The 144,179-nt window shown below is 38.9% G+C and overlaps 1 protein-coding gene across 14 annotated transcripts; it reads right to left on the bottom strand.

The window, feature by feature from the left end:
• Positions 1–2,908: 2,908 nt before the first annotated feature.
• On the bottom strand, positions 2,909–98,982 carry MYBPC1 (myosin binding protein C1). Of its 14 annotated transcripts, none has more exons than XM_070454058.1 (37): positions 98,768–98,982; positions 80,016–80,057; positions 77,613–77,654; positions 76,775–76,816; positions 75,944–75,985; positions 75,112–75,153; positions 74,279–74,320; positions 66,294–66,332; positions 65,737–65,772; positions 63,634–63,744; positions 60,789–60,937; positions 60,334–60,451; positions 59,027–59,078; positions 56,717–56,773; positions 50,606–50,772; positions 49,529–49,661; positions 47,650–47,774; positions 46,544–46,649; positions 45,468–45,634; positions 41,998–42,160; positions 40,801–40,907; positions 40,338–40,471; positions 34,535–34,694; positions 32,586–32,690; positions 31,592–31,780; positions 30,601–30,735; positions 27,407–27,460; positions 26,106–26,273; positions 22,331–22,419; positions 19,504–19,699; positions 14,882–15,021; positions 11,953–12,112; positions 10,807–10,943; positions 8,920–9,106; positions 7,032–7,090; positions 5,456–5,498; positions 4,193–4,249 (listed from the first exon to the last, which is right to left on the bottom strand). In XM_070454058.1, the coding sequence occupies exons 1-36, from the start codon at positions 98,790–98,792 to the stop codon at positions 5,493–5,495; spliced, it is 3,726 nt and encodes a 1,241-aa protein (XP_070310159.1). In that variant the 5' UTR covers positions 98,793–98,982; the 3' UTR covers positions 4,193–4,249; positions 5,456–5,492. The 14 variants fall into 14 exon arrangements, with proteins under 14 accessions (XP_070310157.1, XP_070310161.1, XP_070310162.1 ...); XM_070454057.1 differs by having other exon boundaries at positions 7,023–7,090; XM_070454068.1 differs by lacking the exon at positions 7,032–7,090 and having other exon boundaries at positions 4,159–4,249; positions 98,768–98,981.
• Between the last annotated feature and the right edge of the window lie 45,197 nt (positions 98,983–144,179).

A 144,179-nucleotide genomic window follows, 5' to 3' on the forward strand; every position in this document is an offset into this window, starting at 1 on the left:
AAAATAAGCATCTCTAGGCTCAGAGGGTAAAGAATTCGCCTGCAGTGCAGGAGACCAGGTTCGATCCCTGGGTCAGGAAGATCCCCTGGAGAAGGAAATGGCAACTCACTCCAGTATTCTTGCCTGGAGAATCCCATGGATGGAGCCCGTGAGGATCACAAAGAGACGGACTCCATTGAGTGACTTCACTTCACTAGGCCGCCCACTGTGCCTCAGGATATATATGCTGGTCACTTCATTCTTCCTTGGGGGTAGAAAAGGAAAAGGCCCACAAAGTCCTTAAAACTGGATCTGGGTGCAGGCTACAGGAAGGGAGGAAGGTTTGTAAGGCTTTAGGTGTGCATGCCCCCTTGGGTCTATGGTCTATGGCCTCCCTGCTTTGTGGAGGAAGATACGGCTGGAGGAGGGTCAGAGGGAGAGGCTTGAGCATAGAGGGTCCTCTTGCCCAGGTTCAAGTCTAATACTAAGTGGTAGAACTGTCCAGTCTCCCCACAAAGAACATCTGTAAAAGTAGCAGGTAAAGGGAATTCTGTGCTGGTCCAGTGATTAGGACACAGTGCTTTCACTGCCAGAGGCCTGGGTTCTGTCCCTGGTCAGGAAACTAAGGTTCTGCAAGCAGATGGTGTGGCCAAAAAAAAATATATATATATATGTGTGTGTGTGTGTATATATATAGCAGGTAAATAGCCAAGCTCTGGCCTTGGAGGTCAAAAGACCCAGGCCCACACTTGTCAGGAAGTTTCCATGTCACTTGTCCTTGGCTGGACTATACTGGATTGGACCATGGGCATCTCTGCCATCACCAGTGTAACCTGAAGACCAGAGGCCTTTCCTTCTCTTCATCTTCTAGGCACCGAGAAAGAGTCAGTTCACCCAGACCCAGAGGAAGACAAAGAGATCTTCTCAATCTCTCTGGCTAGTGGGGAGATTAGAGTCATATTTGATTTAGAAAAATAAAATCCTGTGGCATGTCCTACATGCCATCCTAATGTGACACATACATTGATAATAATAATTATCTAAATACATTATTTGACTTCTGAATCCTTATAGTATTCTCTTACACCTACAGTCTTCCATGTTTATATGTTTCCCTTTGATTACCTGTCTTGTACATTATAAATTTCTTGAAGGCAGGAAGTGGCTTATTTCTCATTGAATTCCTAGCTGAGTCCAAAACAGTGCCATGCACACATCAGACATTCAAAAACTCATTCATTGAGCTAATGAGAATGTTTCAGGTATCCATTTAAATATGAGTGGTTAAGCAGTATAGTACTGACACAAATACAGAAATATAGATCAGTGGAACAGAATAGAAAGCCCAGAAATAAGCTCATGCACTTATGGTCAATTAATCTATGACAAAGGAGGCAAGACTATACAATGCAGAAAAGACAGTCTCTTCAATGAGAAGTGCTGGGAAAACTAGCAAGCTATATGTACAAGAATGAAATTAGTACATTTTCTAACACCATACACAAAAATAAATTCAAAATGGATCAAAGACCTAAATATAAGACTGGGCACTATAGGCAGAACACATTGTTGACATAAATAGCAGCAATATCTTCTTTGACCCACCTCCTAGAGTAATGAATTTACATTAAAATTAAAATTTCATTTTAATGAAGTTAAAAACAAAAATAAATGGGCCCTAATTAAACTTAAAAGCTTCAGCATAGTAAAGGAAACCATAAACCAAATGAAAGCCAACCCACAGAATGGGGGGAAATACTTGCATATGAAGTGACCGACAAGGGATTCATGTCCAAAATATTCAAACAGCTCATGCATCTCAACATCAACAAACAAATAACCCAATAAAAAATGGGCAGAAGATCTAGACATTTCTCCAAAGAAGACATACAAATGGCTAACAAGCACATAATAGGATGCTCAATATCACTAATTATCAGAGAAATAAATGCAAATCAAAACTGTAAGAAGGTATTGTCTTAAACCAGTTAGAATAACCATCATCAAAAAGTCCACAAACCATAAATGCTGGGGAGGGTGTGGAGAAAAAGGAACCCTCTTACACTGTTGGTAGGAATGTAAATTGGTCCAACCACTATGGAGAACAGTAAGGAGGTTCCTTAAAAAACTGAAAATAGAACTATCATATGATCCAGCAATCCCACTCCTGGATACATATCTGACCATGCCCCCTAATGTTCATTACAGCATTATTTGCAATAGCCAAGACATAGAAGGAAACTAAATGTCCATCAACAGAGAAATGGATAAAGAAGTTGTGGTATATACATGCAATGGAATATTACTCAGCTACAAAAAGGATAAAATAATGCTATTTGCAGCAACATGGATGGGCCTAGTAATTATCATACCAAGTTAAGTAAATAAGACAAAGACAAATATCATATGGTATGACATGCATGTGGAATCTAATTTTAAAAATGATACAAGTGAACTATTTACAAAACAGATATAGACTTACAGATATCAAAACCAAATGTATGATTATCCAAAGGGAACTATCAGCAGGGTGTGGGGAGGGATCAGTCAGGCATTTGGGATTAACATACGCACCATATGTATACAAGAAGGATAATCAGCAAGGACCTACTACATAGCACAGGGAATTTTACTCTATATTCTGTGGTAATATATATGAGAGAAGAATCTGAAAAAGAATAAATATGTGTATATATATAACAATCACTTTGCTATACACCTGAAACTAATACAACATTATAAATCACTATACTCCAATAAAATTAAAATAAAACTGAAAGTGAGTGATTAAGGATATATTGCCTTATTCCAATGTTTCTTGGAACTAGTAGGGTTTTTTCCTATTTCTTCATTAATCTAGATGAAAACATTCATCAAGCTTTCTTTTAAAGTGAGTAAATAGAAAAATAAAAATAAAGTGAGTCAATAGTGTAATTCTTTAAAAAATTTTAATGAATGTTTCATTTCCCAAAAGAATTGTTCATAAATTCCTGTGGCATATCATTTTTCTTTAATGGAAATTTAAACAAACTTATTTAATGGAATTTAAACAAATTTAATGGAAATTTAAACAAACTTATAGGAAAATTAATAGCAATGACAGCTGCTGATACTCTGTTCTTTGCAATTTCAAAATGGACATTTTCTTCCTTATGGGAACTTTGCAGTGTATAAGTACTCTTAACATGAGGAGATACTGTATGTAGAAAACAGTAACTATGTGGTACCTTACTCCCCCTCTACTCCACTCCCCGAAGTGAAACTTTCTCTGCAGTATCAGGAAAGCGAAGCACATTGTTTATAATACAAGTGTTTCTTGGCATCTAGAATTGGAAAAGGCTTTCATCAGTTTGAACAGATGCCATTAGCAAACTCTAAATCTGTAACTGCTCTGTAGTCTACAACATCTCTCCATCACTGTGATGAGGTATTTTGGCAGGAACTCTGGTGGATTTGGCCAGGATGCTGTGCCAGAGACATGATTTGGGTCAGGCCTGAGTTTGGTAGCATCCTGACTCCTAGCCTATGTCCTTAGGCCTGTCTGATCATGCAACCCCAAACACATAAACGAATACTGTATTGTTTCATCATAAATAGTTCAGATTTATTGTACCACTTATTGAATACATTTTCCCTTCTGTTGAGAAAACTTGTCTGAAAGACTTCAAGAATGTCTTGTAGTGAATTTAAATGGGGAAAAGAGGTACAGATCCACTGGAGTTAAGTAGGGTTGTGGGAAATAAACAATTCTTCTTTGCTTAGAAAAATTTCTTAGATCCAGAGAAAGATGGGTTTTAAGATTACATTGCTGTTTATTGTATATATATATATATATATATATATTTTTTTTTTTTTTACTCTAAGGAAAAAAAAAGCTTTCAGGGTCTATTATGTTAAGCTAAAATAACTGTTTCTGCTTATTCTATAGCTTTCATTTTTTGGAAAGTACAGTGATCAAGCAAAGACAACAATGACCAAAATGCTAACTTCAAATGAGATTTTGTTTGCAATTTTTAATTAAGCAATCCGTGCAAACATTTTTTTTTTTCTTCAGCATCAGGAGGAAAAAAAAACGACCACACTTGGGAGCCTGGTGGAAAAACAGAAATGCTTTCTCATTGCAACCCGATTTCAAAGCAGTGGCGTGCAGAGAGGCAGTGCCCAGGCCCTTAGTATTCCTCAGGGCTGCTTGAGTGCAAGTCTCGCAAATATGAATCAATTATGTTAGGAGGCACACCTTGCAAGAGGAGCCTGCAGAAGGAAAGACCACCTAGAAAGGATAAGAAGGAAAAAGCAAAGTCAAAACTGTCTACACGTGAAAAATCCCTGAAACAAGACCTTTTCACTAGCTGCCTGCAAATGTGACTAATTATGTTTCAGTTAGTTACAAAGATTCATTCAGTCCCTACTTGGAAATCTTCTCTTGGGTTTAGTACATTTAGAATCTAAAACACTCCGCATTGAGAAGGAAAAGCAAGTTCCCTGCAGACGCATAGCAGTTTTTTGTTCCCTACTATTATTTGTTCGTTTTAAATTCCTAACTAGTTGGAGAGTGTTTATTGCCCTTTGCAAGGTTTTGAGATTCCTCTATAGAATGATTTCAGTGTTCTGCCTGAATGGCAGAATAAATGCAAATCGTGTTATGAGTCAGTAGGAAGAACCTTTTCCAGTTTGTTAATGTTCTTTTTAATTAAGCACAGAGTTCCCATTCAAGCACATGGGAGAAGAAAAAAGGGACTACTCTTTTAACTTTGGCTATTCACACACTGTCAAAAGCGCAAAAATTGGAAATATAGTAAAATCTGTCCAAGAGTAAAATCTGTAAAATAATAAAATTAAAAATTAAAAAATTAGTAAAATAGTAAAGTCTGTCCAGTACCTCTGAAGGTGAGAGAAACACCTCTTAATATTTCATACTTACCCTCCATGGTTCTGAATTGCATTTTAAAACTAAAAGTACCTTTCATGAGAGGCCCCATGAAACCACAAAAATTCATGGTCCTTTAGAAAAGTGTTTTACTACTTGCTAATAAATTCACGTCCAGACAAAAACAGCATGCCATTTGAACATTCTTAAAACTCCTTTAATGCAAATTTGGGAAAATCATTCTCCTTTTTTTTAAAAAAAATCAAGTCACATATTGGTAGAAATGATGCCACTTATGTACATGTCCATTCCTTGATGCAAAGCGTTCAGAATGCTTGGGTATCACTCATTTTCATCTACATTAAATGCTTTAATTCATGCTCTACTGCATTCAACAACTCGCTTCATGTCAACAGAAGACTGTTGTGATGAATAAGTACTAGCCGTTAATGTCAAGATACTGAAATACACATTACAACTACAATGTTAGAGATTTTAAAGAGTCTATTTTCATTGGATTACATAATGAAAATCATGCCATACTCCACAGGCTTTGTATGGCTTATGACAGTCATAAGCTTCATATGCCAAAACCATATGAAAGCTTACCTTAGATGATAATATACATTCAAAAATCCTTACTGTGCTACAACTAAGGAAAAGAGAGAGAAAGAGAGAGAGACGTTGTAAGCATTAATAAAGTGCTAAAACCAAAGTTGAGTACTTGTTGGAGGAAATTATGGTCATGATTATGATGAGGTGATTTCATTAATCCTTAGTCAGGTGAAAAGTATAGGAAAATAGAAGCGCATGGAATGAAGGGCAGGGATCCAGTCACTTCAAAAGGATCATTAATAGGTAAAACATTTATTAATAGGCACAACCACTTTGCCTGAACAGGTGGCAAAGCCAGTTTGACTGTAATGTGAATAATTATAGGAACAGCTTCCAAACCATTAGCTAAAAAAAAAAAAAAAAAAAAAAAAACCCTACAACATATATATATTGTGTTTTTCAACAAAAGAAAAACAGGGACAATAGACAAAGCATTAGTGTACATATATATATGTTGAAATTCTAAAAGGCAAAATTATCAAGTGGATTTAAAAATTAAACTATAACACTGTATTCTGAACTGACTATATATTGGTTTGGCCAAAAAGTTCATTGGGTTTTTCCATAACAGCTTAGGGAAAAATCTGAACAAACTTGTTGGCTAACCCAATATGACTGCTCTAAATAAACACAAGGCTTAAAAAAAAAAAAAACAGGCTAGACAGTGACTATATGTGCAATCTACCAAACTTTAAAGAAAGAATCCTAATTCTTTCCTCTTTTGAAAGCTGACGTCTCTAGGAATTCAGAAAGCTAACATTGTAAACTGAGGCATGGGTCTACATCACTAGAGTTTACATCAGGCTGCTCATCTAGCACTGAAGAACTCCTTAATTCACTCTTCCAAATGGGGCTCAATCTATATATAAACAGCAGAACCCATTTACTACTTAATATATAAGTAACGGGGTCTAGAATTTTCTTTCCTAAGTTCATGAATATATGAAATAATCTTGGCCCCATGAAAATACACAAAATGTTCAACAGATAGATGGATTACAGATACTCTACTAGTATCTACAAGTTTTCATTGGACAATCTTAAATATGGAAGTTGCAAATATTGGATCCTAATATTCCAAACATTTTTTATTTGTGTCCTCTCCCCATCACAAATACACAGAACACTTTTTCTACAGCCTAGTAACAAAAATGTTCAATTTTCTGAGCTTCAACATGAATCTAACAAACCTACACTGGATGCCATCTTAAAGGAAGAACATATCTCTCTGCACTTGAAAATGAAAGTATTAAAGAAACGTCATTGGTTCCTGAATTCTGGTACTCTTATATCTAAAATGAGGACATCATCTAATGTGGCTTTTGGGCTTTATTTCTGGGAACTGTGGTATGGTACTTGGTTTTCTGACAAAACATATTCCTACATTACCTAATATCCTTGAATAATTTGGCCTTCCTTGTTCATGGCATAACCACTGTATGCCATGAGCTGCTAAGAAATATAATTAAAAGCAAAAGAGAAAGACAAGCTTTACATGCAAAGTGCGATTTCATGTAAGAGGAATGGAACAGAAGGAAGAAATATCCAGTGGGATATGAACTTGTAAAACCTGTTGCTGCCCCTCCAGGAAGACTGGTTGTCCAGGGGAATTTACTCCTTGATATATCACTGCAGAATTAGAATATTTGCACCAGTATTTATTTATTCTCAGTTGACATTCTTACCTTTTTTTTTCCACAGCTTAATTTGATTCAAGTCACGTATTATCAGATAACAAATCTGATGACAAACAATCTTGGCTTTACTTTTAGGACCAAAAGCTTTTACCAATATATCACAGTTGATAGCTTATTATGAATTTATATACTAGATTACATTATTTATGTTACAATTTATTATAAAATTATCATAAAATATAGCATTTATAGATGCATAAAATTATTCACTTATGGAGGACCCCAAATGTTGAACCATTTATGAAACCACCATTTTATATCATTAGCAACATTCAGCTATTTTCAGAGCATGCAAATATAGTCTTGGGTTTTTGATTTTTGAGTTCTTGTTTTTGGGTGTTGGAATGTAAGTAGCAACAATACCTTGGAACTAATTAGGAGTTTAGAAATCAGATGTGTTTGCAATGTGACCTTCATTTGCATTTAAAGCTAATAAATAGCTAAAAGAACAACATTTAAATTTGTATCCACTATCTCAATAGAAAGGGTTAAAATTTTCTCAGTATATTATATGTTTTACATTTGAGAGGAAAAAAAATATTTTTAATTTCTATCAGTTGTGCATCTACTCTCCTGTATTATCTGAGGATGGACAAAAATCATAAGAGAAAGAACACTGATTTTTTTAAAGTTAGAGAAGGAAAAAAATGTTTCAAGAAGTTTTTCCACTATATTTGCACTAGATTTAGGAATTTAAAAACTCTTTCATTGTTGTTGCTATTATTTACATAAATAAGTTAAGCATTTACTATCATTTTTTCTAAAATAGATACTTATAGAGTCATATCTGACTTTTAGATTATAATTTCTCCATTATAAAGATGGAGAAAAAGTAAAGACTTTGATTGTTATAAAGCGGCAATATAATAGAAGAACGAAAGAAAAGACATAAGCATCATGTCACCCATTAACTCCTAACAGTGACTCTGACAGGTGTAGGAGTCTTCATGGTGTCCCCAAATAGGTACTGATTGTCAAGAAAAAATTTCAGCATAAAACTTATCCTCAATTAATATGAAAATTGATTAAGATGACAATTACACTGAGACTTTTCTATGACATCAATTTTTATGTCCTTTCTTGGTTTACATTAGTTGCCACACTTCTGAAAACTAGTATAAATGAAATGTATACCTCCAAATGGAAATCCTTTAGTGAGATTTTAAAAGAAGTGGGTTATGTGTATGCTGAATTCTACATTTGGAGAAGGAAATGGCAACCCACTCCAGTATTCTTGCCTAGAGAATCCCATGGACAGAGGAACCTGGTGGGCTACAGTCCATGGGATCTTAAAGAGTCGGACACGACTGAAGCGACAGAGCATGCACATTTGTAATATTAAATACTAAATTAGGAAGTTTACATATATAGAAAGTTTCACAAAGATAGTAAACTAGTTAAAAATAGTGTAAATTCCTTAATTGCGGTTTTATCAGTGAGTTTTTACATTTATCTAAGATGGACTACATCACGAAAGTAATACCCCTTGACTTGAGTCATTGTTACCATGCTGTGCACATAACACAATTCACTGAAATTAATAGTCCTCTAGATAACAAGAGTTGCAAGAGATGAAAATAAGTCTACTTAAAAAATCAAGTAGCCATCACAAATAAAGTGAATGCAGAATGTAAAAATGTCCTCTACCCGGGTCTTATCCCCTCCTTCCTAGCCTATCCCCAAAATGCTAGCATGCAATTTGGATTAGCAATTAAATGATTTTCTTTCATTTAGGACTGCACAAGATCTGGGATGTCCTACCTTTCACCTCCAGTTTGCATTCGATCTCCACTGTCCCAAGGTCATTGACTGCTTTGCAGCAGTAAGTGCCCCCGTCATAGGGGCTGGGCTTGCGAATCTCCAGAGTACAGACCCCTTGGTTGCTGAACATCCTGTATCTTGGATCATCTGTAATAGCAACTTTGTTCTTCATCCAGGTAATTTTGGGCTGAAGATGGAAGCAAATTAGGTCAAAACATATCTGTACTAGGCCTGGGGTAATAGACCATCCAAGCCAGTGACAGAATGTTAAAATGTGGCTTAGAAAGAAAACACTACATCTAAGAAGAATCTACGTCAATTTAGGCACTGATTCTCTTCAAATTAAATTCTACTTAATGCTTGGCCAGGAAGCAAATGAGTAGTTTCTAAGAAACAGCCAGATTTGTCTAGAGGACAGCCCTGGGGCGATCTTCCCAAACAGATTCAATTACATTTAAATTCCATCTACTTGTCTCTGAGATTGACTCATCCAGGAGCATGTATATCCCTCAATATTTTTCAAATAATCCCTGTAAAGTGTCATCACCGGTCAATTTTCTTTACATTTCCCCCCAATATACTTTTCTAAAGTTTTACAGGCTGCTTAACCCTCCTCACTATTTAATCTCTCTTCTGACATCTGTTTTCATCATCTGGTGGCAATGGATGGACCTGCTCCAATCAGATAATCCCAGATCAATAATGATCCATTCACCTGGGAAGGCCACTCCATTCTGCTACACCAACACTAACTCTCCTTTCCATTCTCACACTGTCTTCTCTTCCTTCCTGTAAACACACACTCTTGCCTCTATCTCTTAAAAGATTTTGTCTTGCTCAGACCCAAAAGATAGCACTTCCCAGTGTCCTCACTGTCCTTTTCCTCCTTCCACCTTTCAAATGGGCATATTCCCTGAGCCTCACATCTTGGTCTTTGACATTTCATTTCACTTCTCTCTTTCTTCCGATACTCCTTTCTAGAGTTTCAGCTCCAAGGGGTGGGATGCAGCAATTCCAAGCTTGGGGCACCCAAACCAAGAGTCACCACCCTCGCCTTTCTCCCAAGCTCTGGTGATGTTCTTCTCTCCTCCTGGCCACTCCCACTTGCATGTACCAACATCATCTCCAATTAAATATAGATTTAGCATCTTCTTTGCATCCTCAGTCTGGCTTCTCCCTTTGACTTCTCTATTTCTGCTCTTGGAATATGCTGGAAAAACATCACCATTTGCAATGTTTCCAAACTCTAGGGCACTTTCTGTCAGCGCCACCCAGGGATAGACAGCTCTGTGGGCAACATTCATTAATGTGTTGTTCTTTTCAAATGCCAACAACAGGTAACCTGTTCAGTCAGATGCATCTCTCCTTCCCGGTGCTCTGTACGTTTATCACTGTACATTTTGTATTCTGCCTGGCATTACAGTATCATCATTTGCTTTACACTATTACAGGAAACTTGATAAATCAGTATCACCACCTAATTTTTCAGATGACACAATATTACTTCCATCTCCTTACCTTTCAGTTCTTTTAAAAATAAGTGGTTTGCTTTTCCCTTAGAAAATATTCCTTAGTTAGTAAAAGAATATTTTTATACATTTAAATAGTGTCCTTTATTGCCCACCAACATCATTACCCTGCATGTCCCATCTCTCTATCCCAGAAAACACACACACACACACACATTGAGCAGTTGGAAAGTCAGTTAATGTTATTGTAGGGTTGGCCGAAATGTTCGTTTGGGTTTTGCCATAAGATGTCATGGAAAAACCTGAATAAAGTTTTTGACAAACCCAATACTTACAATTATAACATAGCAAATATAAAAGATGGAGTTTGGAGTTAATTCTTAAATTTAATTAATGTGATTAAAGAAAAAAGTGGTACCTTAGGATTTCCTCTCACACTGCAGTTCAGGGTAGCATTGTAACCAGCTACAGCATAGGTGTTGACCAATGGCTGAGTAAACATAGGTGCCTCTGAGAAATCGAAGTCTTCATACACTGGATTTTTGTAGATTTTGCCTTAAAAACAAGCATTAAAAATAAGCAAGTTAAAAATAAAAATATTATTCTTGGCATATCTGACTACGATAAAAACTTCCTTCAGTTTAGTGTATGCTCACGCTCTCAGTCACTCAATTATGTCTGACTCTTTGAGATCCCAAGAACTGTAGCCCACCAGGCTCCTCTGTCCATGAAATTTTCCAGGCAAGAATGCTGGAGTGGGTTTTTCTTTGCTATTGTAATATTTTTTGCTAATTAGATATAATAATAATAATAATAATAATAATAAAGCATACAGGTGTGGGTTGCCATTTTCTTCTCCAGGGGAGTCTTCCCTACCAGGGATGGAACCCACGTCTCCTGAATCTCTGCATTGGCGATAGGATTCTTTTACCGCTGTGCAATCTGGGAAGCCCCTCTGAGCTTAGAAAAACATGTAAAAACGTGAACAAAGGTCACAGGGCATTCATCTGCAAAGGTACCAATTACAACCAACATCACACGGGCCAGAAAGCCAGAGAGCCATCTGGAACCAAAATAAATATTGGGAAGAATACAGTGTCTGGGTGTCTTGCTCAACAATGTGTTTTAACCTGAATGTGATGAGGAAGGGCTGGAAGGACTTGATTTATGAGGAAACGAAATGACAAGGGTGGAATCCAACTTCTTTCATTACAAAATGGCTCTCATCAGTAGCATCCTCGAAGGTGTCCAGGAATAAAATAACCCAAGCTCTAGAAGTAAATGGAGACTTTTTCCTATCCCTGGGATGTTAGTCATTGAGAGACCCACTGTCCAGATGTTGGAATGAATGAAATTATGTATGTTAAAAAATATAATCATAATACAGTTTTCCTTAAGATATTTTACTTGTAAGATTAAAATTTTAGTTGGACATTCTTACCACAGTTTTGAATGCATGTTTATGATTGCTTATTCATTTTGCCACATCTCTTTTTCTTTCTGTCTTCTCTGTCTCATCACTTAAAACTAAGGTTCACAGATGTCCAGCCCACTCCCAACTCACCATCCTTGGCAATCACGGCACTCTCTTTTGTCATTGTTGCATCTTCACTGAGGCCACACATGTTTTCAGCAAAGACCCGGAAGTAATACTCGTTTCCAATGACCAGTTCAGTAATGGTGGCATTGGTTCGGTGATAATGCTCAATAACAGTGAACCACTCCTAAAAACAAACAAAGATAATTTAAGGAAAATCGCTTCAAAATACACAGCTATTTCAACTGTTAATTAGAATAAATAACAGGGATGTTTCATTAACTAAAAGGGAAAAAAAAGCACTAATTTTTATATTGAGGGTAACAGAAATATATATTTAATACTTTATAATTGATTTATACCTGATTATATAATTTAATATTCATTTACACATTAGATTCATTTACCTGAGATGATGATGGAAGAAATTTTCACATAACGAGCTGTGGGGATGTCATTCTGGCTTATATGTGGTTTAACTTAAAGTTTATACTAACTAGAACAGCCTGTTTTGTGGCCTATTAAACACACATTGTACATCTGCTTTAAACATTTAAAGAAAAGCATGCATTGCCTGGAAGTAAAGAGTGTCTTTTTTGAAAAGCCAGATAAATGCCTCCCTTCCTGGGCCATTAATGCTGGTATATGTTCCATGATAAAGCTCCCTTTCCAAGCACCAGAGTCATACTGATGCTAAATCACGAGAGAAAAGTTAACATCACCCAATCAATTTGTCTAATATCATTATCATAGGTTCTTTCAATTCTTTGTTCAATTATTAATTATTACCTCCTCCCTAACTGTTTACCCTCCCACCACTCCACTTTGGTCATAGTTTTTCACCTTGACCTGGCTTAGTTTTCTTCATAGCACTTGTTACCTTAAATATATCATGTATTTACTATTTTACTTGCTTTTTCACTACCTTCCCCATTGCAATGGATATACAGTGATGGTAAAAATGTACTTTTCTTCTCACCCCCCTGTATCTCCAGTGCCTTATCACAGCACCTGGTATAGAGTGGGTAGCATGCACAAAACTGAATACTTGAATGATTGAGTGACTTAAAGTTATGTTATTCTTTCTTTTTTTTAATTTTTCCTTCACCATGTCAAGAAATAAAGTAGCTTCAAAGTTTATCTTGCCACTAGTAGAAAACCACATTGTACTACATATATTTAGTGCCACTAATTGAGAAAATACATTTCCTGACCAAAAAAACTCTTAAAGGAAAAGGATTTTTCTTGCAAGGTTTAGGGCCTCTGATCTCTATTTTAAAGACACCTGGCAATTGTAGTTATGTCCTCCTTAACTTCCAAAGCACTTTATGCACACTTTTATCCAACATTTATTATATATATTTTTTAACATTTGGTTTATGCCTTTCTTCTTGCTTATACTATGAGTGCTCCAAGAGCATGAGTTGTCTATTTGTTTTTGATCCAGCAGCTAGAACAGCACTTAACAAATAGGAAATGAATAAATACATTAATGTGCTGGCATACATCATGAAAACAATGCTTATGGAAGGTATAGAGGACTACAGGAACTTAAATGAAAAACAGCATCTGTAGACACAGTGAGACAGTGGTGTGGTGAGCTCCTGGGAAGTGCGCTGGGCACAGTGAGCGTTTTCAGGTCTGCAGGCCTGCTGAAATGCGCCAGAAACACATTGGTGCGGTGTTGGGGTTCCTCCCCTGTCAGCAGGCAGAGCTAAGGCATGTGAAGCAGCAGCAAAATCCTGGCTCACCTGGACTTGACTAGATATCTAAGAAGACAGATGCCGGGCAGTGTGGTAGGGGTGGGGCAGCTGGGGAAATGCGGTGCCCCTGGATTCACTACCAGTATCCAGACAAAGGGAAGAGCCCTTTTTGCTAAGGAAATCCAACAAATTCAATACTTTCCTTGCAAAGTCACCCACTGACCTAGCTCTCAAGCTGTCTGGGTTTGGCTGAAAGATGTTTCTTTAAATGCCAAGTCTTATTTTGTCATGTAGCACCCACCCAGGAGTGTGGGGAAAGACAGGCTAGAAATAGTTTATGAAGAGGAAAGACTTGAAATCCATTCCTGTTACTTAGGCTGCTCTTTTCATCCCTCTCCCCTTCTGTTAATCCAGTGTAACCTTATGACCTAAGCTCTTACTGAGTTCTACTAGTACAAATGCCTAAAGACTTCCTGTCAAATTCATTCAGTACGATGTTCTACTCTTCCTGTAAGAATGGATAGTGGCTCCATGACATTCTGTGTAAAACATTCATTTATTCATTCACTGACTTACAGGCAGGGGGATGGTGGGTATAGTGGGTGTAGTGGATCAAATGTTAAGACCTAGGTTTTAACATTTAAAATCTAGTGATTTCCAGCAATTCATTTAACTTTTTGTGCCTTAATATCCTCATTTATAAAGCATAGGTAATAATAATTCATATTCCAGTTGATTTGCTTCTTGAATACTCTAAGCTCTTTTCTTCCTCAGGACCTTTGCATATGCTGTTCCCTTTAGAATCTTTCTTTTCTAACTGGTATCTTTTTTTTTTTTGAGACATCAGTCTATGGTATCCAACAATTATTTTACAAATAGAAAGAAGTTGCATGGGTGCAAATTTGAGCCAGAATTCAGAGTGAGTAAATATTTGCTGAATGAACAAATTTAGTGAATTCTATTGAGCATTCTATTGTCTTAGCCTCTTGATAAACAAGCAAGGTAAACTTCACTGTCCTTATGTTACATTTGAGGGAAATGGAAATCAAAGAGGCCAAGTGACTGTCCATGTATATGTGGTCTTAGGTGGAAACTCAAGTCCAACTCTCCATGGCTCCTAAGGCCTTCCCACTGTGTCATGTCACTTCTCCATGACCTTCATGAGTCCTCACCAAAGAGGACTTCATGCCTCCCCCTAACTTCTGCTGAACTATGATTTTGCTTCTGCTGAACCAGAGGAAGCCCGAGCTTACCATGCTCTTCTTATCAGCCTTCTGGATCGTGTACCCTGTAATAGCAGTGTTTCCATCATCCCGTGGTGGGGTCCATGATAGAGCAACGTTCTCTCCCCAGACATCCTCGATCTTCACAAGCTGGGGTGGACCTGGACGGTCTGTAGGATAAATTCATGGTGTCACTGTGAGGTCACTTTCCCCCTAATCTAGACCTTGTTGTAGGAGGGTATTTAAAATGCCCTTTCCTTCCCATCCCAAAGAATAGCCAGGAGAGATAAGAAAGCCTTCCTCAGTGATCAGTGCAGAGAAATAGAAGAAAACAATAGAATGGGAAAGACTAGAGATCTCTTTGAGAAAATTAGAGATACCAATGGAGCATTTCATACAAAGATGGGCTCAATAAAGGACAGAAATGGTATGGACCTAACAGAAGCAGAAGAGATTAAGAAGAGGTGGCAAGAATACACAAAAGAACTATACAAAAAAGATCTTGATGACCCAGATAACCATGATGGTGTGATCACTCAGCTAGAGCCAGACATCCTGGAATGTGAAGTCAAGTGGACCTTAGAAAGCATCACTACAAACAAAGCTAGTGGAGGTGATGGAATTCCAGCTGAGCTATTTCAAATCCTAAGAGATGATGCTATGAAAGTGCTACACTCAATATGCCAGCAAATTTGGAAAACTCAGCAGTAGCCACAGGACTGGAAAAAGTCAGTTTTCATTTCAATCCCAAAGAAGGGCAATGCCAAACAATGCTCAAACTACCGCACAATTGCACTCATCTCACATGCTAGCAAAGTAATGCTCAAAATTCTCCAAGCCAGGCTTCAACAGTACGTGAACTGTGAACTTCCAAATGTTCAAGCTGGATTTAGAAAAGGCAGAGGAACCAGAGATCAAATTGCCAACATCCATTGGATCATTGAAAAAGCAAGAGTGTTCCAGAAAAACATCTATTTCTGCTTTATTGACTACGCCAAAGCCTTTGACTGTGTAGATCACAACAAACTGTGGGAAATTCTTCAAGAGACCAGAATACCAGTTCACCTGATCTGCCTCCTGAGAAATCCGTATGCAGGTCAAGAAGCAACAGTTAGAACTGGACATGGAACAACAGACTGGTTCCAAATAGGAAAAGGAGTACATCAAGGCTGTATACTGTCACCCTGCTTATTTAACTTACATGCAGAGTACATCATGTGAAATGCTGGGCTGGATGAAGCACAAGCAGGAATCAAGATTGCCAGGAGGAACATCAGTAAACCTAGATATTCAGATGACACCACACTTACGGCAGAAAGCGAAGAAGAACTAAAAAGCCTCTTGATGAAAGTGAAAGAGGAGAGTGAAAAAGTTGACTTAAAACTCAACATTCAGAAAACTGAGATCATGGCATCTGGTTCCACCACTTCAGGGAAAATAGATGCGGAAACAATGGAAACAGTGACAGACTTTATTTTTCTGGGCTCCAAAATCACTGCAGATGGTGACTGCAGTCATGAAATTAAAAGACACTTGTTCCTTGGAAGAAAAGCTATGACCAACCTAGACAGCATATTAAAAAGCAGACACATGACTTTGCCAACAAAGGTCCATCTAGTCAAAGCTATGTTTTTTCCAGCAGTCACGTATGGATGTGAGAGTTGGACTATAAACAAAGCTGACCGCCAAAGAATGGATGCTTTTGAACTGTGGTGTTGGAGAAGAGTCTTGAGAGTCCCTTGGATAGCAAGGAGATCAAACCAGCCAACCAGAAAGGAAATCAGTCCTGAATCTTCACTGAAAGGACTGATGCTGAAACTCCAATACTCTGGCCACCTGATATAAAGAACTTACTCATTGGAAAAGACTCCGATGCTGGGAAACACAGAAGGCAGGAGGAGAAGGGGATGACAGAGGATGAGATGGCTGGATGGCATCACTGATTTGATGGACGTGAGTTTGAGCAAGCTCCAGGAGCTGGTGATGGACAGGGAAGCCTGGCGTGCTGCAGTCCATGGGGTCACAAAGAGTCGGACACGACTGAGCAACTGAACTGAACTTCCTACCCATATTTCCACCCACAATTCTTCTGCATTCTTCTCCAGAGAAGTGCAATGCACTCCAGTTTAGCTAATCTGCAAATGCTTGACTTCCATCTTCATGGAAAGAAAAAGGTTTTGTAAAGAAAACTTAAATGAAACTTCAAACCTCATTAAACATCCTCCAGGGGCCGATGACTGGCGATGAATCACAGGCTACTCTGCCTAATGAATGGTAAGCTGACACTGGACTTGAAATCTTAGAGTCTACCTGGGCTGTGGGACTCCAGCTTTTTGTGAGAGGCCCAAACCCCACAGCCTGTGAGAGGGGTTTGCTGCTGTACTAAAAAGGCATCTTTAATGGGAGTGAGGAAAACATGCTTCCTCTGCCATCTCTCCCTGCAAGAGTCATTGGTATTTATCAAGTGTTTCCATTTTATGGAAGTAAAATGCATTCATGAGGAAGTAAAGTCTTTCTTCACTGCATCATGAATTTCTGTAACCTCTAACCTTTCAGTAAATGGCAGTAATGCTCAGAAAGGCCCAAAGTTAAGAAAACTAAGCTTTCTTTTTTCTTTGAGGCCCCATTTAAAAAACAACAACAAAAAAAACCTTGCACAGAGGTGCAAGGAAAGACAATAATATCATGTCTTTTTAAAGATATAATTTCTTAATTTTTTTCAGGGAAATTTCACATCTGTTATCCTCTGCAGTACAAGCATGATCCTTTCTGTCCTGAAATATTCTTCAGGTATTAAAATGCAATCACAGTTATTTCTGTTTGTTTTTAGTTGCTAAGTCATGTCCAACTCTTTTGTAACTCAATGGACTGTAGCCTCTGTCCATGGAACATCCCAGGCCAGCATACTGGAGCAAGTATTTACCATTGCCTTCTCCAGAGGATCTTCCTAACCCAGGGGTCGAAACTGTATCTCCCTGTATTGCAGGGGGGATTCTTAACATTGAGCCACCAGTGAACTGAACATCCTTCCCATATTCCCTATGGTTATTTCTCTATGAAATGTCAGACTGAAAAGAGTAAATATCAGAGTGTTTTCTGGTCATGTTTTTCTCTTTTAATTAACATTTAATAAGCAGTCTTCATGGGCTCCAGGAAGGAAACCACAGTGATAATCCCTGCTCTCTTTCCACAATACCAATGGCAAGCCTCTACAAGCACAGTCTCTGACCTGTTTTCACCCACTTGTCCACAGACAGCCGGCTTCTCTAAGTTCAACCTCCCACCTGCACTCATCTGCTTCATCTTCAGAATTGGCGCTGACTTTTCAAACGCTTGCTCCCCAAGCGTAAATGGCATTGCTATATTTTTACGGCCATGGCAGAAACATAAATTTGGGGCTAAAAAAAGTAAGTAGGATAATCATTGTTACTATTTATTGTACCCTCTGAAGGTGTGAGTGACGTGCCAAGCACTTTTAACTATCTGGTAAAGTAACCACATGTCAAAGTAGGAAAAATAAAAAAGTCGCTCCCCATGTTTCAGAGGGTAAGCCTCTTCCAGATCCAACGACAAGAGCTTCCATTAAAATGGAGCCAGGCCAGACCCAAGGGCACACACAACGTCCTCCATTCTCTCTTCTACTTAACAAAAATCAAGACAATTTAGTCAGTGGGAAAAGAATCTTTAGTTTAAAGGACATGACCTTTCACCTAAGGGAAGGCTTGCCATAGGAAGTTGCTCCTTTGGTTAGAGAACCTGTTGTTCTAGCATATTTGCTAAACTGTACTAATAAAAATGATTGGAGACAAGGATTCTCCTAACTCTGCTCTTAGATTTATTTCTTGACACTGCAAAAATTATAGAACCGTTCAAGCAAGAAGAGTCTACTTATAAGAAATCCTCTCTCTATCACCCTGACAGTGGAAAGAAGTAAGAACTAACCTTATCTGGACAGGTAAATATCTAACTAGCCCTACATGACCAACCACAGTTCAGTCTTTAATTGTTTAACTCTGTTTAGGTACACCTTTCTTACATTTAATAAAAATCCTTCATTCTCCATTAACTTTGTGCTAAATCACTTCAGTCGTGGCAGACTCCTTGTGACCCTATGGACTACGGCCAGTCAGGCTCCTCTGTACATGAGATTCTCCAGGAAAGAATATTGGAGTGGGTTGCCATGTCCTCCTCCAGGGGATCTTCACGACCCAGGGATCGAAACTGCATCTACATTAACTTTACTATTAGCCAATTTTGAATGAAGTAAGAAGCATGTTAAACTATATCCAAAATCTACAATCTTTTCTTAATGCAAGAATTCAACACAAGAAATAGTTTTATCATCAAAGAGTTGGGAAACGGAGTAAGAGAGACCTAGACTGCAAACAGTACAGAGGATTTCCACAAAGGAAGTACAAACATTAATTTTATTTAATATATATGCGCCAAGTTTCTCATGATTAGTCCTTTTAATCAGTGAAAAGTTACTCTAACAAGCTAACCAATTTCACTAATTTATCTTTTTTCTTAATTCTAAAAAGAGGAATTTTTTGCCGAGCCAAACTAACAGAAATCCTGACTCTTTCCCTATTGACAAGGACAATCTGTCTCCATACCGCATAGAATATTCTAGTTTCTTCCTCCAAACCTACCAATAACCCGGATATCGATGGACGCAGTTTCCACAAATTTTTCCACTTTGACCTGCAGATCATATTTCCCAGAATGGCTCCTCTCTGCTTTTCTGATAAATATGATTGTATCAGTCTCAGAGTTGCGAATGTTGATCTGATTCTTATCGATAGGTGCACCATCCTTTGTCCAAATTAATTCTGGTCTTGGTTTTCCCTTTAAAAAGAAGACAAAAAGTAGAGGTGGAAGGGGATCAGATTGTCTCCAGATTTTTTCAGCATTAAAAACATGGTCAGTGGCTTACCCCATCCTTGGCAAGATTGGAAAACTGTCTGATGGTGGGCAGTTACAGCAGTAACGTAAGATTCACTATTGCCCATCCATTGCATTGGGTATGCAAGGCACTGTTAAGTACATGATATTTATAACTTCCTTTAATCTTAATTTCACAGTAAGTATCGTTATCTTCATTTATTTATTTTTGGATAAAGGTATCAAATGACTTGTACAAGGCCTTGCAGTTAAGTGCTGGAACCTGGTCTTCCAGTCAGGTCTCTTCAGCTCCAAATCCAGTACATCCCAGCCTAATGGTTCAGAACATAGGCCCCGAGGCCCTGGAATCTGTATTTGGATCCTGACTCCACTATTTGATAGCTGTGTGACTTTGGGCAAGTTACTTAAACTCTCTGCTTCAGTTTCCTAATCTGTAAAGTGGAATGAGAGTAGTACCTATCTCACATTGTGGTTACCAAGACTGAAGTTTTAAGCTTCTGCGCACTGCGTAAGTGTTTCGTTGATCATCTCCATGTTAATGATTATTACTCCACTGTACTGTGTTGCTTATTTTGGATTTGTCTGTCATTTTCTCTCTGATAACAGCTGAAAACTATTCTTTAAGAGCAGACTTTGAGTAATTATAATGTCATTCGAGGATGTGAGCTCCAGTTTACATTACAAAGGAACTTCGTAGGATTCCTGAGCCTCCAGGCTCACCCCCACAGACAAGAACCAAGTGTCTGGTAAGGCACAGCCTTCCCAAGGGATCCTAATGTGGCTTGTTGATAGGTTCTGTTAAGGAATGTGAGAGACACATATCAAACCCCTGCCCACAGGCCTTGAAAAAATGGACAGGGTGCCCAGATGTACTAGTAGGAAGTTTAACAATATTGTTAAAGATGGGAAAATAGTTCCAGGTCTCATTTCCTTAAACTGCAATTTATTATTAACTACTAGGGGGGGAAATTGAGTTCTCTGATAAAGCATGAAGTGAAAAAAGCACTGAATTTAGTGTCTGGAGACATAGACACTATTCATGGCACTACTATTTTCTTGCTGGGTGACTTTGGGCAAATCACTTAACTTCTCTGGATATCAGTTTCTTCCTTTCTCAAGGTAGGTAAGGAAATCTGCCATTCCTGCCTCTCACATGGGGCTCACATGAGGTTTCAGAACTCCAGAGGCTACTTAAATATACAAACATGCATACTAGTCTCGCCATCCCTCTCCTGGTAAATGACCAGCCCCTAGGCATGCCATACATACGCGGTCCCTGTTCTCACGCTCTTTGCTCCCCAAGACCCAGTGACAGAAGCTGAATACACTGCCTCCCCCTACAAGATCCAGAACTGGGATTAGGCCCAGTTGTCAACATGGTGTGGAGACTGAGGGTTAATTCAGCCCCGGTGCAGAGCAGGGTCCTGGGTGCCTGCCTTGTGCCAACTCCTAGTTTTACTTAAGGCTGTGGGAGGAGAGAAGTGGGAGGAGTCTTGCCAAGCCGTCTCCTTCCTCCTCCGCCATGTTTACGCTCACTTCCTCCTGGACTTCCGTTCTGACTTCACGTTCTGTGTATTTAGAAGATAACTTCTTCTATGGCTGGGCCCCAAGTGCGGTGAGAATGGCCTGAACTGGCTGTCCCTTTAGGTTAATTTTCATGGGAGCCTGAGTTTGAAACAGCTGCGGGTGTATGTGTGTGTTCAACTGTGTGCAGAGACCTAAATTTTAGTTCTAAGGCTGTCTGATATAAGAGCCACAAGCTAAATGTGACCATTTAACCTAAAACTAAAGAAAATTAAAGAAAATTAAAAATTCCCTCATCACCCTAGTTCCTAGCTGCTCTTTTTAAGTTAATAGCCTCATCTGGCTACTGGCTACCATACTGGACATTGCATTTACAGAATATGTCTATCGTCACAGAAAGTTCTATTGAACAGCATTGTCTAAGGCATAAAAGGAATCAAATGAGTAAGGAGATAATGGTGCAGTGTGTGTGTGAGAGAGAGACAGAGAGAGTGCAAAAATGATTACTGTATGCAAAACCTGGTTAAACTTATAAACAACAGATTCTTCTTCAGGAGCAATGATTTAACAATATTCATATACTTCAGTTAGTGACATCAAAATTTCAAACTTCAGTTATCCGTCATTGGAACCTGGGTAATTTGAGTGTGGTTTGGGGTAACTGTGGGAAGGAAGCATATGGTGTTTTCCTGCATGTTACAGCAAGAACTTCACTTAAAAGGAAGATCGTTTTTTCAGATGGATAGAACCAGAAAGACCTTTAAGCATTTCTTGTTTTGGTGTCTCCTCGGTATTTGCTCTCTGGCCCACTATAGTCATTGAGCTTCGGACAAGATGAGGTCTCATTTGGAAAATCTATGACAGTTTTCTAGATTTCTGTAGTTCTAAAGCAGGAGATTGTTTAGTCATTCTCCCAATCTGGTCCATCATTTCCTACTTTTCCTCCAAGGAAATCTTGAATCGTGAATAACATAAATGCTGAAGTATCTCCTTTCACTCCTTAAACACCCCAGCACTGTAAAGAGAAAGTGAACAACCCTGAATTATTACCTGGAAAGGAATAACCAGATTGATGGCTTCTCCAACTCTGCGGATATAGGTTTGCTTCAGGTGCCTTGGGATGCGAATCTTTGGAGGCTCTGAGATAGAGTAGAAGAGCATAATTTTGTAGTTAGTACCATACACTGGAAGCACCCTTACATAAGCGTACCTGGCACATACTCATCAGGATTTCCCTATGCTTATGTCTCTGCAGTAAAATCTTAGATGGGCCACTAATAGATTATATATGGTAACTTTGGTTCCAAATATTACCTTCAAGAAGAGATGTCTTAACAGTTTGACTCAACAAAATTTACTCTTGACCTCTTCGATTTTCTGCAACTTCCTATTTTATTATGTGAGAGCTGGACTATAAAGAAAGCTGAGTGCCGAAGAATTAATGCTTTTGAACTGTGGTGTTGGAGAAGACTCTTGAGAGTCCCTTAGATAGCAAGGAGATCCAACCAGTCCATCCTAAAGGAGATCAGTCCTGGGTGTTCATTGGAAGGACTGATGCTGAAGCTGAAACTCCAGTACTTTGGCCACCTGATGTAAAGAGCTGACTCATTTGAAAAGATCCTGATACTGGGAAAGATTGAAAGCAGGAGGAGAAGGGGACAACAGAAGATGAGATGGCTGGATGGCATCACCAACTTGATGGACATGAGTTTGAGTAAACTCCGGGAGTTGGTGATGGACAGGGAGTCCTGGCGTGCTGCAGTCCATGGGGTTGCAAAGAGTCGGACATGACTGAGCAACTGAACTGAACTAACTGAAAGCAAACACTAAAGTTTCTCTTAGGACCTTATGTATATTTTTCAGTTTCTAACAGTGAGTATATTCTCCAACGAACATTTGACAAAAGATCTACTGTCACCACATTAGCTGGTAGGACTGACCATTTTTTCTTACCAGAACTTGATAATTATAAAATGGCTTTGTCCAGCCAAAACTAACACAACATTGTAAAGCAACTATACTCCAATAAAATTTTTAAAATAATTTAAAAAATTTTAAAAAAGCTTTAGTACCTAGCACATGTTGCTTATGTAATTATGTTAGAACTTGATGGTAGCTTTCTCCCTCTATGGCTATGGTGAAGTATGTAACCTGCAGCCCTAACCCACTGAATGTTGATATTCATTAAACACCACAAAGATATTAGGACATGTGGATATAAACCTATCAAAGGCAGAAGAAAGTCGAGGCTCATGGCTCACAGGGATGAAGTGGGCTCAGTATGGAACAGTAAATGCTTTTCATGAAGGGACCAACTTAACCCTCACAGCTACCTTTATGGCAAAGGTATTCTTTTTACTTTATGATAAAGAAACTAAAGCCAACAGGGGTTTAAGTCATTTGCCCAAGGTGACACAGCCAGGGTTAGAACCTGGAGTTAGCCTTGAGTACCTATGCTCTGCTTAGACACATGGACTGTGGGGTCAGAGAGATCTGGGTTTGAGTTCTAGATCAGACAGTAGATCTGGTCTCAGCCTGCTCCACAAGATCTAATTCACAGGACTGTTGTAAGGATTAAATAAGGTCAACCTGCATTTAGCATACTGGCTGAGAATAGTAAGTGCTCAGTAAACTCAGGAGATGATGATGATGGTAGTAGTGGTGATACTGAATGTTCCAGTTGGAAGAGAACTTGAGGGATCCTCTAACTCCCTAACTTCACAGAGTTAAGGAAACAGAGACTCAGCGAGGTTCCACAGCACACTCAACCATCACCATAATAAAAGCTAGCATACACCAAGAGCTTATTGTGTGGCAAGCATTTCGTTAAGCCAATATCAGGGATTGATTCATTCAGCTCTCACAAGTTCTTGAGGTAGTAAGTCCTATTATTGTTTCCATTTTGCAGATGAAGAAATTAAGGCTCAGGAAAAGCAAGTCCCTTGCCTGAAACCACATAGTCAATAAATGAAAGAAACAGAACTCAGCTTTCATAGTCTGTCTCCAGAATCAACTAAGAAAATGTGCATTCTTCACACTTCTTTCCATCCATCCATCCCCTAACCTCCCAAAAGGTTTCAGGCAGTCACACCATAAGTCTGTGGCTCAACATGGTCCAGATCTAGATGCTCAAGCCACTTTTCAATATTCTTTGCCCTAGAGCAGTGATGCTCAAACTTTTTGGTCTCTGTATCCCATTATACTCTTAAAAACAATCAAAGGAAGGTCCCGCAAAGTTTTTGTTTATGTAGGTTGTATCTATCATATTAACTATATTAGAAATTAAAACCAATAAATTTTGAAATATTTATATACTTACTTGAAAACTAACAACATAAATATCATTTTAATGAAAACAACCATATTTACATTAACAAAAACTTGTGATATGAACGGCATTATTTTCTGTTTTGGCAAATCTCTCTATTGTCTGACTTTTAATCTATTGTAAAATGTTGTTTTGCTTGAAGTACTTGAAGAAAATCTGGCTTCACACAGAATATTTTAATAAAATTTTTCAGACAATTGTAGATATTCCTTTCTGATTCTGTACTAAAACATGAATTGTAATTTCTTAAGGGTTAGCTACAGTGTGGAATCTAAAACCTTCTATGAACTTTTCATATTCTGTTACATTAAAGTCCATTGACCTACCTTTCATTTTGAATGTATCTTACCCAGGCATGATTTTTAAACTTGCATTAGTCTTTTGGAAAATATAGCTTCACTGAACTATGTGGATCATTCAAATTTTGAAACACTGCATTCATTAGTCAGTATCAAAAAATTGCATTTGCTAATATCACCACCTACTTTATCAGAAAAGATTTTAAGTATTAGAAAGCTGTCAAGTCAATAATGGTGGATACTGGTTTTCCAAAATTCTAATTTTTGCTTCGAAGATTAAATTTTTTCTTGGGCAAATTGACAACAAATACTGTAAATTGTTTTCCTTGAAGTTACAGGTTCACTCCATTCATTTTCTAGAAAACATCTGCCAAATACCCAAGTTTGACAAGCCAGAGTTTGTCACTCTGTCATTCTTTCAAGGAAGAATGGAGTTTCCTGGAATAGGGCACTAGTTTAGGCTCTTAACTCAGTTGCAGAAATACTTTTCCCTACAGACAACAATTGTACTAGGGTACATAGCATAAAATCTTGACATATACTGTGCATTTCACTGTCACACATATAGGGAAAAAGTGTACTCAAGAACCAAGGTTAAAAAATGATTAAATGATTATTTTTTATTATTAAATATTTAAATAATCATATTAAATGATTATTAATGATTTTTATGCCACATCAAGAACACTCTAAGGCCCATTTATTTTAATTGACAGTGCACAGTGGTAAGGAAGAAAAGACTGACTGGACAATTTGGTGGCATGAATACGATCTGTGCTAAGGCACCAGCAGTTTTACACACCATTGCATTTGCACCATCAGTGCAAAGGCCAAACATTGAAAAGGGAAAACAACACATTCATATTACTATGAAAATGATTTGACCTCACAGACTCATTGGAGCCGTTGTTGCTGCCGTACGGATTGTTTGAACTGTTTCTTCCCTGTCTGTCTCCATTACAAAAAGGCAGCCCCATCAGATTTGGCTCATGCAATCTGGTGTACTTATCCGGTCCTAATACTAGGTTAAAACCGGGAGCTGACCTCCCACACTGCCTGTAAAGGGCTATTTTGTCCATTTCTAACTCCCTGGAGATATTAATAAAATATCAAAGGAGTGACAACAAAAGAGGAGGGTTTCAGAAAGAAAGTGGTTAAAAAAACATGGAGACAAAATTTTGAAAGCCTTGCCACCTACCTATGATTTCCTTCACGAGGATGGGCTGAGAGTAGTACTTGGGCTCGCTGGCGCCGGCGGCATTCACAGCCTTCACTCGCACAAAGATCCTTGAATCGGTCGGCAGACCTGTGATGGTGAACTTGGTCTTGTCGATCAGTTCCGTATTTGCAACTATCCAGTCGTCAGCTAAAATCCATTAAGGAAAAAAGAAAAGAAAAATAACAGTTAGTGAAAGAAATCATCTTGTTAAACAATTGACTCCAAATTAGTATTTTATTCTAAATTAGATTATTTTGAGGGAATATGACTTTGGTCTGAACTCAAGACTATATGGCTGGGCTTTTATCACATTTAAATGAAAAATGGCCTAGAATGGCTAAGGTAAAAACCGGGAATGATAATTAGATTCTGCTATTACTAAAACGTCTCTTATGCACGATACATGGGTATCCTGAGCGACACTGACTGTTCCAGGAATTTTTCAGTAGCTTATTCCAATTTGGTTTTACAGTATACATTTTTCACAATTGATATAACCATGATAGTTATCTATCAATATACATTAAAGTTCAGGGGAAAAGGAAAATGCTATTCTTATGAATGAGAGACCCTGACCTTTATAGTCATATGATCTCTCCATTTTATAAGACAATAGTATGGCCACGGGAAGTCGGAAGTAAAGTGAAGTGAAGTGAAAGTCGCTCAGTTGTGTCTGACTCTTTGCCACCCCCATGGACTGTAGCCTACCAGGCTCCTCTGTCCACAGAATTCTCCAGGCAAGAACACTGGAGTGGGTTAGCCATTCTCTTCTCCAGGTGATCCTCCCAACCCAGAGATCAAACCCAGGTGTCCTGCATCGCAGGTGGATTCTTTACCATCTGTCACCAGGGAATCCCATGGGAAGTTGGATTATGCCCCCAGTTATGAAGAAAAGAAGCTTATATTCACAGTAAAGAGGAAACAGCTCAAGAGCCAAGACCTCATAAAGAACTGGCATAATCTTTCACTTCAGTCAAAAGTTCTGATTTTTTTAAAATGCTTTTGGTAGCTTTGTCTATAATATCCAGAAAATTTAAAGCCAGCATCCAGGTTTTACAAACATTTCAAGTTCTAAAAGTTTATATGCATTATTATGCCCAGGGGTGGAAAACAAGAAAGAAGAAGGCTCGGTTCCCACATTATTAACTCACGGCCCAGCCTCCCCCTCCAACTCTAAGGGCTTTTTGTGTGTGGGTGTACTTCATGCTTGGTCTTTGGAACATTCCCCAAAACTTTATCATACAGTAAGAAACTTGGAGAGCTTTCAGAGAATACTTTACCTGGTAGATCAAATGCAGCCTCCCCATTTTCATCAGACTGTTTTGCTGATGTACCTTTGAGAATCCGTCATTAAAATTAATTAAAGACACCCACTTTCACACCAGAAGAATATCGTATCAGTAGTCAGCATTCTCTGTTAGTAAAGTGTGCAAAGTATGCAAAGATATTTGTCTTCAGAACAGTGACGGAAGAGACCAGACACGTTAGAGGAGAGGGGGAGCCCTCAGGAGAGGCACAGCCTGCTCTGTCCAGACTGTGGTTTTTTATCCTGAGGCACCTGCCACAGAGAAGAGGAGGAGAGAGGAGGCTGGGACACCTCCAGCTCTGGGAGCAAGAAGTAGAGAAGAACAAAGCGAGACCCTGAAGACAAAAGCAGAACAGGGCCTGGGCTCCATAGGGGCGCCGTCCGCAGGGGAACAGTCTCCCCTTGCTCTGGTCCCTGCCACCTCAGCCGGGGAGGGTCCGGTGGGTTCTCGGGGAACACAGTTCTCCCTCTGTGGGGCTCCCACATCAGTCTGGGAGTGAGGGCACTTGAGATAAGGGCAGCCTTGTCTTACCAGGAACTGGAAGTGTTCTCCAAGAAAATAAAAACTGCCCCAGCAGCCCAGGAGGCAGCCCCTGGTTGTCATGACAACAAGTTCTTGGTCTAGCAAACAGATTAAGCTGTCCTGGGTTCCAGGACATTCCACACGGGTGGAGGATGCTCCTGGCTCACAGAGGGGTTATGGGTGCTCCCCCAGTGGTTCGGAATGATGACCATCTAGGTTATTAGGAAGGGAGCAGCGGGATGGGGATTCTTCTTTCTCTTATTTCAACTATTCTAGGAGTATGGGAGAAGGAGAAGCAAGCCAGAATATCCTGGTGGCTAGGAGGGCACGTGAATGATACAAATTACTCAGGGCTTTGAAAAAGAGAAACACCTTGAAGTCAATGGTCGGTTTGGGAGCTACCATGTTGATATTTCATAATGAAGAGACACCTGATGAGAATGTGAAGCAGGAGACTGAGAAAACATGCACGAACGAGTGAAGAACTAGGAGAGAAGAAAATTTCAAGAGGAAACAGGACAAAGCAAGATCAGAGAGAAACAAAAACATCTTTTCACGCTGGAACGACTTGAGGGAAACAGAGAAAGAAATTGGTGTCCGGGGTTGGGAAAGGAATGTGCAAGTTATTTGATACATGAGGAAAAGTTTTCAGGAAGAACCAGGGTGGAGGAAGAAAATGAAGAGTAAAATGGTGCAGGCATTACAAAATAAAGTAAAAACCAAGAGAAAGACAGAGTCCAAACCAACACACGATCTTATAAAAGAAAGAGTTCTCTTACAGAATAAAACCTGACATATCTAAAAGCATCAAACACTACAGAAATTAGTCTGGAGGACAACAAGCCATTAAAAGAGAATGGAGAATAGGGCAGCCGCAGAAAGGAAGTAAGAAAAGACTGCAAGAAGAAAGATATACACGTTATGAAAGAACTTCCATAGAAAGCTAATTCCAACACGTTATGTGGCAAAATATATACATAATAATGACTGTGTACATATATATATGTATGGGGGTATACATATATATCTACACAGACCACACACAAAATTATGTAAAATACACTTCGTTGTATTTTATCTAAGGTGGGTAACATCAAAATGACAGCCATCTATCATTTTGCTGTATCTTCTTACTTTTTAAACCTATCAGAAAGAAAAGAGTAAAGAATTTGCTCTGTTTCATACATACACAAAAGGTTCACATCCAGCAGTCCCATCACATAGAAGCCTGGGAAAGTCTGCGAGCCGGGCAGTATAAACAGCAGAGAGGAGGGCTTGGGGGTGTTCCAAACAGGTGGAGGGGAACGGAATGGGAATAAACCATACTCTGAAGTGCTCAAGATTTTATTTGTTGCCTGAGTGACAATGCCCCCTCCCACACTGGGATAACTCTGGGAACTGTTTTCTAATTCCCCCCATTGTTGTTTTGGTTAGTGGATTTCCAAGCCCTGGAAAAATCAAGCACAGTGCTCTGTGAGTGAGTGCATGTGAATGGAATGGAGTGTTACCAAGATTCTCTATTGCCCCTTTCTCTTCTACTCTCCCGACCAGCTCAGGTGATTTCCACAGGTGCTCCCAGCCAGAGGCCTGGGGCTTCTTTTCCAGCAGTCTGCTCTTCAAAGAAGTTTCTTCTTCACAGACGCTTTCCTTCTGTTCACACTCCTGTTGTCTCAAATGTGCTCTGGAGTCTCTCTTTCATTCATGTAAGAGTCATGTTCAAGTTGTGGGTCCAAAGAGTTTTCTTAGAGGCTATCTTGGCCTCTCATTTGTCGAGACTTGAACAACCTTCCCTGGTGGACTGTTTACCTACCATCATCTAGAATGGAGCCTGAGTTTAGAGCTAGGGCAGTTTTATTCACCCATCTCCAAATCATGACAAGTAGGAAATCAAAAAATACAAGAGGCTTTTAGTGAACTGTACTTTAGCTTTTTTGGTTTTAGATATACTCTGGCTCATATTTTCTTGTGTCATTTTCTATTTCTTATTATTGCTATCAGCAAGAGGGTTTTTTTTTTTTTTGCCAGTTTCTCTTTACCTCCTAAATATAAGCCATTAAACCATTAAAATTTTATACACTCATGTCCTGAGACAAATTACTGCCATTTGTCAAATCTATTTCTTACACCCTCTGGTGTAAGATTCTTTACTGATTCTTTAAAACACTGAAAGTTGTTCTTGATTATTCTTTTTTCTTCCTGGAAGAAGGCAGGAATTGATCACCAAATAGTCAAATATATAATCTCTCCTTACCTGGAAACAGGTAGATCTGTGGATAACTGACCTCTGTTCAGTATAGAGTTTAGCGTTTCCAATTTGCTTTATCTTAACTAGACTTTTATTTTGCTTTGGCACATTTTAATTCCACCAATTCCAGAAGAAGGGATCCCTGAAGTTTGGTTAGAATCCCTCCTCCTATGTCCTAGATCTATCGTGTGGTCAGATCTGGGAGCCCATCTGGATATTTTGGAGATTTCAAATGATTAATACCAAGGAAGGGCTGAATTCTTATCCATCACAGAAGGATGACCTTTGGCTTGTCATTTTCAGTAGGCAGGAGAAGAATCCCCAAGACAGAAACAAAAGAAAGAGGGGCATATCTCACCTATTGACGACGGTATTCGTTTGAATTATGAGTTGTACTTACTTCCTTCAAAGCAATACTCTAGCACATAGCCATCTAAACCTGCTGCGCCAATCTGGTCTGGGGGCCGCCACTTCATTGTGACCGTGGTGTCCGTCACCGAGTCAACGGTCAGGAGAGTAGGAGGGCTGGTTACAGCTTTAGAGATAAGAAAGGCACAAAAAACCGAAACAATTAACTACAGAATTATGGCACAGGAACTGTGGTAAAATGAACTAGGATACAAATAAAAATGCACACAGAAGCCCCCACATCTTCATAAAACTCAGTGAAGACTTCTTGAGTTTACACTGTATATATGGCAAAGATCTGCCAGGCATGAAAAATATTTTAGAAATGCTGCCACACTTGCCCTCCACTTGGGAGGTTGGTGTGCGATTCTGGGAAGCCCAAGGCATTTGAAAAAAGTCAAAGTTTGAGATCTAATGATCTAGTGTAGATTTCCCATAACTTTTTAATTTTCTAGTGCAAGCTCTTCTTTCTATTGAAAATTACACTTGTCTCCCATAAAATGGCAGAGACATCTTATCTCTTTCTTTGCCTTTACTGAATTGACTTTTTTGGTTCATAGATAACATTTAAAGTGTGATTGTAAAGCAAAGAGACTAGCTTTCAAGTGTGCTTGGTTGAATAGATCTCAATTTGTTTTAGTTATAGTGTCTGTACTAAGGTGCTGGCTTATACTTTCAAAAGGTCAAAGGAGGGTAGTCATGTGTCAACAGGCTCAACTATGTTTCCAGTGAGGAGGGGCAACAGAGCCACCCACAGCTGTCTTTGGAATTCCAGTAACAAATTCCAGGCCTGCATTATGAAGGCATTCAACTCTATCACACTGTTTGTAATTTCTTAGACAGTTGTCCCTAACAATTTCTAGTTTCTTGCTCTGGCACCAGTCCAAGAAGCTTCTAGGTCTGGTTCAGTTAGAAGTCAGAAGACAGCAGTCACAACCTGGGGCAATGATTTTCATGACAAAGACACATCTCTCTTGACTCACCCAATGGAACAAAAGGCTTGGAGGGCATACTGGGCTTAGAGATGCCAACAGCATTGACGGCAAAGATGCGGACCTCGTAGGCCACACCTTCAATCATCTTCTTGGGCTCAAAGGTTGTTTCTTTGCAGAGATCGAAATTCAGCCTCATCCATCTGGAGCTTTGTTTCTTTTTCCTCTCAATGAAATACCCTGAAGGGGACACAAAATGGAAACAGGTTTTTCCTTGGCCTCCAAAAGTAAACGTTGTCAAATATTTGAATTCTCAAAAATTCTCAGTACTCTAAGTAAAAAAGTCATACACGTATTTTCAACTCATCTTATTCCATCAGTTGTTTGAGAGAGATTATAAGGAATACAAATATTAACATCATGGGATATAGACAAAAATAAAAACACTAGAAAAAAGTTAAAGGGGTGCTAGGAAGAGAAGAGGAAAAAGTAGACCACAGATATGTAGGCCATAGAAATTTGTACAGTGACTTTGAGTCCCAGCAATGTAAGTAAGAAGGGGGAAATAACCAGTTTTGTAAGTTTCATTATTAGCAAGTAGAAAAATGTTCTTGTTCCATGGGGGAAGTAAATTCTTCTAAGTATTTAACCCTAAATGAAACTGCTTCATAGACATAATTCTCTGGAACTGGGCATTTACTGACCAGAACAAAGTTAGACTTATGGTTATTTCAAAATTAGATATTGAATAGAAATGTCAAAAAAGAGGAAGTCAGATGATATTCATCAGAGCTATTTAAATCTCAAGTACTTCAAGGACATCCCCAAATATATTTTAATTTGCATGGATATTTAAAGATTTTCTTCTAAATTCAGTATTTTATTTTATTTTTTATCTTTCAATTTATTTATTTCTTTTTTTATTAGAAATAAATAAATACATAGATAAATAAATTCAGTATTTTAAAATGTGTTTTGTGCTAATATGCATAAAGAGCACATCAACTCCATTGGCCATTCCACAGATGAACCAACACGCAGTTACCTAAGATTGGGGATCCTCCATCATAGAGAGGAGGCTCCCAGGTCATGATGCACCAATCGTCTCCCACATCTGTCACATTTGGTGCCACTGGAGGATCAGGGATATCTGTAACATACAAACAAATAGAATAAAATAAAATAAAACTGACCAACCAAAAGCACAAAGAAAAATGTTCATTGGAAAATATGTTTTAGGGTAATAATCACAGAAGCAGTGCTATTTCTGATTATTTTTCCATGTTTACTGATATGCACTGCCTAGCTAGTTTAGGCATAAGGTCCTGTTCCCTGTGGAATCAGGGAAGGTGAGTCCAATACAAATACAAATGATGTCTCCAAATCCTTTAAGCTAGTGTCACTTTATAGGACCACATGAAATCCAAGACTCTTGTTGTTTGTCTTGAAAATGACTAAGAAGTTAAATTATTGCCTAAATATTAGTTGGGATTTTGTTTCTTAACTACAAAGTGAACTTCCAGCAGAACTAAATCAAGGACTAAGTATTGTACATTTTACATCAGTTGGAAGATTCAAGACGTTGACTGGTAGAAATCCAAGTCAAAAATGGCAAGTTAGGGACTTCCCAGGTGGCCTAGGGCTTAAGAATCCACTTAGCAATTCAGGAGATACAAGTTCGACACCTGCTCAGGAACCAAGATCCCACAGTCCTAGGAGAAACCAAGCTTGTGTGCCGCAACTACTGAGTCCACATGTCACAACGAGAGTCCATCCAACCCCAACGAAAGACCGTAACTAGAGTCCATCCAACCCCAACGAAAGACTGTAACTAGAGTCCATCCAACCACAATGAAAGGCCGTGCAAGACACAACAAAGATCTGGCGTGCCGCAGCAAAGACCCAACGCAGCCAAATAAATAAATTTTTTTAAAATGTCAAGTTACCATGTCTTCTATAGTTCAATATGTAATAAAGTGACCTTAGCTTTGGGTCAATTTGAAATATGTTTCTTGAGGGAAAACTAAAATAGAATGAAGAAATCATGAGATCTTGGTCTATCAGGAATCTGCTAGACTCATTTCACCTGGTTTTGGGGTCTGGAAAAAAGTATTTAGAAAGTCATCTAAGAACCAAGACAGGTCTTATTCCTCTATGTGGAGTCCTCCCCCAAGGCCACAGGTGCTAGGCCTTGCATCAAGGCCACAGAAGTGGAGCCCAGAACGAAGGTCACCTCTGGAACTGACTGAGCCCCTTTGTAAATATTGCCAAAAGCCACCGTGATCGTTAACTGTCAGCAGACTTCCTGATCCCAAATGAAGCTAAAGTGCCCACCCTGTTAGGCACGCTATGGCGCCCTAACCAATCACCTAATGCCAACCGTCCAGCAGGAATTTGCTTTGTCTTGAGGCTATACAAATTGGCTACTAACCCAAAAAAGCATTGACTGTCCCTGGTCTGGCGGGAGGTCAGCCCACCGCACTTGCAGTGCCCTCATAGTCTCTGCTCTTTGTTCTTAATCAACTCACTCCCTTCTGAAAAGCTGTTTCTGGAAATTCTTTGCCAACCTGCGCTTGCACTGCCTCGGCACTCTACAATGAATGTGACGCCGGAAATTATTAACAATTGTGTGTCCGCGACTGTGGAAGACACTGAAGGGACTGTGACTGAGGTCACAGTGACTGGGGTCAGCAACTCCAAAGTCTAACTTTAGCTATTCCTTCTTGCAACTAGTCCTCTAGGCAAGAAAGGAGATGAGAAAGGGAAAAAAGGGGAAGGAAAAGGAAGAAAAGAGGAGAAAGAAAAGAAAAAGAAAGACATATAAAGAAGTGGCAGAGACAGAGAAGGAAAGGCAGTGGTTTATGAAGTACAGCTATAGAGCGAGTTTCTCTGTCGGCTACCCAGAAAAGCTGAGACAACCAAAAGCTCGGAGACTCTACCTAGGATCTAAGCACATCAGCTTGATTCTAGAAGTTTGTTGACTTGAGGACTTACCCACAACTTTAATCTTGATGCTTGCATGTGCTTCCCCGGCTTCATTTTTCAGATTTATGTGGTAAACACCAGAATCATCTTTTTCTGCTATGTCAATAACAAGAGTGGTGCTGTCAGGGTAATTTTCAGCTCTTATCCGGCCGCTGCCCTCCATAATGGCCTAGGGAGAAAGGAAATGCAATGTGGTATGACCTGTGCAAACAACAAGGACACTTGGAGTGCCTGGGCACTTAAGCTGGAAATGGTGCTAATGCCTGAAATGCATGTTCCTAGTTTTATCCTCCAGCTCTAAGGACAAATGTATTGTCATCCCATTTCACACATCAGAAAATTATGGCCCAAGGCTGCCATAATTATGCCAAGAAAATTATGAACTGGGATTTGACTCCCAAGTTCACTATCAGTTAACTCCTTAAAAAGAGGAAGTTGGAGGACCAAAAATATAAGCACAAAACTGTCATTCTAGGAGAAGAGTTTCTTTGCACATTAAACTAGAAATATTTAAGCTCATATCAGAAACTAAATAATGATTTGTTCACTTCTTTAAATTTTAAATACTGAAAGGGGTTGAAGAAGGACACAGTGGCAATTTCCCAATTTGATTTTTCCCTTCCAGTGGGACATGAAAGATTGAACATCTAATTCCTAAAGTAAAGACAGAGGGAAGCTGAGACTTCTATTATATTTTCTTTCTTTTCTCCTTCTTCCCCCTTTCCCCTTCTTTTTTTCCTTCATTTCTCCCCTTCCTTCTTTCTCACACCAGAAATTTAAAGCAACATTACATTTCTCTGATTCCCAGGTCATATCTTCCATGCAACAATGGGCAGCCAATATACAAAGAGGAAAAACAGAGAAGGTCCAGGCAGTTTAGAACCTGGGTAATTTGCCACTAACTATTGTCACCTCTACTTTTAGGGTCTGGATTAGGACTTACAAATCTTCAATAACATAAGATTGTGACAACAGTAAGAATATTTGAAGTGGCTTTCATGATTCTTATTTTATGATAAAACAAAATATCCTCATTTTAGCCAAATCCTTACTTTAAGATTGTAAAAGATGTTCTGCTCTTTTTTTTTAATGTGAAAAGAAAAATGATTTACTTAGGGCAGTGTTATCCATTTCATATTTCCATATTTTATTTTGTTCACTGTGCTATAATTTACACAGAGTAAGATTCATAGCTTTTAGATATATAGTGCATGAATTTTGACAAATTTCTGTGATTCTGGAACCAGTACCATAATCAAGATACAGACTATTTCCAACACTTCCCATAGTGTCCCACACTCCTTGACATTCAACCCACTAAACCCTGGTCTCTGCAGTCACTGGTCTGTTATTTGCCACTTTAGTTTCCTCTTTTCCAGAATGTCAAATAAATGGAGTCAAACACTTCAAGTGAAATTTTTTAGATTGATCCATCTTGCTGCATGTATTATTAGCACATTTCTTTTAATTACTGTGCAGTTTTCCATTGCATATTCCATGTGCAGCTGGTTTATGTGTGTACAAACTATATCCTTATACAACTGAACTTTTGAGTCATTTCCAGGTTTTGACAATTATAAATAAATCTGCTATAAACATTCCTGAACAGGTTTTTATGTGGACAACACGTGTTTCATTTCTTTGGAGAAAATACCTAGGGAGAGCTTTGTAGTTGTATGGAAGTATATGTTTAACTTTATACTAAAAAACTATCAAGCTCTTTTCCAAACTGGATGGACCATTTTGCATTCCAACCAGCAATGTATGAGACTTTCACTGTTCCATATCCTTGCCATTATTTGGTATTGTCAGGTTTTTTTTTTTTTAATGGTTTCTTAAAATGGTACAGTTTCTTTCACTGAGCATAATTATTTTGAGACTCATCCAAGTTATTGCACTGTATCACAAATCCATTCCTTTTTATTGCTGAGTATTATTCCCTTGTATGAATTTTGTTTATCCATTCACTCATTGATGGAATCTGCATTTTTCTCAGCTTTTGAATATTACAAATAGGGCTACCTTGACTATTTGTACTAGCAGGGTTTGTTTGTTTTTTGTTGTTGTTGTTGTTTTGTTTTGTTTTTGTGGCTTATATTGGATATTAATGGAAAATCTTGAATGAAATTTTTAGCCAAACCAATACATCAATGATTATGTCAACTGTAAATAAAGACAGTTCTACTTGTTCCTTTCCAAAATGTATGTCTTTTACTTTTTTTTATTGTTTGATTTCCCTGGCTATAACCTTCAGTGCAATGTTGAATAGAAGTGGTAAGAGTGAACATTTTCCTCTTCTTTCTGATCTTAGAGGAAAAGCATTCAATCTTTCACCATTACATAGGATGATAGGACTGTCGTAGGATTTTCAAGGATGTCTTTCATCATGTTGAGGACATTCCTTTCATGTTCTGGTTTTCTTTTTTACTAGAAATGAGTGTTCTATTTTGTCAAATGTTTTTCTGTCTATTAAGATGAGGTCACATTCTTTCTCTGGTTTGTTAATATGGTGAATTATATTTATTTTTAAATGCTAAACCCACCTTTGCATTCCTGGGATAAGCCACCTGTGGATATAGCATATTGTTCCTTTTATGTACTTTTGGATTTGATTTGCTAAATTCTGTTTAGAACTTTTTTTGTTCTATGTTCAGGAGTGATACTGATCTGTAGTTTTCTCTTTCTGTAATGTCTTTTTCTGGTTTTTCTGTAAGGATGATATTAGCCTTCAAGAATGTGTTGAGAAATATTCCTATTTTCTTTTCTTCAATTTTTTTCTAGAAGTCTATATTAAATTTATATTACTTCTTTATTAAACATTTGGTGGAACTATCCAATAAAGCCATCTACATGTGGAATTTTCTTTGTGAAACATTTTAAACTACAAATTCCATTTCTTTAATAGATATAGGGATGTTCAGTACTGATTTAGTCATATTTCACAAATTCTGATATATAGTATGTTCATAAATATTTTCTGGAATAAGAAATGGCAACCTGCTCCAGTATTCTTGCCTGGAAAACTCCATGGACAGAGGAGCCTGGTAAATAGTTAAAAGCAACTGACCACAAAAATATTGTCTGATTTTCCTTGTAATTTCTTCTTTGATCCATGAGTTATGTTTTTTTCTTTAAAAAAAAAAAAACAGAAGCTACTTAACTTCTAAATATTTAGAAATTTTACAAATCTTTCTGTTATTGTTTTCTAATTAATTCCATTGTGGTCAAAGAATATACCTTGCATGACCTGAGTCCTTTTACATTTATTGAGACTTATTTATGGTCTATTTTGGTAAATTTTCCTGTGCATTTTAGAATAATGCCCATTCTGCTTTGTTTAATGGAGTGTTCTATAAATGTCAACTACATCAAGATGGTGGATAGTATTTCTTAAACCTTGCATATCTTCACTAATTGCCTGTCTTGTTCTATCAACTATGGAGAAAAAAGTATTAAAATCTCCAACTTAACCATTTTTCTTTGTGATTCTATCATCTTGGTAGCTGTTTTTTATTTGTCTCATTTGTTCTTTCTGCCTTTTTTTTTTTTTTTTTGGCCTTCTTTCAGATTCATTAAATATGTTTCCATGATTCCATCTTATGTTCTGTGTTGGCCTATTAGCTATAACTGTTTATTATTTTAGTGGTTCCTTTGGGGTTTATAGTATAGTCTACCTTTATGTGGTATTATTATATGTTTGGCGAAAGAAACTTACAACAGCATACATCCATTTCACCCTTATGATCCTTACTTCTGTTTCTCCCCTTCTGGTCTTACGTTTTCATTGTCATAAACTTTACTTACACTAATGTTTAAAGCTCCACAATGCATAATTATTATTTTTGTTTAAGCCAACCAATTATCTTTTAAGATTTAAATAATAAGAAAAATTCATAAATGTTTATCCATGTAGGTCTGGCGCTCTTAGTTCCTTTGAGAAATGCTTTCATCTTGGTATCACTTCCTTTTTTAACGTAATATTCATTTATTTTTAGCTCCACTGAGTCTTCCTTGCTGCTCGAGCTTTTTCTCTGTTTGTGGTGATGGAGGCTACCCTTCAGTTGCATGTGTGGACTTCTCATTGCAGTGGCTTCTCCTGTCGCGGAACATGGGTCCTAGGGCGTGGGCTTCAGTAGTTGTGGCGGATGGGCTTGGCATGTGGGACCTTCCCAGATCAGGGATGGAACCCATGTCTCCTGCAATGGCGGGCAGACTTTACCACTGGGCCACCAGGGAAGCCCATTATCACTTCATTTGACTTAAAGACTTCTTTAAGCATTTCTTATACTGCAAGTCTGCTGGAGATTACTTCTTTCAGCTTTTGTATATCTGAAAATAACTTTACTTTGCCTTTGTTTCTGAAACTTATTTCTACTGAGTATAGAATTCTAGGTTTTTCCCCCCTTTAAATGTTGATCCACTGTCTTCTCACTTGCTTTGCTTCCAGAGAGATTAGCTGTCATCCTAGTCTTTGTTCCTATAGATTTAATGTGACCTTTTTCTCTGTCTCCTTTTAAGATTGTTTTCTTAACCACAGGTTTTGAGCAATTTGATTATGATGGTGTAAATTTCTTAATGTTCCTTGTGCTTGGATTTTATTGAACGTCTTGTATCTGAGATTTTATAGTTTTTATCAGTTTGAAAAATTTGGGGCCATTAATTCTTTATTTTTATGTCCTACTCTTTGGGGACTCCAATTACACATAGATTTGACTTCTTGAAGTTGTCCCATAGCGTAACAAAGCTCTTTTTTTTTTTTCTCCCAAAAAAACAGAAAAGGAGGAAACAGTCTCCAATTTCCTTAAAAAACAAATTGCTTTTGTAGAGCAGCTTTGAGTTCCCTGCAAAACTGAATGGAAAAGTACAAAGAGTTCTCATATAATCCCTGTTTCCACACATACACAAACTTTCCCACTATTGACACCCCCACCAGAGTAGGTACATTTGTTACAAGGAATGAACCTACACTGATACAAGGTTATAATTGAAAATCTATTGTTTACATAGACTCTTGGTGTTGTACATTTTATGGGTTTTGAAAAACCTACAATGTCATATGGGTTATGTGGGTCATAATGTCATATGGATCATAATGTCATAATGTCAATGTTATAATGACAGGTATCCATAATTATAGTATTATGTGGAATAGTTTTACTGCCCCTAAAACATTTAATATAGGAAGCCACAGAATCACACTTGAGCTGGCTCCACTTGACCACTCCAATCTTACTGACTATTCTCCTTACTCACTCTGTCCTGGCCATACTGGCTTTCTTTTTATTCCTCCAGAAGGCCAAGCGCATTTTCTCTTGTTCTTTGCTCTTGCATTGACATCACCTGGAAATTTCCTTGCTCTTAAATTCACATAATGGTTCCCTGTTGTCATTCATAGAGGCTGTAGACGCTCCATGCAGTCACTTACTAATCATATCACCTTGGTTTTTTCTTTTTTTAATCTTCATAGCACTCATTACTATCCAAAGGGACTTTATTTATTTAATAATTCATTTATATCTCTTCCTCTCCATTCTCTGATACCCATTAGAAGGAAAGATAGACTCTCATTCACGGCACATAATAACACTCATTTGCATATGTTCACATAGTAGGTAGTCAGAAATATGAAAAGCAAATGAACAGTTATTATATTTGCCTAAAAATCAGTGATGTTTATTTGCTAAAATAATTATAACTTTGCCATACATTTATTCGCTGCCTTCTTTCATCTGACTTATGGAAGGAAGGGAGTAGGGTGTGTATATGTGTGTGTGTGTGTGTGTGTGTGTGTGTGTGTGTGTGTAGAACAAACCTTATCTGCCCGGCTCCAAATGGCTTTAGGAGGTGGCTCCCCACTGATGGGAATCTCTAGACGAAGCTTGTTTCCTGCGATTACTGTCACTGTATTGTCAGCATCAAGACCATCCAGGTTGATCTTAGGCGGATCTAGAATATGAAACATGGCCTTTGTTATCAGACATTTATTTCCACGTGATTATATGGGTTAGGTCTTGTCTAGTGTTAAACATTGGTAATAACCAATATTTTGTTTGGTCAAAAAGGATATAACAGGAGTCAAAGCAGTCGGTACCAGTACCTTGCAAAACTATTTCATTGTTAAGATCGCTTAAGAATCAACTATTAACATTGTGCCTAGCAATTAACACCAATTCATGTATTTTTCTTTAAATGTCACATTTTGGATATAATTCCAAGGTAAGAAAACCCAGAAAAACAAGAACACAACTCTGAAATGATTCCTTTTATCTACTCACCAATAACATGAACTTTGGCAGGCAAAGTAACAGAATATGCATCCGGTGTGAACACATAATCACCTTCGTCCTCAACCAGAGCATTGGCTATCACTAATTTGTGGATTCTAAGGAAATGAAAAAACATATTTCTAAGACTGTGCAGAGATTTAGACTGTATAAGACCCAAACTGAGGAGACACATGGTTTTATCTTAACTTGCTTAGTGCAGCCTGCAGAGAGAGTGATAATAATGTGAATACTTGACTAGCCTATTTTGTGATCCACATTCAGTATTTATTTGGGGCTATATGAAACCATCTCTACAAATACAGCCTGCTTACTATGCAAGAATTCCTCTGCCTTTTAAAAATTTCATAGCTTAAAAAAAGAATAGAAGATAACATCTCATTGATGCCACTCTAAGATTCAAGAAATTACCAAGAATAACCTTGACTTTGGTTTTTTATGCAAACCTAAGAGCAATAGTTCTTAAAATAAAAAAACAAAACTGAGGCATAGTTGATATACAGTATTCTATGTTTCAGACATAAAATATAGTGATTCACAATTTTAAAGGTTTTACTCCATTGATAGTTATTAAAAAATATTGGCATAAGAACAGTAGTTCTTAACTTCATTGGCATCATGAACCAGTGAATATCTGATGGACACAATGGCACCTCAACCTGGAGAAAAACAAGTATTTTTGTACACAGAGAATCTGCTTACAATTTCAGAGGATTTGGGGAGACTCCTGAAGATCATAGGCCTCCTAAGAATCCATGGATTCAAGTTTAAGAACTCTTGGACTTGCCCTGCATCTTTGCTAGATTCTAGAATATTAAGCAACCTCCCCACTAGCGGGAAAAAAAAAATGTGGAAAGATCATGTGACATTTATAAGTTAGGGACAGTGAATCCAATTTGACCAGTTCCTCAACTTGAATTCCGTACCATTCTGCTAAGTTCATGTTCATATGGAAAGACTCAATCAATGGATTCCAAAATAACACAGCACCTCGCTGTAAGGTGCAGGCACCAGGTCACGAGTAAGACACAGCATGATGCACAGCAGAGAAATCACCTATTCTTGCTATTTGGGAGCAAAAGGTCAGAACTAGATACCCTCCCTATGACTAATCTCCAAACATCCTCACCAATCATCTAACTTAGGAAGCAGAAGAAGCCAGTGTGGGGAGAGCCCTAACTTGTTTACCTTCCTTTGTGAACAATCTTCAGACGGTCAGTCTCCTGAACAGGTAGGCCGTTTTTAGTCCATTTTCCTGTTATGTTCTCAGATACTTCACACTTCAAGCAGATTTCTTTTCCAAGGTTTACAGTCTGATCAGTCAGAGGTGTCAGTATCTTCAGAGGTTTTACTGCAGAAATAATAGATAGTTACAAGAGCCAAATTTCAGACAGGCCAAGATGGTGTTGTTTCACAGTTTCACTATAATGCTTGTTTTGAAAATGAGCATTTGCTCCAATGCAACTGAAATATTCCAAGACAATCAGAGCATAACATACATTTCATGTTGGATTATCCATGATTTTATTCATGAGAAAGACTAGAAGAATCCATAAAGCTGCACCCAGTTGAACTGAGCCAGGCAGGATTGTGCAGAACGCACACATACAACTGAAATATTGACCAGTTACTTTAGTTCCCCCTGTGAAATGAGCCACAACCATGCACGCCTGAGGCTACAACTCTCCCAATTTCAGATAACCTCCTTCCACTGCCTCCAATAGCTCACAAGCTGCAATATTTTAACCCCACTTTCACAAGCAAATTTCAGATCTTTTTCAAGGTTAAGTGCCATATTTATGGAAATATTTATTAGACATGTGTAAAACTGTGCCACTAATTTTTTTATTAAGTTCCTACCATTTTATTTTATTTTGGCTGCACCATGCAGCATGTAGGTTTTTGGCTCCCAGACCAGGGAATGAACTTGTGCCCCCTGCATTGGATGTAGGAAGTCTTAACCACTGGACCATCAGGGAAGTCCCTCATTTTACTTTTTAAAAACTGGGTCCCTGAAAATTTACTGAGTGTTGTGTCTTTAACCCACATTCCCCCTTGCCCCTATGATTTTCACTGCATGACTCTGTACAGCACAGTAATTTTTAAAAATGCATATGTTAATGTTATAGCAGGACTAACTATAATTGCTTAAATGAATATAAATATCAGATAAGGATCTGCCTATGGTTGAAAAAACTTTTTTGATATTACACTACAATGGCCATTATCCCACAAAACATAAGGAGGGTACTGTGATTACTTCCAAATAATTCAATGGTCATATGAATTGCAACTGGACTAAGAAATAAGGAACAGGATTTCCCTCTCCACCTATAACTGATCTTCTTGTGAAGTTTGCTATTCTAATTTTCATGGCTAACTGGAAGGGACAGGCTCTGCCATTAAGAACTTACTACCATCATGGGGTATTTGAGGAAGGCCATGAATGCTCTCACACCTCTAAAGCCTATCAGTGAATTAGCTCTTAAAATCTTCTCAATTGAGGTCCACTAGTTTGAGTAACTTTTCACCCCTATAATTCAACAATTATAGAATGTTGAATGTTTATTGAATAGATAGCAAATTCACCTAGGGATTAAGCAAATAGGATATCAGGATTTGATATCATATCTAAGTATTTATCATCTATTTATATGGTTTTGGAATTAAAACATTTCTTAACCCTTTGGGTAACTTCTCTGGCAGGTGATTTTTATACTTCCTTCTCAGTCAGTTCAGTTCAGTCGCTCAGTCGCGTCTGATTCTTTGTGACCCCACGGACTGCAGCACGCCAGGCCTCCCTGTCCATCACCAACTCCCAGAGTTTACTCAAACTCATGTCTATTGAGTTGGTGATTCCATCCAACCATCTCATCCTCTGTCGTCCCCTTCTCCTCCTGCCTTCAATCTTTTCCAGCATCAGGATGTTTTCCAATGAGTCGGTTCTTCTCATCAGGTGGCCAAAGTATTGGAGTTTCAGCTTCAACATCAGTCCTTCCAATGAACACTCAGGACTCATCTCCTTTCCCCTCTATTTCTTTGCATTGATCACTGAGGAAGGCTTTCTTATCTCTCCCTGATATTCTTTGGAACTCTGCATTCAAATGGGTATATCTTTCTTTTTCTCCTTTGCTTTTTGCTTTTCTTCTTTTCACAGCTTTGTAAGGCCTCCTCAGACAGCCATTTTGCTTTTTTGCATTTCTTTTCCATGGGGATGGTCCTGATCACTGCCTCTGTACAATGTCACAACCTCTGTCCATAGTTCTTCAGGCACTGTATATCAGACCTAATCCCTTGAATCTATTTCTCACTTCCAATGTATAATAGTTAGGGATTTAATTTAGGTCATACCTGAATGGTTCTAGTAGTTTTCCCTACTTTCTTCAATTTAAAGTCTGAATTTGGCAATAAGGAGTTCATGATCTGAGCCACAGTCAGCTCCTGGCATTGTTTTTGCTGACTGTATAGAGCTTCTCCATCTTTGGCTTCATAGAATATAATCAATCTGATTTCAGTGTTGACCATCTGGTGATGTCCATGTGTAGAGTCTTCTCTTGTGTTGTTGGCAGAGGGTGTTTGCTATGACCTGTGTGTTCTCTTGGCAAAACTCTGTTAGCCTTTGCCCTGCTTCATTCTGAACTCCAAGGCCAAGTTAAGCTGTTACTCCAGGTGTTTCTTGACTTCCTACTTTTGCATTCCAGTCCCATATAATGAAAAGGATGTCTTTTTGGGTGTTAACTCTAGAAGGTCTTGTAGGTCTTCATAGAACCGTTCAGCTTCAGCTTCTTCAGCATTACTGGTCGGGGCATAGACTTAGATTACTGTAATATTGAATGGTTTGCTTTGGAAATGAACAGAGATCATTCTTTTTTGAGATTGCATCCAAGTACTGCATTTCAGACTCTTTCGTTGACTATGAGGGCTACTCCATTTCTTCTAAGGGTTTCTTGCCCACAGTAGTAGATACAATGGTCATCTGAGTTAAATTCACCCATTCCAGTCCATTTTAGTTCACTGATTCCTAAAATGTTGATGTTCACTCTTGCCATCTCCTGTTTGAGTATTTCTAATTTGCCTTGATTTGTGGACCTAACATTCCAGGTTCCTATGAAACATTGCTCTTTGCAGCATCGAACTTTACTTCCATCACCACAGCTTCCAACATCCACAACTGGGTGTTGTTTTTGCTTTGGCTCCATCCCTTCATTCTTTCTGGAGTTATTTCTCCACTGATCTCCAGTAGCATACTGAGCACCTACCGACCTGGGGAGTTCATCTTTCAGTGTCCTATTTTTTTTGCCTTTTCATACTGTTCATGGGTTCTCAAGGCAAGAATACTGAAGTGGTTTGCCATTCCCTTCTCCAGTGGGCCACATTTTGTCAGAACTCTCCAGCCAAGCCATGTAGGGCCACCCAAGACGGATGGGTCATGGTGGAGAGTTCCTTCTCAATACTGGTACTCTATTAAACTGAGTACTAAGTTCTTAGAGACTCTGATTGACATGATATAGACACTCAGCTAGAATGGAATCTAATTTTACACATCTAAAACTGTCATAGGTCGAAGTCAAACAGATTGAAACTTCTCTAAAACTGAATTAACAAACATAACACACTAGTAAAACAACTTGGGAGACATACAAGGAAGTCTTACTTACAGTCCACACTAAGTTTAGCAGATGACTGTCCTCCTGTTGTCATTACAGAATATTCTGCAGTATCAGCCTTTGTTGCTCCTTCTATGACCAAAATGTGTTTTTTGCCTTCAACTCTAATGTGGTATCTTGATTTTGGACCAGGGATGATTTCCTCACCATTCTTAAACCTGAGTTAAATAGATGATTTTTTTTTAAAGTTTTATAAAAAATGCTTCAAGAGGTAGTCACCAGACACTCAAGAACTGCTTGTTGAATAAAAGAATGTATGGATCAGTCTCTATCAATAGATGACTACTGTAAGATGTATTATCTGAAAATTACATTTAAAAAACAAAATCCCATTTCTTTCACTCAAGATCAATTAGATAAAGATGCTAAGAGTGGATATTACCTATGTTTGGGCTCTTGGTGCACACTACTAAGAATAGCATTTTAATACATTTTAAAGATAGCTATGATTCTAGGTTACAATGAACGATCTGTTCTAAACCAAATTACTAGTGATTCCTGCTGCAGAATATACTGTCTCTCAATTAAGATTTTAAGATTCCAGATCTTCTAGTCTTTAATTTTGAGGTTACTCCCAGTGAACTTGAGAAAACACATCCCATCTGACCCCCAAAATACGTTTTTTATTTTTAAGAAACGTTCAAGTAATTTGGTGATTCTAAGTCTAAAATATTTTTCTGAGATACTGTGACAATAAAGTGACTAGCAGTAACATAATAAAGAGTATATTTTCCATAAAACTTGCCATCATGGCATAGTGAGAGCATGCATCAGAAAGAGCACCCATGGGCTTTGGAGTCAAATAGACATAGGGAACCTTGAAATATTCATTTACTAGAAAGTGCCTACTTCCCTATATCCTTATCAATATAGCTATCTGAATCTTTTTTTTTCAGTCTCACAGGTGAAAAAAGCCAGTATCTTAGGATAGTTTTAGTTACATTTTCTACTAACACAAATGAGGTTGAGATCCTTTTCATATGTGTAAAAGCAATTTCCTACTCTCCAAAGTATGAAGGCCCTTTTTTGTTTATTAAAAATGGACAGACCTCAGGATATCTATTTACCATTTTACATTGGCATCATCTTCAGACACTTCACATTCTAATTCCACTCTTTCCCCACAATAAGCTTTTGTATCTTCCAGTTGTTTGGTCACCATAACTGGAGGCTCTATTGTGGAAAAAAAAAAAAGAAAGAAAATCAGAATCATTAAATGCGTCCAAATTTGCTCATGACCCTGGTTTGTTCACAGATGAAAAACCAACAGTAAGAAAGTGTGGTCGATCACAGAGTGATGGTTAGATGGTGGTAGTTAGAAGGTGGATTTTTTAATGACTTTTCACGGTAAAATAAACAGTTGGTAGTCTTGGGTAAGTTTCACATAGCTTCCCAAGAACTCTTCAAATCAAATAAATGATTGTTTTAGAGAGCAGACACACTGTATCAAATAATCTTCTTTGGGCAAATAAGAGCAGAAGATAGCATTCCTGAGGAAGGAAAATCTATAACACTAAAATTCTCTACTTATGGTTTTAGACCGATGATAGAGGTTACAGAATTGTCTTTAAATTTTTTTTTAAATTGAAGTATAGTTGATGTGCAAGATTACAAAGCTGTCTTAGTCACAGGTCCTCTTAAATAAAATAAATGCTTCATGGCTTCACTGACACCCTCCAGCTCTTTTCACTAGTAAATGATGGTCTTCAGCAATCTCAGTGCCAAGCATTGATGACTTTTACTAATGAAGCTGTTTCAAAGGAAATCAATTTGTGATGAGCTGAATGTGTGAAACAGCTATCCAGTAGGCTTTGTTGGGTTTCAAAAGCTATCACTAGAGCAATTAAATTGCAAAATACTGCTTACATGAGCCAAAACTACAAGACATTTTTACTCAACAGTTTTTTTCTCCTGTCAGCTTTTCTAGTCTTCAACAAACCTGAAGATTAATTAGGATACCCTATAAACACCCGTACAAAGATGCTTCAATCCAGAGCCAATCTAACAACCCCAAGCTAAACCACCTCGAGAGGTACTACTATCTCTGCTCTGGAGCCCAAGGGCTCACTTCACCATTTTCATTTTTGATTATTACCCCTGAGAGAAGGGGTAGATTTCACTTTAGAAGAAGTGAAGAAGAAGAAGAAGTGAAGAAGAAGAGATTTCACTTTACCTCTCACAAAGAGCTCAGTGGAACATTTCTCATCACCAGCTGTCACATAATACTCCGAATCATCTGTTAGCGCACAGTTATTGATAAACATGATTCTTTCACATCCTTTATGTTCAAAGATGTATCTGTTTTAAATAGGAGGAAGATAAACAGAATCTGTGAGTCCAATTTTATCCTTTTCTTTATTGCCAGCAAATTTGGCTTATAATTCCATAATATCTGAAAGTCAGAAATAGTCATTTTGATCTGCAATTTATTAGCCATATCTTACATAGTTTAATAAACATTAAACATGAAGTCAATTTCTATCTTTATAACACATAATGTAATACATATGCATATTTGCATATAATATTTGTCATTATTTTCTTTTATATATGATTTTTGGACTTCTCAGGTGGCACTAGTATTAAATAACACGCCTGCCGATGCAGAAGACATAAGAGATGCAGGATCGATCCTCAGGTTGGGAAAATCCCCTGGAGAGGAGAATGGCAACCCACTCCAGTATTCTTGCCTGAAGAATCCCATGGACAGAGGAACCTGGCAGGCTATAGTCTATAGGGTTGCAAAAAGTCAGACACGACTAAAGCAACTTAGCACACATATTTTTTATTCCAAACATAAAATCAGTACTCACATATTTACCAATGAACAATTTTTAATCTATTGTTGGAAAATACAGTAGGCTAAGATTTTTAACTCTTTACATTTTTTAAAGTGATCAATTCATCTACTCTACAGAGGGAAAAAAAGTTTATATTTTTCATTGATTTATTGAATTCACTCCTTGCTAGCCCAGTGACATTTTATTGGGTGAATAAATGATTACACAATTTAAGCAATAACATGAATTTAATCATTAATGTAGATGGTAATTCTATACAATGTGATATTATCTTAAATGAGTTTAAGAACTAGTATTATCATATATATCATAGTTATCATCTACTGAAAAAGAACTTAAGTGGAAACAAAAACCTGAAATCCGGAAGACTGCAAAATTTGATTATCTGTGATCTAGATTATGGATGGGTATATTAGCGCATTATAACAGATGAAAGGAAGAGTTCTTACTTGGGAAATTCTCAAAGACTTCAAGAACAAAACACTAAGCAACATTTTTCAAGATAAAAATAACCAAGTAAAATTATGTTTTTGCTAAATTCAGGCTGCCTTCAAGAGACTTTTACCAGATATAAACATTATTATCACAGTCATTCTGAGAGCAGGACCACATTAAGAAATTGGAAACTACCTAATTGTTCCACAGAAGTGACAGATTTTCAGGATTAAAGCCTTTTATAAATATACACATGGTTCCTGTTAACTTAAAAAAATATATTGGAGTTGAAAGTCTCTCAGACTGAGAAAGATCTCTGTAGTTTCCTAATAGCCTAGCAATACCATCAGAAATCAGGGATTAGTTTGTTTCCTTCATTTGGGAAAAGGGTCAAAAAACAATAAAACATAGGCTTTAGATGCTATTCTGGAAGAACAAAAGTTATCTACTTATAAAGTGTGATTCCCATAACAAACTGGTATATCGAATACATATTTCAATTTTTCTCAAATTTTTTTTTAAATTGGGCGAAGTTTGGCAATGCTCTGAAGTAATCACATATAACCTACAATGACACAAAATCATAATTACAAGTACTTGAAATAGTTTATATAGAATTAAAACATAAGGCAAGGTTTAATTTATATAGCAACATAACTTCAACGTTTCCAAAATACATAAAAAGTTTTTGCTGTCCCCTCATATGATTTTGCTTCATATGAATATAACTAAAAAGTGCTTTCAGACATACAAAATCAAGTCAAATTACTCTTTGATTTATATAGTTACTACTGATTATTTGCAAATTTGACTTACTTTGTACTGGGTCGAATTTCTTGACCATTTTTATACCATTTCACCTCCAACTTTGGATCTGCCAGTTCCACGACAAATCTTACCCTGCCTCCTTTATCAACCTGATATGCAGGATCAAGAATTCTTGCAAAAGCTAGTAGAGAGAAGATACAAAACTATGTTAATATGTATATGCATATGATATGAATTTAAATAGTCAATCTGAAAACCTAAACCTGAATAAATTAAGACAAAAATAGGAAACTTTCAAATTGTCCCTCATATTTTAGAATTCTGCATCAATTTATAAATAATAAGATGGTTTAAAAATTTTAAGAGAGTCCATATGCTTTTGGAAGAAACATAAGTAAAGAACTATTGAAGAGGCTTTAAAAATGATTGTCTTCATTCTTTGGGCAATGTATAATATAAAATATCCAAATGAAATTTGAACTTGAAGGACATGCTTATTCTCCTAAAATGATTCTTTTCAGTTTCATTGGCATTATCTGTGTACATCTATCTTACAGATAGTTTTTTTTAATCATAGAATTTATGAGATACTTCCAACCACTCATGAGCTTAAATGGAATGCCTTCGACTGATTGAAACAGTAAGCTTATCACAGTTTTTGTACTGTGGAAACCTGCGCAAATATTGACATGCTTAAACACTTGGGTTACCTCAGCAGGTGTGAGACATGAATTCCCCATGACGCATCAAATGGGTGGAAGAATGTAACAGTAAAACAAACACAGAATCAACTCTACCTAGATAAGAACCAGGAATCTGAGAGTGACGGAGAGATGCAGCGGATGGAGAAAGGGGCTGCTGAGAAATTCCCGGGAACACAGGAATATTTAATACTCCATCGTGCATTGTGTCACTGTCATGTACTTTTGTTATCTTGAAACTTCAGCAGCTGTCCACTACCTACTTTGCCGGAGATGTGCGGGGCGGTGAACTATTTCACCCGAAGCCAAGTTAAGCAAGAGAAGCGGAGCCCCTACAAATTCCACTGCAGCTAGTCCGCCCTGTAAACCCACAACGAACCGGGGAGGCTTATCGTCTCCGCTAGGAGCGCTCAGACGTCCTCACCTGCACTCTTCTTTTCCACTCTGCGCATGCGCTTGAGCCGCTTGAGCATCCCACGCAGGTCAGTGATGCCGTACTGAAAGGCGATTTTCTCATACTCGCTGGGTTTCGCATTCTTCAGCAGCTCCCACACGTCTACCTCGGGTTGTTCCTCCTGCGGCTTCACCTCCCTATCCGGGGAGAACCATTGCCTAGTTTAATAGCTGCCCACTGGCCTTTAAAGACCAGGAAAGTCGGAGTATGTACCGATTTTTTTGGTTCGGCGCTTAAAGCTCTGTTTAAAGCCTGACTATTTAAATAGCCGAGGAGAAAGTCTACTTTGCATGAGTCTCAGTGCGACTTCTAGATAGTCAAAGATCAGATCCGTGCACTTGCATTAACGCTCTCGTTTTCCTAGTTAAAAACACAGTATTAAGGAGATAGAAGGATTTCAGGAAATATCCTTTAGCTATTTTTACTTATTTTCAACCTGAAAATCCAAATAGGAGGTGAGATTTTGAGAAACTTAAAAGATCAGTTTTCATCTAGGATTTAGATATTGAAACAAGGTTTAAGAACCAGAAGATTTTAGGTGTTGGTCCATGAAAGAACAATGCTCTTTCTGCCTTTGCTGATGTGCATACCCTAACTCTGCATGGAGATGGTACCAATAACAGTGTTTCAAATCTTCAGATTTTGCAAATAGCATTTTCCCTACCATGTTAGTAAATGTGTACATTAACCATTTTTTGCTGTTTTTTTAACAAAAAATATTTGAAACTGTGACTAAGCACTTGGTCTTTGCTTCTGTTTGTTTGGTTTGGTTGTTTTTCATATGATTTTTGAGTATACATATTATTTTAAAGAGAAAACTTTTTTTTTTTTTTCTAAATTGTCAGAATGAAAAGAATGAGGTTCAAAATTCTCTGATATTTCATCTAAAAGTACTGTCTGGAACTTTTTTAGAAGTAGTTTGGGTATAAACTGCTTTGAATCATGAATATATAAGTGTGAAACTATAAAGCAAGTCATAAAGTGTTCCATGAACAAGCTAACAGTAAGTTAGTGTGATTATCAAAATCATGACTCTAACTTTTGACCACTGGCAAAAGAACGTATAGAATATATAAAGAACATATATAACTACTGTATACACACACATACATAGGATTTAAAGTACATATACTTGTATGTATTTTAAAACCTAAAAGTGAAACAAAACTCAGGAATAATCCCTCTTCAGGGAAAGAGCCTTAGTTGTAAATGCTGAATATAATTTAAATTGATTTCCTTAACTAGCTAAGAAGTTCCAATTTTGTTTAAGTTTAGTTGACTGTTTTTATTGACTAAGGTTAGACTGGAAATATTTTAGTGACTACTTACTGTGAATAATGCTGGTCTGGGTATGATTTTTCCAGGAAAACTGGTCAACACATCTTAAACATCAGTGTGAAAACAGGTGCATGCTATCATGATAGCAAATAATGAGTTACATATGTTTGCACTGTTATATTAATTATACCCATTTCAGAATTTCTTGAGGAAATACTGGGTTATAATCATAGGGAAGGGTAGGAGAATGGAATAGAGTTTAGGGTGGCGTTAGGCAAGGATGGCTTCTGCATATCTAATTTCCATTGTCATGTAAGTCTCTTGCCCAGTAAATGATGTTGAGGCACATCTGGATAACGGAAGAAAGTGAGAGGTCATTGGTCCGTCAGCGACCTTTGTGGGAAGGACTAGAAACACCACTAGGAAAATGTGCTTCTAAAGATTCAAGATCCAACTCTTCATTTCACTGAAATGGTAACTACGCCCTCTATTAACATAGGGAAATTGATAAGCTTAAGAAAATTGTCCTGAAGTTGAAATATTAGTAATAATTTGTCAGGTCTACTATATCTATTGCCTGAAAGCAGTCTACATTTCCAATTTAACATTTAAATATTTTGTAGGAAGTCTTGGAGAATTGTGATTAAAATGTGTATGTGTGTGTATACATTTTATTTTTTCCTGTGGGACTTTCCTCAATCCTCTTTATTATTGCTCTATTTTTGTCATATTAGCCTGAGTCTCCACATTGTAAAATTATCCCATTCTACATTTTGTTCCATTTGTATCTCAACCAAGAAGAATTACCCGTGTATTTCAAACATCCTCTTGACATTGGTGAAAAGATTGAAAGATATCAATGACAAAGACAGATTAAAAGAGCTAACAAGAGGTTCACACCAAACACTGAGAATACCCAGATGTAAGGGTGCATGTTTGCATGAGGAAGTCACTAAGTAATAAAGACTATTTTCAGTGTGATTTCTTGAGTCAGTTTTGTTGATAGAGTCATAAAACTGATCATCCTCACCATTTTTTTCATTAACACCAAAATACATCCCACTCTACCACGACCTTAATCCTATCACGCTTTGTATACAAACACAGGTAACCTCTTGCCTCTTCCTTTCTTTCCTCTCCACCACTCAACTGAAACCCAAATTGCAAGGAGATGGATTCCTCATTTTGTACTGCAATATGAGGTCAAGGCGCCCATCTGTAGTATTTCCTTAACTCATTCAGAACATATCTTTACTTACCATGGTGGCTGCACATGACCATATCTGTATGGCTACATTAAATTTCAGCTGGGAGAAAAATCCAAATTTCTATAGGCACTACTGATTCCTTTCCAAGAATTAGCATAGACCTATATAATATTTACAGTACTTCCATCTACATCAAAATTTCTATAACTTGACAATCCTAGTGAAATACAAAGCGGTTATAGAAATTTTATGTAGAATAAAACTTTAAAGTATTTATATAGGTCAGGTCTCATAACAAGATACTGCCCAAAGACTAACTGTGATTTATCTAATGTCCATTTGGAATATGCTAACTTTGTTCAGGGCAGGGAGATATTTCATTGTATAAAGATGTTGGTGGTAATGATATTTATTCTCATGAGGATTTTGCCATACACTCTAGGAGTAGAAATGTTATTACCACATGTTACTACAGTGAAAACACATGCAGTTCACAAATTAGTAGGAAAACACAATGATTTCCAAAGTTATACTGGTGGATTAGTACATAGTATATTAAATGAATATAGTCTCATGGTGACAACAATCTAATTATGAGTCAAAATCATAATTAGGGGATGTAAAGAAAATGAGAACTAGAGACATGTTGACTGCTCAGTTTTTTTCTAGTAATTTTCTTCTATAGTCATTTTGACCATTAATTAGATTTCTTTCACTCTGAAAACTACTGATAGAACTAGCGTGTTCTTTTTTCTTTCCTTTTCCTTTTAATCAGACTTGGCACTTAATAACCTATTACATTTTTATTGATTGATTATGTGTGTGTATGTGTATTATGTCACTTGACTAGTGTCAACTTAAAAAAATTGCACAATGTGAGAGCTATGAATTAAGTTTTATTTGGGACAAAATGAGGACTGCACCTCAGATAGCTCTGAGAAACTGTTCCAGAGAGGCAGTGAGGAAGGTCAGCATATATGTGATTTTGGTGAAGGGGGAATACACACAATTAAGCACATATTTTTCTGGAAAATTTCTGCTAGTCTCATGAAGCTTTTGCTAGTTATGAGGAACAGTCGTTATCACAAAGGATCTTAGTGCTTTCTAGATATGAGGAGATATGAGAATTGGGCTCATAAAATCAGCTCCTGAAAATATCTGACTATAACTATCTGAAGACCTGTCCTTCCAGTTTTTCTTCCAAGCACACAGTGCCTCATTTCTGCTCTCCACCCTGAACTCCTTTCAGGAAGTATTGAAAATCAGCACATGATTCAATCTTTGTAGAGGAAGATAGCAAGTACAAATTAAATAGTTGACACTAATGTAAGTTCTTCAAGGGAAAATGTCACATTCTGGGGGGAAGTGGATATTTATTTGACACCTGTATGAGTCTGGTCTCTTACATTTAACTTAATTCTCTCAATAATACTCAAGTAGCTTTTATTCTCTGCATTTACAGTTGTGGAAAGCAAGTCTCAGAAAGGACATATCACTTGACCAAGGTCATGTCCAGTAATTAGTAAATGGGAGAGCCGAGACTCAAATCCATGTTTTAACCACTACCTTTTTCTTCCCACAAATATGTATTTATATCTTTCCATGTGCCAGGCGCTGGAAGGCATTGGATTTCTTTTCCTCACCTCAACTAGTGTTATAGTCTACACAAAGAAAGCATTTAGCATCTTCCTGATTGAGTAAATGACTGCAGGAAAAAAAAAAACACCCCAAACCTCTTGTCTTCCTAAAGTTTTAACTTGTTATAAATGTCCAAGGTGCCAACTTCCCAGGCAGATTCAGAGTGATGTTTCTTATGTGGAGTCACAGGAAGTGTGCTGACTCAGAAAAGGGAACTTGGATGTAGGTCCCTGCCCTCCCTCAAGTTACATGTATGACTTGGGGTAAGTCACTCAACTTCTCTGGTCTTTGGTCTCTCACTTGTAGAAAAGGAAGAGTGTGGCTCATTAAGGTCACTTCATATTCTATTGCTTCAAGATACTTTTGGAGAATTAATAAATATTATTGAGACTAATGATTATTTGAAGTATCCAAAGAAGGAATGATGTTTTTGATACTACCAAAGTCTATTGATTGGCTAATATCCATTTGGTTATTGATAAATGGCACCTGTTAATGTTTCTGTTCTCAGCTTAAATGTTTAGAGCTGGGCGTGAATGTTTCATTCACAGGGGTTTGAATAAAACCACCCAACTAAACTAAGAATGAAGACAAGCCTATTTATTACCATTTGTAATTTGTTTTGAAGCATATATATACCTATGATTTTCAGTAGACATAGAAAGCTGTAAGAATAATAAGAAGTGAACCTAAAAAACTAAATGAAGCCCAATATCAATATTATATATCATAAATTTAGAGTTGTAGTTTTACTGTTTATTCACAAATTTGGTACATAAACATCATCCTAGCAAAAGTCATTTTCTTTATGTTTCTTCTGTGCTACAGCAACTATCTAGACATGTATATCTTTATATATAACATATATACAATATAGTATATTTATGATTACGTATGTGCATATACAGACTTCCCAGGTGGTAAAGAATCCACCTGCCAATGCAGGAGATGCAGGTTTGATCCCTGGGTTGGGAAGATCCCCTAGAGAAGGAAATGGCAACCCACTTCACTATTCTTGCCTGGGAAATCCCATGGACAGAGGAACCTGGTGGGCTACAGTCCATGGTGTCACACAGAGTTGGACATGACTGAGCGACTAAAAACAAAAAACAAATATGCATATATAGGGCAGAAATTCTATAAAATGGTTGTGTACTAAATATCCATAATGATTTATAAATTTTATTGCCAGAGAGTACAAAGTTAAAGGAGTGTGAGTGATAATACTCAACACTAAACCATTTCACTACTATTTTATCCCTTCTAAAAATGCAAATTTGGGGCATTTTAAATATCTCTGAAATAAGGATGTACCTTATAATCAGCAGTATGTCATAATAAGCTATTTGGACAATTTTTTTCATTGCTTAGTGGTTTATAATACAAGTATATATTAGCATGGTGTCTTAGATTTGATGAAATACAGTAAATCATCAATACTATGTTAAAGTAGGTGTATATATATATATATATATATACACACACATATGTATATATATATACACATAAATATATACATCTGCTGAGACTTCTACCAAAATTTTGAAATTGACTTTTCAGTCAAATATCAAAAGCAGGAGAATGGAGGCTTTATTTATTCAATCATGATGAGGGATCATGATTGAAATAATAGAAATCATGAGAGAAATAAGAAGTTTTCAGGCATTTAAGTCTTCTGTCTCAGTTTTCAAATTTCCTCATCCCCTACTAAGAAAATATGTGAAGACTCATAAAACATTTAAAAAGAAAGTAAAAGCATCAGCTAAAATATTTAGCAGATTAGTAGGCAGTTTTTTCACTGTCTCTTAATCAACACTGTTATAATATTCCATAAGCAAAACACATTTTAAGAAATGAGAAATTCTTTGAAAAAGATCCACTTTAAACTTGACTTCTCTGAGTGGGTATCTAAAAGATTTCCAGGCCAAAGCGCCTCACTCCATCACTGGGTTCTCACCTACGTTTCAGGAGACCACTAAAGTCAAGTTCCCCTGCATCCTCTTGACCTTCTCCACTGTCATTAACAAAAGAAAAGCAAATCTGGGTTTAATGCTGAGACACATATACAACAATTCCCCCAAACACTCTACGTACAATGTATATGCAATGTTGTACTAGCACACAAATCATGGGACTAAATCAACACAATCAGTTTCTTTTCACACAAGTGACATTTTAAATTTTGGAGGATGTACTTGTGGAAAAGTAAACACAAGGAGCTTGCATTACTCTACGATCTCAGAAGACACATTTTTGTAGATTGCATATGTAAAACTGCTTGGATTTGTGTTAAAACAGAATAACACAAATGCACTAAAGCCAAACAACACAAAGTACTTTGTTTTTGCAAGTTGGGGGCTCTGGGAATGTCTGTGTGTAAAAAGCAAAGGACTTTGGCCGATCTCTGTTACTCAGGTCATACAGAGATTGGCTTGAAAGATGAACTGGACAAGTGTCAAATATATAAGTACAAAACTTCTATTCAAAGGTAACCTCTTTGTGTCCATCACTAGATGAATCAGGTAATATGATACCAACATGGCCTGGTGCACTGGGAAGACCCAGAGGGATGGGGTGGAGAGGGAGGTGGGAGGGGAGACCGGGATGGGGAATACATGTAAATCCATGGCTAATTCATTTCAATGTATGACAAAAACCACTGCAATGATGTAAAGTAATTAGCCTCCAACTAATAAAAATAAATGAGAAAAAAAAATGGAGCTAGTGCAGGGCTTTTTAAAAGATGCATTCCTTTCTCTTGAAAGGGAAAGGATTATAAGCTTTTTATTTTCTTGTTAATATTTATACCATTTAAAATGTGTTTTCCAAAAGTTTGTCTTGGAATTGTTGAGCCCTTTACTAGGAGTTTTTTAAAGTGTTTTCCTGTGGAGAAATGCATCTTAATTTAGGCATGCAGCCACCTTCATGATTTCATATAAACTCTAAATAGAAGCTATAAGCTGATATTTAAATGGTGCTACATAGTTACTTACATGTTTAATTTTTTAATGAAGATTTTGTTTCCTGCGCTTTACAAATGCTAGTTATGGTTTCTAAGAAAAAAGTCTGCGGGTTTAAAAACAGCGTGTATAACACGTTAAGTTATCAGAATTGAACTCAAATAATGTGTCCTCAAAATTTCTTTAAAGCAGGTATTTGGAAAAGACCTATTGACATAAACATACTTCTATTCTCTTAAAGCCCCAAACTAAGTAGATGACATCTTTCTCTCTTAAAAGAGACATATATAGGATGAACCTAGTGTGAGATCTATGTGTTTGTTAACTGCGGGGTGAAGGGAAGCTAAGAGGCTTTGAAAGTTATGACTTTAAAAAATACAATGGACTGATCAGGACATACTACATATCTTTTAAGAGTAATTACAATATTCATTACTTCATAATTTAGAAAGAAATTTTGCCTTTTATGAACAAGGCTAAATCATCACTTTATACTAGTTTGGGATGACTTTCCTTACTCAGCAAAACTGTTGTGTGGATTCAGTCTTAGGAAGAACAAACCATTTCCTCTCATTAATGAATTTCTATTTTGGAAGAATTCTAGATAAATAAAGAAGTACAGAGAAGAAAATAATACCAGGAAGAAACTAGTTGCATTTCTCACAGGCTAGAAAATTTTTTTCATTTTTCTTCCTTGACTTTCTGATTTTTCAGCCTTGGTGGTTGCAAAATAAATCAGGTAAGTATCTATATTTTGCCTTTATACAATGTTTCTTATTCCAGCAGACTAAATGGACTTTCATTTAGGATAATCCCATACTTAAATTGTGCTAACTTTAGTAAGGAGCTATTTAATTGTACTTTTCTGGGCATATGGTCTAATAGCTCTGTATGTGATTCCTAAATAAAAAGCAATGTAAATTTTCTAACATTACTTAACTGATGCTATATGAGATGTGTATTGTTATATATTTTTCTGGGTCATTTGGCAGAAAATAATGCAATTCATGAAGAAGCCACATATGAATAGTAAGAAAATGTGTCTTTCTAAGGCAACAGTGAGACCTGTAAAATAAAGAGTTTCACTATATCAAGAATATTGTAAAAAATGATCAGCACATACACAATATGGCATTAAGCCCATGGCATCTCTTGAAAACTAACTTCTCAATATTCAGTATGTTTGACTTTGGTGAAGAGACTTGATCTCATTTGAAATATAGAGTGTGGCGGAAGGGAACATGTGTTTGAAAATCCTTTACTTTCATGTTTTACAAAAGATACCTAGATCCCCCTTTTGAAGTTACCTTCTCTTGAAAGCAGATCTGATGTCAATGTTTGGAGTAGTCCCAGTAGATTCTTTGAAAGGAAAGAAAACGGTAAAATAAACATCCGTGAAGAAGCCAGTTTTGTGTTCAGTTCCTCTCCAGGCTGTGGGGATCCTTCCGATGGAAGGAATCAGCTGAAGGGGGTGGGGAAGGGGTGGCTCTCCTCCACTGCCTGAGCTGCTGAGACATCAGAGCTTATCCTCCCTCCCTCAGAATAGATGATGGGGCTTTAGGAGTCCCCCTATCCTCTTGTCATTCCACCTGTGTGCCCATTAGAATCATCCAAGGAGCTTAAAAAATATCAGCTTCTTCATCTCCCTGCTGAAAATTTTGATTCACCAGATTGAGGATGGGCACCCAGAGATCAGTATTTTTAGAAAGCCCCTTATGTGATTCTCAGATGCCTGGTCAGGTGAAGGAGTGGTGCTCAGGACCAGAGTCCCACTTAATATTGAAGTCTCGACAGCACCGGTCCACCCATGGTCCTTCAGCCTCGACAGTTCTCAGACTGGGACTCTCACAGCCATCTGGGTGTCTATATGGCTTTAAAGAAAAAGCTAGTGCTAACGTGAATGTAAAATTCACCTTCTCATAATTTCCACCTTTCGATTCTCATCTGCCTAAACACTTCTCGAAGAAACCGAAAATGAGCCTTTCCCTCTTTCTGTGACAGCCCTTCTGTGATTTATTACGATGAGTCATAAATGCTGGACCTCCTTCACCTACACATTCAAGGTGAATGGACCATGTTTCCTGGATTCTTCATCCTCCCAGTCACCCTACTCCAGGAGGGATCCCAGTGGAGATACAGCGCCTATGACCAAAGGCGTGACCCCAAACATGGAGCAAGTAACATGTCACAGAGAGCAGTGGCGCTTCCTGAACCTAGATCCCATAACATTTGTAATGCTCTGGTTTTAAATTACAGCAGCTTTGTCTAAAAATACAAAGCATGTCACACTTTTGATTTATTACCAAGTCAAATTTCCCTTTGTTTAACTATCAAAGTATTGCTTTTTTCCCCTAATCTACATATATACCTTTAATTTATTCTTATCAAATTCACTCTTGGCCGTACACAGAACATATAGATGAAGAATGTCTGTATCTGACCTTAGTCCTTATAAGAGAAAATCCTCCCTTCTACCTGGGTTTCCTGACATTCTTGTCCCAGGAAACTTTATTTTCAAAATCTCATACTAAAAAATGATCTTATTCTCCTCTATCCTCTCACACCCCATTTAAAAAAAAAAACCACACTTATCCAGACTAGAAGCCTCTCTTACCGTGTACTTCAAGATCGAATGAACAGCTGTCAAACTTATCCTTATAGGTGACCTCACATCTGTAGTTTCCTGCGTAGTTCTCTTTAGCTTTGATGATCTGCATCTCAAATGTGTACACCTGCAATGAAACGCATCCGAACATATTTCAGTCCTACCCTGCTGGCAGAAAAAAGCCACCACATTGCAGTTATTTCCCCAAGTCCACAGCATTGGCTTAAAGATGTGTCTGCATCTGGGGATTCGGGTACAATGTTCTCAATACAGGAGGGGTCAGAGCAGTGCTCTGAAGCCGCTGGGCACAGCAGGGCCACCACACTGGAGTATAAACACTGGGAATGGTAACTCCAGTGGGTGTTCTGGAACTGACGTCTCTCAAAGCTGAACCTGAAGATGGCCTTTGACGTATGCACACGAGCGAGCCGGCCAAGCCCCTGCCGAGGGGCTCAGGGTCATACCCGGCTGTGTCTTTCGAAGGTTTCCTTCAGCTGGAGGTGCTTCCCAGCTTTGCTGGCCAGGTCCATCCATTTCCCTTTGAACCATTTGACAGTGGGCTTTCTGAGAAGATCTTCAGCTTTGACTTTGGCTATGAAGGTGATATTTTCACCTAGGAGAAGAACACAGGCAATTCAGACTGTGGTTTAAAAACTGCCGTTTGGGGCTTCCCAGGTGGTGCTAGTGGTAAAGAGCCTGCCTGCCAATGTAGGAGACAAAGGCGATGTAGGTTTGATTCCTGGGTCAGGAAGATCCTGGGAGGAGGGCATGGCAACCCACTCCAGTGTTCTTGTCTGGAGAATTCCATGGACAGAAGAGCTTGGCGGGCTACAGTCCATGGGGTCACAAAGAGTCAGACATGACTTGAAGCAACTTAGCATGCACAAAAGGAGTTAGACAGGACTACTATGACGTGACTGGCACAGATGGAATTGAACAATGGAAGGGCCCTGACTTTTTTTATGAGCACCCTAGGTTCTAGGATACTCCAACTGCTTCTGCTTTTGAGGTTTATGGAGCAGAAAAGGAGCAATGGGGAAATTAGTGGAAATAATTTTGGAATCCAAGCACATGTTAATGTGTATAAAACAACCTATTCAGGCATATCTCATTTTATTGCACTTTGCTTTATTGTACTTCAAATTTACTGTATTTTTTTTTTTAACCAATTGAAGGTTTGTGGCACGCCTGCATCGAGCAAGTCATTTTTCCAATCTGTGTCACATTTCGGCAATATTTCAAACTTTTTCATTATTGTTATGCTTGTTATGGTGATCTGTGATCAGTAATCTTTGATGTTAGTGTTACAAAAAGATTATGACTCACTGAAGGTTCAGATAATGCTTAGCATTTTTTAGCAATAAAGCATTTTTAACGAAGGTAAGTACATTTTTTTTTGAAACATAATACTCAGTTAAGTTCAGTTGATCAGTTGTGTCCAACTGTTTGTGACCCCATGGACTGCAGTACATCAGGTTTCCCTGTCCATCACCAGCTCCCAGAGTTTACTCAAACCCTTGCCCATTGAGTTGGTGATGCCATCCAACCATCCAACTAACCATCTATTGCATACCTAAAAGACTATAGTGTAACCATAACTTTCATATACACTGGGAGGAAAAAAATTCTTGGGATTTGCTTTATAATGATATTTGCTTTATTGTGGTGGTCTAAAACCAAATCCACAATATCTCTATGAGTATGCATAAATATGAAAAAATGAGAAAACACATACATACCATATATTAAATATGCATATATATATGGATTTTTTTCCATCCTTTTTATTAGGCAAGATGATGCTAAGACTGGAGTTATAAGAATATGACTAAATGAAGCTGATCTTTTTGAAGGACACTCTCCTATCTATTTGTATTGACTCATTAGACCTAAAGGACATCAAAATTCTAGCCCAGTGGCCAGTTTAGCATTTTGGTGTCTTCCACAAACACAAGGTGAGCAAGCATTTCTATTCATATGCAGTGTGCTTCTATATTCCAGACCTAAAAGAAGTAATTTTAGACTGTAGTCAGCTGTGTGTTCATTCGCAAAACATTTGGTGTCAAAGACTAGTTCTGATCACAGTATTCCTTATAAAAATTCATTTAGCAAAAAGTCCTGGACCCCCTGGTCACTCTCTGGCTTACCACTTTGTTTCCTCATGGCATCTGTGATGGTGTTTGTGGTGATTTGTTTAACTTCTTATTTGCTCATCCCATTAAGTCTGTAAATTCTGAGTGCTCACATATTTTACTCAGTGTTTAGCACAATGTCTAAAACAGGAGGTGTATCGTCAATATTCATTAATGAATATATTCAGAATTAAACCTTCTATCTGATCAGCTTCCTCTGAAACATTGCAACTCTTGATCCAGCATGTGTGCAGATTTATAATCATTTTATGGAATGAGGTGTGTTGTAATGATGGCAAACACCGGCTCACCAACTTTCACAGTTCCACCTGAGGCTTCCACTTGAAGATACGCCAGGGACTATTCAGAGTGCTTCATGGGTAGTATTATCTCTATTTTACAGATGAGGAAACTGATTTGAACCTACCCTGGCAGGGGTCCAGGCACTCAACACTCTGTGCTACAGATTATTGAAACAATAGCTGTCACTCAAAAGAATACTTTTCAACCATAAGAAGAAATAAAACACTGATTCATGCCACAACTTGGATAGACCTTGAAAACATTATGCTAAGTGAAAAAAAACAGATACAAAAGGTCCCATATTATTGTGTGATTCCACTTATATTAAATATCCAGAATAGGGACCTTCATAGAGACAAAGAGATTATTGGTTGCCAGGGTTCGGGGAGGGAGAAAGCCGGATAAAGCTGGACAGGATGCAGGTTTCTTTTTGGGGAGTGTGCATACTCAGTTGTGTCCAACTCTTTGTGACCCTATGAACTGTAAGGCCACAAGCCTCCTCTGTCCATGGAATTTGGGGTGATGAATGTATTTTGGTACTTGGTTATACAGTTGTTTGAAAAGACCCTGATGCTGGGAAAGATTGAGGGCAGGAGGAGAAGGGGATGACAGAGGATGAGATGGCTGGATGACATCACCGACTCAATGGACATGGGTTTGGGTGGACTCTGGGAGTTGGTGATGGACAGGGAGGCCTGGTGTGCTGTGGTTCATGGGGTCGCAAAGAGTCGGACACGACTGAGCAACTGAACCGTTCTGAACTACACAGGTGAGTGTACTAATTTATTACTCATTGTAAAATGCTTAATTTTATGTTATTTGAATTTCATCTTCATCTGGAAAAAAAGACCAGGATTTAGTGCTTGGAACTCACCAACTTTCACGGCCCCGCCTTGAGGCTTTTCCACGAACAGGGTGGACAGCTGACTGTTGGCATTCTGCTTGTCCTGCTCCTCTCCAACTGGTGGTTCACCAATAGACCATTCTAATGAGCGGAAAGGAGGAAAAGGGTCATTTCAGGGCCAGGTTCTTTTCAGGCACACTTACTTACCCGGCTTTGTTTTTCTTGCCAACACAGAAGCTTCTCTCTGTCTAATTAACCTGGATAAATATAACATCATTTTTTCCATCCACCTTCCCACAGCCAGTAGAGACTGAGCGATTCCCATTCTTAAAGGGCTATCTCTTCCAAATGGAATCTCATTTCTAGGAATAGCAAAACTTCTCAGAAAGGTTGTTACTCTTTCCTGGCAGCCAAGTTTCCTTTGTTTCCTAGTTCTGCTTATCCCCTAACTGATAAACACCCGTGGGAAGGCCATGAAAGCGGAGCCTTAGTGTTTTTCCAGGTGACAGGCTATAAAGCTTTGTCTGTACCACAGCTGAGTTGGAAAAGACTAACGGGATGGATCAGTCTGCAGGTCGAGTGGGAAAGATCAGGCTGCCAAGCCTGGCCTCATACGTCCAGATTCTTCACTGCTATATGAGTAGATATTTCCATGATGCTTGTATGATGTGGCCTTAGCTTGACAATTAAGTAACAGATCGTGACCTGCAGGCACAGATTTCAAGAACTCTAGGATCATCCTGTAAGAAAGGGGAAAAACTAGAAAAACAGAAGGAGAAATAATCTCTTTGAGGCTTTCCCATGAAGACAGACAATCTGGAAATGAAGCTTATTTTGCATTTTCTAGTTTGCACTCCAGGTGCTTAGGAGGTATCAATCAGCTGTCCAATGAGGAGAGCAGGAGAGAGAACTGTAGAAAGTTCTTCTGTCTCTGAGAGCTGAATGAAAGGAAGTTCAGTTTCAGCAACTAATAACTGGGGAAAAAAAAGTGCATGGATTGCCAACACTCAACCTATTAATGTTTCTTGAAAAGGAGGAAATGTAGATTTAGTTATTTTAGTTCCCATGTGTCAATCATGCTTAGTATTCCTATCCACAGACCATCATTTTCACAGTGAAGTTAAGCAATGTTTTCACATGATTATACAATTTTTAAAAATACTCAAGTTGATGTTAAAATTTTATGTTGTGTATATTTGTGATAGTGCAGAGTGGCCATTAATATTTGAAATGTGAGGACTTGGATTTTCTGTTTTGCTTGTTTCTGTCTCAGAAAGGGTCTGCAAAAATGCCCCACCCACAAAGAGGTCCATAGCAGAATCAGTCCTCACTCAAACACAATTGTTGGATAAATGAAAGAATAAATAATCATCCAGAATTGTGGCTACATCAAGTTACATTTGGCAGTATTCTTTTTAAGTGTATGTAAATTTCTAGAAAAATAGGAATTGTTATCCAATGTCAATACATCCCCAGAATGGTGATTTTAAAAGTCTCTTCGTAGACTCAGATGTATAGAACAGACTTGTGGACTCTGTGGGAGAAGGCGAGGGTGGGATGTTTCGAGAGAACAGCATCGAAACATGTATATTATCTAGGGTGAAACAGATCACCAGCCCAGGTTGGATGCATGAGACAAGTACTCGGGCCTGGTGCACTGGGAAGACCCAGAGGGATCGGGTGAGAGGGAGGTGGGAGGGGGGACCGGGCTGGGGAATACATGTAAATCCATGGCTAATTCATTTCAATGTATGACAAAAACCACTGCAATGTTGTAAAGTGATTAGCCTCCAACTAATAAAAATAAATGGAAAAAAAATAAAATAAAAGTCTCTTCGTCTCTATGTATCTGCCAAATGTTAAAATGATAATGATAATGAAACAAAGGAACCTGTGTTGTATGTGGCTAGATTTCTGAATTTGTATGGGGGTGTGTGTATGTGTATCATGCAAAATTAATTGTTTCTTAATGCATTAGTTTTCTAGTCAGAGAAATGTAATGAAAGACTGCTATAAAAGCTACAAACTGAATAAAACCAAGATTAGAATCAAATACAGCTTCAAGAAATGACATCATTAGTGATTACTATATTAGGATGAGGTCGAGACACCTTGCTTCCGCTGTGTGCTCACCTGAATCTTTTCTTTCCAGAGCCCGACTACCCAAACCTGAAAGGAAAGTGTGATTTGGATGACACAAGGGGAGGGGAGAAAATGGAACGCTGGCTTTAACCTTCTAGGATCCCCCAAATCCTGTCTCTTTTGATGATAGGGAGAAAAGACACTAGAAGTTGGTCTGGATGGAAAATCAGTAGAGCTTCAACTTTGAAAACATTTATAAAAGGTATGTGTCCTATTTAAAAAACAATAATTAAGTTTTACAAATCCACATATCTAAAGAACAAGGGAAAAAGAGTATACAGCTGGAGATGAAACACATTTTTGCCCCTAAAATTTATATCCAAGAGTTACTACTTTTATTTCACAAAGAAAGCCTCTTTTTAAAAAGTTTCTGATTTAAAAAAAAAAAAAATTGCCCTCAAAGCCAACATTTTCCCTCTTTGGCACGGGCAAGAAGGGGGGACCCTGTTCTGAGTTTGATCTCATCGAGCAACTCTGTCAACCCATCACCTTAGCTGTCAATCAATAATGCATTGCAAAGTGGGGAAAGGAGTTGGAATCATCCTAACCTGGAGGCAGGGCACCAGGAGGGGAGACGTCCTCTTCATCTGAAATAAGAAAGAGGAATCAAAAGTCAAGGAGAAAAGAACTTCATCCTGAGTATCCTGGGAAAAGAGAAATCTGCAAAAGAAGAAGAGAAACTATACAAAACACTCAACTGATGAGTAAGCCTTAGAGGACTTGGCACCTGAAAGATTAAACGGCAGGCGAAAGAGAAAAATAAATAAATGTTGTAAAAGAGTGAGAGACTTGGATAATCTCAATGAAAGTAGCTTTAAAAATGGTATTCTATGCAAATGTTTTATGTACTTGTAAATTAGAAACAAAATTAATGCAAACTATCTAACCTCGATGAAATCAACAGTGGAGGTGCATTTTGAGTTATTTTGTAGCGAAAGTCACTGACAGCATAACTCATATACCACATTCATTTGAACACAGACATAAAAGCATATATGTTTTTATATAGTTTGATAACTCAATGCCCTCAGAAAGCCTTATAATTAATTCTTCTTCTATATTTAGGAAACAAAAGTCAACAATAACTAGTATGTATCAATTTGTTATACTAAGTTCACCAGTAGTTATTATAGAAATTTTATCTATCTTTTCCCAAGGTTATATTGGTGTTGGACAACATAATCTGAAAAATATTTACCAATTTGTAAACTATTTACAAATACTTTACATACATTTATAAGATATTGGGTTGGGCAAAAAATTTGTTTGTATTTTTCTGTAACATCTTACAGAAAAACACGAATTTTTTAGCCAATCCAATATTTACCCATTTAAAAAATTCAAAATATCCCTGTAGTGTTTGTACAAAAACACTGAATATTTCCTTTTAGAAAATGTCTGAATTTCAAAGTGTCTTACATTTTAGATGGTTAAATAGGTATTTGGTGTTTATCTAAACTTCTGCTCCTTTCCTTCCAAAGCATAGAGACTAGTCTTAGTGTAAATAATAATAATCTTTGTACTTAAAATACTAGAATAATTGTGGCCTTCAAAATACTAACTTAAATGACTATATAAAATAGGGTAGAGAAAACAAACGCATGAGACTATTGACTAAAAAAGTGGTTAATAAAGTCCTGACAAGAAGTAAAATAGCACAGGTATAACATATTAGTATATTTACAACATCTATTATTTACTAGTCTGAAATTTCTTAAACTGTCAACCGAAGATGTGTTTTACTACTTTTTAAACAAAATAACTAATGTAATGTATAGAAAACCTTAATGTCATATCTTTAGAACGTAAAAGGTGATTCACTGGATATTGTGGGATTGAAGATTCTTCAGAGGAAGATCTCTTTGGTCAAAGAAGCTTGGGAAACACTAGGCTAAATAAAGTTACATGTTTGTGTTTTAGAGTGTTTGTATGCGATTACTGAAGGGTATCTCAAAGTCTTCAGTGCTCATGAGGATGGAGATCAGAAATGATACAGTATTAGCATTTCCCAAACTTAGTTCATGTTTGAATCCTTTTCTCCTGGAATATCCATTTACTTTCCACAAACTCTTTGCATTTAGGGAAGTCTAGATATTTCTGCAACTTTGAGCAAGCTCCAGGAGTTGGTGATGGACTGGGAAGCCTGGAGCGCTACAATCCGTGGGATCGCAGAGAGTCAGATATTACTGAGCAACTGAACTGAACTGAGGTATTTCTGAGCTCTTAGGGTAATTCTGCATTTCAGAAAATTTATATAATTAAAATTTTATATAACCAAAAATAAAATGCCTTGCAATGTCTCTATATTATTTGCCATACATTTAACTCAGTATGTAGTATTTTATTCGTGTAACCTATTTGAAGGCCTTTATTTACTAAAATACATAAAGAATCTTGATTTAAAGTCCTGTAAAAATTCTTAAAAATGAGGTTTTAAAGTGCAGCCAAATCCTAGAAAGCAGCTTCCTTTCTTATATATTAACTAGGAACTAGAACCATTTTGAGTGAAACGAACACTGCATTTTATACAGGCATGGTTGTTGTTTACGTTATGCACAGTGCCTGGTGAACCCTAATGAACCCTTGAGTTACTTGTTTAGAATGCAAATGATTGGGAAAAGAGTACACACTTTCATAAAACTAACATGAAAAGAGAAGCCACATACTAAGCAAAAATTTGATGGGTGAGTAGTTTCAAAGTCCACTAAATTATAACACTATTTGAGGAACGTGCACAACTATTTTCGACTATTAAGGCACCACATAGAAAACATCACAGCCTTTCAATTCTGTGGCCTGGATTTAACCTGTGGTCAGGAAACTGAGATCCTGCAAGCCATGTGGCACGGTCAAAATAAATAAATAAAGCAGAACCCAAAGCTGGTGTTCTGTGACAACCTCGAGAGGTAGGCTGGGGAGGGCGGTGAGAGGGAGGGCATGTGGGTATGCCTGTGGCTGATTCATGTCGAAATAGGGCAGAAACCATCACAGTATTGTAAAGTAATTATCCTCCAATTAACATTGAGATGGAATTTAAAATAAATAAATAAAACTTAAATGTTGACATCAAAAAAATAATAAAGTAGTTTTGTTCCTGTCATCTTTTAGATTGGGAAATAAAATTAAGCTGTTGGGATTCTGACCTAAACTCCTTAAAAAAAATTGCCTGGTTGAATTTTTTTCTTACGTACCATAGAAAAACAGGTTCTACTGCTTGGAGGAAAATTGAATATCCAACTCTTTTGGGATCTGCTTAATCCAACATCACACATATGAAAGGTGTGGCATTATACAAAGATCATTTTCAAACAAAAAATGCAAAATATGTCATATTTTCTTATTTGTATTTAAAAGCATCTACAATGGTGATGAAAGCTTAAACATCTGTTTTTGGCTGAAGATATGGCCCATGTGAATGACAAATTGAAAGCAACAGAACTCTCTTCCCGAGCCACACAGAAGAGAAGTTTACCAAAGTTGAATTTTATGTCTCTAAGTCATGGGAAAACAGCATTTGCAAAATCATAAAAATAGTTCTTTCAACACTGAAGTTTCTGATGAAGAACACCTGGAAAATGGAGAAAGAACTCATGTTACAAGCCGGGAATTTTCAGGGGTTCCATATGAAAAATCTGGAAAGTGAGGGAAAGAACCCCAGAGATGTAGACGGTATCCATTCCTATAATTCTCCAAGCTCTCTTGGGCATAATATAACTCCTACCTATGTTTGACTTAAATTGCCTTTTTAAAATTAATTTTTAAAGTATGCACACTTAGGACAATTGCTGAGATTTTAGAATATATACAGTTAAAATGTACTGTAAACAAACCTCAATTAAATACAGGTATAATACTTTGTTTCATATAGATGAATTTATGAACTCCTCAAGCAGGATAGTCAGTTGTAGTAAATATCGGCATATGTTACCAAAATAAAAACAGCAACAACAACAATCAATATGGAAGGCAATAACAAAAACAGCTAACATTAATTCATCATGTTTTGAGACATTTGATTAATTTATGGTGTTTTCTGAATAAGACACACGTCTTCACACTTCGGTGCTTCTGAAATCAGGATTCACTGTACTATAAATGCATTTATTTAATGAGTGGCCCCCCAAATCTATTAAATCAATGTTTGATTTTATAATGGCTGTGTTTTGAAATGTTGAAGTATAGTCATACTTTTTTAACAAAATTCATTATAAATAAATCATGTAGTTAGAATATACAGACCAAGACAATGTTATTGCAGATGTAAATGGACCTAAAGGAAGAAAAAAATCATTTCATTTCAGAAATCATATCATTTAGAAGAAATTTGCTGGAACTTCTGCTGACTCACTTCCTCATCCAACAACCACATTCATGCCAAAATAGGCTCTTCATCTCAAGTTATGAGACAGTGAACACACACAGGGTTCATTCGTGATAGTTCATGGTAACGTTAATGAAAATGCCTGGGGAAAAAGTTTTCATTTCTGTTGCAGCAATAACCAAGGGCAGTTTTTTCTCTGGAAGGAAAATAAAGAGTGGCAGTAACAATCCCAGCTGGCCTTATCGGCTATAAATATACTGGCTATAAAATGATAAGCTTCAAAATTAAAAAATATATATCAGAACTTAGGCATTAGGATGAGTACTGATCTGCAAACTGATGTCTGATTCTAATGCTACTGATAGATGCAGAACCACTCATAGGACCAGACTTGAAATGTCCCACAGGGCTAATCATTTCGGCACAGAAGAGACTCAGTCTCATTAGACTAAGTTCACACATATGATGTTGGATGATCAAAAGGAAAAAGTATGACCTCACTTGCGCACCACATTATTCCCCACCCATGGCTCTCCACCGCAGCTGTCTACTTCCAAAGCTGAAATCCACCGTCCTCTACTAATGGTATTCTCCTCTCTGAAAAGTGAAAGTGTGAGTGCTTCTGTTGTGTCTGACTCTTTGCGACCCCAGGTTGCATGGACCCCATGCGATCCCATGTAGCCCACCAGGCTCCTCTGTCCATGGAATTCTCCAGGCAAGAATACTGGAGTGGGTAACCATTCCCTTCTCCACAGGATCTTCTCTGCCCAGGGATCAAACCTGGGTCGCCCACATTGCAGGACAGATTCTTTACCATCTGAGCCACCAAGGAAGCCCATTCTTCCCTCTAAAGCTCCCTAAAATTGGCTCTAGGAGAGCAAGACCCAATTCCCAGACCTGCCCCTGGCACATAGCCAATACTCAGTGGATACCTGAGATGAATAAATGAATATTGGAATAGAAGGCAGATCTCTGGCCCCACTGAGGATATAGATACTATACTTAGCTTTCCACTGATTTGCTACCTGTGATTATTTCGGAAGAATTCTAAGCCACAGCAGCATTATTTTTTCAAGGACATTATCTTCCAGTATGATCACTCCGAAGGGATATCTAAATTCCAATGTTGCTGTTTGGTTAAACCCATTTCTTTATTGTCATCTTGATCATTTCAATTCCAAGACAGTGAGCAGTATTAGGGAACAGGATACCTATATAGTAAAGTTCAGGGGCAAACAAGCAAATATAAACAAATAATAAACCACTTCCTGAGAAATCAGCTGTTTACCAGAGGCTCAGTAGATGTGAAAAGTTGGCACATCTAATCACAAATACTACTGGTAAGATTGATATCAGAACCAAACAACATTCTGCAACTACAAAAAAAAAAAAAAATTTCAGAACATTGCCAAGTTGTCACAGAATGATGCAATCAATCTGGAAAAGATATTAAGATGGCTTTGCTATGGATGTTATTCTCTTTTTTTAAATTAATTTGGATTAATATCATCAGAGAGAGCCATGATTAATGATGTGCCCTCTATGACTCTATTAATGAAGGTCAGGTTAAGCCCAGAATGTATGTCACGTATGTGGTATAAAGGAAGATTGACGGCTTTTTGTTCTCTCTTTGCCCTGATGGAACTACAATCAATCTAATGAATGTTCTTAATAGCGAGCATCTTGGAGCTATTAACTGAATATACTTCAACTAATTAGATAGTACACTAAAGTGCAAGAAATATTCTAATCCAGATGTGACCATTTCCAATAATGTTAAATGGGCTGATCTTATATCATCTGTGTGGTCTTAGGATGAGCACACACAATACACAGCACTGGCATCCCATGCCAAACCTTACTAAGAGCATGCGTGGGATGGGTGTTCATCCTCCTGCCCAGCAAATGGAAATAAAAATCTATCTAGATTACCATTGTCTGTACGCTCAGCAGCTAAGTCAGCATGGAAATGCAACTGATCATTCAATCTACAGGTATTTATTAGGGGATCGCCATATGCAGCTCTCTGCCAGATGCTGGAAGAAATGAGATGAGAGGTCCAAAGAGGTGTTAAAACTTGGTGCCTGACCATCACAAAGCTTACAGCCTGTTAGGAAAAGGAGTGAACAATTAATACAAGATTAAGTGGAGAAAAGGGTGATTTAGTGACACACACAATCCAAGAAAAATCAGGAGAAAGAAGAGGAAGTGAAAGTAAGTTAGGATGGTCATGGGAAAAAGTGGCACCTGCCCTTGAATGATTAAAAACAATTAGATGGACTGAGGGTTGGGGGAGGGTGAAGGACAGCAATTCTAGTGTAAACTGGAAGGCAGGTCTTTTGCACGTGTCAGTCTTGCTTACGCTCATGCAAGAATTCTTTCTCAACCAGGGCTATATATGTAGCAATGATTATTGTGTCTACTTTTCACTTGAGTATTTTCTTTGAAATTTCCCTGTCTTTGATGAAAGTAAGTAATAATTGAAGGGGACTGGATATTTAGAAGTAACTTCCACCACCTATCTTCTTTATTTAGGGATGTCACTTTCTATCCTAAATTGATTTGCTTTCTAGGCATGTAGAGCAAACACATACATGGCAGTCTATGTTCCTAAGCATGTGACTGCATGTGGCCATGACCTTGTTTAACTTCTGCAAATGTCAGAAAAAAAAATGTTACCAATTTCAAAATGCCCTTCTTGGTCATATGACCTTGCTCTTTCATCATATTATGTTCTGCATAAAGAGCTTTTTGGATTGGTAGACTGGTCGGTTGGTTGATTTTAACTTAAAGGTAGGCATTTTCTCATTTAAACATACAAATATAATATGGCTTTTCAGATGAAGGGTCAGGCACAGGCTTTGTTAAAACTTTGACTGTTTGCCTTCTGGGATTACATCATCTGCTCTGTTGGTTAAGCCTTACAGCCTGGTCCAAGCACCTTTCCAAATCTGGAAACAGGGGGACACTATCAGCCTTGTAAAGAATAATGTTACAATAGCTTCAGCCAGGATGTCCAAACCTCCTTGAACCCATCTTGTGGATTCTAGGTGGTTCTAGGAGTTTGCACTCTCTGCATTCCATAAGCAAATAACCTTCAGACTGGTCCGTGTGGCCGGGATTAGCATTCATGTTACTATCCATGGAAGCCCCTGAAGGTCAAGGACAAAGTGACTGTACTAACATTAGGTATTCATTTATGAGAGCTGTAAATTCAAGTTAGCTGAAGAAAAGTGGTCCAATTTACTGAAAGAAAGAAAAAAAGTATTTTACTAATGTATAGAAGATAATAATATCATAGGAATTAGTTAATGAAATTTAACATAGTAAGAACAAACAGAAGGGGTTTCCAGAAAAAAAGAGAAATAATGGATTATTCCAGAATTTAAACCATCTTTTTCATTGCACAAATACCAAATAAAAATTTTAAATGTTGATACGGATGTACAAAGCAAAATTGTCATCCACCTCAGTGGAAACTTTCTTCTATAGAGACTAATGCTCCTTGACTTGAAACAAATGGTCAGGAATGACAACGACTTCCTCCATAGGGAAACAAAGGACTTAGTATTTCATGGATCCATGAAAAAGTATATGGTAAAGATTATTCATTTTCTAAAACTAGACTACCCCCATATAAAGTGAGACTAGAATAATAGTACAGAAATGAATGCTTCCAATTCAATAGGGAGTAACATGATGCTTGCTTAAACTTGTATTATCCCTCTATATGACTCATTCTATAAATCTACATGAATACAAAGTGTTACAAAATGGGATGCTAGTTTTCAAAATTACTAGTGAAACCTATAACAGTTTACACACTAACATGAAAACATTCAATTAAAAAAAATCTGGGTAATCAAGAAAGCTTTCCAAATTAGTGTAATCCCAAGAAAACCAGACATCTCTTTTCCTTCACATGCACATGGGAACTTGGAAACTACTAATAAGTTTGCTGGCATCCCAGCAAGTGCTTGTGATTGTGTCATTGCTGCTTTTCTTTTGAAAATGTGATGAAAACTGCTCAAGGCACCATTCGTCGTTAATGTTGATTAGGTTGGGGAGATAAGAGGCAAAGGAAGACTCTAAACCACACTGATGAAACACACTGCAGAGAAGTTCTTTGGGGCCTCCATGGTAACCCTTGCTGAGCTCCTTCTGGTTCTAGCTTTGTTGAATTCAGCTTCACTCTCCCTCCCTCTAACTCACCTTTTCCTGGTGAAGTTCCGGCCTCCTTTTCTTTATTTGGTTCTGTGTGGAAAGTACAAGCATACTTTAAAAAATACGTTAAAGAGAGTATTTCATTGTGTGATAAGCAACGGGGTGGAGGTGGGGAGAGAATTAAGGACAACAGAAGGAGCATGAATGATGCTATGCACTCCTTTAATATGCTGTACATGAATTGCAAATTGGGGAATTATAGAATCACATATAAACTTAGTGAAAGCAGCTAATAAATTTCATCATCTTGGGGAAAAAGTGTTCACAAAATCATGCAAAACAGATTTTGCTAAAATAGCTTAGCTATGCTAGGACCATATTATAACATACTGGTTTGATAATAGTATAAAGTTTGATCACTTCATTTTAGACTCCAACGAGAGACAGGCTTTTTAAGAAAGTTTGAAGTCCAATAGTTTGGACCTCAGATAATATTAAAAAGTCAGGGATAAAATCTGCAATTGTACAGTGGTTTCAAAGAGAATATTTGGGTGCCTGTATTAATCTTCTTGGTTGAGCTGAGTGGCAATAAATACAATGCAAGAGCAAGAACATCCGATTCTATCAGTTGAGACCCTCTGGTTTGTATCTCTCCATTTAGAATCATAGGAGTCTAGAATCCTGCAGTGTCTGACTTGTGGTATATGTAAGAATTGTTTCAACCATTAATCTCTCTCTCTCTTTAAAAATTGAGGAATAGACATCTGAATCATAGCTAACTAATAAGGACACATTCTATGGGGCCCCCTGGTAACCATGACCAAGCTCTTTCTGCTTCTAACTTTACTGAATTCAGCCTCACTCTCCCTCCTCCAACTCACCTTTTGCTGGTGCAGGTCCAGCCTCCTTCTCTTTATTTGGTTCTGTGTGGAAAGTACAAGCACATTTTATAAAGTATCTTAAAGAAAGCATTTCATTTCACGAGGTGGAGGTGGGGAGAGAAGAATTAATGATAACAGAATGGAGCATGAATGATGCTATGCACTCCTTTAATATGCTATACATGAATTGCAAATTGGGAAATTATTGAATCATATATGAACTTAATTAAAGCAGCTAATAAACCTGATCATCTTGGGGAAAAAGTATACATAAAACCATGCAAAACAGATTTTGCTAAAATAGCTTACTATGCTGGGATCATATTATAACATACTGGCTTGAAAATAATATAAAGTTTGATCACTTCATTTTAGACTCCAACAAGAAACAGACTTTTAAAGAAAGCTTGAAGTCCAATAGTTTGCACTTCCAGATAATATTAAAAAGTCAGGGGTAAAATCTGCAATTGTACAGTGGTTTCAAAGAGAATATTTGGGTGCCCATATTAACCTTCTCGGTTGAGCTGAGTGGCAATAAATACAATGCAAGAGCAAGAACATCAGATTGTATCAGTTGAGACCCTCTGGTTTGTATCTCTCCATTTAGAATCATAGGAGTCTAGAATCCTGCAGTGTCTGACTTGTGGTATATGTAAGAAAAGAATTGTTTCAACCATGAATTCTCTCTCTCTCTTTAAAAATTGAGGAATAGACATCTGAATCATAGCTAACTAATAAGGACACATTCTATGGGGCCCCCTGGTAACCATGACCAAGCTCTTTCTGCTTCTAACTTTACTGAATTCAGCCTCATTCTCCTCCCTCAACTCACCTTTTGCTGGTGCAGGTCCAGCCTCCTTCTCTTTGTTTGGTTCTGTGTGGAAAGTACAAGCACATTTTATAAAGTATCTTAAAGAAAGCATTTCATTTCACGAGGTGGAGGTGGGGAGAGAAGAATTAAGGACAACAGAACGGAGCATGAATGATGCTATGCACTCCTTTAATATGCTATATGTGAATTGCAAATTGGGAAATTATTGAATCACATATGAACTTAATTAAAGCAGCTAATGAACCTGATCATCTTGGGGAAAAAGTAGACATAAAACCATGCAAAACAGATTTTGCTAAAATAGCTTAACTATGCTGGGATCATAGTATAACATACTGGCTTGAAAATAATATAAAGTTTGATCACTTCATTTTAGACTCCAATAAGAAACAGACTTTTAAAGAAAGCTTGAAGTCCAATAGTTTGCACTTCCAGATAATATTAAAAAGTCAGGGGTAAAATCTGCAATTGTACAGTGATTTCAAAGAATATTTGGGTGCCCATATTAACCTTTTCGGTTGAGTTGAGTGGCAATAAATACAATGCAAGAGCAAGAACATCAGATTCTATCAGTTGAGACCCTCTGGTTTGTATCTCTCCATTTAGAATCATAGGAGTCTAGAATCCTGCAGTGTCTGACTTGTGGTATATGTAAGGAAAGAATTGTTTCAACCATGAATTCTCTCTCTCTCTTTAAAAATTGAGGAATAGACATCTGAATCATAGCTAACTAATAAGGACACATTCTATGGGGCCCCCTGGTAACCATGACCAAGCTCTTTCTGCTTCTAACTTTACTGAATTCAGCCTCATTCTCCTCCCCCAACTCACCTTTTGCTGGTGCAGGTCCAGCCTCCTTCTCTTTGTTTGGTTCTGTGTGGAAAGTACAAGCACATTTTATAAAGTATCTTAAAGAAAGCATTTCATTTCACGAGGTGGAGGTGGGGAGAGAAGAATTAAGGACAACAGAATGGAGCATGAATGATGCTATGCACTTCTTTAATATGCTATACGTGAATTACAAATTGGTAAATTATAATAGAGTCACATTAAGCATAATTAAAGCAGCTAATAAATCTGATCACCTGGGGGGGGGAAAGTGTACATAAAATCATGCAAAATAGATTTTGCCAAAATAGCTTAGCTATCCTGAGACCATATTACAACATACTGGTGTGGAAATTGCATAATGTACGGATCACTTCATTTTAGACTCCAACAATAGACAGACATTTTAAGAAAGATTGAAGTCCAATAGTTCAGACCTCTAGATAATATTAAAAAGTCGGGGATAAAATCTGCAACTGTATAGTGGTTTCAAAGAAAATATTTGGGTGCCCATATTAATCTTCTCAGTTGAGTTGAGTGGCAATAAATACAAGAGCAAGAAATAAAATTCTATCAGTTGAGACCCTCTGGTTTGTATCTCTCCATTTAGAATCATATGAGTTTAGAATTCTGCAGACAGTGACTGACTTATGGTATATGTAAGAGAAGAATTGTTTCAAATATAAATTCTCTCTCTCTTTAAAAATTGATGAATAGACATCTGGAATCATAGTTAACTAATAAGGACACATTCTATGGGGCCTCCTTGGCGATGATGATCAAGCTCTTTCTGCTTCTAACTTTGTTGAATACATTCTCACTCTTCCTCTCTTCAACTCACCTTTTGCTGGTGCAGTTCCAGCCTCCTTCTCTTTATTTGGTTCTGTGTGGGAAGTACAAGCACATTTTATAAAGTATCTTAAATAAAGCATTCAATTGTGTGATAAGCAATGAGGTGAAGGGGGGAAATCAAGAAATTAATGACAACAGAACAGAGCAGAAATGATGCTGCATGCTCCTTTATTACACTGTATGTGAATTATTATGAATTGAAGAATGATAATGTAGAGTCACATTAAACTTTTAATAAAAACAGTTAATAAATCTGATCATGTTGAAGAAAAGTACACATAGAAACATGCAATACAGATTTCCTTAAAATAGCTTAGCTATGCTGAGACCACGTTATAACATGCTGGTATGGAATGAGTATAAAATGTTGATCACTTCATTTTAGACCCCAAAAAGGGATAGACTTTTTGAAGAACCTTCTTCGAACCTTCTTGGTTAATTGTGTGGCAAAAAAAATGCAACACAAGAGCAGATTTTATCAGTTGAGACCCTCTGGCTTGCATCTCTAATTAAAATTGTATTATCAATTGTTTAGGTACCTACAAATGGTGTCTGACTTATAGTTTATGCAAGAAAAGAATTGTTTCAACCATGAATTTTCTCTCTCTCTCTGTTTTTTTCTGATTGATGAATAGACATATGAATCTGAATGAACTAATACGGATAATTTTACCAGAGTTTGGGAGAAGACTTGTTTTAGGAACAGGGGGTCAGTATTGCATAATAAACATGAAATGTGGCATAGCAAGGGAAACTTTACAGTGATCCAGCGACAGCTGCTGATCTGGAGAAGAGAAAGGCAAGGTTGTATCTGTATTGGCCTGCAGGTTCTGTGTCCTCAGCACTGGCAAAATAAATTTTAAAAAGTCTGTATGTGCAAGGAGAAAACATACCAAAGAAGTTCCTAAGAAGACCGTCATAGATTTGAAAGAAAACTAAACTTGAGCTTGCCCCCGTTTGAACTAAATGACACTGAGGCTGTTTCATTTATTTTGCATGAATGCTAAGACACTTCAGTCGTGTCCAGCTGTTTGTGACCCCGTGGACTGTAGTCTGCCAGGCTTCTCTTTCCATGGGATTCTCCAGGCAAGAATACTGGAGTGGGTTGCCAATTCCTTCTCCAGGGGATCTTTCTGACCCAGGGATTGAAACTGCATCTCCTGCATTGGCAGGCAAATTCTCTACCACTGAGCCACCAGTGTATCTTATTTAATTGTTCTCTGGGCCGTATTTTATTATCTAATTGGCTGTAAGCAAACTGAATACAGGGGACTGTTTCCTACTAAGAGTTCCTCCACTCTAAACACAGTATATTTGCACACAGCTATCAGTAAGCTCTCTATCCTTCTGAAGGGCTAGGGCATATGGAAAATATCCTGTGAATAATTATTGAATGGATTCCAGTTTCTCATCTTCTGAGAGAGGGCACTTTGGTGCCTTGATGGGTAAAGAAAAGTGAAAGTGTTGTTGCTCGGTCACATCCGACTCTGCAACCCTATGGACTATGACCCGCCAGGCTCCTCTGTCCATGGGATTTCCCAGGCAAGAATACTGGAGTGGGTAGCCACTCCAGTGGATCTTCTCGATCCAGAGGATTTTCCCGAGCCAGGGACTGAACCCAGGTCTCCCATATTGTAGGCAGATTCTTTACTGTCTGAGCCGCCAGGGAAGCCCGTCTTCATAGGAAAATGCATGTAATTCTGGTTGCCTCCACCATGAGGGCTATTTGAGTAGGCAGAAAAAATGGTCCTGGAGACTCCATTGGAACTTGCCATTCTTCCAATCTCATTCTCTTCCTTAGGTGTTGGATAAAAAAAGCAGGCTTCACTTGTGTTGCTAGACACCCCCTCTCCCTGCCAAAGTCACTGGGACTCTTTATTGCTTGCTTTCTGTTGCCTTCTGCTCGACAGCAGAGTACTGGGGACTGCAGCAGTCTTTGCTGTTGAGCCTTCGAGGCCACCAAACCTTCCTGGAAACTCCCCTGGGAGCTTCTGGAAGTTCTTGGTGGTGACACAGTTCAAGTAAGAAAAGAGCTGCTCATCTTCCAGGACTAAGGAGGAAACAGGTGTTGACCTTTAGCTCTGTTTACCTGTAGCTATGTGTAAAGAAATACTGCGAATCCTTCAGCCCCTTGGAGACCCAGCCTCCACAATGAGAAAGCATGAGCATAAGAACTTTGGCATAATTTCCTAGGTTTTATAAGTGAACGATGTGCCATCCAAACCAGATTAACGTAAGAAAGTTATATAAACACAAGGTACAGTTATGATTACAAACCCGTGACAGCCGGGAGCTAGCTTAATACTCACAGCTTCCATGGAGGACAAATCACGCTGGGATGGATGTTCTGTGTCTGCAGACTAAACATGTAAGACCGTAATGTTTTACTCACCTTCTGGGGGTGGAGCTGGAGCTGGGGCCAGCACTTCATTTTCTACAAATGAAAAGAGTAATGCAAGTGTCAGTCTCTCTTATCCTGAGAAAAGTTATTTTCCACAGCTCCAGGCTCTGCTCAACTCCATCTTCCAGAGACCGACCAGAGAGGAAATGCTTCAACCCAAGGCACACTGTCTTTTGGTATAGGGCATGAGGTGAGGATCTAAATGTGGTTTGAAGATGTGGAGACTTCCAGGAGAGGCAGAGTGTAGTAATGGACAGAGCGTGGGTGAAATGGGCATCCAGAAGTCCTTCCACTTAGTTATAATCTTGGGCGGCAGGCAGAGCATTTAATGGCACTGAGCCTGTTTCCCTTCCCTGGAAAAATGGACACGACACCTAGCTCATATGTTTAGGGTTGCTGTGAGGCTGAAATGAGACACGCTGAGTACCAAGCACGTCCCTTAGAACCCCAGGTGCTCAGAAAATGAGACCCCCCCATTCCCCAGAGAGCAAGAGCTCTGCGGCATCACCACCAGCAGTATCTCTTTCTGAATGATGATGAGAACAAAGTCCTCTGGCTTTGTCACACTTCCTCTTATCATGAAGTAAACCACTGTTCACTGGGAAAGAGAACCAGCTCCCCTCAGAGTCACAGTCATTCTTGGAAGTTTGTGTGCCTGGAGATATTTTGCCTACATGTATCCAAAGTTCTCGGGGCTCTGGTTTTGAGGTTTTATACTTGGCTTTGGGTACCCAGGATTATAGCAATCTGGCAGTGAAGTCTGTTAAAGAAACTTCTACTGAAGAATATATGTCCAGGGTGATGGGAAGGAGATCCAAGAGGAGACGGTATATGCATGCATACAGCCGATTCACTTCATTGTACTGCAGAAACTAACGCTGCTTTGTAAACCAAGTATATTCCAGTAAAATAGAAGAATATGTATAGGCATATCCTATGAACAATGGGCATAGGATTTCCCCCGCTGAATCCCCATGGACGCCCAGAACAGGGAATTAGTGACGGGTATCTGAATCAGCTGCTCCTACTTTAGGGCAGGAAGAGAGAGTTAATGAAGGTGATCTCTTTAAAACATTACTTTTTGTTTGATAAATAAACATCAAAGAAAAAGTTTTTGTAGTAGAAGATTGTGGGATCCCAGGAGTTTTAGCTTTGTCCAGATCTATGATTTTCCACATTTTCCCCCCATAAGTGGCTCTTTCCAAGCTAAGAGGACAATACTTCACAACAAGCAGTTTGGTCTGAGAATCATCACCGTGCAAGCCAGGTGCCCCGTTTTAGTCTAGGCAGGCTGGGAGGAGACAGAAGAAGAAGCAGCCTGCACTGCAAGAGCAGCAAATGAAGAGAGGAGGAATGCAGGGCTGCCAGGAGACAGCAACGTCCTTTTTCATCGCTAATGTTTTGTGCCGGGTTATAAATTCCAACTTACTGCTTAAAATGCACAATTACTGCATTTTCATCCGAATGATCATAAGCAAGTACGTTACAATTTACTATTGGGGAAATATAACGAAAGGAGAAAAGACGTATCACCGTACAGACAGGCAGAAGATAGTGTGGCAGGATGTGGTATGGTTTGGTGATATGGTGAAAGCACAAGTGTCCCATAGATGGCACAGCAGAAACGCTTTGTTTCTTTGCCACGTCATGGAAAGGATCTTTCCTGCCAGTGTCAACCCGGAGGTGAAACCCTCCGTCAAAGGATTTTATTTTCAGAGCTCTGACTGTGGCAATGGAAATCTAATATTGACCTCTCAGCTTTGGGTGAGCTGAGGCTGCACATGGCTATCAGAATACCGAGAGTGAGGAGCCAATGTCTTTGACACTCTATCTTTTGGACGGAGCCATTGTCACCCAATGCCCATGGACCTCTTCCTGGAGCCCTTTAAGACGGGCTTCTCCGCGAGGGAGGGGACATGTGTGTTCCTATGGCTGATTCACGCTGCGTGGCAGAAACTAACACAACACTGGGAAGCAATTGTACTCTGATTAAGAAACACACGAAGAGATAAAAGCAAGCTTCCCTGCCTTCTAGTCTCTTCCCCCACGGCGGCAGGTTTACTTCTGCTCTCACTGACTTGCACCCTGTTACTCTGCTCGTGAAGGCTCCTGTTACCTGCTAGGCTGGGTCTACACTCCTCAGGTTAAAGGTCAAAGCCATTGCTGGCAGGCACTTCCTGCCACCCCCTCTTCTCACTGCACTCTGACGGCCCCTCTGTTCTAGAGTCGGTTTCTTTTTTCACCTTCTGACCTTTCTGCCACTGAAAAGAGTGATGATCTTCTCCCCAGTTGCCCTTTTGTTTTTTCTCCACATGTGACTGTGTCAGACAGACCCAGGTTCAAACCCTGACTTTACATCTTATGAGTTGTGCAATCGAGGACAATTCCTTAATCTCTGTCAGTCTTGGCATGCTCATCTATGAAATAGGGATAATAAGATAAATGAGCTCTTAGGGTGCTAATCCTATGTAAAATGCACAGCACAGTTCCTGGCGTGTAGATAGAGCCCTACAATTTGCAGCAGTAACTATTACCATTATTATTCTTTGGCAATCTTGGTCTGTTTTTTTTGACATCTGTCTTAAAGACTCTCAGAGCTGGTTATAGCATTCTGTTCCCCTTCTTTATTCTGGAGGCATTGTGGACCAACTCACAACACACTCTTTATTCCTTAATTATTTAACAGTTTCTAAATCATGCAGTAAGATATGAAAAAAATATGTGGAAGGATTACAATGGAGGAAAAATTATTTTATTATTTCTCAGATGGAATTATTACACACACACAAAAATTCAACTGAATTTATAAATAAATATTTTAAAATAATGTTACCTTAATAAGGTTCCTAGGCTGGAGGTAGGTAGAAAATAATGTTGTAAAAAAAAATACCATTATTTTACTATAGAATAAAGTCCACAAAGTAAAATATCTAGGAATAAACCTAATTAAAAATGTGTAAAATTCTTAGGCAGAACTTTATAAAACACTATTGAGAGAAATTAAGGGAAAACTAAATAAATATTTATGAACTGGAAAAAAAATTATTTTCCAGTTGCCTCCATATATTTGTGTTTCTTTTTTGTTATTTGTTTCATTTTTGTTTTTTGGGGGTGTTGTTAGCCTCACCTCACAACATGCAGGATTTTAGCTCCCCAACCACTGATTGAACCTGCACTCGTGGTGTTGGATGTGCAGTATTTTAATCACTAGATCACCAGGGAAGTCCCATATATTTATGCTTCCTGTCCCTCTCAACTAAACAAAAACAGGGATCTTTGATTCCTTTCCTATCTCCTTAGTACCTCTTCTTATTGCTAAAACCACTTTAAATGAATTGATTTAAAAAAGTTAACAAGGGATTCTTCGGTCACTATGTGAACTATCAAATTGGTCATGCTTTCTCAACATCTTTGTAAACAAAGGCCCATTTTGTAAGGAAAGCTGTGGAAAAAGGCCAAGGGTGAATTCTAATTAAATAAACAAAAGAGAATGTTTCTAGACACTGAAACTGTAAAAATGCCCTGACTGTGTATTCTTCATTTTTGTGATGTCTGTAGCCCCAGTGTTCTATGTAACAGCTCCCAAATCAAACCAAAATGACAATTTAAAGGGCTTAGTTCAACTTCCAACAAATCCACATTTCATCCATCGCTAACAGCCAACTATGTCAGATACTTAGAACTATAGAAACATTATAGGATATTAATGCTGGTGCATTTTTAGGGTAGTTTTGGCAAACAGAAGTAGGAAAACGCATGCCTGCCTGGAGAGTAGGCAGAGTCAGAGTGCTTCCTTCTTAAAATCATAGAAACCCCATTATTTTACAGGCCGTGAAGGAATAAATAAATAACAACCATGTATTGGCCACTCACTGCACGCAGGACCTAGTGTATATTACTTCCTACCATCCTTACAACACTCTGCAGTCATTATTATCACTATCCGCATTTTACAGCTGGGAGCTGAGGGCCCCACAGCCCCTGAAAGGTGGAACCAGGCTCTGACCCAGGTCTGCTGGAGTCGGCACGTGGCCTCTTCAGGGTGGAACTGAACTGCCCTCCTCTGCCGGTCACTCTTGTGGAGGCATAAATGGGCTGATGGACTTTGCAGAGATTTCACTGCGTTTTCCCCTGCTGAACTGATTGGTCTGATGGTCAAGGCCACCTCGCCTCATTTAGATGTTGCCCCAGGGAGTGGAATACACCTCAGTTTCCTCATCTGAGTAATGGCAATAACAACAGAACTCATCTCAAGGGTTGCTGGCAGGAATGAAGGGGGCCCTGCAGGGACAGGGAACGCAGTACACATCATAGATACTTTCTCTCTCTTTTCATGGGTCTCACATTATGATCATGATTTCATCAGGACACACCTGGGAGAATGACGCTCCTGTCTTTCCTCACATGCTGCCTCCTGAGATTTGCTTATTACATGGGCTACATCACATTAGACCATGTTTGGGATTGGAGCGGTGTCTGAGGAAGCATCTGAGAATTAAACGACAGAAGGAGGCCCCTCAGTCTTCTACTGTAAAATGGTAATAATTAATATTTTGATGAGATCTACAAGTGGCGCTAGAGGTAAAGAACCTGCCTGCCAATGCAGGAGATGTAAAAGACTCAAGTTCGATCCCTGGGTCAGGAAGATCCCCTGGAAAAGGAAATGGCAATCCACTCCAGTATTCTTGCCTGGAGAATCCCATGGACAGAGGAGCCTGGAGGACTGCAGTCCTCCAGACACAACTGAAGCAACTTAACACAACACACACACACACACACACACACACACACACACACACAACACACATGCATTACAGAGTTTGCACAGTTAAGTACATTGATCAATCAAGTCAATCCTGGTGGAACAGAAAGCATAAGAAGATGAACTCGCAATAGATTTCAAGGCATTTAAAACAAAGAATTCCAGCTGTTCTAAACCTGAAGAGATGAGGAACCAGGAATGGTGAAAGCCAAGTAGCACATGACTTAGTCTGAAAATAAGTCACTATGGGTATATTTTGGGGCCTCGAGACATCTCTGCTTTTGCCTTAACAAACAAACAAAAACTCTTCATGTATCTCTCTTACTCATATGTTTGTCTCTGACAGGCTTTGTCACGCCCTGCTTTGCCTACACCTCCAGAAATCATTTGCACGTTCCCCAAATCCATTAGCTGCTTCTATAACAACAATTCACTCACAACGATTTCCACTGTACTCCCACTGACTAGGGACTGTAGGAAGAAGCTCCCACACAGCTGGAATTTATTGAGCCTCATGAATTTAACAAGGATGGGGTTTATAAAGGTGGCTAAGATGAGATGCCCAGGTTTAAGAATCTCAGAGGTAATTAAGTGCCTTTTCTACAGGTTTAGTCACCAAATCACAAGGCTTTCCTCTCTCAAAATATTTGAGACTCAGCACTTCCACAGTCCTTCTGGTGCTTCTGACACTGTTATGTGCACACGAATCATCTTGGGGTTTGGTCAAGTGCAGGTTCTGACTCTGGGGATCTGTGGGGGGGGAGGGGCTCCAGATTCTGCATGTCTTACAGGCTCCCCAATGATGCTAGTGCTGCTGGTCCATGATGCACACTTTGAATAAGGAGGCTCAGACTGTGCCATGAATATCACTGAATCCTCTCCCATTCCAAATATGACTGTGAATGGTAATGGGCTCACAGTACATGGGCACTTCTTTGATCACAAGCTTCTTGAGGACAAGGCCTGTCTCCTCCTCCTTTTCAAATTCCGTACAGCAGGTGCTCTATAAATATAGTTGACTGGCAGGCTGTTTCTACCCACACAAAAGCCCCTTCTGCTCACTGCCAAGAAATCAAGAACCGTCCCCTGGCACTCCAAGGGCAGCTTTCTTCATCTGCCTTACCCGCAGGGTACACTATGTCTCCCGCTGGTGACCCTTTTGCTGGCTGACTTCTCCCAGGCACACACCCAACTTCATCATTTAGATTCTTCTTATCGTCAACATACCTTCCATCTTGAAAGAGCAATTAGGACCAGAGTTTTGACCCCCAAAACACCCCCTGGGGACTTCCCTGGTGGTTCAGTGGCTCAGACTCTGACCTCCTAATGCAGGGGGCCCAGGTTCAATCCCTGGTCAGGAAACTTGATCCCATGTGACACAACTAAGGACCAGCGAAGTCAAATAAATAAGTAAAATCGCCACCTCTTGCCTTTCTAAGGATTCCGCTTTTCAAAATCTAGGCTCGTTTTCTTAGCAAATAACCCTCAGCCAACTATGCCAATCCCATTATCACCCAGCTTTACCATGTTGCAACTGGCAGGAAGCATGAGGCCTGGGAAGCTCTCTGATTTCTGAGATTTGAGCAAATAGGCCTCTATTGAGGTTATTGTCTGTGGTTTATTCACTTGTGTCTGACTCTGTGAATGTAAAGAGTAGCCCACCAGGAGCCTCTGTCCATGGAATTCTTCATGCAAGAATACCAGAGTGGGCTGCCATTTCCTTCTCCAATGGCTGATGTATTTCTGCTTGTTCAGAAACCAGAGGGCGGGGACTTCCCTGGCTGCCCAGTGGTTAAGACTTCACCTTCCAATGCAGGGGGTGTGGGTCCAATCCCTGCTTGGTGAGCTGAGATCCTACAAGTGGCCAAAATTATCTTGTGGCCAAAATAACCAAAACATTAAAACAAACAAAAATAAGCAATATTGTAACAAATTCAATTTTTAAAAAAAGGCAAATTCTGTGGGACTTTCCTCCCAGGTGAATAAAGTTGGGTTTTTGTCCCCCTCATTCATCCTTCCCCATTGTCTCCACTGGAAAACAGACCAACAGGATGGACTCAAGAAGCAGGGTTAAGTAAGTGGCTGTCTTTAAACAGTTTTTGAATTAAAAAGAAAGAAAGAAAGAAATCGGTATACTCTGAAAAATTAAACCCAGGAAATATTTTTATGGACAACATAAAAATTAACCAGACTCTGAACCAGCAGCTAAGGCTCCTTCAGCAAGGGCGGCTGTCCTTGATCTCCCCTAATTCATGGATATAGCCTTTCTTTCCCTCTGCGACACTGACATGCTTTCAAAGGGCTCGATCTATTTATGGTGGATTTTTCCTATGACCACCTACTGTAAAAAGCACAGGTATGCCACCAATGGCAGGCCCGCACAGTTAGTGCCAGGGCCCTCTAATTGACGGGCACTGGTGGCCGCTATAAAAGAGACAGCCCATATGTGGTTCTGCTGCTCTGCTGAAAGACTAGGCACCCAGTACTCCATAAATGGTTGGCTCCCTCCAATGCAATCTATTTCTATTTTCCATAATCAAGGGTTCCATGGTCAATACATTAATGGGGAAAAAATGTTAAGTTTTAATTAATTAATAAGAGGCATTAATCTGCCTCTCTTTCATGTGTCTATACATCAAAATGATATAAACACCCTAGGTCTCTTCTTCCCCTGGGCTCACTGCTCAAATAATATACTGCCTGATTTACTTAAAAATTATTTTATGGGCCCTCATGTGCAATTTAATTTAGGCTTTTAATAGCACAGAGAGCATAATTACATTATATGACTATGTTAATAGGCAATAGAAAAGATAATAAGAACACATAATAACAGTTGTAATCATTAAACATCTTTTTTTGTGTTTATGTGACCTTCTGTCGCTTTTTTTGGATTAAAAAAATGTATTAAAACCATCCTTTGGTAACCTGGGGTACAGGAGAAAATTTCACGCTATTCTTATTTATTATTTCTTATTCTCAAAGTCAAATTCTTTTTTTTTCTTAATTTTTATTTACTTTTGGTCATCTTACACGGCATGTGGGGTCTTAATTCCCCAACCATGGACCAAACTCACATCCCCTGCAGCAGAAGTATGGAGTCTTAACAACTGGACCACCGGGAAATTCCCTAAAAGTCAAATGCTTGGTTTGAAATAAAATATGTGAATGCTTTATATATTGCAAACATTGTGGCAAAAAAGGTTTTATCTGGCCAACTCTTGTAACTTTTGGTACTATAGCATTGTCTTCTCTTTTGGATTAAATATACAATAAACACTGTTGACAGTGAAGTCTGGCACAGCCCATCTCTCATATGCCTTGATAATAGCACAGTGGAAACCACTTTAATGTAAAATACTGTCTGCATGGGGACATTCATTGCACTTAAAGAAGTTTTGATTATATGAATCATAAAGGCCACCAAAAAAATTAGCAAACAGGAATGACTGTGGATTTGCACTGACCATATTGCTTACACATCAGAGATCAAGATTTTTGGACACAACTTAAGATGTAATTTAATGTTTTCACAATTAAATGATTGTTTTGTCTCCTGTTCTATTCACTATGGGCCACAGGTCCAGATTTTATACGTGGGAATTTAAGGGGGGGTTATACATTTTTTAGAGGCAATTATATACTGATTTACAACAGAAATTCTCAAAGTATGATCTGGGGTCCCCAAGAGCCCCTGAAACCCTCTTGAGGGGTCCATGTGGTCAAAACTATTTTCATAATAATGCTGAGACATTTTGTGCAAACAGGCAGTGGAGTCTTCCAAAAGATATATAATGTGTGATGATGTCAACACTCTGACAGCTAGTAGGACATGTGCTTTGTACTCTTATGCTTTAAAAGTTCATCCATTTTAATTTCAAATTCAGTAAGTATTAATAGAGTGCACATAAACAAATACTTTTTATGTCTTCAGCAATTACTGAATGCCAATTGATCTAAGACTGAAAAGTTTGAGAATTATTTAGAATTTATGGTAAATCTTTGAAAATTATTTTGTGTGTGTACACTTAAAAAAATAAACTCAGGTCATATGCATCATTTAGGAGAAATCCGTAGCCTTGCTTAATAAAAATGAGTGCATCAGTCAAAATAAAAGCCACAAACTGATTTGGGGGCAGTAACTTATTCTACAGTGTACATAATTAATAGGAACAAAGGGTGATATTGTCTGGTATCACCTCCCCTATATTTAGAATTCAGCTATCTAGCAACCTTACTCATCCAGATAACAGCTGCTGATCAGCAAATTATAGGGGCTTCTGAAGAGCAAAGTGAATTGTCTCCAGCTCCTCCTACCTGGCACTCTCAGAGCTCAAATGCAGTACTTCCAAGAGAAGACCCCTCACCTGGGTCCCCAGCCCTGGAACTGGAACGAGGGTGAGGGGAGCCAGGCAACTAGGGAGCATCACTTACAGAGGCACTGAGGCTCAGGTTTGGACCTTGCATTTGCACGACCTTGAGAATGAGTGCCTCCTTGAATGGGGTACTCTGCAGGGTAGTCCTGCTCAGCTAGAGTATCGACCTGGCCAAGATCCAAAGCAAACAGCAGAGGGAAGAGAAGGGGGCAGCTTCACACACTGACTAGTAAGAGTAATTAAAGAAGACAGCAGCCTTCTGGCAAGGGATGAGACAGGAAAGCTATCCAGAGTTGGACACGAATTCAAAATATAAACCAATGTGGCCTCATTAACAAAAAGACAAATAATTTAAGCTCTGCGGATATCATGTGGTAAGATGACTGATATCTGCAAATGATGACAAAGTTAAATTATATCCACTGTACTTTGCTTTTCAAAACAAGGAGTAATACGTTACATCTTAAGTCTGTTTATATCTAAATTGGTTGAAATAATAAGGTTCAAGAACAAAATGAGATATTAGCTATCCATCGACTCCAGCTATTCAAAAGTTGATTCAATCAATTTAATAGTTGTTAATATTGACTGTGGCCAAATAGCCCCAAAGACGATATTCTAAGGTTGTGAATAGGTGGAGCCTATTTGTACGTCAAGTATTAAATTTTCAATGACTCATTACTTAACTTGATGGAAATTCCCTGAATCCACAGGGTTTTTTCCCTTTCCTAGTTAACTTGCTCTTCCATTGTTCAAATTACATGGTTTTAACTTAAGATGTCATTCTGCGCAGGAAGATTAAAGCCTGATGATTATCACAGAGCAACAGATAGCTTCCCACTGTTAACATGGGGCTGGATGAAAATGAGATCTTTTGCTAAGATCTGATTACTTGTCTCTTTGTTGTTCTTCTTAATATATTTTAATGTGAGAACAAAGTGAGGGTTGGGAGTAACTTCAGTGGGTATAGTGGTATAGAAGAAGCTTTCCTTAAGCTGAAGTTTAAAAATTTAGCACAGGTCAAAAGTGATTTGAATCATTAAAAATTTCTCCCTTTCATCCCATTTTGTCTTTCCCTAATGGGTCTGCTCCAGAGTAGACCATCCCTACAATCATACCACTCTTCTGTGGTTATAGGGTTATCAGAATAAACCACTTACAGGCCTTTCCCAAGCCATTGCTGGGCCTCACATTGGGTGACTTTTTAAAAATAGAGGACCGACAGGCCTGATGCCAGGTGGGGTCATAAAAATAAAATTCCACAGCAGTAAACACAGCCACTCAATCAATCACCCACCATATTCATACGCGGTCATGGAGAGTTCTTTATGTGGCTATCTCAGAAATGTTCAGACCAGAGGAAAACTCCCCACCTGCCAATAGCACCCTGGGTGGGAAGAGAAATCTTAATGCCCCCCCACACCCAAGCCTTCTAGCCCCTGGCGGAGGATACAGTTACACGTTCAACTGTGCAGGGGGACTCTTTCATCTCAGTGGGGAAGGCCGTGCCCCCAGAGTGGTTATCACCACCTCACTAACAGCCGGGGACCCTCAGCTGGACACGGCACATCTCAGTGGGAACACCACAGACGCTCCGGAGTGTAGGCTTCTGAGCTGAGCCTCCATGAATGAAAGCAAAGATATTTTACTTCAAGTCTAAAAAGAAAGAAATACTTAAGGTGGTGGCAATGACGGCTATGATCGTGACCACAGCTGTTTGGGACTGTATTATAAACATTAACACCAGGCAGAGAGGTGAACTGTGGCTGTAACATAGCTTACAGTGTTTGATATGTGTTGGCAGAAATGCCCTGAAAGTTTATGTTAAACTTTAGGCATTTAATACCTCAGGCTCGACAAAATTTCTGAGTTTGCTGCTTTAGAAGGAAAGGACTTAAGTTCTTATTACATGCTAGGGTTTATTCTCAGCTTTTCACCTAACTTATTTAATTCTTACAAAAAACCAGGGAGCTAGTTACTATTATTATTCACATTTAACAGATGAAGAAAATGAGACATGTGAAGTATAACTAACTCAATACATGATACAGCAGGAATCTGAGCTGTCTAGAATATTCTGTGAATAGTTAACTTTATGTCACTATGCTTAATGATGAATATTACCTAGTATACATAAGAAAAAAGCCAAAATACATACTGGATGAAGAATAAGTTTAAAGACATGTAACTAAAAAAATGAGAGATTAAATTGTAGAATTATATAATAAGGTGAATTTTTAGTTAAAAGCAGAACATTCTGTTCCAAGAGGTATAAAATTTTATAGAAGGCAAAAGCTAATACTTGCTGCAAGCAAAGAATTCCTGAGGAACTTAGAGATTTGAGGCTATTTAGAGGAAAAACCAGGTTCCCTTGGTAGCTCAAATGTTAAAGAATCTGCCTGCAACACGGGAGACCTGGTTTGATCCTTGGGTTGGGAAGACCCTTTGGAGAAGGAACTAGCAACCCACTCCAGTATTATTGTCTGGAGAATTTCATAGACAGAGGAGCCTGGCAAGCTACAGTCCATGGGGTCGCAAGAAGTTGGACACAAATGAGCGACTAACACATACACACACACACAGAGGAAAAACTGGATGATTTGGAGAAAAAGAAAAAAAAAAAAATTGAACCCCAAGCTCTTGTAAATATCTAAAGTAAAAGTCAAAAATAAAATTAAAAGATTTGACATATAAATAAACATAATTTTGGGTGCTGTATTGATGTGCCAAATTGGTCCATAAAAAGATTTCTTAGGCAGTATAAAAGGGCAAAAATCTTATCAAAGTGGAGTTCAGATTTGAAAGGCATGATGAAAGTCAGATTTCAGTTAGCTTATTGGGACCTCAAGTTAGAGAGAAAAATAAGCGTGGGATTAAATGATCCTGGTCTTTTTTTCTTTGCCAAATCAACCACTTCACGCCCCAATCAAATGGAATCTACAACTTTACTCTGGAAATGCATGTAAAAGTGCATAATTAATCTGCCCCTTGCATGGGAACATTCTGAAAATGTGGCTTATTGTCTATCTGTGTGGCTGTCTGAAACAAACATATCTGTAAATTATAATTGGGCTACCCACAAAGAAGAGATTTGGGTGTGACAGTGTCATCACTTTGATATTTGGGGGCTGTCTTTATAAAAAGCTGTGGGGACAGATGCTCTGTTCTCCCCAGTACAAGACGGTTTGCATGCATGCAGGAAATTAAGCGGTTTCCCCAGTGGCTCAGCGGTAAAGAATCTGCCTGCAATCAGGAGCCACAGGAGATGCAGGTTTGATCCCTAGGTCAGGAAGACTCCCTTGAAGAGGACACAGCAACCCACTCCAGTATTCTTGCCTGGAGAATTCCATGGACGGAGGAGCCTGGTGGGCTATAGTCTGTAGGGTCACAAAGAGTCGGACATGACTGAAGTGACTTAGCATGCACACACACAGGAAATTAAGTGATGAAGTCTTTTCCTCTTTTTCATAGTTTTGTTTTCCTTAATCACTATGCTTTTAAATTTTAGAAAACTGCTCTTGAATAAACGATACCTACTTCATGATTAGCCTAACTCAAAACACTGTATTTCAATAACTACCTTTCTGTGTATTAGTCGGGCTTCCCTGCATGAGCTACAGTCCACGGAGTCACAGAGATGGACGTGACTCAGTGACTGAACGCACAGGATGCAACATTCTGAACAAGCTAAGGACTCCAGAAAAGACATCTGTCCCCCTCAGGAACTGAAACAGGGGACTTTCCTGGTGGCCCATCCTTCTAGTGCAGAGGATGCCAGTTTGACCCCTGGCCAGGGAACTAAGATCCCACAAGCCGTGGGGCAGCTAAGGCCATGAGCCACAGCTACTGAGCCCACATGCTCTGGAGACTGCATGCTGCAACCTAGATCCGACACGACCATAAATAAATAAAGATTAAAAAAGAAAAGAAGGAAAAAGACATGGTCATATCTCTGCAGGAACACACATGAAATTAGAAGTTTTCTGCTTATTTTTTATTGCTAGAACTTTAATTCTGTTCTTTATTATCTAACACACCCAAGTATGTCTAGAGATGAGGTCTAGAATTACCACAGAGGTCATGGGCTGCCAAGAGTATTTTGTGTCTCTTAATATAGGTTTCATAGACTAATTAAGGAGGCAAGCAGATAAAATTGTAATTATTAATAATAAAAGTTCTTCTATTTGGCCATAAAGAGTTGAAAAATAAATTTTAAATTAATCATAAGAGACTTCAGCAAAAATAACAAAACTGCTTTCTAGGGCTGTAAAACAACAGCATTCTATTTCCTTTCATGGCAGCCTCTTTCCACAATTCTCTCTAAAAGAAAGCATCTATAAGCTTCCAAAAAGATTGCAAAAACATCATTTTATGTTCACTCCAGCTTTTTAAAAGATGGTTTGTTTATTTATTTTTAAGTCCAAGCATTTCTTTAGAGTAATGTCAGCCTGGGCAGTTTATTCTAATATTCATGCCAAATTCAGGAATACTTCTAAATTGCTAAAAAGAAGAGAACTCTGTGAAGTGTGTGCCCATGAGGAATCTAAAATGTTTCAAGGCTATATCGCAGGCCAGAATAAAGTGTGGCATTGAGAGAGCAATGATTATGTGTTTCTCTTTTTCCTTTTCTTGGGGTCTCTCAGACTAGCCAGAGAGCCTAACCTTTGTTCATCTCAGGAACTCCTTTACCCCCGCTCTTTGCAAGGCCTAGGGGAGACTTCTTCAAACTTACTGGATGAGAAACAAAGATACAACTTGTTTTTTCAAAGTTTTTTTTTTTTAAGAGATATATTTAGGGCGCTTGAGAGGAAAGAATTGGCCAGTCCTTTATTTATCTTCCTAACAGGTGCAGTCGGACAGTCATAAAAGCATGCTACTGAAAAAGAATGATTTTGCCAAGTATTAAGCTCCTCTAGCATGCATTAGCCCAAGAGTATTCCTTCTTACAGCAGATAGCTCAGATCTACACTGTGCATGGCCAGTACAGACTGCAAAGTTTTTTCGAGGTGGGGGTGGGGGGAAACATTGGCCTTCATTCATGCAACTTCTTTATTCTTCATCCAAATCTTCAATGTGGCCTAAATGAACCACATGAAGTTTGGAGGGAAGTAGCCGCCCTCAATCAAATACCTCCTCCCTCTTCTCCCTTTCTTTTCATTACTTTCAACAAGTGCACTTTTCCCTAATTAAAAAATATATATTTATTCATTTGTTTGGTTGCACTAGGTCCTATTTGCTGCATGTGGGATCTGGTTCCCTAACCAGGGATGGAACCCAGGCCTGCTGCCTGAGGAGCACAGTCTTAACCACTGGGCCACCAGAGAAGTCCCTACTTTTCTCCCGTTAGAGAGAAAAATAATATTCTATATGTAATACAACTTCTCCAAAGACAAGTTTACTTTGGTGTTTGAAACAGACCATCCAGTCTCATCCGGGTGGAAACTGAAGGTCAAGGAGTATATATGAGAGGGAGATTTCCCATCACCAAGGCTCCTTTTCTGATGATGACTAAGCCTTGAGTGACGCTGGGAAGTAGGTAAGAGGTGATGAGTGCTGCTTTGCATTCAGATGGGTTTGGGGCTTAGCAGAACCTTAAAAGGTAGTGAAATCTCTAGTGACCAAGAAAAAGAAGTGGCAAAGGAAAAGCTCCTATGGACTGAAAAAGTTATTCTCCATGACCACGTTCCCACCTAAGCTTACTGAAGTAGGCCAAGATAGAATAGATAGATACTGCATGTTGAAGTAGCAAACGAATCTGTAGCAACAGTGCCATACTTTTGATTCTTGGAGTTATTAGAATGGCCCCTAAAACTATGGTCATCAGTGAAGGTATATTTTGCCACATGTTTGAGTTTCCAACAAAAGATCTTACAAGGAAGATGAGAAATCTACCATGACACTCTCAAAGTGTTTTGAATGACCCACAAGCACCAATAAGGAACTTTTGCCTCTTTCCTACAAGTTAAGTGCATGAAATATAATAGGGCCTGATATATCACAAAAAGTAAAATTCACATTAACACCTTAACTTGGTGTTTTAGAAAAGAATTTTTCTAGGTTCTATACAGTCTGACAGTTAACGATTTGTCTAAATATATTAAAGAACCAGACTTCATGGTTTTAATCACTACATAGTACAGAGCAAAAATTCTTAAAAAATGATTTGTGGGCAAAAACATTATTAACAGCATAAGATTCTTGCATGTTTCTAACTTCACATTGATAAAACCACTTTTTGACAGGAAAAGAGAGTTTCAGCAAAAGATGACTTCTTTACTCAGTGAGACCCAGGGGCAATTCATCATAAAGGTTTTTAGAGCAGAGACCATGTTGCATGTATCTCTGAAATCCCAGCAACCAGCTCATAGTAAGCGCTCAATTAATTGATGATAGGTAAATGAATGTATCAGCAAGACATCCTGGGAGATTCCCACAAATCTGAAATTTCCTTCTCATTGTTTGATTAGAACACCTTACTTTTACTGGGTGTCAGATCTGCATCAATCTAAAGTGTAAGACAGACATTTTCTTTGGAACTGGCAGTACAAGTGGTATAGTTCTACAATGAATAAATATATAACATAGAGGTAGAGAGGATAAAGGGAAGTGAAGTGAAAGTGTTAGTTGCTCAGTCATGTCCACCACTTTCTGACTCCATGGACTGTAGCCCACCAGGCTCCTCTGTCCATGGGATTCTCCAGGCAAGAGTACTGGAGTGGGTTGCCATGTCCGTCTCTAGGGGAATTCCCCAACCCAGAGATCAAACCTGGGTCTCCCACATTGCAGGCAGATTCTTTACTGTCTGAGCCACCAGGAGTGCTATTCCTAAAAAAAAAAATTTCTTTCTCAGAAAGAGCTTACTGAGCCATCCAGAATATTCTGAAGGGTCTAAATAAGGGCTGTTGACTAATTACTTCCATTAGAGTCCCTCCATGAGGTCTAAAGGTACAACCATACTTCCCCTTCTCCTTAGAAGGACCAACTCTCCCAAGACCAAACTTGAAGCTCCCAGAATTAGGCTGCTGCAGGTCGGGAGGCATTTATTTGAGAGAGACATCTTTTGCACTTTCAGGTGCTGAAAACTCGGCCTCTTTTGAAGAGTTGTCAAGTGCTCCTGGATGCTGGGAAGGTCAAAGCAGCTCATGTGTCATCAAGATTTACAGCAGGCAGTCATGCTGTGCCTGGGCGTGGTTCTTCCAGCTAAGGAAGAGATGTAAGGAGACCCATAAGGGCTGGAGAAACTTGCTTGAGGGGGGTGTTTCTGCAGATAGTTTGAAAGGATTCTGTAGAACTGGCTTGGCAGCACCTTTTATTCTTGAGGTTGTCTTTCAGAGGCATGTGTATATGGACCAAAACCAACCCCAGTAAGGAGTGAAGTGAAGTCGCTCAGTCGTGTCCGACTCTTTGTGACCCCATGGACTGTAGCCCACCAGGCTCCTCCATCCATGGGATTTTCCAGGCAAGAATACTGGAGTGGGGTGCCATTTCCTTCTCCAGGAGATCTTCCCCACCCAGGGATTGAACCCGGGTCTGCCACATTACCGTCTGAGCCACCAAATTTGGGAGAAGATGCAAGGGCCAGAACAGCCCCTGACTTGCCATACTCCTTACATTTCTGATGTAAACAATACAAAAATGCAATGATTTCATTAAGAAAACTCTTTAAGGTGTAGTTCCTTTAAAAATCAGTTCTGCTGGTAAGGAAATCAAAAAATCACTGTACTTCCTCAAAGGATTTTAAATATATCAGTAACCTTCTTTTTATCCTGACTCCCCACCATCCAAATTTAAACTAACCAAAGAATCTGAGTATAAAATTACTGTGCTGAGGACAACTCCTACACAGAATATCCACAGTACTTTTATAGCAAAAGATTATGGGCACTTTGGTATGTATGCTGATTTATATGCAATATTTATACACGGTTTTTTGGGAGGTAGGGTGAGGGAAGGGCTGAAGTTAAAGATATATTTTCCTCCTGTCTCACTAGTTTCATTGTCTTTAAAAGTAGAATGGATCAGATTAAGTTGTCAGACAAGAAGTAAAACTTTATCACATCTAGCAATCCAAATAATTTAATTAACTTTATAGGCTCTACAGCTCTTCATATTACCTATTAGTTTATCAGTTTTTCTTGTCATTTTCCAATGGGCTTTAAAATAACACATGCAAATTCATCCACTAAATGCAGGATAATTAAAACAATATTCTGTCCTCAGTCAGGAAACATAGAATGCATTTCATCCAAATCAGCCTTGAAGAGGCTAGTCAAGTGACAGATCAAATGAAAAGGACACTTAATACACAAGTAAATCATTTGCATTACAAATAAGACACTTCAGCAGGGACTGGACTCACTGCTTGATAGTCAGGATTAAGTTCCCATATTAATGCATGCATTTGGTGTGGTTATTTCGGGTAGAAGACTTCATCCATCAATGCCCTCCACCACTAAGTAAAGCCAACCTGTAAACTGATCACCACAGCCTGTCAACACTGGTTACTTAATTACATAAAGAAAATATATTTCAAAAACTCTTGGTAATTTGGTTAGTATTTCAACTTCAGATTCAACATCTAGCATATTTTCCAAGGCTCTTCAAAATAATGGTTAAAAGCAGTTCTTAGAATTAAAAATGAAAAAAAAGCTAAATACCATTTTTATGCTCTCTGGCTCCCTGCTAATGTTTGTCAGTTTGTTGCTTTTATTTGCAAAAGTGAAAAACAAAGATTTAGTAGGCACTAATGAAGACTAACACATGTGAAAAAAGTATTTTTAAAAGATGTTAATTACCATTTAAAATTAAATTCAATATATTTCTGCTGTTAATTTGTGTTTTTCATTAGTTATTTTAGTGATTTTGAGTTTTAGCTTATTTATATTATTAATAAGTAGTTTTAAGATATTGATTTTTCATACATAGGAGAAGCTGTTTATTGGAGGAAGCATTTTTCCTAATGAAGATTATTTTCAGTTTAATTATTTTTAAAAGGTTACTATGAAATTACCTACAATAAATCTCATTAAAGAACACAGTCTGTCAGTGACATTCAAAGATATTCTTTAACCAGGTGTTTGAGTTTTTTCCCATGCAAGATTGTAATAATGTCATAATTAATAAAGCTCCAAACTGATAAAAGCAAAAAATAACTGCATCTGCATATTTTAAATGTCTTTCTAGAAGAAAAATATAGCAAATTGGGAAATACTGTCACAAATTCTTTTTTGAAATCTTGATCAAATTTGTTAACTATTTAAGAAAGCATTCCAAGCTCCTCCCACTCCCCACAAACTGCAAATACATAGTGAAAAATTTGTGACTGAACCTAAGAAAACTAAACTTTAAGGATTCTTTGCAACTAATGATAAAATTCTAATTTGATCATTTTAGTTAATGTTCCTTCATAAATGATCATTAACAGATATTTTTTAATTGGTTATACTCTTCCTATATTTAGCCTCTGGTCTTTTTACTCTAAGATTCTTTTCTTTAAGTCACAGTATTCTATTATCTTATAGTCTCTTTAAGAAATAGAATATTTTTTGAAAACAGCAAAAAAAAATTTAAAAAGTACAACAAAAAGATCTAGGGATGAATCTTACCCTCTTTCTTAGTGGGTTCTGGCATGGTCACAATAAAATGTTATTCTCCAAACAGTTTGTCCTTTCCGGTGTAGTTGACAGAAACCCCACGAGCAGGCGAGAGATGGTACAGGTCAGCGTGACGAGCAGCTGGGGAGGAGGCCGGCGCCTTTATGTTCCCTGTGAATGTCAATCATGTTTGCACCGCCCCTTCTTCAGCACGAGGATGCTGGAGCTCACAGCGCTGAGCACCTTCTCACATCTGCTGTCTGCACTCTGCTGTCTTCCCCACTGGAAGGAATCTCCTGTTCATCTCATGTGGCTGTGAGAGCACCTCTGACTTTCTAAATTCAGCTGCAGCCTCGTGTTCCTTCTTGCTCTTCTCCTTCTGTCTGACAGAGGCATGTGTCAACTCAGAAGTGCAAAAAGTTTGCTGCTAATAAAAAATTAAATCAAATTAAAAGTCACAACATGTTAATTCAACATATACCTTAATTTTCACTAAGATTATAAAGAAAAACTTCTGTATTGATGATAATGTTATGTTTCCATTAGCTTTTTGTTTTTATCTGTTCTTAATTATTGGGTTTAAATTTTTTCCTATTTTTCATCAATATACTAATATTTATTTGTCAAGACAAATCTCTATGTTGAATATTTTGTCTCATTTTCTCCTCCAAGAATAACAAAATTTTCTATTAAGAAATATTGAGCTTTTATCTTTGTTTCAAGAAACATCCTTAAAAAATTACAGTGCATACAAAAAGATGAAGTAATGATACATGCTACAACATGCACGATGCTTGGGAACATTATGCTTAGTGAAAGATGCCAAGCACAAAACACCATATATTGTATGATTCCATTCATATGAAATATCCAGGATAGGCAAATCTATTGCATCAGAAACTCAATTAGTGGCTGCCTGGGGTTGAAGGGAGGTGGGATTAGGAGTGACTTCTAGTGGATATGAAGTTTCTTTAGAGAATGATGAAAATGCTCTGGAATTAGGTAGTGATAATGGATGTACAACTTTGTGAATATATTAAAAATCACTGAATTATATATTTAAAAATATATAGGGCGTGGGCAAAAAATGTCAGACCAGTAGCCATTGTTTTGTTTCAACATAGCAAACATGTACACAAATCTAACTTAAAATATTAGCAGACTGTTAGCCACTTTATCCCCAAATTCTCATGGAACTGATGGAGAAATATGAATTGCCAGCTAGTCAGCCTAAGAAAAGCATCTTATTGGGTTGGCCAAAAAGTTAGTTCACAGTTTGTGGGAAAACCTGAATGAACATTTTGGCCAAAACAATAATTTCTTTGTCCACATCCATGGCATCTTATGGATGCGGACTAAAATTAGTTTATAGGAAAAGACAACTACCTGTGTGCTTTTATTGGTATGTGTTTTCAAGACCATTTTCAAAAGACTTTGATTGATTTGTACAGAACCAGCCACACTGTCTCACTTAATTTCCCCCGTGGCTAAGAGCGCAGCTGGTCAGACTTAGCTCTGCCAAGCTTTGTGCCAAGTTAACTTTTCATATAAGGATGGAAACTCAACTTAGAATCAATATCATCATGCTTTAGCTATTTGGTGGGGAGGAGGCGGAAAACCAGTCAAGAAGGTCAGCGAACATCTTCTACAAAGAAAGCCATTTCTCAATCACATAGTGCTACTGAGCGTGTTGTTTTGCTTTCTAAAATATTCCTTTGCTCTTAGGTGCTAAACAGCTAAATGTCAGCCAGAATACAGTATATTCTGTAATGCAAAGTTAGATGTATTGAAAGAAAAAAACAGTAACTCCCCCCTCCCAGTCTATCATTAGAGTATCCATTAATAGATGAAACAAATTAAAAAACCTAGAATTTGAAGTCGGACTCTTGGTTTCTATTTCAGGACCTATCATTAACCAGAAGAGTTTAAGAAAGTCAAGTGGCCTTTCTGGGCCTCAGATTCCTTTTGTGTAAAATGAGGGGTCTGAAAAAATGACCTCTGAAGCCCCTTCTAGGCTTAACATTGTGATTCTATATGACTAGTCCTTAAAAAAAGAATCATTTTCCCCCCAGCTTTCCCAGCACACTGAATACCACATATGAAATGGACATAAGGGCAAAGTGTCATGTTGCAAAGAATGTTTATAGTGATGGGCAGATTTCACACATGCCACAAAAGAGGTGCCATGCCATCACTGGCTTCTGCAGACACTTGGTTGGGTTTTTAATACACTGATCATTTTACTGAAGTGAACATGTGCCAGGACATACTGCAATCCATGGAGAAGATATTTTATAGCCCAGGGAACTTTTTGGTAATTAAAGACTTGATTTTAAAAAGACAAAACATTATTAGAGGAATTGGAAGTATAGACAGATCCCAAGATAAATAGTTGTAGAGTGCATTACATGGTTAAAGTAAGATTCCAAGTTATTCCAAGAATAAGTAGACATGTGTAATTTTCCCAGGACTGTTTTTTTTTTTTTTTTTTAGGACTGTTTTGTTTTAAAACATGTAACCTCTATTTCTGATGTTATATACTCAGCTATAAGTTTTCAGATTCCTTATCTCCAACCTCACTCTCAGGAAAGGGAAAATTGGTCAACAGGACTCTTTTTTTTTATATATAAATTAAATCCTTTACTGGGTTTTTCTTTTCATGTTATTTAGGATGAGATTAGGCTGAATATAACACAAAATCACAAAATAATGTCAATTGAACTGAGACAGAAGTATTTCTCACTCACTTAAAGCAAGTCCAAAAGTAATTAGAGTCACTGCTGTGACTCCACACAGTTATCAGGGATCTAGACTCCTTCTTCCTGTTCTGTCATCCCAGGAAACTCCACAGTCCAAAGTGGCTGCTAGTGCTCTAGTCATTACATCTACATTCCAGGCAGCTCCACAGTCCAAAGTGGCTGCTAGTGCTCTAGTCATTACATCTACATTCCAGGCAGCAGGAAAAAAGGACTCACTTTCTAAATATCTTTGTGATTTCTCTGAAGTCCCACATAAAGCATCTAATACATCCCACTGGCCATAACTTGATTACATGTTCATATCTGACTATAGAAGAAGCTGAGTGGAATTCTCAGTGGTAATAAGCTTCTTTTATTAAAGAGAATGAGAATGAATGTTAGATAGGTCAATATCAATCTCTGCCACATCTTTCAAAACAAAAGCAGTAATGTTCCCTGCACCAACCAAAGAGTGCAGAGAAATATAAATAAGTTATAAGCGTATATTGTATAGCACAGGAAATGTAGCCAATATTTTATAATAATTACCAATGGAGTATAGCCTTTGAAAATTGTGAGTTACTCTGTTTTACATCTGAAATTTATGATATTGTATGTCAATTATGCCTCAATTAAAACAAGTTTTTTAAAATCCTATATCCTTCATGTTAAGTTTGTGCCTAGACATTTTAGTCGCTTCAGTCATGTCCAACTTTTTGCAACTCTAAGGACTGTTGCCCACCAGCCCACTATGGCCGTGGGATTCTCCAGGCAAGATACAGGGGTGGGTTTCCATGCCCTCCTCCAAGGGATCTTCCTGACCCAGGGATGGAACCCACGTCTCCTGTGTCGCTTGTATTGGCAGCAGGCTCTTTACCACCAGCACCACCTAAGAAGTCCTGGCAACTGGTGGTTGTGTACTTGATCAGTCGTGTCCAACTTTGTGACCCCATGGACTGAAGCACGCCAGGCTTTCCTGTCCTTCACCATCTTCCAGAGCTTGCTCAAACTCACCTCCATTGAGTCGGTGATGCCATTCAGCCATCTCGTCCTCTGCCGTCCCCTTCTCTTCCTGCCCTCAATCTTTCGCAGCATCAGGGTCTTTTCTGATGAGTTGGCTCTTTGCATCAGGTGGTCAAAGTATTGTAACTGGTTACTGAGTATAAAGAAAAGCTACGAAGTTATTCTTATAATTATTTGGTATCCAGACACCTGGGCTTCCCAGGCGGCCCAGTGGTAAAAGAATCCCCTTGCTAAGCAGGAGACATGGGTTCTAACCCTGGGTTGGGAAGATCCCCTGGAGAAGGAAATGGCAACCCACTCCAGTATTCTTGCCTGGAGAACCCCATGGATAGAGGAGCCTGGCAGGCTACAGTCCATGGGGTCACAGAGAGTCGGACATGGCTGAGCCACTGAGCGCAGTACACGACAATTATATAACATGCAAAATGATAATTTGGTTTAATTTTCAATCTTTATTTAATTTTCTTATTACATTAGTTAGAAGCCCAAATACAATGTTATAATAGTGCAGAGGGTGAGTCTTACTCTCTTATTTTTGATTTTAATAGAAATGGATCTAGATTTTGAACTTTAATATGACATTTGTTATTTGTAGTAAATAGGCTATTATGTTTATATAGTTCCCCTTTTTTCCTATTCACTTAACTATTAGTAATGACTATTGATTTTTATCAAATGTATTTCTGTATACATTGTTGTAATCACATGTTTTTCTTCTTTAATTTGTTTATAGAATGAGTTCTATATTTTGAAAAATTGCCAAATGTTGGACAATCCTTGCCTTTCTGGTAGTAATCCTATTTCATTATGATGTATTACTCTATTAATACAACTCTGGATTCATTTGCTAGTATTTTGTTTTAGGTATATTTGAATTTGTTGATGAAATTACTCTATGTTCTTTTTGTGCTATTTTTAGCAATAGTTATATTAGCAACATAAAATTAATTTAGACCCATATCTTTTCTGACATTTAAAATAGTGTAAATAACAGGAAAATGTTTTCACTGAAAATAGATGATATTTGGTTATAAAACCATCTGGCCTGGTGCCCATTTAAATGGTGAATCTTTGACAATAATTCAATGTCTTCTATGGACTTTTAAACCATGTACAATGCTATATTAGTTTCAGGAGTATCTACTTTTTAAATAAATTTTTTGCTTTACAAAACCTTTTAATTCTTCTAGATTTAAGAAAATTTTATGTACAATGTTTTATTGGTAATATTTTGCCATTTTTCTGACACTTGATTACTAATATATATTTTTATTTTTCCTCTTTCCATTAATATGTTTTTCTAGTGTATAACTATTTTTGTTGGTGCCTTGAAAAATATAGTCTATGATTTTGCACTATTTTCTTTCTTTTTTTTTTCCATTTATTTTTATTAGTTGGAGGCTAATTACTTTACAACATTGCAGTGGTTTTTGTCATACATTGAAATGAATTAGCCATGGATTTACATGTATTCCCCATCCCGGTCCCCCCTCCCACCTCCCTCTCCACCCGATCCCTCTGGGTCTTCCCAGTGCACCAGGCCCGAGCACTTGTCTCATGCATCCAACCTGGGCTGGTGATCTGTTTCACCCTAGATATACATGTTTCAATGCTGTTCTCTTGAAACATCCCACCCTCGCCTTCTCCCACAGAGTCCACAAGTCTGTTCTATACATCTGAGTCTCTTTTTCTTTTTTTGCATATAGGGTTATCGTTACCATCTTTCTAAATTCCATATATATGTGTTAGTATACTGTAATGGTCTTTATCTTTCTGGCTTACTTCACTCTGTATAATGGGCTCCAGTTTCACCCATCTCATTAGAACTGATTCAAATGAATTCTTTTTAATGGCTGAGTAATATTCCATGGTGTATATGTACCACAGCTTCCTCATCCATTCATCTGCTGATGGGCATCTAGGTTGCTTCCATGTCCTGGCTATTATAAACAGTGATTTTGCACTATTTTCTTCTCCTAACTTCTTTTGGTCCAGTTTGTTTTTGTTGTTGCTTTCTATGTTGAGAATTTGACTTAGACTTTATTTACAGCCTAGGTCTTTAGTTATATCACACATATTTTGATTTAGAGTACTTACTTTTTCATTAATTTCTGAATAATCGAATTTTGGTTTTAATTTTCTCATTGATTCAGGAGTTATTTGAAAGGGCATTTGTAAATTTCTAAGGAATTAAGGGGTTTGTTACTTGATAAATAAATTTTTTAGTGAGGTAAAATTCGCATCACAAATAATTAAGCACTTAAAGAGAAAAATTGAGTTTCATTTAGTACATTCAGAACGTTGTGTACTCACCTCTATCTAGTTCCAAACATATTCATCACCCTAAGAGGAAACCTGGGACCCACCTCTGCTCATTCTCAGGCAGCCAGTGGTATGTTTTCTGTCCCCATCAATTTATTTGTTCTACATATTTTATATAAATGGGATCATACAATATGTGACCTTTTGTGTCTGACTTTTTTTACGTAACAATGTCTTCAAGGTCCATTCACACTGTGTTATGTAGAAAGGAGTACTTTACTCCTTTTCATGACAGTAATATCTAGCATATGAATATACCACAATTTACTTATCTGTTCATCTCTAATGGATATTTAGGTTATTGCCACCTTTTGTGACTAATGCTGCTGTGAACATGTGTGTATGCATACTTCACTGAATACTCGATTTCAATTTTTTTGGATATACACTTAGGAGTAATTGGTGGATCATGTGGTGATTCTATATTTAACTTTTTGAGGAAGCACCAATTGTTTTCCTTAGTAGCTGCACTATGTACATTCCCAGCGGCAATGTAGAAAGGTTCAATTTGTTCATATCTTTGTCACCACTTATTATTTTCGTTTTTAAGAATGATAGCCATTCTGGGAGTTCCTTGGTGGTCCAGTGGTTAGGACTCCATGATTTCACTGCCAAGGGCTTGGGTTCAATCCTCCTTCAGGGAACTAAGATCCGACAAGCTGCGGGGTGTGGCCAAAACAGAAATAGCCATCCTGGAGGGTGAGTTATATCTCCCTGTTGGTTTTATTTGCATTTCCCTGATAACTAACGATAGTTAGCATTTTTTATGTGCTTGTTGACTATTTGCATATTTTCTTTGGAGGAATGTATATTCAAGTCCTTTACCCATTTTTCAATTGGGTTGTTTTTGTTTTAATAAGAGTTCTATATATTATGTGGTGCTGGGAAAGCTGAGCAGATTCATGTAAAGAATGAAATTAGAACATGCCCTAGCATCATACCCAAAAATAAACTCAAAATGGATTGAAGACCTAAATGTAAGGCCTGACACTATAAAATTCTTAGAGGAAAACATAAGCAGAGCATTCTTTGACATAAATAGCAGCAACATCTTTTTTGATCCACCTTCTAGAGTAATCACTATAGACAGTAACTGAAGCCATGAAATTAAAAGATGCTTGCTCCTTGGAAGAAAAGCTATGACAAACCTAGACAGCATATTAAAAAGCAGAGACATTGCCAACAAAGGTCCATATAGTCAAAGGTATGATTTTTCCAGTGGTCATGTATGGATGTGAGAGTTGGACTGTAAAGAAGGCTGAGCACCAAAGAATTGATGCTTTTGAACTGTGGTGTTGGAGAAGACTCTTGAGAGTCCCTTGGACTGCAAAATTAAACCAGTCAATCCTACTGGAAATCAATCCTGAATTTTCATTGGAAGGACTGATGTTGAAGCTGAAACTCCAATATTTTGGCTACCTGATGTGAAGAGCCGACTCACTGGAAAAGACCCTGATGCTGGGAAACATTGACGGCAGGAGGAGAAGGGGATGACAGAGGTTGAGATGGTTGGATGGATGGCATCACTGACTCAACAGAAATGAGTTTTAGCAAACTCTGGGAGATGGTGAAGGACAGAGAGGCCTGGCGTGCTGAAGTTCATGGGGTCACAAAGAATTGGATGTTATTGAGTGACTGAACAACAGGAACCTAGAGTAAAGAAAATAAAAACAAAAATAAAGAAAGGGACATAATTTAACTTAAAAAGGTTTTGCACAGCAAAGGAAACCATAAACAAAACGAAAAGGCATTCTCCGGAATGGGAGAAAATATTTGCCAATGAAGCAATGGATAAGGGGCTAATCTCCAAAAGGTACAAACAGCTCATGAAGCTCAATAACAAAAAAAGAAAAAACAAACAACCCAGTCCAAAATATGGGCAGAAGATCATCTAAGTAGACATTTCTCCAAAGAAGGCATACAGATGGCCTCACTTATCTATTTTCCTTTGAAGCCAACTTAAGCCAATTTGTAAAATGGCATATTTAAATTAAATAAATAGAAGAAATGATGTTTGTATTTCAGGTTTAAACATATTTTCTTTAACTTAATTTGATAATAAAATTATCTGTCAAAAAATTTAAAAATGTCATATTAAATAAAAGCTGCTCATTTATCATAAAGTAGACTACATAGCCTAGGAAATCTTGTAACAATAATTTAGGACATATATTTCAAGGTATTGTTACATTTTGTAGGCATGAATGTATCATGAATGAAAATGTTATATATTCAGTTCAGTTCAGTCACTCAGTCCTGTCCAACTCTTCGTGACCCCATGAACTGCAGCAAGCCAGCCTCCCTGTCCATCACCAACTCCTGGAGTCCACCCAAACCCATGTCCATTGAGTCAGTGATGCCATCCAACCATCTTATCCTCTGTCATCCCCTTCTCCTCCTGCCCTCAATCTTTCTCAGCATCAGGGTCTTTTCAAGTGAGTCAGCTCTTCGCATCAGGTGGCCAAAGTATTGGGGTTTCAGCTTCAGCATCAGTCATTCCAATGAACACCCAGGACTCATTTCCTTTTGGATGGACTGGTTGGATCTCCTTGCAGTCCAAGGGACTCTCAAGAGTCTTCTCCAACACCACAGTTCAAATGCATCAATTCTTCGGTGCTCAGCCTTCTCTATAGTCCAACTCTCACATCCATACATGACCACTGGAAAAACCATAGCCTTGACTAGATGGACCTTTGTTGACAAAGTAATGTGTCTTCTTTTTAATATGCTGTCTAGGTTGGTCATAACTTTCCTTCCAAGGAGTAAGCGATTCTTAATTTCATGACTGTAATCACCATCTGCAGTGATTTTGGAGCCCAGAAAAATAAAGTCAACCACTGTTTCCACTGTTTCCCCATCTATTTGCCTTGAAGTGATGGGACTGGATGCCATGACCTTAGTTTTCTGAATGTTGAGCTTTAAGCCAACTTTTTCACTCTCCTCTTTCACTTTCATCAAGAGGCTCTTTAGTTCTTCACTTTCTGCCATGAGGGTGGTGTCATCTGCATAGCTGAGGTTATTGATAATTCTCCCGGAAATCTTGATTTCAGCTTGTGCTTCATCCAGCCCAGCGTTTCTCATGATGTACTCTGCATATAAGTTAAATAAGCAGGATGACAATATACAACCTTGACGTACTCCTTTTCCTATTTGGAACCAGTGTGTTGTTCCATGTCCAGTTCTAACTGTTGCTTCCTGACCTGCATACAGGTTTCTCAAGAGGCAGGTCAGGTGGTCTGGTATTCCCATCTCTTTCAGAATTTTCCACAGTTTATTGTGATCCATGCAGTCAAAGGCTTTGGCATAGTCAATAAAGCAGAAATAGATGTTTTTCTGGAACTCTCTAGCTTTTTCAGTGATCCAGCAGATATTGGCAATTTGATCTCTGGTTCTTCTGCCTTTTCTAAAACCAGCTTGAACATCTGGAAGTTCACAGCTCATGTATTGCTAAAGCCTGGCTTGGAGAATTTTAAGCATCACTTTACTAGCATGCGAGATGAGTGCATATTAAATAAATGTAAAATTATTTTTACAAAAAAAGTTTTATATATATTTTGAATACTAAACACTTATCAAATAGATGATTTGCAAGTATTTTCTCTTGTTCTGTAGGTTACCTTTTCACTTTCTTGATTATGCACAAACTTTGATGCACCAAAGTTTTTAATTTTGATGAAGTCTGACTTTTCTCTTGATGTTCAAGCTGTTGGTGTCCTGAAGATTTCACTCTGTTTTCTCCTAAAATTTTTATGGTTTTAGCTTAAATTTAGGTTGTTAATGCTTTCCTTCCTTCCATTCTTTTTGTTGTTGTTGCTAATACATTTTGAGTTTATTTTTTATCAGTGTGATGTCAGGGCCTAAATTTATTCTTTTGTATGTGGATATCCTGCAAAGCAGGAGACCTGGGTTGAATACCTGGGTTAGGAAGATCTTCTGGAGAAGGGAACACTACCCACTTCCATATACTGGCCTGGAGAATTTCATGGACAGAGGAGCCTGGTGGGTTACAGTCCATGTGTTTGCAAAAAGTTGGACACAACTGAGAGACCTTCACTTTCACTTTTATCCAGTTGTCCCAGCAGCATTTGTTGAAGAAATATTCATTGCTCATTGAATGGTCTTGGCACTCTAGTTGAAAATCATTTGGCCGTAGAAGTGAGGATTTATTTCTAGTCTTTCAGTTCCATTCCATTGGCCTATATGTCTCTTTCTTATGTCAGTACCACCCTATTTTTATTACTATAGCTTTATAGTAAGTTTGGGAATTGGGAAGTGTGACCTCTAACTTTGTTCTTCTCTTTTAGTATTATTTTGGCTATTCAGGATCCCTTGAAATTTCATTTAAGAATCAGATTTTCAGGACCTAAAGTGGGTGCTTTAGTTGCTAAGTCATCTCCAACTCTTGCAAACCCCATGGGCTATAGCCTGCCAGGCTTCTTTTTCCATGGGATTCTCCAGGCAAGAAAACTGGAGTGGGTTGCCATTTCCTTCTCCAGGGAATGTTCTCGACCCAGGAATTGAACCCAGGTCTCCTGCATTGTAGGCAGATTCTTTACCAAATGAGCTACAAGGGAAACCCCAAGGACCTAAAGTTAGTGATTTAAAAAAAAGAAAAGAAAAAAAATGTATATATACATAATATAACTCAGTCACTTTGCTCTACATCTGGAGTAATCACATTATAAATTAACTATAATTCAATTTTTAAAAACTGAAGTTTAAAAAAAATATGAAAATGTATAAAGATTATCCAAAAAAAATTTTTTTTGAAGGTGGATTAGTCAACTCAGGCTGCCATAACAAAATACCACAGACTGGGTGTCGTTAACAGTAAGTCATTTCGCACAGTTCTGAGGCTGGAAGCCTGAGTTCTGAGCGCCTGGTCAGATTATAGTGGGAGCTCCTTTCCTGGTTTGTAGACGGCTGCTTTCTCATTTTGTCCTCCAGGACACAGAGGCAGAGCGCAAGCTCTCTGGTGAGGCTTCTTATAAGGACACCAATCTCATTGTGAGGCTCACACCCTCATGACCTCATCTAAACTTAATTACATCTCAAAGGCCTCATCTCCAAATACCTTCCTAGGCACGGGCGGGGGGAGGGGTAGGACTCAACACAGGAATTGGAAGGGGAGTGGGGACACAATTCAGTCCATAGCAAAAGATATGTGTAGAGCTAAAGGACTCTGTTTAGATGACTGAGAAGCCATCAGGAGGAAGGGGCTTTTGGCAGTAGATGATAGACCCCATATCTCCCCCGACGTGGCACTAGTGGTAAAGAACACACCTACCCCTGCAGGAGACGTAAGAGACATGGGTCCAGTCTCTGGGTTGGGAAGATCCCATGGAGGAGGGCTTGGCAACCCACTCTAGTATGCTTGCTGGATGAATCCTATGAACAGAGGATCCTGGGAGCTACAGCTGGTCCATAAGGTTACAAAGAGTTGGACACGACTGAAGTGATTTAGCATGCACACGTGGACATCTCCCCCAGCTCTCCTTCTTTTCCTTGCTGGGCCCTTGGCCAGGGGTGAGGTAGGGAACCTAGCCTAAGCTTCTGCCCCCGGACCCCTTTCTCTCTGTGTACATTCTCCGCCTGGATAAGCTCATCCCCTCTCGCATCCTCAGCTATCACTGTGTGAACAAATTTCAGAATTCATCTGTGTTCTTGATCCTGAGTTCTGCTTCTAAACTTACAATTAAATATTAAAAATTTAACCAATTAGAGACAAAAATTGCTAAAATTGTTGCATTTACTTCCAGTTTTTCCTATGCAAGTTTTGTGGTGATTTATGAGCTTTAACTAAGTCACTGGGGAAACATTGGAAACAGTGACAGACTTTATTTTTGGGGGCTCCAAAATCACTGCAGATGGTGACTGCAGCCATGAAATTAAAAGACATTTACTCCTTGGAAGGAAAGTTCTGACCAAGCTAGACAGCATATTAAAAAGCAGAGACAAAAAAAAAAAAAGCAGAGACATTACTTTGTCAACAAAGGTCCATCTAGTCAAGGCTATGGTTTTTTCCAGTGGTCATGTATGGATGTGAGATTTGGACTGTGAAGAAAGCTGAGGGCTGAAGAATTGATGCTTTTGAACTGTGGTGTTGGAGAAGACTCTTGAGTCCCTTGGACTGCAAGGAGATCCCGCCAGTCCATCCAAAAGGAGATGAGTCCTGGGTGTTCATTGGAAGGACTGATGTTGAAGCTGAAACTCCAATACTTTGGTCACTGATGCGAAGAGTTGACTCATTGGAAAAGACCCTGATGCTGGGAAAGATTGAGGGGAGGAGGAGAAGGAGATGACAGAGGATGAGATGGTTGGATGGCATCACCAACACAATTGAGATGGGTTTGGGTGGACTCCGGGAGTTGGTGATGGACAGGGAGGCCTGGCGTGCTGCAGTTCATGGGGTCACAAAGAGCCGGACATGACTGAGAGACTTAACTGAACTGAATGGCTTAGTAAAACAGAGAGGAAAAGAGACTCTCTCTTTCATCTCTACCTGTATCTGTATATATGTCTCAGATTTACCCTGCATGCACTTGAAGCTACCAGGACATTGATGTTTCGACTGATAACATCATAAATTGCTATTATGAATAACTGACCTTTAAACTTAGCACTTCAGTGAATGGATGGTGATAAAACTGAAGCTGTTCCCCCAAATACTTACGAAGTCCATTCCATTTAGAAAACAAAAAACAAAAAAACTTTCTTGCACAAAATGTTCCTGGACTCAACCATTCTTAAAATGAGAAAGAAAGGAACCAGCCTTCTTGACATTCCTTAGTGTGACTTTGGATTTTATCTCACACCGAGTACAAGTTCATACTGGAAGCCTTGCAGGCTATCAATAGAACTCTGCTCACCCGCCTTATTTTAAAGCTGAAGCATGTTAAGCCCTCTAAGCCTCTCCTCATAAGACATACCCTTCATCTCCCAAATTAGTCCTGGTGCCTTTGCTGGATCCTTTCCAAGATTCGGATGGTCTTTTAAGTTTCGTGTCCTGCCACACACTGTTGTAGTTTACAGTCACTGAGAGTTCCATGGCCTTAAAATCTCTTTTAATTTATGAACCCTAACAATTTTCAGTCTTCATGTCTTCTCCATGTTAATAGTGTTTATCGCACACAGACATTTTTCTAATTCAGATGACTATGGGTTACATGGGCAGTAAATGTATTTTTAGTAAGAAACTAAAAAACAAACCAACATGAAACAAATAAACAAGAATATCAAAGTACAGTGTAACTCACAGGCCCCTGACTCTGACCTATGGTTTCCCATCCGCAGGTCTTAGCTGGTACTATTTCCTGCAGCTGAAGCAGTGTTCATTCCCACTGTAGTGGTTCCAAAGCTGATGCATTTCGGAAGGATAAACTCAAAGGTGACATCCTTCACAAAGTCTTTTCTAATGCTCTGGCTGGATATTATCTCTGACTTTTCTGAATACTTTAAATATATTCCTTGTGTGCCAATTACAATCTAGCTCCTATTGTCCATATTTATGTGTCTTACTGTTTAAACCAGAGATCTCAGCCTGGTAGCCTGTGACCTAAAACCAATCTGCAAGTTAATTTTGCCTGGCCCACACACTTGTTTCATGTAAAAACTATAAAAATCATTCAAATCATGAACTTTTGGCTTATCTTGGAAATACTGGTTGCAGGTAGAAGCAATAGGCTGGCGCTCAGGGGGGTCACCCAAGTTGCTTCTTAGGCCACTTCACTCATTTGTATTAAGTACCAAGCCCAGGTGGCCATTTCAATTTGCAATACTTAGTCAAAACTTTAGTATTCTCGAGGTAGCATCTTGTCTTATCCTAATAGTTTGTAACCAGCATTCAGGCTTCCCAGGTGGCGCTAGTGGTAAAGAAACCACCTGCCACTGCAGGAGACAAGAGGCACGGGTTCGATCCCTGGGTGGGGAAGATCCCCTGGAGGAGGGCATGGCACCCCACTCCAGTGTTCTTGCCTGGGGAATTCCGCGAGCCAAAGAGCCTGGCAGGCTACAGTCCATAGGGTTGCCAAGAGCCGGACATGACTGAAGCGACTTAGCACGGGCACACAGCTGAACAAAAAAGTGTGAACAGGTCGACAGGTAAACCTTTCTTCTTTTTTCTTTAAGTAACTTTGAGGTAATGTCAGTGAGATCTGACCAGTTTCTCCCATTCCCCTCTTCCATCATAACATCTTATCTGTCAGTAAGTATCCATTCCCTCCTTACTAGGCATTGAAAGCTTAGAGATAGAAAACAAACAAGTGTTTGCCCCTTTTCTGAGGCGACAAGACACACTCACAGGAAATAATTTGTGAGCAAGCCATCATTGTCATTTCAAGGAAGCACAGCAAAGTTTTAACAGTAAGACCCTGGAGCTGGGTTTTTATCTTGGCCCTGTACTTAGCATCTTCCAGCGTTCAGTCAAGCATCTAACCTTCTGAGCCTTAGTTTCTGCATCTTTTGCTGGTCCCTTTTCAAGGTCTAGACTGGGACAATAATCACACCTGCCCGATAGAGATACCAACACATGTGAAGTCCTTGGCATACCTTCTGAACCTGGTAAATGTCTTATAGGTGGAAAGAGTTACTATTGGCAGCTAAACAATCTAGAATCCTCTATACTACATATGAGAACATCTAGGCAGTATACAAAATCCACCAAGCCCTCCCTCCCATATACATAATCTGTATTCTCAGTCTGCTGTTCTCTAATAAAAAAGAAAAAATATATATATATGGCTGCTAAACATTCAGAGTTTACTCCTATGCGTGATTGCTGGCTTTGTGTGGGTGTGATGGAAAAGACTGGTTTGTCACAATGAATCTTTTCACACTGTGGACATGTAAAGACCAGCCGTTGGTCTGCAGCTGCAGCTGCTATTTGCAGCGCTGGGGCCTCTGCGACGGGATTCTGCAGCTCAGATTTACTTTCTGCCTGCTGCCTTTGTTCGAAAAGCCTCTGGTCCTGCTCAGCTGCCCTGACTACTGCCGCTGTCACACATTGCCGTCGTTTTTCTCGCTGGCTGAAGACGTGCTTCTTCTCTCCTCTGATGCCCAGAACACTCAGGGACGTGACCATCATCATTCAGGAAACATTCCCAGAGCTTCCCTGGTAGCTCAGAGAGTAAAGGATCCGCCTGCAGTGCGGGAGACCCGAGTTCAATCCCTGGGTCAGGAAGATCCCCTGGAGAAAGGAATGGCTACCCACTCCAGTGTTCTGGCCTGGAGAATCCCATGGACAGAGGAGCCTGGCAGGCTCCGTAGGGTTGCAGAGTCAGACATGACTGAGCAACTAACACTTTCACATTCACACTTTCCAATGTCCCAGGCAATCTGCTAAGCATTTTACATAAATCATCTCCTTTCACAGTCATAAAATGCTGCATTCTATCCACACTTCAAGATGAGAAAATTACGGTACAAGGAGTTTGGATAATTTTCCAAAGCTCACAATTAGGATGGATCCTGTATTTGAAAGAAGGTATGCTTTTTGTAACCCAAGGTCTTAACCATTAAACTGTATTTCCTCAAATAAATTTAGGTGAATATCTTTCCTTTGAAAACACATGTCTCCTGATCCTGAGATGTTTACTGCTCCCTTAGCATGACAAAGAAGGCGGCGAAGAGGTGTCCTGTCTAGGCTCAGATCTCTGTAGCGCCGTCTGCAGTGGCACTTTTTAAGGGCTCTGGGAAAATGAGGAAAATGCAGTGATCAACTAGCAAAGTCTGCAAAGGACTGCCATTCATAATGTCTGTCTAAGGGAAAGTTTGACATATAAGACTTTCAGTGTTTTACTTTTGAGGGATGTAGCGATAGAATGATTTCATGACTTAGGACTACAAGTCAGACAAAGTCATAATCATCATATAAAATATTCCCGAAAGTTACACTAGCCTTAGTTTCCATTAAGTAAAATAGAAAAACTTTTTTATATCTTACGATTTAGTCCAGCTCAAAGTCTTTTAAGAGAAAAAAAAAATGTATATATCTTCAAATTCTGTTAAGTCCTTAGATCTTCAGATATAAATGAGAAACCTAGGCGCATATCTTAAAAGCTAAAGGAACATGAAATGAAAGGAAGTGGTCAGCTGGGTGTGGGGTTGGTCCAGAGTTGCAGATATTTGACAGAAAATCAGGTAAAACAGTGGTTAACAGGGGCGAAAGGGTGGTAGGATAAGATTGATAGTGTTTAAGGGTACAAACTTGTAACAAATACTAAAACAGAGATAGGGGGTTTACTGGACACAGACAATAATATTGTATTTTATGTACTATGATAAATATTATTACAGTGTCAACCATATTAAAAAATATAAATATTATCAAAGTAACATGATGTATACCTTAAATTTACACTATGTTACATATCAAATTTATCCAATAAAACCATGGTATTAATATCTTCATTTACCATTTGACATGTGTACTGTGCTGTTTAGGAGACAGCCTGGTAATTAAAATTTGAAATATATAATTGAATAATTGACTTAGATTTGTGGTCTTAAGCTGAAATCTCTTAGACTTTATGGGCAATATTAACATATCTCAGAGAATTTTATTTTATACATACACATGGGTTCACTTAAGTATTTAAAATTTTACTTAATTCATAAAAATAAAATATTGTTTAAATAACCAAATATATTAAGTTTATGAAACCTGGCCTATTAGAGCAATGTGCTGTTTAGAAAGATAATTTAACTAACCAGATTCATAAATGGAACAATCTGATTATGCTATCTCCTTAAAAGTGCTGACTAAATTTTGCCAGAGGTAAAAATATAATTATTAGATTTGTAAGTTCAATTAAAAAGCTTTAAAAAATCCTAGGTTTATGCATGTTTGATTATAATCAATTTAATACCAATTGTTTATTCCAAAGCAAATTCTGAATAATCTTTTCTGTATACAGAAATTTTCAGCACCACCCTAAACCTTTCTGTCATTCAATTCAACAACAGTCTGGAGATAAACAAGACTCCCATTCCTTAAAGAGACCTCAGTTCAGTTTAGCTTAGCATCCATTTATGGAGTGTGTCCTCTGGGGCTAGCACAATGTTAGCACTGGATATTCAACAATGAAAAGACCCACCATCTGCCCTCAATAGCTTGCTGGGGAGACAGACACAGACACCCACGGTCCTGTGGGTGAAACCCAAAGTAGCTGAGGGATTGAGCTGACACCTTTCTATACCACCCAGTGGGCTAGAACTCATGGTTGCTGATGCCATCTTGCCATTGTTGGCTTGGAATGGTTTTTTTTAAAATCTGTCTATTTTTTAATTGAAGGATAGTTGCTTTACAGGATTTTGTTGTTTCCTGTCCAACATCAACATGAATCAGCCATAGGTATACATTCGTCCCCTCCCTCTTTCACCTCCCTCCCATCTCCCTCCCCATCCCACCCCCCTAGGTTGACACAGAGCCCCTGTTTGAGTTTCCTGAGCCAAACAGCAAATTCCCATTGCTATCTATTCTACATATGGTAATGTAAGTTTCCATGGTACTCTCCATAAATCTCACCCTCTTCTCCCCTCCCCTTCACACCCCATGTCCTAGTATGCTTTATTGGTAAGACCTCGGAACTACTTAAGAGGCCAGACTCCTTTCACTGGTTGAAGTATTTGTTCCCACCAACATAGAAAGCCTTCTTGGAGTCAGCTGCATTAGCCACACAGCATGACTTGCTTCTCCTATATTCTTTATCAGGATGAATAAACCTATCATTAACCCAATCATCTGACTCCTCTTTGACCCCACAGTTCTCCAAGATCTATTAAGTCTATTTCCACCATAGTACTGTGATCATTTCCCTTCTCAGAGACAGCAACAGAGATGATCATAACTGCACACAGAGATCAAGTCTTCTGTTACATTCAAATATCTTTGTGTATAACTTGCCTCATGTGACATATTCCCAAGTAAAATATCAACAGAGTCACATCACAAACTAATTTTGCAGAAATGACCTAAATCTCCAAGTACTTTTAAAATTCTACAGTTTGGATATATCTTGGGCTCTCCACGCAGAATGCTGGCCATCTCCTTTGAAGTGTGGATCTGTTCTATAATCCCAGTTGATGGTGATGGTTTAGTCGCTGAGTCGTGTCTGACTCTTGCGACCCCATGGACTGTAGCCTTCCAGGCTCCTCCAGGCAAAAATACTGGAGTGGGTTGCCATTCCCTTCTCCAGGGGATCTTCCTGACCCAAGAACTGAACCCACGTCTCCTGCATTGCAGGCAGATTCTTTACCAACTGAGCTACAAGGGGAGCCAATTACGGAATTTAAATTTTTCTCCAGAAATGTCTCAAAGAAAGAAGAGTTTCAGACATGCTATCTAAGAGCCTCTTAGATGAAGAACTTTCAAACAGAGCTTCTTCTGACCCTCATATGCTGTCTGAACCTCACAGGCTAACACCACAAAGCAAATATTTTAAAACTGAAACTAGAACAACCAGCTTGAAAAAAATGCATGGCATCATTTACAGAAGCTGATTATGACCCAGCACTTCCACTCCTAGCAACCCAATAGAAATGCAGTCACATGAGATAAATAACAGCAATATTCATAACATAAAACTGGAAATAATCCAACTGTTCAACACTGTAATAGATAAATTATTATATACTCACACAATAGAATATTAGATAGGAATGGGAATAAATAGTATGGATGAATCTCACAAACTTAATGGTAAACAAAAGCTACTGGATACATAGAGAACACATACATACTTTCATCTTGCAAAGAACAGAATAGGTAAAAATAATAATCTATGCCATTAAAAGTTGTAATATTCTGCATCTCAGTCAAGATGTTGGCTACACAATTGAGCTTGTATGATAGATCATTATACCTATAGAATGGAGATTCATTATAATATTCTTACATTTAAAAACTTGGGTAATAAAATGCAAAATCAGGAGAAAAACATCTTATCATCCATCTCATGTTAATTTTAAGGAAAGAGTCTACTGTGAAGGAACAAATTCATCTTTTCTATTTTCCTCCTAGTGTGAAATCTTTGGAATGTGATTCAGTAAAATTCCCTTCATCTGACATGACAAGATGGTGGGTTAATAAAAAAAATCTGATAATTTTTGAAAATGGTAGGTACCAATATTTTAATATAAAATCTCTAAGTGCATTCAATCATCAACCTTTTGATGTAAGACCAAGCCTTTTTTCCTTATTAGTTAGACTGATTAGAGATTCTTATCATTATTACATAAATGATATTCATATGACTGCCAGTATTTGTTTTTCGAAAGCAGAGCCAAAACTTAAGGTCATTTAAAAGTCAAACTATGCCTAAATTCCCTCTAGATTTTTACATTTTCTAAGTCTGTTATAGTTAGTTGTTTTATCACAACTACTTTTTTTCTTTGCAATGTGAATTTACTTATGCATTCAACCTAGTTTTCATAGAAATAACTCTTCATATTCATATTTCATCTGTTTACTTAATATTTAATTAAATTCCAATAATAAGAATAACTGGCATTAACAGGTTTGGGAACAAATAATACTCTTGATAAGTCTATAACTCAGCTGGTAAAAGAAGTAAGCCTGTGTGCTTAAGAGTATTCCAGGGTGCTTGGGGCATGGGTCAGTATGTTTTTTTAGAGAGAGAGGTGGTTAATTTTTCCAGTCAGTTAAGTGGAGGTGGATAAAGACAGTTAAGATAATAATACCTGTTATTTCTTGGCTACTAATTCTGAACCAAATGCTATGCTGAGCATTTTGCATACATGATTTCATTTAATCCTTACATTCTGTATTCATTATTCCATTTAATTCTTATAATATCCCTGAAAATTAATATCACCATTTCACAGATAAGGAAAACAAACTTGAGAGAAATTGAGTAATTTGATTTAATATTTAAATATTCAGCAAGTACAAGAGTCAGAATTTGAATCTGGTTGGTCTCTAACCAACCTAACTCCCATGGTGTACTGCTTCTCATACTGACAAAAGCTCGGAAGAAATGTTAAGATGTTTTCCCTTTACCTAAAGCGAAAGGACTATGTTTGATCAGAAACGTTCTTCACTTGAAAGTTTCACAGGCTCAAGTCATCTTTAGAGGTTACTAAATGGGGGATAAGACAAGATCCTGGAGGCAGCCAACTGTCTGGGTTCATCCTTTCTAAGGAAACTGTCTCTGAAAGGAGAAAAATATCTTGGCAAGCATGATATAATAAATAGTAGCTATGAGGCATCCTGGGCCAGAAAATCTTACTTTCTTTAAATAATTTCTGTGGGTATCTTTGGACCTTCCCATAAGTCATTCTTTTCTCCCCCCAACTTGGTTACATCATTAGCACAGTCCAGTTGCCTCCTCCTAAGAAAGGGAGGAAAAAGCTTCAAATTTTAACCAGATGCTTGTAAGTTTTTCAGAGAATGTGAAATGGAAAATTTATTTTAGATTTAGATAGGTAGTTTACAGGGCTACCCAGCTGGCACTAGCGGTAAAGAACCCATCTGCCAAAGCAGAAGACATAAGAGATGTGGTTCAATACCTGGGTCGGAAAGATCCTCTGGAGGAGGGCAAGGCAACTCACTCCAGCATTCTTGCCTGGAGAATTCCATGGACAGAAGAGCCTGGCGGCCTACAGTCCACAGAGTCTCAAAGAGCCAGACCCGACTGAAGCGACTTGGCCCGCAGAAGGCAGGCAGTTTGCTAACTCTGATGGACATCAACCTCTCCTGTAGGACTATGAAAAAGTGCCCGAATTAGGGCTTTTACTTCCTTGTCCAGACCCACATTCGGATTTAGTTGGGGTGGATGGGACAGGGCTGGGAGTCAGTCTTTTTTTTTTAAATTAATATTTCCCCCAGTGATTAAAATGTGCAGCCAAGATTGTAACCACAGGTCTCAACAGTCAGATTTTAAGGACCAAATGGTGTAGTTGATTGATTGAGAGGAAGGATGTCTGCAGGCATCGCTGACTTGATACAATGGAAGTATTTCTGAAAGGTCACTGGACTAGAGCACTCCCTCACTTCTTATTATTTTTTCATTTGTGGTGGTTTGTTGATGCTTCAGCTTCTTTGTCAAGTAGCTAATGACCTAATAACCATCACTAAATCCACCAAGAAAGAGGATATAAAAGGAATCTTGCAGTGAACAGTTTTGTGATTATTTTTAGAAAGCTTAATACTGAGCTGAGTATAAAAGGCTATATTCTATTCATGTCACATTTTTTAAAAAGTGTTCTTCCCCATTTCATACCAAAGTTATCACTTACTTTTCCTTTAAAAACTCAAGTTAGGCTAAGATGGGATTTTGATGTATCAAACTTAGACTGCACAGGAGTGTTTAAAAACACAATGTTAAAAAAAATTAAAAAAATAAATAAATAAAAAAAATAAAAACACAATGTTGTCACCCATGGAGAATGTTACATGAATATTGGAGCAAATAATTTTACATTTTATCATTTTCAAGTTGAAAATTCCCCACTTTTTTTTTTTTTTCCTGAATGTCATTATCAGGATATTCCCGGGGAAGAGGCATCAACCTAATGATGAGTTCAGCCAACTTAGAACAGAGCACATCTTGGTATTTTACTGGGTCATTTCACCTCATCATTTATAAAATATTCTATTAGAAAAGACCCTAGCTTTACATTCTCTATCTGGATTTGAAACAGAAAAGGGAAGAGGGGAAGAAGAAGATCTTGGTGTATTTTTAAGGACTAAAATTTTGCAAGTTATGGTGACAATAAGCAAATTCTGTGTGTCATAGTGCAAAATGGTCCCCAGAGGGCTCAATGTGGAATTTTCATAGTACTCAGGTACAATTAGTCAAATGCATCATAATTGCTAATTTTCTTCTCCTCAGTTCAGTTCAGTGCACTGCAGTCACTCAGTCGTGTCTGACTCTTTGCGACCCCATGAATCGCAGCACGCCAGGCCTCCCTGTCCATCACCAACTTCCGGAGTTTACTCAAACCCATATCCATTGTGTCAGTGATGCCATCCAGCCATCTCATCCTCTGTCGTCTCCTTCCCCCCCTCCCCCTAATCCCTCCCAGCATCAGGGTCTTTTCCAATGAGTCAACTCTTCTCATCAGGTGGCCAAAGTATTGGAGTTTCAGCTTCAGCATCAGTCCTTCCAATGAACACCCAGAACTGATCTCCTTTAGGATGGACTGGTTGGATCTCCTTGCAGTCCAAAGGACTCTCAAGAGTCTTCTCCAACACCACACTTCAAAAGCATCAATTTTTCGGCACTCAGCCTTCTTCATAGTCCAGCTCTCACATCCATACATGACCACTGGAAAAACCATCGCCTTGACTAGATGGACCTTTCTTCTCCTACCAGACCCCAAACTCATCTTTCTTATTTTTCTAAGAAAACTTAGGTACTTGAATCATTTTTTAGGAGAGACAGGAACTCTGTTGAGACATTTCCGTAATTATAGAACAGGCAAATCATGAATTTCCAGTTCTGTCCTGTATTTCTCTTAAAGGTTTATTCAAGGTCATCTTAATGTATTTTTTGGTGGGGAAAAAATTTATAGTCGTTCTGATCAAAATGTTTAAGAAAGTAAAATGTTAAACTTTTACCCTGAGCTTTCTGGATATATTCATTTTAAAGGAAATTGACACCTACTCCAAAACAAAATTACATGTCATCACAGGTTTTAAAATTATGGTTTGCTGTTCCTTTCTCCCTGGCCATCTTAAACATGTGTATTTATAGGTTTGATGAAATGGATACTTTGTGTATATTTGAACCATCAACTCTATGTACTTAAGGAGATTTGTAGAGTCACTTTCCTAAGCATAATCGACTGAAATCACTCTCAATGTGACCCCTCAGTCCCCCTGAAGCTCTGCGTTCCCCTCCACAAATTGAGTAAATCTGATCAACACAGGAGTCTGACATTTTCTAAGAGACACAGGCAGTTCTGCAGATTTAGAAAGCATTTTCTCCTCCAAAATTTCCCAGTTTCTAAAGACAAAGAAATAGAGACACTGGTTGAGAGGCCCTCCTATGGGGGAAGATTCTTCATCCCAAAATAAACTCTTCCTGCTCAAGTTAGAGCCTCGGGCTTAAAGTCTCAGCGTCCTGGAACCAGAACAATACAAACATGGGATAAGTGGAATGAGACAGGGGCATTTGTACGTGATGTGATCATTGCTTTGTTGGTGCAGGCGCAGTGTCACGCTGGGAATGTGCTCAAGTTAGGGGGGATTTTAGTCGAGATAAAGGAAGACTAGGTGCCATCTACTGGTGAAGAAACTGAATTTTTTTCCAGTTTTCCAACAAAATAGAGCCTCTTTTCACACAATGCAATGTACAGGTTACACACATCATTGTCCTGTGGTCATGATAAGCTGTCTAACCCATTCCCCAACCTGATTTAGAAACTTCCATTTCTAGTTCTAAATACTTACAAGATAGTAAAGATAATACAAAGGGATGCTTACTATGGCACTGTTTGCAATTACGAAGAACACGAGCCAAGTGTCCAGTAATCAGAGTCTGATTACATATAAATATATGCTACACAATAAAATGGCACTACAAAGGAGCTGATAGCCATCCGAAAATAAAGAAGCATGTATGTGTGTATGTGTGGGTGTGGGCCGATATGTCAGAGATATGTCAAGAGAAACAAGCAAGTTGTAGGACAGTACTATAATATGATCCTGTTTTGTAAATAATATTTAATAATAACATGGAGGATTGCTCATTTAAGTATTGACAGTTTTCAGTTACTATTACAGTAAAGTAGTACCACATACCTACTGTTTGTTACCAGGACACAAGTAAACCAGCACAAATGATTTTTAAAGGAAAATGAAAAATTTTAAAGTTTTAGCTATGTAACATTTTAATATTGAAATTTTATACGTTTATAAAATAAAAACTGTCATAACCTTTCTAAAAAAAAACCTTTGGTTTATATATGCACTTCCTTTCCTAGGAACTTATTCTACAGAAAACAACCACACAAAATAGCAAAGATTGTATAAAATCACATAGATACAGAGAAAATATAGAAATGCTATAGAAATGAAAAGGGGAAGTATTCCACACTATATACAAAAGAAAAAAAAATCACCTACAACCTACAATTCCATTATCCAAGTGTTTGATGTTATTGGTATATGTTCTTCCTTTTGGTGTCAATTTCACACTGTTCTGTTCACACATATATTTTATGTACTGCTTTTTGTAATGTTTGACTTTTCAAAACTTTGGAAACTCCTAGTTTTAAAGGCACACTTTTTTTTCATTTTCCGGCTGCATCTTGAGATAATGTAAAACAAAACATTTCCCGTTTCACCCTCCCATCTCAACCCCTTCTCTTCGTTAACCTAGTTTAGGTATTGTTTTCATGCTGTCACCAAGGCTAAAACACCAGCATCTTCCAAAATAGAGACTAAGGAAATGATCAGATTTCGTTAATGCTCAGCTCAGCACAGTAACGTGGCTGGAGGAATAAATATATGCTGAACAGTGGCAAACACTGTTCCTTGAATAAAGGACTGGTTGAACATTTCACAATCCTTGCAAAATCTGACAAACGAAGGAAATAAGATCCCCTGGTGAAATGAAAGCAAATGGGAAGATGGTCTTAATCTGATTCAAATCTGAGTGGAGAACAGTATTAGTCACTAGGAAAACTCATTCAGAAGAGAAGTGCTCGATAAGTCCAGCTTATGTACTTTTCTCTTTAACTGACAGGGAGACTCCTAGTGGATTTGGAGAAGCAAAAAGAAGGGGTTTATGCAACTCTGTGTGTTGACGGAAAATTTTATTCAAGTGCCTGGCTTGCCTAAGAAAGGAGGAAAGAACGGTTGGGGTGACAATGATGACAGGTCAAAGGCTTGAGGGTTTAGCTACGTGAGGGCCTACTGTATTACACTCAGGGTTATTTTGGGATGGTCACAAGAGTACTTGAACCCTGAACAAAGAACTCCTCCTTACCTTATCCTATTGCAGATGGGAGTAAAGTGTTTAAGTGCCCCAAATCTGAAGCAACTGTGAAAGCCCAAACAAAAGGTTAGTGAATGGGACTCTCTCCCATTCTCTTGGGCTGCCTTTCTCCTTAAAAACCATTGCATTCACATACCCAGGGTTAGCCCTGTTTTCCCCATAATATTTATAACAGACTGCTAAAAGGAATACTTAATAGGACTGATGAAACATGAGCAGGTATCTGATATAGCTGGTGACAGGTACAGTAAAAAAAAAATCATAGTGACTCTAGTTACACTTGGTTTTAGCCAACTTTGTCCTGATAGCACTGCCCTGGGTACTGCTGGGAGTTGAATTTAGAAAAGGAAAAAACAGCAGAACCAAGAATCTATGATCAAAGTCAGTTTTCCTTGTAGATAAGCAACTCAGAAAGATGAAGCCTTCAAGCCTCTCTCATGACAGATACAGGAGAAAAAGTTTTAAATAATAATGCAAGCAATACAGACAAAAACACTTTAAAAAGAATAAACAAGTCACCCTATAGTTAGCTGGATAACATTAACTTCCCTCCAAATTCAACACCACTCAGTATCTGCTCTGGAAAATATCTCTGTGACCAGTAAAGACGTTGGTCACAAGCCCTGTGTTAAATTAGCGCCAGCTAACTGAAGTCTTTCATCTCTTCCTTCCATTAGCCTGAACTTGACAAAGATCCCAAATGAGTAAGAATCTTTCATCTCAGCAACAACTTCCAGGACAGTTATAAATATAGGCTTACTCGTGGGGTAAGGTTTTAACTTCTGATACACAAAGTGTTAATGGTTTCAGTAACTACCTGGCCAAAAGTCTGCAGTACTCTATTTGCTTGTGATATATAATGATTCTAATATATGATATATGATATGAGATATGATATATGATATCTAATATATGATATATAATGATTATCCAAGCTAATGACTACTCAGCCAAATGAAAGTTTCTCCAAGCCTTTGTGCTTTCTTTCCTCATCCCATTCAGGTTTAATTATAATGTTCAAGATCTAGTTCATCAAAAAATTTAATATAAGACCATTCACAACTCTCCATCTCTAGCAGGCAATGTAACATTACTGGTTACTCTTCATCAAGTACAACAATTCTGTGTGGTAGGTAGTGTGATTGTCTTCATTTTACAGATGAAGAAACTCACAAATAGAGGTTTCAGTATTTGGCCCTCCACCACAGCTATGAAATGGGCTTCCCTTGTGGCTCAGCTGATAAAGAATCCGCCGGCAATGTGGGAGACCTGAGTTTGATCCCTGGGTTGGGAAGATCCCCTGAAGAAGGGAAACGCTACCCACTCCAGTATTTTGTCCTGGAGAATTCCATGGATTGTATAGTCCATGGGGTTGCAAAAAGTTGGACTCGACTGAGCAACTTCTATTTACTTCACTTCCAGCTGTGAAGGTAAAAATGAGATCTGACTCTAGATTTTCAGGCTCCCAGCCCATATTCTGAACCTTGGAGAAAACATAAACTAAATAACACCCTCAGTCTCTCATTTTATCTTGCCAATTACCTTATATAACCATGGATAGAATCCATTCATCAACAGTTCAAATTCTACCACACTAGGAACATCCAATATCAATAGAGTCAAAAGATATTTTAAGTTACAATCAGATGGTTGGGTCAGTCCATCTCTCCATCCTGGCAAACCCATCTGTTGTTACTCCTTTCATGTGCCTTTCCACTCCTAATTTGGTTTTCCTCTTACATTTGACTCTGACACATTCTTTCCTGCAGGTTGCCAAACATCCTTGTGATGAGACCAAAAAAAAAAAAAAAATCCTGGAAGAGTATCCACAACTTTCCTTTCCTTTCCTCTCTGTCTGTCAAGAAAAATTCTCCTTCTCTCCAAAGCAGAAGAATTCTTGCTTGGTAAAAGAAAAGCTAGGTCAATTAAACGATAAGGAAACTGGGGCAGAGAGATCATTTCCCCCAAAGTTTGTTCTGCTCTAAAGTGATAGTGCCAAGATTCTAAATCTAAATACTACAGGAATTACATTTTATTAATGCTTGTACACACATATCATGATGCTAAGTAAATATTAGGTGCTTGGTCAAAATTTGTTATATGAATGAAATGAATAGAAAGGAAAAGAGAGAAAGAAAGAAAGAAAATTGATATCAAGTGGTGTATATTACTATGTTTGAGTTCATGGAAGGCAGAGACAAAATTAGGTGTAATTATTCTCTCAGTTCTTTATGTGCTTCCTACAACTAGCACCCTCGAGGTGACATCTGAACGTGTCCTAGGTTTATACTTACTTCTGTGTTAGAGTTGTTGTGCAATAGTGAGGTGCTGAATTAAATTGTCCTTGAATATCACTGAATAAGCAGTTCTCTTCTTGTGTTTTCATTCCCCATGTATTTTGTCAACCAACAGACTTGCATGCCCACTATTTATGACTGACAGTGCAGGGTGAAAGAGAAACAAACAAACAAAAAAATGGGCAAGGATGCTGTTATAGTTGAGGGTGTCACATTATAGAGCCGAATAGTTACAGCATAGGATGGTAGGTGCTCTGGTGGAGAAATGTACCCAGTGCTGGGGACAGTGGACAGGGATTCCATCTTTTGCAGAAAAAGCAAAGAAGATGATGGGGAAATGGTTACAGAGGAACTTGCAGGGTGTGAAGGACGTTCCCAACAGAGAAAATAGCCTGGGCAAGGGCGTAGCAGCGTGCACATCATGCCGTGCCCAGGGCCTGGCGAGAGGGCTTGGCAGAGCAAGGGTGCATGGCAGGGTCCTGCCTGGTGCCAGGAGTGGAGACTAACGAGGAGGCTGAGCCAGACTCGGGGGGCCCTGATACGCCTTGCTAAGGAACTTGGGTTGTTTCTTCTATTTATTTTGGGGGTGACACCACATGGCATGCAGGATCTTAGTTCCCCTACAAGGGGAAGCATGGATTCTTAACTACTGGGCCACTGGGGAAGTCCCACTTCTTCTAGCATTTTAAACCAGGCTTAGTTTTCCTGACTAAGTACACAGGGTCTGTGTGTTCCTTGCTGTCCGATTTCTAAGTGAATCTGATCGAAACATGTCTGCCAGCCTGGACCTTGGTCTTTCTGGCAAGTCATCCTAGAAGACTCCATATTTTGGGAAGACTGCAACTGCCAGCCACAAGTTTGATGAGCAGCCCAAGGACCATGGGGATATTCTGGGTTGGCTGTGTGAAGTAGTGTGAGGAGAGGCGTAATAAACATTTGTCCCAAGCACACCAGAAAACGTTATTCTTATTGTCAAAGAATAGCCTGCTAAGTAATATTGTTTGTTGGATTTGCTTTCAATATTATACATGTATTTAAGTTACCACATAATTAAACTTCAAAATGAAAGATCAATAAAATTAAAAAGACAAACGATTTCATGTTAAAATACCAACCACTAACATTTACAAAATTTTTGTGGTTGGTATTTTAACATGGACTCATTGGCCTCTTTAATTTTATTCATTGTGTAAATAATTTTTACATAATATAAAACATACACGTCCCATTCCACTTTTTCACTTAGCAGTGTCTCATATAGAGTTCTTCACTCATTTATTTATTCACTCATTCACTATAGAAATATTAAGTAGTAGTAATCACAGGCTGTGCATATCTCATCTAGTCCTCAGAGAAAATCTGAGCTAGATACTATTGTTATCCCCATTTCAAAAGGAAGAAACTACCGCTCAGGGATGTTGTGACATGCTGAAGACACGTAACCAGCCAGCAATAGAGCCTGAACTCAAACAGACCCAACAGATGTTGACACTTAGTTCTGGCCTTTACTATTCAATTACAATGTACTTAGTAACTTCTGGTTTGCTTCATGCCTCTCTCATCTGAGGCCATGTAAGTTTTCTATAGGGCTTCTGAAGAAAAATTTGTGCCTTTGTTTTTTTAAAGAAGGAAGTTCAGAGAGAGGGGAGAGGTAGCTATTTCTTTGGGATATATTCCCATTTTGAGCATCATCTGTTTTAGGACCCTTGTTTATTCTGTTCTGATCCTTTCCATAATGATTCCACCGATTCTCAAGGCCCCCAGTTATCCATTGACATACCTGCTAGTCCCATCAGCACTGAGGGTTTTTTCTTCACAGTCCATTTAATTTTCTTTTTAAACTTAAAAAAAAAAAATACCTGCACTTTGCCATAAAGCCAACAATATAATGGAAAAACAAGCATTTATGTCCACAGTAACCCTTCCACTACAAATCTCACCGTGGCCCCCCAGCCCACTCTCAAGTAACAGCTGAAGTGTATTCTTCCATATTGTTGTTCTCTCATACAATTATATTTGTTCGTATGTAAAGCTTTTATTTTTCTTTTACTCAGATGAGTGAAATATATACAGTACAATTTGTTAATTTCTCTCACTGTGTCATGACTCTCACTCAAGTCAATACATACAACGAATTCATTAATTTTACTAGTATGGATATACCACAAATTTTCATTTTTTCGCCTGTTTTAATGAAATTGATATTTTTGCTTAAACAATGCTACATAAACACCCTTTTGTAAATATACTTATATTCTGGTGCTATTATTTGTTCAGGAGAGAGTCCATAAAGAACAAAAGGATACACATGTTTTGTAATCTGAATGTAGGTTACTACATCTCTTTCCCTAGATGTAAGTCAAATTTCTAACAGCAATGTATGACAAGATCCCTTTCCCCATATCTTTGTCAAAACTGAATATCATTAATCTTCCAAATATTTTCACAAATATTTCCCTGCAAATGGTAGCTCATTATTTTCATATGCATTTTCCTGATTACCAATCAGGTGGAATGTCTTTTCATGTATTTATTATGCTAATTAGCCCTTTAGGAAATTTTCTCTACTATGAATCCATTTTTTATAAATACTTTATAATATACTGCAGTATTTTAAAATTCATGCAAGAAAATAACAATCTTTATAAATTGATCAAATGCTTATTTCAGATGGAGAGAGGAGCTCTATAGAGGGTTTGATTGTGTGGGGTTTCTATTTATCATTTTAAAATTTTTTGTTAATAGATCTCATTGCTACAAATGCACACACACACACATATACATACAGTGTTGTTCCTGTCTTATTCCCTTCATATTTGCTCTTCACTCTTCTTTTCTCTATAGCAAGCCTCATAGTGTTCCACCCAAGTTCCCTGGGCACCAGCCATTCCAGTACATGCCTGCAGGAGTCATCTTCCTCAAGAGCCTTTCCACCCGCCTGACCCCGGGGCTCCCCCACTCCCCAGAGGCAGGCAAAATGGATGGCAGCTGGAGGATAATGGCCTTAGCTTTCTTCTCTCTGGGAGAGAAGGATGATTTTGAGATGCCTTTGATATGTCTCCTGGATTTCCCCAGCAGGACGGTCTCGGGTGCCCATTCACATGCCTGTATTGATTCCCCCACCTCTCGTCCCACCTCTTTATTAGTGCTTCCTTTGGGAGTATCTACTTTTAGTCAGGCACGTTGTGAACTGCTGAATATACTCTGGTAATCAAGACGCCCGGAGTTCCTCCCCATGTGAACCTAGTCGTATGGTTTTCCCATTTCTTTGCTTCTGTGTTGGTTGACAAGTATTAGTATGGAAAGCCGATGCTGCAGAACCCAACATCATCCTTAAGGCGGTCTAATATTCAGGTGGCGTTAGAACGAACTCAGAGGGGCAAACAACTTGGGAGCTGCTCTTTTTCTCTTTCTAGGGGTCTGGCATGAACGTGTTTAAACTGACACATGTCCATCATCAATCCCAAGTGTTTGCATTCCCTATCCCAACTTACTTCATTTACTTCTCCTAACTGGGAACATAACTCTACTGATATGTAAATTCTGAATCATAGGAGATCTGAGGGTACAATGTTGATCTTGACATCACATCCCGTTTGATGGATTGTAAGGCCTCCCCTCTATAAACACACATACACATACGCTACCTCTTGCAAACTTCAGAAAACTTTGCTTTGGATATGTGGGTTGTTATGGTGGTGAGAGCAGTGGAACTGAGAGGCACTTTCAGAAATGACTGTAAATGAGGCTTAAATAACTTTCAAGAACATTTTCCTCTCTAACTCAATCTTGGTCAAGAGCATTGCTGGGTTCCCTTGGCTTGTGGCAAATACATTTCTATGCTCATTCACTGAGTAGCTTCAATTGCCAAGTGATTAGTGTATATACAGTGGGGAACACAGATACAAAACCTGCCTTTCAGGAGTTATGATGAAAGAAAGCACCTTAACTAGCAAGTAGACACATAAGTAGAAAAAGGGTATCAAGAAAAGAATAGGGGCTATAAGCAGAATTATATCTTGGATTTGTCATTTATTTACATATTTGTGATAACACAAAAGGGAAAAAACAGGGAGCGCCTACTTTGGTTTGGGGCAGGCGGTTCTTTAAGGAAGTATTGGTAAACTAAGTTCAGAAAAATGAGTAAGAGACTGGGCCACAACTGAGGATGGAAAAGGAGGACTGTTTCAGTCAGAGAAACAGCACTGCAAACGTCATGTAGTCGGAGAGACCATGTTATATCTCGGTACTGAGAGCACAGTGAGAGTGGGGTGATGGTGTTGGAATTAGAAGTGATGCACTGATGGCTTCATACCACATCTACTAGTAGGTCTGTCCCTAGAAGATATATTCAAAGCTATGATTTTTCCAGTAGTCATGTATGCATGTGAGAGTTGGGCCATAAAGAGGGCTGAATGCCAAAGAGTTGTTTCTTCAACTTGTGGTGTGGAGAAGACTCTTGAGAATCCCTTGGACTACAAGATTAAACAGTCAATCCTAAAGGAAATCAACCCTGAATATTCATTGGAAGGACTGATGCTGAAGCTAAGCTCCAGTACTTTGGCCACCTGATGAGGAGAACTGACTCAATGGAAAAGACCCTGATACTGGGAAAGATTGAGGACAGGAGGAGAAGAGGGTGGCAGAGGATGAGATGGTTGGATGGCATCACTGACTCAATGGACAGCAGTTTGAGCAAACTCTGGGAGATAGTGGAAGGACAGAGGAGCGTGGAGTGCTGCAGGCCATGGGATCCCAAAGAGTTGGACTCAACTTACTGACTGAACAATAACAACAACCCTAGAAGATCATTACTTCACTCCTAGAAAAAGAGTCTCTTCAACTTGACTTCTCTGTTTCAACCTCTCTCTCCTAACTATGCACCAAAAGTGAGAACTGTTTGGATGAAGATGCACCAGCTTTCGGGCAGAGACGATTAATTACCAGGAAGGAATAAAAAGGAAGTACATTTCAGGATTCCCATTAAACCTTGAGGAGCATATCTCTGTGTTGATATGGGAGAGCATTTGCCAGGCTCACCCACGTGGATTTTCTGGGCTTCCTGAAACACTTCCTTCCTCTGGCTCCCGGGACTCAAGCCTCTCATTTTCCTCCTATCCTTGACACTGTCTCCTCTTTCTCCTTTGCAGGCTCATCACTGTCCACTGGGCTTTGGAATGATGGAGGCTCTCAAAGCTAGTTAATGCTTAGTCATCCTCCAAATCTTATCTTCCTTGGGGAAGCCTCTCCTGGTCTCCTTGATCAGTCAAACCCCCTTGGTATGTACAAATGGTGTGTGTCCCCTACCCTGAATTTATATCTTGAAGCCCTTCCCCCCAACGTGATGGTGTCTGGAGATAGGGCCTTTGGGAGATAATAGATTTAGATGAAGTCATGAGAGTAGGGACCTCATGATGGGATTAGTGCCCTTATCTGAAAAGGAAGAGGGACTAGAGCTCTGTCTGCCTGTAAGTATGTGAAAAAGGAGGCCGTTTGCAAACTAGGACGACAGCTCTCGCCAGAACCCATCCACCCTGGCACCCTAATCCTGGCCTTCTAACCTCCAAACTGATAGGAAATAAACCCATTGTTTAAGCCACTCACATGGTATTTTACTGAGGGACCCTGAGCTAATATACCCACTCTGACAGGTATTCATAGAACCACGGTCCTGTTCTTCAACAGTTCTTAGAGAGTCATGATTTTAGATTAATTGGTTTGACTAAAGAATTTTTGATTAATAGGTATGACTAAAGAATTTAAAATTAGTTGGTATGTATGTATTAAAGAACTTATCCCCAGAAATTCAACTCCATAAGCACAAAGTCTCTTGTCTCCTAAGGCTTATTGAGAGGGTAACAGGCGGGAAGGCCAGGGGTCCCCAAATGGAGGAAATAGGCTGCAAGCGTCAGACATTTTTTCTCTCTCTCTTAAGTGGCAGGAGGAAACAAACTAGTAATATACATTTTTTCCCCTTCTCTATACAAATTTAAAAAGAGGTTTCTCTTAAAATACTGTATTGCCACAATGATACCTGGTTCCACCTGAACTTAACTTTTCTCAAATCTTGAGTTAACCAATGCATTTTTCTTATAGAAATGTTTGTCTTAAGCTATGTTAATGTACTATGCATTTACCCCAGACTCTGTCTTCAAGTCAGTTCTGCCTAATGGCTCAGAACCAATTTGACAAACCAGTATGTTATACTCAGACATTGTTCCCCTAATCTATGTAAACAAAATTATTTGTATGGTAATCTGCCTTTCTACAAGATTCAAGTCAATCGTTTTATGACTGGTGTCAAGATTATTCCAAACTATATCTTCTGGATGAGGGGCCTGGTGCCATTCTCTGAGTTTTAAGACATTCCTTTCTTTCATTAATAGATTGCTAGTAACTATATAACACCCAGCTAAAAACTAGCAGGCAGGTATTCTTTCTGCCCCCTTCTGATGCCGATGTCAGAAGCTTTCTCTATCTCCTTTATACTTTAATAAGACTTTATTACACAAAAGCTCTGAGTGATCCAGCCTCGTCTCTGGCCCCGGATTGAATTCCTCTCCTCCGGAGGCCAAGAGTCCCGGCATGCTCTGCGGTGCAGCAGCAACCTTGCGTTATCACGAGAACCAGTTTCTTGCAGAGCCGCAGCTCGGGGCCCGTGCTCAGACGGGCTCCACGCTTGGCTTAATACTCTGCTGGTGCCATGTTGAATCGTAATAATTTTTGAACAGAAGGCTGTGCATTTTTTTTTCCCGTTGGCCCCATAGATTATATAATCAGTTCTGCTTATCATTATATCCCATCTAGCAGTGTCTGGCACATAGTAGGGTCTCAGTAAGCATCAGCTGAATGACTAACTGACTGTCTATGAAGCGTCCAGAACTGAGAAGGGTGGCTGGGTCTATCTGACCCCAAAGCCCAGGCGTTTTCTGTCTCTCCATAGACCACTGTTTACACTCAGAGATGAGGCTGGGTTTGACTAAATCTGCTCAGGGACCTTCCTCTCTCACTCGCTGCTCCAAATGATTTGCTCCTGGGGCATCTCTGGGGTAGGGTTGCAGTGGCAGCATTCTCTGGCATAAACATGCTTCTGAGTCATAGAGCAATGCCATCTCGAGGGGCCCGGACAGCTGCAGCTGTCAGGCATCTGTGAGTTACTTTGAGATGGCATGAGAAATATCTCCTGATTGGTTAAATCTGCCTTACGTCCTGCCCCCCAGATCTATAGAACTGACATTTGTACAGAACACTTTTATACAACATATGAACATATGAGACCAGCTGCTGAAAAGAATGGACCTCCTCAAATTCAGTTGCAATAATCCCACTCATCAAAATTAACCTGAATTTTATCTGAAGCTCTTTGACCTTCTCTAGTCATAGTTAACTTACAGAAGCAACATGAAAGGACTGCCCTTGGAATCAGGAACCTGGGACAAGACTGGAGAATGGACTCAGGTTGCTGTTGTTCAGTTGTGTCCTTCTCTTTGTGACCCCATGGACTACAGCACGCCAGGCTTCCCTGTCCTCCACTGTCTCTCAGAGTTTGCTCAAACTCACATCCATTGAGTAGTGATGCCATCCAATTGTCTCATCTTCGGCTGCCCTCTTCTCCTCTTGCCTTCAATCTTTCCCAGCATCAGGGTCTTTTCCAAAGAGCTGACTCTGCATCAGATGGCCAAAGTATTGGAGGTTCAGCTTTAGCATCAGTCCTTCCAATGAATATTCAAGGTTGATTTCCTTTCGGATGGACTGGCTTGATCTCTTTGCTGTCCAAGGGAATCTCAAGAGTCTTCTCCAGCACCACAGTTTGAAACCATCAATTCTTCAACAGTCAGCTTTCTTTATGGTCCAACTCTCACATCCATACTTGACTAGTGAAAAAACCATAGCTTTGACTATACAGACCCTTGTTGGCAAAATGATGTCTGTGCTTTTTAACACACTATCTCGGTTCATCACAGCTTTCCTTCCAAGGAGCAAGCATCTTTTAATTTCATGGCTGGACTTACCATCTGCAGTAACTTTAGAGCCTGAGAAAATGAAATCTGTTGCTGACTCAGGTTAGGGAATGTGTATTGTGAATTGGCTTGCCTTCCTAAGGACATGAAGTGTATCTTTATGGTTAAGGGCTCAGGAAGATAGATTTGCAAAACCTTGCCTTGAAACAACCATCAGGGCCATAAAGCTGGGGCCAGCTTTGGTGCAGGTCTCCCTGGGTGAAGTTTTTGCTCTTTCAGTGTTTCCAACAAGAGCTCTGTGCCCTTAGACCATCTTCAAATGGCAATGAGGAGACAGTCAGGATTAAAAAGAGTTAGCTGGTGCGCTTTCAGTCATTTTTAAAAAGTCTTGTTTATTTATTTAGGCCATGCTGGGTCTTCACTGCAGCACAGAGGCTTTCTCTAGTTGCAATGTGACGGCTTCCCTTTTTGCAGCAGGTGGGCCCTAGGGCGTGGAGTCAGTGGTCACTGTGTGCTGGCTTAGCTGACCTACAGCGTGTAGGATCTTATTTCCCTGGCCAGGGATCGAACCTTTGTTCCCCTGCATGCAGGACCACTAGGGAAGTCCCCCAACACTCTTTAAATAAAAGGCCGAGTAGGGCTTATTTCATGAGACTGTGCTTTGCCACACCAATTGTAGCAAGCAAAGATAATGTTACCTTTGCTTTAGTTTGTATTGTGGTTCTGGGGTGGATAACTCTGTCTCCAATGAGCTCCTCATAAGGGTGGTGAGTATTATCTTTTGGATCTATAAGTTTAAATGCCAAGTGGTTAGAATCTCAAGGAATCTTTTGCCTGCTTGGTGACTCTGGGTGCCCTAGAAAATCTCAAGCACAGAGTTTAAGGTTCACATGAGTCTCGGGTGGGTCCAAAAAGGACGCCGTTACACATTCATCCATCCTGGACTGATCAAGACCCCTCAAGTACCACTTCATTCTCTTTCTGATGTCATTCCAAGAGAATGCTGGGCCAGGAATGTCTCCTTCCAGCCACTCAGTCCTCATGTAATTATAGTGTTGATAATAATAACAAAGTATCACTAACACTTTTTGAGTGTAACTATTCTGAGCTATAGACACTTTCTGTGTATAGACTGGTTTTTCTCCCTGCAACAACCCTCTGAGGTAGGCACTATTATTATTCTCTTTGAGAGATGATGAAACTCATACACAGAGAGTTTTGTACAGTCATGCCATCCAGAAAAAGGACTGCACTGGTTATCTTAGCGACATTTTCAGGGCTCTGTTGTAGGAGTTTGCAAAGATGACTTAAAAATATTTTTAAGTGAACTCAAATTGCTGGAGCTTAGAGGATGAGGGTTTAAATAAAAGGAAGAAATTAGTAAGTTGTTCTTGGGATTTTTTTTTTTAAGGGAAAGGGTATGCACATCTTGAAAAAAGTCAACTTGAAGCATAGGGCCACTTTAGGAAATCATATTTCAAGAAGTTAGCTCATCTTTTCACTTGGCATTATCGATGACTTTGATAGAAATTCTTTTTCATGTTAGGGGTCAGGTCAACCTAAGTATGTGTTAAATGTCAACTCAAACCTCTATTTCAAGAAGTATGGACCAATGGGCCATCTAACATTGTCCCTCTTAGAATTACCCATTGAAACAAAAGCTGCAACTTTCACTTTTGACCCATGAAGACACTTTCTTCAAATTCATTTTCTGAGTTTGGCTAGCCTGGGCTGCTTTCAAATCATGACCGTTTAGATGGAACTAATATCCTTTTACCCCTCCAAATTATGATGCCAGAATAATTGAGGAAAATTAATCAAAGTTATGCAGAAATATTTAGAGGTTATCCTAACTCCCATCTCAAATTATTCTTCTTTTTACTTCTTCATTTTTTGAATATCTGTTAGATTCTTTCTTAAGTAGAAGATTTTCCAGTAGTACCCATGGGCACTGCATAGATGTATAGTAAAACTCGATTTTCATGTAATATGAAGGAGGAGAAAAGGGGAAGAGGAGCCATCATATCAAGAGAGCCAACAGCTGGCAGAGTTTGTTTTTTAAGTAGTTTTGGAGGGGAGGTCTTTGCTGCTGTTCTTGGGCAGTATACTCTCTAGTTGTGTGTGGGCCCCTCACGACACCGGCTCCTTTGTGGAGCGCAGGCTCTAGCACTCAGGCTCAGCAGATGTGGTTACAGGCTTTGTTATCCGTGGCATGTGAGCTCTCCCCAGACTAGGGATTGAATCCATGTCCCCTGCATTGGCAGGCAGATTCTTAACCACTGGACCACCAGGGAAGTCCCTATTTTTTTAAGTATTCATTTATTTGGCTGTACTGGGTCTTAGTTGCAGCACATGGGATCTTCAATCTTCATTGCAGCATGCCAGATCTTTTAGCTCTGCATGCAGATTTTTAGCTGGGGCATGTGGGATCTAGTTCCCTGATCAGGGATCAAACCTGGGTCCTGTGCATTGGGAGCACAAAGTCTTAGTTACTGAATCACCAAGGAAGTCTGCAATTGACAGATTTTTTTTTAAAGTATCTGTCTTAGTTCAGGCTTCTATAACAAAAATACCATAGACTGGGCGATTTCAACAACAGTTATTTCTCACAGTTCTGAATGCCAGGAAGTCCAAGATTAAGGCATCTACATATCTGAGTCTGATGAAAGATTGCCGTTTAGTTCATACATGACAGCCTTCTCACTGTATCCTCATAGGAGGGAAGGGATAAGGGAGCTCTCCAGATCTCTCTTTCATAAGGACACTAATCCTGTTCTTGAGCCCCTCCCCTCCATGACCTAATCACCTCCTATAAGGCCCTACCCCCTAATACCATTGGGGATGATATAGACATTCAGTAGAAACTGTATCTGGATTTTAAATTGTGATCTTTTCACTGGGTAGCTTATGCGGTAAGATACTCTCTCGTGATGCTGAGCAGCGGGAGCAGGGCAACTGCCAATAGGCCAGGTGATTCCATGATTACTGATACACTTAGTAAGCACCCTGAACCCAGATAACTATTCTGTTTTTCACTGTCAATACAGCATTCAATGAATTACTTGAGATAGTCAATACTTATTGTAAAATAGACTTTATGTTTGATGATTTTGCCCAACTGTAGGCTAACATAAGTGTTTTGAGCATGTTTAAGGTATTCTTTGGAACTCTGCATTCAAATGGGCATATCTTTCCCCTTCTCCTTTGCTTTTCGCTTCTCTTCTTTTCACAGCTATTTGTAAGGCCTCCTCAGACAACCATTTTGCCTTTTTGCATTTCTTTTCCATGAGGATGGTCTTGATCCCTGTCTCCTGTACAATGTCACAAACCTCTGTCCATAGTTCATCAGGCACTCTGTCTATCAGATCTAGTCCCTTAAATCTATTGCTCACTTCCACTCTATAGTCATAAGGGATTTGATTTAGGTCATACCTGAATGGTCTAGTGGTTTTCCTTACTTTCTTCAATTTAAGTCTGAATTTGGCAATAAGGAGTTCATCATCTGAGCCACAGTATATTGTCACCCTGCTTATTTAACTTATATGCAGAGTACATCATGAGAAATGCTGGGCTGGAAGAAGCACAAGCTGGAATCAAGATTGCCGGGAGAAATATCAATAAACTCAGATATGCAGATGACACCACCCTTATGGCAGAAAGTACAGAGGAACTAAAAAGCCTCTTGATGAAAGTGAAAGAGGAGAGTGAAAAAGTTGACTTAAAGCTCAACATTCAGAAAACTAAGATCATGGCATCTGGTCCCATCACTTCATGGGAAATAGATGGGGAGACAGTGAAAACAGTGTCAGACTTTATTTTTGGGGGGCTCCAATATCACTGCAGATGGTGATTGAGCCATGAAATTAAAAGATGCTTACTCCTTGGAAGGAAAGTTATGATCAACCTAGATAGCATATTAAAAAGTAGACACATTACTTTGCCAACAAAGGTCCGTCCGGTCAAGGCTATGGTTTTTCCAGTGGTCATGTATGGATGTGAGAGTTGACTGTGAAGAATGCTGAGCACCGAAGAATTGATGCTTTTGAACTGTGGTGTTGCAGAAGACTCTTGAGAGTCCCTTGGACTGCAAGGAGATCCAACCAGTCCATCCTAAAGGAGATCAGTCCTGGGTGTTCATTGGAAGGACTCATGCTGAAGCTGAAACTCAATACTTTGGCCACCTCATGTGAAGAGTTGACTCACTGGAAAAGACCCTGATACTGGGAGGGATTGGGGGCAGGAGGAGAAGGGGACGACAGAGGATGAGATGGCTGGATGGCATCACCGGCTTGATGGACATGAGTTTGAGTGGACTCCAGGAGTTGGTGATGGGCAGGGAGGCATGGCATGCTGCAATTCATGGGGGTCGCAAAGAGTCAGACACAACTGAGCGACTGAACTGAACTTAACTGAAGGTAGGCTAGGCTAAGGATGATATTCTGCAAGTTAGGGGTATTAAATGCATTTTTCACTTAAATATTTTCAACTTATGATGGGGTTATTGGGACATAACCCCATCGTAAGTTGAAGAAGATCTGTATTTTTAAAGTGGCCCAAAACAACTCTCGTAAAATTAGTCCATTGTTTTTTCAAAAGTTGTCATACAAGTTCCCCAGGTAATAATTTTTATATCATGATGCTTAGGCCCTGAAATACATCGTGTGATATTAATCAGGATTTGTAGCTGTAAGCCATAGTTTCAAGACTACTAAAGCTATCTTCTTACTGTAGTAAAACATGGTTTCAATCTCTTAAGAGATCATCAAAAAGCAAGCTGGGATAATTTTATAGCTGTGAACCTAATTTTACCTCCTAATAAAAATATGATACTGCCTATTTGGAAAATTCAAAAAGACTTTATTTGCAGATTTAATAGTATTAAAAATAAAAAGTTTGTTAAATTACAGATTATCCAGCTTTGTGAAAGCACAGCTCAGGACCCAACACTTCTAGAAAATTTTTGTTTGAAGTGAAGTAAGAATTCTGAAGTGGCATATGATTTCATCATTGCAAGATATCAGACATATGGTCCCAATTTAGAAAGCCCAGAATAAGACCATACTGAAAGACAGCTTTGATCATTATAAGGATGTGGGCAAACATCATGCATCTGATGATTGTAAGAGCTAACATTTACTAATCACCAACCTTGTGTCAGGCAGTGTTCTTCGTGTTCATTTAATCCTCATAAAACCCAATTCTGAACAAGGTAGAGAGTAACATTTCCTCCAGTTTACAGATGAGGAAACTGAAGCACTGAGATTATGTTACTTTCCTAGGATTATACCCTTAGTGTAATCCTAGTATGGGGCGCAGAGCCTACACTCGTGTGTCCAATACGGTGTCCACTGGCCCACGTGACTGCTGAGCTCATGAAATGTGGCCAGTGGGAACTGAGATGTGCTGTAAGTATAAAATACACTCCAGATTTTGAAAGCTTAGTATGAAGCATGCTTCTTATGTATATGAAGTATACTTAGTATGACGTATGAAGTGTCTCTTTAACAATTTTTCTAATGATTACACATTGAAATGATATTTTGGATACACAGCATTCAATAAGACATGATCAGAATTAGTTTCATCTATTTTTTTCTTTTTCATGTAGCTATGAGAAAATTTTCAGTTACACTCATGGCTTTTATTTTATTTCTACTGGAGAACTCTGATCCAAACTCTTATACAGTCTCTTCCTCTGGTGGCAAAGCCTTTCATTGCTAATGGTTTTCATTTTGTATAAGACTATTAGCAATGTGAATAAACTATCAGCCTGAATGATTCAATGAAGAATGTGAAGAGAAGAGAAGCAGAGATCTCATCTGAAGTTATCAGCAGTAAAATCTTGAAGCAAGAAGACACATTGACTATTGTCTTCAGCACACATAGCTCTATGGTGCAAATTCATTTATAGAATGTCTCTTTATTTTTAGACTCAGTCCTGGCTGAAAGCTTTGATGTGCCAACACCAGCAACCAACTGACATACTTCTTACTGCCTTCTCAAGGACAGAAGAAAAATACCTGATGATTTACCTTGCAGCCCATCGACAGAACACTTGTCGGTCTATCAAAGGCTACCCAGCCTTTTTATTCACTCATGGATTTGTTCTTTTATTCCCAAATCATACAAGACCCCTGCCTTGGTGTTCTGAGGACATACAGGTTTCTTCTCCTCCTTTTTGCAGACCCTGTGGGGCACAGGGGTGAGGAGGAAGAGAAGAAATGAGAAGAAAGGGTCTCCATGTGGAAAGGAGTGGACCGTGGTGGTCAAGGCCCAGGGTACAGAAGAGAACCAACAGCTCCTGCCCTGTCCGGGGCTACTTCCCCTCCCCCACTCCATCAAAGTATGAGCTTTGACCCCTGCCCCCCACGCTCCTCACTACTCTAACTCAGAAGGCTCTTTCAGGATTTAAGTTTTAGTTGTTCTCGTCTGAACCTTCAAAGGGGTAGAATTATTTTCCAGTTTGTCGTGCAGGAATTGAAGAGGGTGGACCACAAACAATATGAGTCCTGATGACTCCAGAAAACTCTTTTTAAGACCTAAAGGGGAATGTCCCTGGCGGCACAGTGGGTAAGAATCCCCCTGCCAATGCAGGGGACGCGGGTTCTATCCCTGGTCTCGGAAGATCCACATGCCGTGTGGGCAGTTGAGCCTGTGTACCACGACTACTGAGCCTGTGCTCTAGAGCCTATGAGCCACAACTGCCGAAGCCCATGCACCCAGAGCCCACGTTTTACAATCAGAGAAGCTGCCCAGTGAGAAGCCCACGTACAACTAGACAGTAGACCCACTCTCTGCACCAGAGAAAACCCACACGCGCAGCCACGACCCAGCACAGCCAAAAATAAAATCAATAGGTAAATTATTTTAAAAAAGAAAAAGACAGCCCATACTCTCTGCAGACCCTGAAAGCTGCTCATCCATCTTCTCCCTTGATTCCCACAAAGTGTTTCCAACCTTCAGTGCCAACGTCAGGTAGAATATTTCAGAATAGGGAGAGCAGTCAAGATGGCAGAGAGGAAGGATGCTGAGCACACCCAAATCACAACTGTCTGCAGAACAGCCAAACCAAGAAGGACCCTGTGGGGCTCCTGGGTGTGGAACCTTTTCTTTTCGTCCCCCATTTCTTATAGCAAGACTCCAGCTTCCACGACCTTCCCCGAGTTCCAAGGGCAGATTCGAACAATTGCTCATCAAGGGAAGAGCAGCCAAGAAATCACCTGGGGCAACATTAAAGGGAGGGGGGACTTCCCTGGTGGCCCAATGGTTAAGACTCCAGACTTCCAGGGCAGGGGGTGAGAGTTTGATCTCTGGTCTGAGAACTAAGACCCTGCATCACGTGTGGCCAAAACAATTAAGGAAAAGGCGGCGGCTGGGGGTGACTAGAGAAGCTCATAAGATTAGAGACTGACCACCTGAGACCCTGTACACACCCTGATCTTGTCAGCAACCCTGTCCTTGAACTTGGTATGACACTCTTCATCAAATCCCACCAGGCTGGGACACAGTTTTCAAGCGCAGGCGCCCCCCTGTGTATCCTTTTGCTTGGCAAAGTAATACCCAAAACTCTGTCCCTGATGCAGAGAGGCCAAGCTTTTGGCATTACAACCAGCAGTGAAAAAGACGGGAAACTCCCAGGAAAGATCTTCTACAGCTAAAGATATAAAGAAAGAACCACAAGACGAGTTGGAGACTCACAATATAATTAAATCCCATCCTCCCAGGGCCGGTGACTCACACATTGGAGAGTGATTATATTGCAGAGTTTCTCCTACAGGAGTGAGAGTCTTGAGCCCCACAGGCTCCCCGGCCCAGTGATCTCGAACCAGGAGAACAAGACCCCAGAGCACTTGGCATTGAGAGCCAGAGGACTTAACTGCAGAACCCCCCGTCCCTCAGGACTGGGGGGATAGACTTCACTCTCGAAGGGAGCACCCAAAATCTCAGTGCACCAGGACCCAGGGCAACAGCAGTAATGTGATAGGAGCCTGAGCCAGACCCACCTGCTGGTCTGCAGAGACGCCTTAGGCCAAACAACTAAATCATTAGCCACAGGCTTTCTAAAAATTAGAGAGCCCACCACCACCTCCGGGCTCTTGCATCCCACAGGAGGGCCCAGACCCAAATCCACCCACCGGTGGTCTTGCACTGGCTCTTCCCACCAGGAAGCCTGCCTGAGCCTCTTTTTTTTCCCCCAAGTATCTATTCTTCCCCACACTCCCCTCCCATCTAGGTAAGAGGGGAATAATTCCTTAAAGAGGTTGGAGAAATGTGTGTAAGTTGCTCAGTCATGTCCATCTCTTTGTGACCCCACAGACTGTAGTTTGCCAGGCTCCTCCATCCAAGGGATTTCCCAGGCAAGAATACTGGAGCGGGTTGCCATTTCCTACTCCAGGGGATATTCCCAACCCAAGGACTGAACCTAAGGGATAGGCTATCCACTCCAGTATTCCAGCCTGGAGAATTCCATGGACTGTATAGTCCGTGGGGTTGCAAAGAGTGGGACACGACTGAGCAACTTTCACTTTCACTTCACTCCTGCATTGCAGGCAGATTCTTTCCCTTCTGAGCCACCAGGGCCTGCGCCTCTAGACTGGCCTCATCCACTGGGCTGGGGGCAGGTGAGGAGGGGAACACACACCGCAAACAAGAAACTGTGATCTATGAATGCAGGCCAGACCCCACCCTGGGGCTGGCTGGGCCCACTTACAGGCCAATGCCACCTTCAGGACGCCCAAGAACCCACCCCCAACTGTGTAAGGAAACACTCCCCACCCTCCAACCCATGATCTGAAACAAGCTCTGGGATCCCTGGGCCCTGCAGCCAGACTCCAGGAGCCAGCTCTGCCTGCCAGTTCAGTTCAGTTGCTCAGTCCAACTTTTTGCGACCCTGTGGACTGCAGCACGCCAGGCTTCCCTGTCCGTCATTAACTCCCGGAGCTTGCTCAAACTCATGTCCATCGAGTCGGTGATGCCATCCAACCAGAGTCTGGGATTAATCCCAGGACCTATCTTCTTCACCTGTAGCGGTGGGCAATAGCCCCAGAGTCTTCTCAATAACTTTTTCTTTTTTTTGGCCACACCGTGCGAGGCTTGCAAGATCTTAGTTCCTGACCAGGGATTGAGCCTATGCTCTCGCCTGTGAAAACTCAGAATTTTAACCACTGGACCACCAGGGAAGTTCCCCCCAATAGCTTTTTAAAAGGCATATTGGTGTATTTTAAATAACATAGATATTTCCTCCTTTCTGCTTCATTTTCTAGATCACTGATACATGCTGGCTAACTTAGAAGACATTCTATGCAGAGGCGGCATTTCAGCTTAGTACCTATATGTCAGATGCTGTGGACACAGAAGGTTGAAGACTCATAACCTATAAAGCAGGTCCTAGGGGGAACATCTGAGGAAGTGATAAAAAGTTTTAAGGAAATGCTTGCAGTTGTACTGCATTTACAGTTTTACATTAATTATCCCTTTAAAACACAGAATACCTGAGGAGTCAGGACCGCTGTATTGTTCCCATTTTACAGATGATATTGAGTCACTGGGAAGGTGAGCTGCTTGCTCAAGGTCAGCTGTGAGGAAGTGGCACATCCACGCACACCCAGGTTTCCTACGACCCTGAGCTGTCAACTTTGCAAAGAGCTGCTACCAAGAGGCTCTGACCTGGTCCTGGGGAGGCATTCTAACCGAACATTTGTGCTTTTCTAGCCACATGAAGCTACTTAAATTAATTAAAATTAACTGCCACTAAGAATTCAGTCTTTCAATCGCACTAGCCACATTTCAAGCACTGTGAAGCCATGTGTAGCTAGAGGCTGCCGATTTAGACAGGACACTTCCATCATCCCTGAAATTTCTACTGGAGAGCACTTTTATAAATTCATTTTAATTGGTTTTTACTTTCAATAATAGTCAAGGCATACTGAACAATTACAAGGTGTAAGGCCTCATTTAAACCTCCTAAAAACTTGTAGAAGAAGGCTCTGTTTTGTCTCCGTTTGCAGATGAAGGAACAGAGACCAGAGGGATCAAGCAGTCCTCGGGAGACCACATATCTAGTGAGGAGATGGAGCAGGGCCTTGACGGCAGCCAGTCTGGCACCCAGAGTTCAATTCAAT

The sequence above is a fragment of the Odocoileus virginianus genome, chromosome 23, assembly GCF_023699985.2.
Source record: "Odocoileus virginianus isolate 20LAN1187 ecotype Illinois chromosome 23, Ovbor_1.2, whole genome shotgun sequence".
Lineage (NCBI taxonomy): Eukaryota > Metazoa > Chordata > Mammalia > Artiodactyla > Cervidae > Odocoileus > Odocoileus virginianus.

Coding starts and splice junctions, on each gene's coding strand:
- MYBPC1 (XM_070454056.1), bottom strand. CDS start 98,792: ATGCCAGAACCCACTAAGAAAGAGG. Junction 46,650..47,649: donor CACTGAGCTCTTTGTGAGAG/GTAAAGTGAAAT, acceptor TTTCCACAATAG/AGCCTCCAGTTATGGTGACC. Junction 19,700..22,330: donor ATCTGGTTATTCCTTTCCAG/GTAATAATTCAG, acceptor TTCTTTTTAAAG/GGAAAACCAAGACCAGAATT.